A 141308-nucleotide genomic window follows, 5' to 3' on the forward strand; every position below is an offset into this window, starting at 1 on the left:
CGTTAAAATATTGATGACTTCGAGGAATATAGTATAATATAATATGTCATAGATGTTTGCGTGATACTGATAACATCTTTTAATCTACTGCTTTAAATACCTAGGTCCCCACCTAGGTATTAAAAGCTTTGAATAGATGGAATATCTAGGAAATAGAGTATGTTAATATAAGGTGAACTGACTAACCTAAATGTAGTTCGACAACTTAGTAAAGAACCGAGTATGGGTGGGCTGGTGGCTGAGGTAGGTGCATTAAATACAGAATTTAGCGTATGTACATTGTACATATTATTATAATCTTTTTCATTTTCTTTTATTTTATTCTATCGTAAGGTTAGTGTTCAACCTAGTGTTAAAGTTCTTCAAGCCGCCCGAAAGGCTTTAGACATATCTTGACTGTTATCTTAATTGATAACAACCGAGACCGACTTTTTACTAGCCCTTCAACCTGCATGAAGACACTCAGTTCAAATACCACCGTGCCAAGAGTTGCTTAACCTACGGATGGTTTACCGACCGGGGAAAACAACTGGCTATGAGCATTCTCAGAACATCAGTAATCAGCAGGCTTATTCAGTTGATGGTGGCCTATTTGATATTTTAATTTGGAAACACAGAAATATTATTTATACTCTAGAAAAATCTGAGTTGTTGGACTACATTAGTTATTTCTGCGTAGTTCCTTCTCGAGATCTTTATCCAGTTTTAGCCATTCCTGTAATATTTTGAGTGCCTTCCACACAATAATAGGGAAACCGTCTATTATCTTTAATCTAAATTGCCAAAATGTGGGAGTACTGCATATACGAATACCACTTCGAAGAAATAAGATGGTTTTACAACTAAAATGACTCATCCAGCTATTATTTCAATTCTTGGATACCTCATTATAAATCGTTTCACCTTATAAGGTTTCGGAGAAAAAATAATTTGCATGGGAGTTGGGACAGTTAAAAGTTCACGGTCATGGTGTTTTGAGTTCAATCGTAGTTGTTTCCGGCAACAACATTGTTGGACTACGACGTCATAATCATTACGTAATAACAGTGACGTCATCGACGACGGATACGTGACGATGAAATCCGGTATCGTATTTACATTTTGCTATAAAATTTATTGCTGATCGTGCACGTGAATAAGTGGTTGAAAATTCAACCTTAGCGTCTGCTACTTAAGGTGCAATACTGCATGACTTAAGTAATATCGAATGCCTTGATAAATTATTATTCTAAGATCGATTTTGCGGCTCCCTGCTTAGTTAGTAGTTTCCATTTAAACGGCGGTCGACAGAACAGAGAACAGTGGAGCGAACCGCGAATCTACCAATCATGCTCGAAATCTCCAGTTTGCATCAGTGGAAACTGTGTCAGTGGTCGATTCGCGATCTCCTACATTTTACTCTAGTCCACTTCAGTGGAAATGCATCCTTGCTATATCTTAAGTAACTGCCTACAATTTAGTACATTACCTATCGTGGCTATCCTTTTTGTATCGTATGGTGCTCATAGCCAGATCTGACCGGTCGGTAAATCACTTGTGGGTTAAGAAATACTTGGCGCGGGCCTCCCATAGATGCGTAGATGCGTAGATAGACTGCGTAGTGGTATTTGAGCTGAGCATCTCTGTGCTTCATGTTAAAAGTCGGTCCCAGTTGTTTTCAATTATAACAGTAGTCAAACACGTCAAAGGTCTTCGAGTAGCTTCAATAACTTTCGTACTAGGTTGCAAACATATATTCCATGATAATTAACATAGTTTTCTCGAGAAAGAGTAAAAATAAATCTATGTTTTCAAATCAGTTAGTAGTAGTCTACTAATGTACCTACTTAATTGAAAGTATATTTAAAAGCTGGTTGACTACTAGTAGTACTAAGTTCATTGATTCCTCTGAATCACTTAATAGTATCTCGATCACGAGACATTTGCGCAACAGATACTTTCACTCAATCTTAGATGTAAATGGCAAGGTCTGCACGCCAACATTTTATTAACTATTGAATACATTAAACTGTTGCGAAGAAATTGAAACATGAAGACAAATTTATCTCTCGCTGCAATATGATTCTTGACCACTAGGCAAATCAACGTCTCTTTAGAAAATATCGCAAACACATTTTAGTATGAAAATACGATCAAATGACGTCACAGCTTGTATTTTAGTTGCAATCGAATGAGACCTAATGTAATATTTCAGTCTGTAAATAATTCTAATTTCAAGATTGTTAACGAAAATCACATATCTTGGCATTTTCAATAACTTTTACCTACAAGTATAAGTTCAATAAATTTTCGTTAACCTAGTCGAGTCAGCTGGGAAGGAAAACTGCGTAGGTATAGTCACAAAATGTCCTTTTCGGAAATAAAATTGTCTGAAGGCTTAATATAGAAACATTCGTAACTCTTAAGGAGCTCTGAAGTATCAACAAGTGCCAGATATCTATATGATAATCTTATCAGGCGGAATTTTGTCAGTTGTTTGCATACATTTTCTATTGCATCATATAGGGTTACTTGAAACTTATCTATAAGACTAGTCCTTACTCCTTAATATTATAAATTAAAGTCTTCTTCCCACGGTTGTATACCTGTTCGCGATAAACTGAAAAATAGATTGATTCACTAGGGAGTTTATACTTAGTGCAATTTTTTAAAGATCAACTTTGTATAGGTAACCTGAGCATAGCTGGGGAAGGGATGTGATGTCTAACTTAATTATGTTTTTGAACATCACTTAAAGTTTAATGATGTTTCTGCATTGCAGTGTGCCTAGGTATGTTTTATTATATAAATATTAATTTCCTTGATTATAAAATGCAAAGAGGTACGATGCTTATCATAGCAAAATCAAGCTGGTTTTGTGTAGACCAGGTTTTAGGTGCCATTATTAAATCGAGTTAAAAATAAATTTAGACTTTCAGCGATAGACGGAACCAGTGTTTTTTTACTTACTTATGTAGGTACGATTTTATAAGTTATATTATATTTAATTTATTACCAGCGTGAAATCTTTAATTGCCAATAAAATGTAATTATAACGCCACTAAAACACTAAAAATGCTACACGCGAAACAAAAAACAATAAATTACGTAACAAATAAAAACCAAATAAATTATTTGACGTACAACTTTATCGGCTCACGAACTATTAAAAAACACGGCAAAGTTATATAAAAACAACAAAACTGCATCGTGGGAACCACAATGTTAACAATATAGCACAAAAACACCGAGATTTTTCACCCACGGCTTCGTAAACAATGCAAAAAGTTTTTTATCTTCACTGATAAAGCCAAAACTACCTGAGGTTTTAGGTTTAGTCACTGGCTTTCGCGCCACAACGACCTGCCGACTGTCATTCGTTCGCGCATGCGCGTAGTGCCCGCACGCCGCTCGCCCGCCATTTTAAAAATAAGTGTAAACAAACATAGTTTTTGAATTAAATACCGTGTTATAGTGATAAAGTGATAATGGTGCGTACATTTCAACTAGTGGGGTGCTTCAAAGTGCCCAAAAGAGGGGGTAAAGTGGTCCCAGCTTCTAGTGGAGAAGGGATTTTCACAATCGACATGTCGTCCACCTCTACGCTTGATGTTGTTGTAAGTTAATTGCAAAATTATCGCATTACCCGACTAAATTAAGATGTTATTTTCATCTATTCAATTGGTTTATAAGTTGAGACTTTCTAATTGAGCTGTGTAAGCTAACAGCTGTTTTGTTTTGACGTCACTGGGCATAATGAGAGTTGGTTTAGTCGTAATGAGATTATAATAATTAACTAAGTATGCTATGAGTATTTGAAACGTGGTATTTGTGAGGTTTAAATTCCAATGTCATGATGATTTTGTATTCAAGAGAGACTTGTATCTTAGTTGTGGATTATCGAATAAAATTGTTTACTATGAGGAGAACATGATGTTAATTTATATACTTGCGTATTACATATACCGGTTGGCATGTTCTTTAAGAAACTTTTACATAATTATGAAGCTGGATTAAAGGAAGCGATAATGAAACTATTAAAGTACATAACTTGGTACATTTATGTAGGACCGTGCACCATTACTGCACAACTTCTTTGGTACAGCTGATGTTCAAAATGTTGGTACTGCATGAAAGGTGCTATCAAGTTTAGAAGATAGTCAAATATCCGTTTCATTTTGTACTTCCAGTCACCACTCGTTTGTTGACTTACTACAAAAATTACTGCACTAAAATGTATGGTACGGTTTTAATATGACATGACATTATAAAGCCAATTACAGAGTTTCAAAACATGCTTTATATATACACATTTTAATACCGACACCGCCATTGAGTGATGTTTTAAACGCTAATAGAAGCTCTCAAGGTGATTAGCTCGGCGGATGCGGCTTGCAATTTGCGGCCATCACTTCTTGGCAGAATGTGTGATTGATTACATTTATAATCGATTGTAGATATAACTTACTAGTTATGATGTTACATAGATAACTGGTTAGGGAACTAAGGCTGCAATCAAATGGACTGCATCTCAGGAACCGCGCGCAGTCGAACGTTCAACTGCAAGCAGTTGTACGTTTGACTGCAAGCAGTTGTACGTTCGACTTCGTTAAGTCCTGATATCAACTTCACGCAGTATTCAAAAAGATTTGAGTCTTTTAGCTGGGAGAACGTCTAAGTGTTGGGCTCACAAAAAAAGGCATTTGATACTATTAATATACAATACTAACGCTACCGCAGTGTGTCTAAATGCTGGTAAAGTAGTCCAGTGACTAGGGTTCGGAGATTTCGGAGATTCAATGTTTAAGAGTCTAGGAGGAAGTTTATTGTTAAATCGAGACAATATGTATCTACTTTTATAGTAAATGTAAATGGCAGTAGAATATATCCTAAGTTACTATATGACTGAACTAGCTGACCCGCGCAACTTCGCTTGCGTCACATAAGTGAGAATGGGTCAAAAATTTTCCCGTTTTTTGTGACATTTTTCACTGATACTCTGCCCCTAATGATCGTAGCGTGATGATATATAGCCTATAGCCTTCCTCGATAAATGGACTATCTAACACTGATAGAATATTTCAAATCGGACCAGTAGTTCCTGAGATTAGCGCGTTCAAACAAACAAACAAACAAACAAACTCTTCAGCTTTATAATATTAGTATAGATAAATAAACAGAGATGATTGGTATAATCGTGAGGAGGATAAGGTAGTGCGTACTGAAAAGCCGTATGATAATAATAGCAATGAGGGAATCAAAGTTTGATCTGTCTTAAGAAGAGAGTTGTAGAAATATTGGGACATAAAATTAAAGAAACTCATTTTTATTGACATTCGTTATTTGAAACTACTAACTTACTAAAGATTCTTCAAAAACCTCGTCTATGGCAAGTCTTTTTGTACCAATAGTATTTAATATACTTTTCAAACCATTCCAAGCTTCTTTAACACAAATGCTCACAATCTGGGTAATATTTAACCTACAAATCTTCTAAATCTACACACAATGTCAGTGCATACAAATTAAAATGAAATCTTTCGCCGTTATAATGTTTGCTTACATGCAAATTTTAATTGTCTAATAGCCATTTACTTAGTGAAAGCCAGACGGCATGAATTAGGCCGGTTACAAATATAATAAAAAAGTATTTTAATTAACATAAAGTAGTAAAATGTAATATAATTTGTAAACAAAATTACTCACCTGAAACGTTGGTACGTATTTTTTTTACACGTAGTCAGATAAATTGTGCAGCGTCGTATACGTTCAACGTTTCATCCCCTATTTTCAGTATCTAGGGGTGGATTTAGAAAAAGAATAGCTTATATTTACTGCCGTTTCTTCAACTATCTTCGTACCAAATTTTATTAAAACCACTTTAGCAGTTCAGCTATTAAAGCGTTACAAACAAACACACGTACTGACAAACTTACAGACAGATTTTCTCATGAATAATATTCAATCATGTATATGGATTGCCATAACAACAAAATCCAAAAATGGACAAAGACTATTTTTTCTCTAACCAGGCATCATATAACAAGAAAACTAGGTGTGACACAAAAATGCTAATACTTAGAGCAAACACAATTCACGTTGTTATCACATGACTACTACAGTTTTGGTCGGGTAAACATATACAAATTATGAAGATTAGACATGGATAATGTGTTCTTGGTTCAATGAAGGTTCTTAAGAAAATAGGCTTCGGTACACAATCTGTGGGTTAAGCAACCCTTTGCTCGGTCATCTCATAGATGGGTGACCGCTTAATGGTATTATCATAGAAGTATTTGAACCAAGCGTCTCCGTGCTGCGGATGGCACGTAAAATGTCGGATCGGATGTGGTTTTAGTTTTTTTAGAGTTTAAGTTTTTCACTAATCGTTTGAGAAGTATCGATCAAATAGAACACGTAGACAGTAGAATTACCGCGATCTGATCAAGGTTACCTCCAAAAATCTCTTCAGAAGGGGCTAAACGGGGCGTTTGGAACCGATTATGAATATAATCAAGAACATGAAAACTTGCTCGAAGCACCTTGTGATGTCATTGAACTACACATTAATGTATTATTCGTGATGCACAGTTTATAGATGTGTATCGAATGCAATTTCCAAGACCCCTAAAGCCATGAGCATATCATAATTAGATCGACCGGCCAGTTATATTTTATATGCAAGTGCAACTTTGTTTTGATTACAACCTATGTATAGTCCAACAACTTAGTAGTGAGACGCATGCACGATTTATCCAGATAAATAAGAATACTGTGTTATGTCCAAATTTAAGTAGTTGTATCAAACAGGCCACTGTGTTTAGCCTGGGCGCTACACAAAAATTGTAGCGCCCAGGATACGGAGCATTTAACGATACTTAATTATATATCTTCTTGGTAAAGATTTTTTTGTGCTTTTTTTTCATTCGCAAGTCAGTAATGTTCCATCTTTAAGTCGTGCCGAGACTTAGCTATTTGACTATTTTCAAGTATTATCCAATACGTCAAATCGGACAAATTAGTAGGATAGGTAACCCCACAACCATATAGGACGAATCGCCGGGATGAGAAAAAAACTACCTACACAATATTAGGTCAGGGAAGAAGTCTTTTCGCAGTATAGTACCTATGTATGAATTGTAATAAAATCTTTTCTTTACACAAAAAAGCTTGATATTTGGGTACCTCACGAGCTCACTGAAAGAAACCTAATGAACCGTGTACTCATTTGTGATTCTTGTAGCCAAAGAGATTTTATTACAAGTTCATACATCTTGTAATGCGAAAAGACTTTTTCCCCGACCTAATATGTTGAAATCTTAGCTAAGTAGATTTTTTCACGATCTGCAATGAAACTGCCGAATAATGTCCAGCGAAGAAACATTTTCGAAATGTTTAACTGGACTGTCTATACAACTATCCCAACCACACTCATTGACTATTCAACAACATTGTTTACTACTATCTAAATTTAGCTGTTATCAAGCCACGTCTCTTTATAATTTATAATGTAACAATACAAATCCCATTTGTGTTGATTTACTGTGTTATTGATAGTGCACGTAGTCGAAGCTAATTGATTAAGCTCCTGACATTTATGGAGGTGTCTTTATAGCCTTTTTAGTGCTATAGTGCCACCTTGGAATGCGAAAGATTGTTAGGTATGGCATAGGTCAGCTAAAAATAATTGAGTACTTAACAATAAATAATTGCATAAGATCAGCAAAAAATCTAAATTCATATTACATATTTGAGATTGAGTTCATTTGTTTGTCACAGCAAAACGGCTGAACTGGTTTTGATGAAATTTGGCAGACTGACAGATTATGACTCAGAAAGGACATAGGTCTATTACAAATCTAAAGAATCAAATTTCGATGAAATTTCGCACGGAGATAGTTGAAAACCCGGTTTCGAACGTAGGTTAATATTTCTTTAAATCAACCCTTTATCTGCTGAAAGAGGGAATGAAACGCTGTACGTGAGCGGGGCAGCATAGTAACTAGTCTTTAACATTTCTCTAAATTGATTTAATCCATCCGAAAGCTAAGTTTCCTAGTAACTAAAGTTAGTCACCAACATCACGTTGTACTTCATAATCTTTAGTTATTGTTAAGCTTTCATAAAAACTAGTGTTGTCAGTTCTCGGAACTCATAACAATGGAAGGAGAAAGGAATCATGTTCGGAAATGGACTGTCATTGTTAATGTGCTGGTGTGATAGATACTACATCCATATACATACATTGATTGTATATATGAGTAGTTTCTGCCCGTGACTTCGTCCGCGTGAACCGGGTTAATCCAGGTTTTAAGTTAGCAGTGCACCAACTTAAATTAAAATCCGTGTTGATGATTTTGTCGGCTGTCGGTAGTCAATACTTGACTGAGGCAGTCAAGTATTGACTGGCGCAGTGGTTTAGGTCACCACGCCGCTACCATTGCGTCGTCGGGAGGTTTCAGGAGGTCGGGTTCGATTCCCACATGGGACAATTATTTGCGCGATCCACAAATAATTGTTTCGGGTCTGGTCGTACTTTGTGTCCGTTTGAATGTTTGTAAAAGTCCCCGCGACACAAGAGCAATAATTCTTAGTGCGTTAGTTGTCTTAAAAAAATACTAGTAGAGAATCGAAGTACAGGTTTACAATTTTAGCGTAATAGCGTAAAGTGCAGACAAATAAACTTTTGAATATATAATATTACAATATAGATTGAACAACAATACAGAGGAACTTTGTTGACTTTTCTAAAGTTAGCTTGTGTAAGAAATTGCATTGACGTTTACAATAGATTTATCCGTTTTAATAGGTCTCGTGCACTCTAGAGCTCAGACACTTAATTTATTGAGGAAACTAAAGTATTTAACATGTAAGCATATAGAGAAAGATAGTGTTTAAGTTGTAGTATAAGAAACAATATGTCTATAAACTCTTTGACAAGCCTTAACCTGCTTCTCTGGGAACTATGTCAGGGAGATCGCCATGACAGAAAAGTCAAGAATGTTACTAAAACAAAGTACAATAAACATTACTTCTTGAAAATTATGATCCGTAGTTTAATTCTCTACTACTATCGACTACCCACAACCGGCTAGCTATCGAGTTTTACACAAAAATCTGTTTAGCGCCTCTACCGGGCTGCGTTAGATTTATTTTGGCAGTACATTTTAAAATAATGTCAAACTTTCGATACTCGACAGTACAGACTTACCTTAACCTTCACATTCGGGTATTTTAGGAGTGACATTATGTATGTATGATGAGTCGATATATGAGAAATTATTGCAATGAACCGTCGGCTTGTATCGAACCTTCCTTCAGGCGCTAATCAACCCGCCGCTCAAACCATGTAGTTTTATATCAGGCTACTACCGCTAACAGAATTAACCTGCCCAGTCTAGATTTATGCCCCAACCTGTTCAGTAAAGATTAATTGATAACAATTATATCACTGATTCTCACCCGCGGCTTTGTACGCGTGGAATTCCATCCATTTCGGCCCTTCAGGGTGGATTTTCCCAAAATCCTTTCTTAGTGCTCCTCTACAAGTCTTAAAGATTCTTAATACCAAATTTCAACTTTCTACGCTCAGTAGTTTCGGCTGCGCGTTGTCATCAGTAGACCAGTAGGTCGATTCTCGATTACTATCGACTATTATCAACTGGTTAGCTATCGAGAAATTTTGCATTAAAATCTGGACAGCGCCTCTGACGGGCATCGTACAAACTAGTTAGGCAGTACATTTTAAATGTCAAACTTTCGATACTCGACGGTACCCACTGTTGAGAATCGCGCTACTGAAGGGGAGGCCTATACTCAACAGTGGGCAAAAGTGTAATCTATCTATTCAACATAGATAGATAGATAGATAAGAGACATCAACAGGATGAAGTTTTCTATATATATTCCGATATCTAGCATATTGATAACGCGATTTCCTTAACTCGGATTGGCCATCTCGTAACGAGAATTCAATATTTTAAAATTACTTAGAATTAATTACTTTAAAAACAAAACTCTAGGAGCGCTAATAAATTTCCAATACATACCTATATAAATTACTAGCTGACCCGCGCAACTTCGCTTGCGTCACGTAATAATTTTCCCCGTTTTTGTAACATTTTTCGTTACTACTCCGCTCCTAATGGTCGTAGCGTGATGATATATAACCTATAGCCTTCCTCGATAAATGGACTATCTAACAGTGAAAAAAATTTTCAAATCGGACCAGCAGTTCCTCAGATTAGCGCGTTCAAACAAACAAACAAACAAACAAACTCTTCAGCTTTATAATATTAGTATAGACTAAAGCCTTCCTCGATAAATAGTCTGTCTAACACTGAAAGAATTTTTCAAATCGGACCATTAGTTCCTGAGATTAGCGCGTTCAAACAAACAAACAAACAAACAAACAAACTCTTCAGCTTTATAATATTAGTATAGATTAGTATAGACTTACTTGACAGCGAGGAATTTCATGAAACCGATCAGCGCCCTCGTAGAGTACCTAGGAACTAATTCTAATAAATACGGTACGAATCCTCGACCACTTGCGTGAAAGGCGCCACTTAAACCACTCGCCCATCACTGCCTGGGAAGTAAATTAAGTCATTTTTTAATGTCATAGCGAGTGTGTAGGAACTTGCAACGAAATACGCATCAGGCTTTAGTGTACGTGAGATTAGAAATTTGGTTTAATTATGGTAAAACTAGAGACTTCTATAGTATTTTCTTTATCTTTTTAGAGATTGAGGTATATTATGAGACAATGGATTGTAATGTCTTAAAAGTTGGTTCATAAACAGTTTATCTAATCGTTGTTAGTATTGCACTTAACGGACAAACAGTGAGCCTTATTTATTTTTATGACAAAATACCTTTGATAGTACCCTTGAGGAGATAAAAATGTCCTTTATCTTTAGAAATAGGTAACTGTATACTTGTAAGAATGTTTGAGTTTAACGCAGAAGTATTGATAAATATTTGAGTAATGAGCACAAGTATGTATCTGTTCTGATTCTGGTTGTAATCGATATAATATGTAGGTTAAATAAGTATGTGTTTAGAAGTTTAAAGTACTTCTACATTTTTTTAAGTGCAAACGCTATTGAGGATGGACGTTTGCACGTTTGTTACTGTTTTCCGCATTAACTACTGAACTGATTTCATGACATGGTACTCGTACACAAATAGTTTAAATTTTTCACTTTTCATGCAGACGCAGTCTAGTTGCGGACAGAAGCTCACTGATTTAAAAAGAATCAATGTTGAATGAATTTTTGGTTTTCTCAGTACAAATCCTATTCCGTTTTCCTATTCAGTACAAATACGATGAATATGTTTCAAAAGTATATAGCTAGGTATATATTTTATTGCAGAATATTCTTTGTGGCGTAGAAATCTACAATTATGTATTTTCGATCGAGCAATGTGATAGACTTAAGCACTGACGAGAATCGTGATTGTGTCAAGGAATCATTTATACATTTTTTAACTACAATTACGTATTGCATGAGTGCATGTATGATACAAATCTTGATTCACATAGCTGCAGTTCTACAATATATTCTAATTGTACATACGATAACAATGTAAACTATTGTTATGTTATAGGAGTGGCCTTGTTGAAGTGCAGCATGGTGCAGTAAATATACCGATTTAATGTACTATTTAAGCGTGAATTTCAAAAGTGTTTTAATTAAGGAATTCTATGAATATGATATCTTGCAGATATTGTACGTACCTATATAATCGTCAGCCATAACGTAGCAATTTTCGATTTTTCTAATGTATGAGACTGATATTATATTTCTTGTGTCAAAATTTTTGGTTTGTGCAATAACATAACAATTAACATTCAGCAATAACATTTTCTTATCGCCTGATATATAACAATCAGCTGCAAGACTGTAACCTTCTAAATTTTAAAGCCTTCCATGTTCCACGGGCCCTTTCCTTTAAGTTTACAAAAGCAAAACATTTAAACTGCATCATTATACGTCCAGTCATTTTCTGTTTTAACCACCCTAACCTTCAATAATAAAATAACTCCAAGTTATAAGCATTTCGAACACCTACCAACCATTTAAAACAACCGTAGCGTGCTCTAAAAATAGCTGACCAAGTTAAAAATACAACAACCTGAATTCTTTTGTAGGTCAGGAATAACTTTTAAAATTAGTCGGATTGTAAACCTACCTGGGTTTTATACGGGCCAACATATTTTATAGAAAATTGAGTCTTATACTGTAGAGATAGAAATTCATTTTGATTGTAGGTTCTAAAGGCTTCGTAGGAAATACGTTGGATGATTTCTATAAGGAATTCCTTTGTGGATGTATCATAGTTCAAGACACACTCGATATCGCTATTTTAAATAAAATTGTCACGTACTAATCCACGTTTAAAACATCTTTAAGGATGTAATAGATTCTTGGTATTTCAAATTTACATTTATTTAGGAAAATTAATATCTCGTTTACTCCTTTTACTGATGGGGGGTTTTCTAAGTATTTAGTATTCTGTACAGGGTGTGATGATTCTTGGGGATACTGCTGGTCTTTCCGAGGTAGGTGAAGGTCGTCCACGTGCTAGAGTATTTTGGTTTGAGTCATCGAGTTTATGTTGTGATGCAAGGATAATAGTGTATAATAGAATACCGGAATTTACGCGAACACGCATTTTAATTGGAAATGCCTAACGTTTCGGCGCAGGTTGCTATTCTATTACATTATTATTATTACATACATTATACATGCAACGCGAGAGTTTAAAAGTTATGAAAGATAAAAGTGATCAAAACGCATGCAGCAGGCTTTTACATAAAATAAATGGATGTTTGTGCGATCGTACGTAGTCTTTTTGGGCCTTGTTTAAAATGATCAAGTTTTGTGCATATTGTCTGTAAAAGTCCGCAACACAAAATATTGGTTAAGGGTCAAACAAAAATAATTTAAAATAAACATTACTTTTCTACGTTTCCTTGTACTTATTCTTCATCTGCGCTGTAGCTGGTTGCTGTTTTCAAACACACAAAGGTACATGGCGCATACTTTATTATCGTGAGCTGACTGCGTGAGGAACAAGTAATAGTGCCATCTCTTTCTAACTATCGCTTAAGAATGGATAACTTAATCCGTGTAAATGTCGGATGTGGTCCCGTTTATGTCATGTGCAAACGCCTGTCATCATATTTAAGTGCATCACTTATGTTATTAGCTTAGCTGTATCGTCCAAATGTAACGGTTTTTTACTTTGTAAAGTATCAGACGATATTAAGCCATCATCTTTACTTATATAAGACTCACGAAAAATATAAAAAAGCCTGCCTATTTGTCACTCTATTCTAAATGTCTTGTGGAAGCTTGTTGGTCGGACTGTCTGTCTGTCATACTTTCACAAAGCCGATTTTGTCAATATTTTGTATAGAGATAGTGAAAGGCCCAGGTTCAAACATAGGATTTGTATTACAAATAAAATCTCGAAAACATTTAAGTAGCAATTATTTTCGTCACCTGCGCTCCTCTCAATCACTCTTTTTTTTGCATCAGCTTCGTCCCAGCGACTTGCTGCGATATTCACACATAAAATAATCGACGAGTACTAAAGCACTATTAAAATAACACAAAATTATACAATACAGACTCCACAAAGAACTTAACCACTGGGGCATGGCTTCCTGCTATTCATATATACAAACAAATGTGTCTGTTGTACTGTTTCATTCAAAAGGTCACATTCAAATGACTAACCACTAAAATAGTGATAATAATTGAATAGTTTGAAACTAGATCTTTATTTCTATTAAATTGTGTTTGGTGATTCATAGGTATCCTATTACGAGACCTAATTTTATTGCTTAGTCTAGTAAAGTTTATTAGCGACAGTTAAGAAATTCTTAGTATCCAGAAATGGTCAGTGCTGACTAAGCTATATGCCTATTAGGGACAGTCCACCTACTACCCTAGTGAGGTGAGTAGTTTAGAGCCTACTACCCTACTGAAGGATATCCTCTCTAAACACAAGCTTTCAAGCTATAAGGGTTAACTAAATAGCCAGTATAGTTTAACCCGTGATCTCATATTGCTTAAAAATAAGATAAAGTGATAAACACTGACTGCCTTTGTGCCTAGTCGTTAGTGTGTCCGACCTAGTATATTTTATCCTGGGTTCGATTTGCCGGTCAGGCCAAGTGCTAGCGGTCTTTTAGTATCTTTTATTAGATTACCCTATTATATAGAGTATATAGTAGTTTAGAGCTTGGTAACGAGTCCGGTATATAACTATAGACCCATGTAAAAAGAAGTCTAGTACATGAGACTAACATTGCGAGACGTGGGTGTATTTGATGCACCTTCGCGTATAACAGGCGAGATATTTATGTATGTAAAATGAAAAACATTTTTACCATAAAATTTACTGCACCTAAACGTTTACCAGTATGTGTTTTGTATTACAATATGTTCAAAATTAATCCAGTATCACACCAGATAAGTAGGTACTGTTTGTCACAATATTGTGCAATCACTGAAACAACCAAACAATTAAATGTAACATTGCAACAAAATTTCAAAAAGACATTACACGAATTGCATAAAAAAGACAATTTGAAAACACGTTATGTGCTATAACAAATCTATAATAGTCTAACTGGAATGCGAGACTATTCCCCTACATTGGAGGTCAAAGGAGCACACAGTCACTAGTCTAGACGAAATAAAACCACGACAAACTCTCAGGTTTAACAACGGTTCAAGATTCGCTTGAAGGTCAATGACTTTTCAGTTAGATGACGTCTGCAGTTCAATATACTTATTAGGTTAGAACTGGTTCAGTGCAGTTTTTGTAAATTGTTTTACAGAAGAAACAAGGGGAAGTAAGGCATGCTAAACACATATTTGGTTGGCCATAAATCGGCCTAGTCGGGCGGCAATACCAAATATGTGTAGATGAACCGGGTTCATCGGGTTTGCATGTTTAATTGACTTAAATGTACGAATGAAGCAAAAGAAGTTTGTAAGGATCGCACCAAGTGGCGATTTCTGGTGGCCTACCCTTGGGAAGCAAGCGTGATTTTATATGTGTATGTTTTTAAAAGTCCCTGACATGCCCAATAGAATTCATATCACAACCATTTCGGGAAGGTAACAAGGTGGCTATTCTATTTAGAAAATTCTTAATCACACTGCAGGTGTACAAATTCTTTGTTTCTAATGAATTCCAATGTTATTAACGTTATCGGCTTCAATCCTTTTATGTCTTGAGATGATGTCAAATCTAATCCAGCCGCCATTTGCGTCATGTTGACATTTAGGAACAGTAACAAAGTTAGTCATGATACAGTGTACTAAGTAACTTAATTCAATTCATTTTTTTGCTTCTGCGGCGCGAGTGCTAATGTATGGAACTAGCACGTAGAGGTCCCGGGATTGAATCCTGGGTCGGGCCCAAAGTTAACCGGGCCTAGCACCTAGCATCTTGCATGTAATGCCGTCGGGACTGCGCCTGACCTTTCGTTGGTCTTATCCTAACGGGCTATGAGAGTGATGGAATAGAGAGCACCCAAATATTAGCTAAGATCACATTCTTTTTTCTAAACAGGGGGCTGCGGTTACAATTTATGCTAAATTAGCCCTAGAGTTTCCCGTACTAAAAAGTATCCTATGTGTGAATCTAGGTTAATTTCAGCTCAATCAGACAAAAAATTAAGAAGATTTTTTACAAACTTTCACCCCCTATTTTATCCCTTTAAGGGTTGATTTATTAAAATCCTTACTTAGCGGATGTCTAAGTCATAACATCCACCTGCATGCCAAATATCAGCCCGATCCGTCCAGTGGTTTAGGTTGAGCGTTTATAGATCACTATGTCAGTCAGTCATCTTTGAGTTTTATATACCTCTATATAGAAGATAGGTAGATAGTGGATACTGTACATATGCATCCTGTGCAGAAGGTATCAATATCGTGTTTAAAGAATCGTGAGTGACGATTTCCGTGCTACACCATGTTATAAAAGAAACAACCGATGTATTATGACACGGGTCACGTTTCTGTACACTGTACACTACTTCAATACACGACCTTTTGAACTTATAACATTATGAGTATTCTTCTTTGCTTTGGTTTAAAACGATTCAGGTTACCCGAGACTTATTTACAACATTCGTTTAACGGCCTAAATGTATGAGAAAATTATATTACACTTTCTTTATTAACATTCCTTCTTATTAATATTTTAAATGCGTTAGTATTTCGGTCATTAACGCGTTCACAGCTATGATGTTAGATAGATTTTGGTGAAGACCAACATTGAGATAGTTAAGGGTAATACCATAGTTATCTTTTTTTCTGCGGCGGTCAGCAAAATATTGATTATTTTTTTTATAGGGAACAACTCTACAAATAAGCTTGAAATCTTGTGATAATAGTTAGCCGTGCCGCTTTTTTTTGCTCGACTTGCGGGGGCACTGCCGTGCCTCAGATACACTAAATAAAATTACAATAACAACTAAACCTGCTCAATTCATGATCTCAGTCACATACAGAGGTATTCACATCTTTCATTCATTGTTGCGCTGCGCCTTTCCAATGCTAACACAATGCTGAACCCATTGTCACACAATTGTGAGAGAACACCTAGCTGAATTGTACATTAGAGACAAGTGAAGCTCTGTATGATCATGCTTATAGCCCACCGTCTATGCTGCAAGGATGTAATAGCTTAGCTGTAATAACAGCATTATTTACGAAAAAAATTGCTCAGCGTGAGCATTTTGGATGAAACTTTTAGAGTAAAAGTTTAATAATTAAGCTGAAATTAACAGTTTATCTTTTAGTGGAAATGGTCACATAGTTCCACAACCTGTCAAACTATGTGACCGTTTCCACTGATACGATGGTAGTCGCCTAAAAACGTTAGTGCGGATTAAATAACTTTAACACTAGGTCGACCGCTAACCATAAAATGAAAGCCATCAAAAACATCCTGCAAAAAACCTCAAGTCTCGCAGCTTATTATAGTCTCTCTGTCGTACAAAGTTGTTAGATCTATGTATTACCAAGTCGATTTATCTGTTTAGTGTCTACTTAAAGGACCTTCTGTCTTAAGTTATTACATAAGTTATTATCATGCCAATATTAAAAATATTTTACGTTTTAAACAAATAAATCGACCTGGCCATCGGTGAAATAGTCTCTCATTATGGTCACTCTCATAAGTAGTGTCTAAAGTCAGATTAAAATAAAATAAAATAAATTTAACCCATTAATGTCCCACTGCTGGGCAAGGGTCTCCTCCCGTAATGAGGGAGGGGTTAGGCCTTGAGTCCACCACGCTGGCCAAGTGCGGGTTGGGGACTTTGCATGCCCTCAATAAATGTTTTAAACAAATTTTTAGGCATGCAAGGTTTCCTCACGATGTTTTCCTTCACCGTTGGAGCATGTGATAATTATTTCTAATACACACATAACTTCGAAAAGTCATTGGTGTGTTGCCTCGGGTTCGAACCTGCGACCACTGGCGTGGGAGGTGTCAACTTATACCACTCGGCTATCACTGCTCTTAGATTAAAATAATGCCCGAAAAAAAGTATCGTTCTTGCATTATTTTGGTATTTTTAAGTTGCGAATATATAGTTTTTTCATTGCTCAGTGGTGACCATGGACCCGTATATTTTTCCAAAATTAGGTAATGCTAAAACCTTGTACACTGTGACTCAACGACTAATTAGTTTTAACACACATTTGTATTCAAAACACCCACATTTTCATTGGCAAACAACCACTATTTTTAACCGAAAACACAATTCGGATTTCATTCAATATATAATTAGGATTAGGAAATTAACGCGAACAAGCTACATTAACAAACATTTTACTTTAGAACGCCTAATTTTTCGGGCCAGGCCTGCGACCTCGGCGAGTGTAACCTATATAAAACATGCAGCGTGAAAGTTTAAAAGTTACATTACTGAAAAGTAGCGCGATTTTCGACAGTTGGTACTAGCGGTATAAAATATGTATTAAGTTCCTACAGCGCCCGTTAGAGGGGCTTATAACGCTTTCATACAATATTCGATAGTTAGTCGGTTGTCAATAGTCGATTCTCTTTGAATATCGACGCAATTCAATATACAACTACATATTAAAAACGTGTCAATTATAACAAGGTTTTTTTTATAACGAGCTGTTGATATCAAGTGTAAACGAGTTTTTGAATTAATTAATAACTCGATTAGCCGTATATACCACATAGTATGTTACGACTGCCTCTGTGGCGCGGTCGGGCAGTTTTATTTATATTTTTCTACCTCTAATTTATGTCAGATTATTTCTCAATTTTACATACATACATGAAATTACGCCTTCTTCTCTTAAGGGAAGGCAGAAACTCGAGAATGCCACTTGGTTCCTTACAAACTTTCTTTGCTCCATTCACATCCATAGGTACATCTGGTCATCAATGTTATTATTTCTCAATATTGTTTTAAAAACGGTTGTTCTGGTTTTTTAAACATTATTACAATTAACACGTCAGAAATCAGCTCTTTCCAGTGCTTAGTTCCTGCGTAACACGCCTGGGGCGCTGATCTATTCCTCTAACTTAATATTTAGATAGTAACTTGATAGTTAATGGTAGTAGGAAATTGCTTGTAATCATTATTTAGGCAAAAAAATGACCCTTTTTATGCGTTCTTATTACATTTATTTAATACCAAATCGCTAGCAGTTCCTGTTTATTAATTGCTTCCTAGTACATAAAATAATAAATAAGTTTTATCACCAATTAGCACTTGTTCTGACTCGACGCGTAATCGTTATAAAACAGTTAGTAGAGAGTTTAGAAAGGCAGTATAAAATAAAATGAAAATTAACAAGTAATTACGTGAATTATACAATTATAAAGTTATTTCAACAATGTAGATAGCCGAGCAAGCAGTGATAGCCGAGTGGTTTAAGTTGGCACCTCCCACGCAAGTGGTCGCAGGTTCGAATCCGAGGCAACACACCAATGACTTTTCGAAGTTATGTGTGTATTAGAAATAATTATCACTTGCTTTAACGGTGAAGGAAAACATCGTGAGGAAACCTTGCATGCCTAAAATTTGTTTAATACATTTATTGAGGGCATGCAAAGTCCCCAACCCGCACTTGGCCAGCGTGGTGGACTCAAGGCCTAACCCCTCCGCCTCGTTTGGGAGGAGACCCTTGCCCTGCAGTGGGACAGATTTGGGTTATTAAAAAAAAAAAAAAAAAAAAAAAAAAGATAACTTTGTACCTAATTATGGAAAATGAAATCACATACAGAAGCGGTTTTTTTCTACTATCTATTACCGACATCTATTACAACCAGTTAGCTATCGACAAATGATGTATGAAAACTGATCAGCGCCTCTATCGGGCGCCGCAGGAACTATTTTTGCATTGCATTTTGAAATTAGCGCTACATATCTCTTTACCTTACACAAGTACTAGAAGCCGCCCGCGACTTCGTCCGCGTGAAAACTCTTCCCGTGTAAATCCCGATGCTTAGACAACTCCGGGATAAACGTAGCCTATGTGTTATTCTGGGTCTTCCGCTACCTACATACCAAATTTCACCGTAATCGATTCAGTAGTATTTGCATGAAAGAGTAACAAACATCCATACATACTCACAAACATTCGCATTTATAATATTAGTAGAATCGGTAGTTTCATCTTATTCCAGCTACTGCATATTATTATTCCATCGATCTTATCCTTGACTTTTAAAACCAGTGAATATTTATAACAATTCTAAGAAGTAATCGCCAGACTATTTGTTATTGTATTTGTTAGCCGCTAGATGATTGAGATAAACCAGAGCAACTGTTTCAAAGAACCTAGTGTTTGTTTAGGCAAGAATTCCTTTCTGAGTCTCGCAAAAATTCTGTGGATTTTTGTACAGTCGTTAGCATTTATATGTGTAAGAGCATAATCATCTTACAAAACGTATTTTCAGGTATTAAGATAATATGAAAATACGTAAATATTTAATACAAAGTTGTATTAGGTTGCGAGGACTTTCACAACAAAGTGCAACCAGACCCGAAACAATTATTTGTGGATCGCACAAATAATTGTCCCGTCTGGGAATCAAACCTACGACCTCCCGACGCAATGGTAGCGACGTGGCGACCTTAACCATTGCACCACGAAGGCAGTCATACTAGTTTCTTCTCGCTGTTTTGTCTATGGACTTTGAAATTACATAGATTATTTATTAGCCCGCCCTAGAGGCGTGGTGACCTCAAGGTCTAACTCATTCCTCATTTCGAGATGCCTTCTCATTTATTTATTCTAGTCATAAACAAATGTTTTAAAAATAAGTAGCTTTAAGCATTTGCTACTGTTTTTACATCATTCGAAAAATCCAAAGTTTTATAGTGTAAGTGTTAACATATTTTTGCTCACGACTGTACTTACTTAGTGTGTAATACTACTGAAAAGAACGGGAATTGTTTGTATCTAAGAATCTGAAACGGATTCTGGTTGGTGCAGGATCTTGTAGTTTTATGAGTCATGTTACGCAGATTACCAAGTACTTAGTTTTTACAAAATTCCCTTTTTTTCACGAGAATTACATTTGTTTGCGAGTTTCATTGGAATTTATTAAAAACTATATATTGCTGTTTCATCTAGAACAAGCTTTGAACTACAAAATAATCTGAAGTATAATAAAAAAAAACAGCTTCACTTTATCTTTGTTAATAAATAAAGGACACAAAGAAATTACAAGTTCTAACACCCGAACAACATTACGAATCAAAAAAAATATTTCGAGTATAAATCGAACCCACAACCCCCAGATTGTACCGTACAGTCTAACAACAATTATATTGCGTAACATACAAAAATTCTACACAGAAAAACAAAGTCACTACCGTAAACAATACACATAATGACAAAACTGCTCTACATTTTTTCAAGAATTTTCCAATAGGTATACCTGTTCTGTCAGAATTTAATTCAGGTTATTGGTAAAACCCAGTAAATACCGGTGGTTTTGTTTGTGAAAACTGCGGTCAGTATTACTTCGTCACGGTCTGGCCGTGTTAGAGGTGATGACAAAACGACTAGACGGTTACTTGAAACTAAACAATGAAGTAATTATGTAACTGATTTATTTCGCTTTTAGTGTTAAAATGAGCGAATCAGACAAAGATCTTTGAAAAAAAAAATGGTTTTCTTACATCATGAGTAAGAATTTATTTTTATGACACTCATAGTCAAATGGCTGTGTTTATCGGTATGCCACACTGGTTATCACTGATTCAAATCTAGCACATAGAACTCTACCCATAGTGTTGGTAGTTTGGAACTTTTAAAGTGAAATTGGTGGGAATTTTATCTTAAACAAATGAACTTCACAATTGTACAGTTCACGGATACGTTATCTGATAGTTAAAGTGACAGTTAGTAACTGAAAAGAACTGTACTTTTTTCTCTGATTTTCTTGGCTTCAAGCTAACAAAAATCTTTTTCATAATAGCAAAAGAAGCCTTAACTATATACATAACTTAAATAAAATATTTAGATACCATTCTGCCTAACTATCATGATACTTTACTATAAACTGCAGTTAGTATGCAAACGACAGTCACTTGTAATCTAACCTCGCTTTCATAACACTTATTAAATGGTAAATGACTATTCAAAAGCTCTGAATCGTTCAGTAAATAGAAATCTGTTTACAAAGCCTTTGTATTATAGCCTATTTTCTTCAGATGATTGCATTTCGAGTTCTTAATTGTCCGTTAAAATTTAGTCAAAGAGGTCTTATGAAGTCAAAACCATATTTGAGGTAATCCTTATTAATATTATATTTGACTAAATAAGCTTTATGGAACACTGCCAGTCGAAAGGATTTCCTTGGACAAGTGGTCGAGAATTTCACTATATTTAACTAAAGGCGACACTTGACTTTTCAAAGCCAAATAGTAATAATTATTTGTTATACTTGTTCTAACAGTGATTCACCGTGATAAAACCTTTCCTGTAGAAAAGCAGTCTCTGATCCGCACTCGGTTAGCGAATCAAGACCTAATCCTCCCTCATTCCAGGAGGAGGCTCTTGCCCAGCAGTGGGAAGGAAATAGTTGAATATAAGTTGATTTGTTGTAATTATATTGTGCAATCTATATTGGTAATCGCATCCCGATGCTAATTCTCAAAAGACTAAGCTACGGTCTAGTTCGTTACTAGAATCTTAATTAGTTATTACATTTACTATTGTGTAAAAATACATAACTAAATGCATCAACGCATCAACAGTACATTTTGCAATCCGCAAAATAAAAGGTTAAACTGTCGCCTGTTTTAAAGAAATGTATGAAACGCACCCACGTTTCGCCGATAACGATGTTAATCCGATGTAATAGGACGCGAGCTTATTGCACGGCACCTTATCCATAGTAATTTACCAAACATCGGGTTACTACTGAGAAATATTTTAATATAAATTATAAAATGCCAATAGTACTTTGCCAACCCGGAACTCGAATCCGACGAACCCCGCCACACATATTTTAATGTAATTTGTAATGATAGAGTAATTACATAGTTATTGTTTGACTTCATTCTGATGATATCAACAACATCTGTGGTTAATTGCAGGGATGACACAGTTGCGACTACTGACTATTTCGCTATTATTACTAAATATATAATTATAGATCATTAATTCAATTCAATTATGATACATCTAACATTAGACGCAATTAGCTTAATCATAGATCATCATCAATCATCATCATCATTTCGATTAACGTATTTATCAATAAAATAACAAAAATACCGAAATTAAAACCCAATTAATTTACATGATAAAGGGCATACAAAATCCCCAACCCGCACTTAGACAGCGTGGTGGACTCTCAGGGTGTAACCCATCGTACTAGAGAAGACCTTTAATCAACAGTGGGACAATAACAGGATAAAAAAGGAGTTTCTGAAGCAAATTTAGCGGTAGTTTATCTATTTAAACTGTCATTTTTATATGGGCTTAAACGCTATAGCATAGATAAACTACCTGTACCTCTGAAACAAACTCCACATTATGAAGACAAAGACTTTACTTTTCACAGAGTCATGTGACGTCATTATCTACGTCATACTCGTGACCTGTCATTGACATGACGCAGTTGAACTATGAACACAAAGACTTCTGATTAACTATTAGTTCATTATTAATTGTTAATCTTTGTCTAGTATCCACGTGTAGGAATTTTCCTTTAAGCCGTTTATAGGTAACGTTAAAACGTTTATATCGGTAAATAGTAATACCAGTAGTAAATAGTTATTTACTTAGTAATTATACGCGTGATGAATTGAAAATTAGTGTTTATCAAGCCTTCAGATATTATAGTATACAGTCGTTTTAAAAATAAATACACTAAGTAATATACACTAATAAAATGTAGGCTTTAAAGTACTACATTTCATAGCTGCTGACAATTTGATAGATCATATTATATTAACACAAACTTAATGTAGGTGTCTCAATATAGATAATATCCCACGAAAGAAATTAATTTGGATGAAAAATTCTTCCGTGTGGGAATCGAACCCAAGACATCAAGTACAATATGTACAATACCTATCATCTGCTAATACGATTTTATATTTTTTAACTACTGATTCTTACGAGAAATATTTCAGGATAAACTTTATTATAGACTTTCAGTACTGAGAACTCATCACTCTAAAGAAATACTCAAAGTTCTAAGTAAGTGTTTAAAGTATCGTTTATGTTAAGGAGTCTACACACTATACCAGCCGACCGGAGAACGGCCGACATAGCTCCGTCGTACTGATGGCGAATTTGTTTCAAAAGAATCACATTGGCGCCTTGTAAGCGGTTTTTAAATGTTTAAAGTATAATTTAAGTAAAGAATTCTTTACTTAAAGTCACCAATACGCTAACAAATCCAGGGCTAGACTGTTCAATTTGATGTGGGCAATTATATTTTCAAAAAATCCAATCAGCGACTTGTTGGCCAGACTGGAGCTACAGTCATCTTAGTGTTGTGTTTTCATTTGTTTTTTTGTGCCGTCAACAATGATTTTAAACTTAAACGTGAAGTCACCGACTAACCTACCGACTTTTAGCCGGCGACTTAACGCTCATCCAGAGTGACAGTGACGTAATTGCAAATTTGTAAATTTTACACAACACCGGTTTAAAGTTTTTAGATTCCGCCGTTGTGGCCCAGTATTCGCGCGCTAAAATGAAATATTTCTACAACGAGTTTTTGCACTCTGGCGAGAAATTTTTCAATTCCAACTGGGATTTAATAAAGGATAATTTTGGTATAATTAAGTCATTTTCTTGTGTTTTGCTGTTAAGTCAGTGTCGTTCTGGATGAGCGTTATGTCGGCGAGTTAAGTGTGTAGACTCCCTTAAATGCTAGCGTGTATTAACTGTATATAATACTGCGAACACCTCAGTCACGGTAATCATAGTATTTATACCTCGAGTAATCGATCTTTGCCTACAATTTGTGCTACAACAGCTTGTGATTACACACTTTAACTGCAGTTTTTAAATACATTTAATAATGTTAAACAATGTGAGGCTAAATTATTTTTTATGGTTATATGATTGTTCCCATCTTATGTTTTATTTTCATGTAAAATAACATAAAAAAAATCAAAGCTTCATTATTTACACATAAATAATATAATATTGTCCTCGATTAGGTTCGCGAGATTTCGATAAACGACGCCGATGAAATCGGTTTAAATTAATTTTCATCATGATTTTTGTCCCAGTTGGGCACCATATCATAAAATAGTTAGAAGAAGTAAGTCTTCAACATAGACGTTGAATTGATTAATTCAACATTTCAATCATACGTAATACATTATTCGACTAAGAAAAAAATATGTTAAGAATGCGTATGTCGAAACTCTTCGAACTACTCCACACCAGTATTAAAATGAAACCGTCTTAATCTAAATATTAATTCTAATAAGCATCACAAAGATACATATACTCAAGGTCAGTGGATCAAAAAACTTCAATTCAATCAAATGAGATGAACGCAAATGAACCGCGGTCTAGCTGTCTTGCCTGTCATCGTTATGTAAGATGATATGAATAGAATCAGGAGTGTTCATGCGTTTTCTAGTTATTTCTTTATAGATAAGCCTAGTTTTGTACGAAATTTGGATGATTTTTCTTTGTTAAAAGTAAATTCTGAAGTGTCATAAGATACTGACTAGTTCAGTATAAATAAATAATTAATAATCAAATATTTTTTTACGATTAATTGGAAAGTCAAAAATTACTATATTACAGCATTTTTATTTCAACTCGAATGAAAATGAACACTATATGCAATTAAATAATACGTTAGATTGTGGTCGATTACACAAAGTAGGTAATAAATCCACTACTTTTTCGCGCCTCCGCTAAACTCGCAGTTCAGGTTTGCTAACGCCATCTCTTGTCGAGTAGATACACTGAAGTTAACGTTACAAACCGTTTATGGAGCAGCGCCATTTCTATGAGTGCTGCCATCTGGTGTAAAGTAGATGCTTTGTACTTGATTGATAAGGGCAGCAATATAAAAAATATTGTAAACCGATAATTTTTTAATTATACGTTTATAAAAACTAGGTATTAGACGTAAATAAAAACTTAAATGCATAATATTTTTTTGCACTAATGTGCCTAGTAAAACATTTTTTATTACTCATCATAACTTCAGTCAGTGTTTGTTTACAAGTTCCAAACAAACGCAACTAAAGTTTACAACAACATTAACGGGTTTTGTCAACGTAATACTAAAACAATAAACAGAGAACATCCGTTGGGTGTAGGTGTACTGGGTCTCAGGTCTCTCACCAATTTTTTAATCTTCGTCGGGCGTCGATCGCGGGCACCAAGCTCAAAGCCGTACAAACTCGTCAGTCAGCGAGTGCACTGCGCTCTAAACAAACGCGCGCTCATTCCCGCGTCTTTACAAATTTCGAACGCGATCGAACATAGACACGATAATATTGTGTTCTTTTTAAAATCGACTAACAATAAATCCGATTTATTCCTAATCGATTATTTTACTCGTGAAAGTGCTAGTGAAGTGGTTTTTTGTTTTTTTCGAAGATTTTTGTTTGATTTAAAAATGTTTGCGGATGCGTTATGCTGCATTTTTGGCTAGTTGGCCGGACGTAATTACTTATTGGTAAGTGAAAACATTTGTAGCACATTAGAATATTTTTTATAAGGATCGATAATCAATTTTGCTTTCTTATTTTTGGTTTGTTTGCAAAGTTTGCACAAAATATAGCTTAGTTTTAGTTATAATTTACTTAGTTTTGCTAAACTAATGGCAAAATTTGGTACTGTCTATAGATACAAACCTAGTTTTATTATTATAGTAACTTAGGTTACAGTTCAAATAGTTAATGACTTCCTAGACATTAAACTATGAAGTAATATGACATAATGAACGTAATATATTTTATCTTAAGGCAGTGAAGGAACACGTTTTTATAGCAATATTATTGCAATTTAAAATTTTTTTCAACACGGCCCAAAGTGCAAATGCAAATTTGTAGATAGTGCTTACATTATTTTCGGACTACTGTATACAATTTATTACGAGTTAAAATACGTGAGTCGTTTTTGTGTTCATATTTGAATTATGAGCATTTAGCACATTTACATTTACATTTAAAACTAAATTTAAAGTAGTCTAAAATATTAGGAATAGGCGTATTTTTATCCAAATAAATAATTTTATTACAATATAAAATTAAAATCATAACGTTATCGCGACATTATTACTAACGTTCTATCAGCTGTTTTACCAACCAACGCAATTTAAAATAACAATCAGCAAATTGCTCCTTATAATTTACATAACTTGATAAAAATAGCGTTCAAATCCAAAATAGAATCCATTACTGTATCCTATCTTTTCATAAAACGAATATTTTATCGGAAATTAATTCAGTTTAGTTCTACAATATACGTACAGTGAACTTGAAATTGTGCATACGAATCGACTAAATGAAAATCGATTTTTATTTAGTCGATTGTGCCGGCAGGTTGTCTTGGAAAACAAATTGAACAAACAAGGATTTTCTTAATAAAAAAGACCTATTTTACTTTCGTCATGCTTATTAACGATCTGTTTCGTAGTTTATATTTTTCCCATTTCTAGCCTACTAAAAAGTATTCACCCAATACTTCCCCGTATTATATAACATCAATTCGTCGCACTCACAATAAAATCATTTCAATTAAAAAATTCGCAAAATCCTTAAAACGGTTATTGGCAAAGATAATTCCGCTAAATATAACATAGAGGTCACGAATTTTAACACGGAACATGACAATCGTAAGTAATACTTATCTTTAAGAATAAAAAACAACATTACGAAAAATCGTAAAACACGTGACTAACAAATTCCTTTGCAAAAATCCGGTGCAGTATCCTTTTACTTCAAGATTGCGTAAGAACAGTCTCAAATGAATCAGCAATGTATTGAAACTAAATTAAATTTCCCCAATATTTTCCATACTTGTCTTGTTCCCTTTCTAAAATTTTAGTAGTTAAAATTTAGTAATTTACCTATAGGGAAAATTCATCGAATTTTTATTGGTCAAAATATCTTAGAACTTAATCATACGAATAAAAATACAATTGCTTTTTAGCAGCATGACTCACGCTTGCATTTCTGTTCAATACTTCTTATTATATCTAAAATTGAAAATTGTATAAAATTCCCAAATATAAAGGAACTTGATAAAAACAAACAAGTTTAGTGCATATAAGCTGCACGAACACCAATAGCAATTCTGTCGACACCACTTATATATAATATCAAAAGAAATACATTGAAAAAAATAACACTATATCTATCAGACAATTCACGATCATTCTACAGCAATTTCGAAAGACTTCCCCTCCGATTTATAAACACACTATAAACCGATTTTAGTTAATTAATGTTTTTTTTTTTCGTTTCGCTAAGGAGTGAAAGAAACAAAACACTTTAGCCTTTCATAACTTCATATATTTTTATGAATAAGAGGGTTCGTCTTTTTCAATACGATACAAACTCTTTTAAACTAACTATATCATATATTATGAACTTGTAGAAAGAAAGCGTTTCTTATCTTGTACAACTAACTAAAACACTACAAAAATTCTCTTGTAGAAGAGAATTTCTTAACTTGATAGTGCAGTGTTATCAACGCCTTGACCCCTCACACGTCGACTGGACTCTCGACATTTTGACTGATAAGTGATAACACATCGACCGTTGCGTGACGTTACGTTTTTTATGCAAAATTGTGTATTTAGTCTGATTTTTGTGAGAAAAATATTATTCTTATCATACATGCATTACGTACATAATATCAAATCTGTTATACCCGAAGTTGTATACTGAGGTGTACGAAATACACTCCCATTTTGCCGTTAATAATGTTTGTCCCATGTTATAGGGGGCGAGCCTATAGCCATAAACTTGAAACAGAAGATTGGTAACGTAGCCCACGTTACCAAACTTAAAGGACTGTTACGAATCTCATATGTATAAATTAGATAAATACCAAAAGCACTTTGTCCACCTGAGAACCAAACCCGGGATCTTAGCAGTTACACACCACGGATGCAGTCTTTTACAAGTAAAAAATGTCGCACAAAAGATACTACCTCTCGAAATTTCTTTGATTATTCTCGAAGATCAGCTCTAGTCAGTTCCAGTCTTTGAACTCAGCGTTTAAACCAATTATGAAACGTATTCTAGATTAGTGTAGTGAAGTCTATACTATCCTTCTCTTATTTTGTTTGTATTAACAAATAATATCATCAGGTTATTACCTACTGCAAATGTTAATTACAGTGATCATTAAGTTTAATTGAAAACATAACACATTAGTTTTGTTTCCTATGTATGCGTTAAAGTAAACACTACACCCCTCAGTTAAAAAAAGTAAAAGAAATTGTTTTTTTTTTTTTAATCTACAATTTTAATCCTTAATGTAATTCTTTCAGGTACTTAAAATTATTGAGTAAAATAATATTGATGCGTATAGGGAGACAAATATTGCACAACAATCTTGTTTCATTCACACATATAAAAATGACAATAAAAATGGCGTAACAACATTGCAACATGTTATCAAATAAAACTGAAAACCTCTATGACACGTTGAATGCGTAATTATTGCGTAAAATTAAACACATTCCTTTTATTAGTATAGAAAATAGCTTAAAACCTTTGAACTATAATGCGTATAACCTATTTCCGATCGATATTAAGAACAGCATTAAAATATTTAGTTTATTGCATCAATACTGCAGCTTAACCTGAAAACGTAACAGGCATGAAGATGTTCCACATTATAATTAGTGTAACTTCGATAAATCGACTAAAATAAGTCGATTTCAGAAATCGACTAACTTATCTAAATTTTAGTAGAGTGGTTACTATTTTCAAAATGAGTTTAATAAATATTGCCAAAAAAAAAAGAATTTTGCAAATTAGTCCAGTCGTTTAGAAATGATCGCTGAACATACATAAAAAAAAATATATCGCGATGAATTGAGGACCTCCTCCATTTTTTAAGTCGGTTAATTAAAATTTTATCAAAAATTATATTAAAAGTTTTTTTGTTAAATTCGGAAGTTAATATCCATTTTATAGTCGCCAATGACTTACACGTGACTAAATAAAATGTAAATAATTCTCGGACGGAAATTGAAACCGAATTCAACTATGAATGGCGTGAAATCGTAATTTTATGGACAACTTTATGACATTCTCTTATTTAATTTAGCCTTTTAAAATTAATTTCTTATTTATTTCATGCATGTTTAAGATTTTAGCAAAGATACACTACATTTTTTTTAAACCAACCGCCACACTAAGAATTGCCCTCGTGTCGCGGGGACTTTTACAAACATACAAACAACGGACACAAAGTACAACCAGACCCGAAACAATTATTTAAGGATCGCACAAATAATTGTCCCGCGTGGGATCGAACCCTCGGCCTCCCGACGCAGTGGTAGCGGTGTGGTGACCTGATCCTGCGCCACTGAGGTAGTCATAGGGAGGCACATCTTTATCAAATAAATATCGTTTAAGATAAAGTTTTGACTGGCTGACAAAAGTCAGCCTGCGACCACGGCGAGTGCAACCTACGCCGAAACGTTAGGCATTTTAAGGTAAAATGCGTGTTCGCGTTAATTCCCGTATTCTATTATACATTAAATAGAAAAATGTATAAAACTTTGTACAACGGAAGCAAAGCATCACGTGTTTGTTTTATAGTTTTACTCCATATAAAGTAAATCGATGTATACGATAAAAACATTTCACTAAGGAAACGGTTGTTACGAAATATTTTGTTTATTTATCGCACGTGACTTTTGAACTGTAGTATTGTTATGCGGTTTTTGTTCTATGATATTATTGTTTATAAATGTATGACGATGCTGTGGTGCACCGCTGTCGGAGTGGGTTCGATTCTATTGTGCCTTATTAGGTTGATGTATCATGTTGATGAAAAATATAAAGAGTAAAAGTCGACCACTGTTGAATTCGAGACGTGATGACAAAATAACTCTTGGGTAACTCAAAAAAACAAGTAGATAATAATGAATATATCAAAGAAATTTAATTAAAGAGGTTTTAAACGCCTTAAATAATTTGATTACTGTGTGAAAATTGCGAAACAAAAAGAAGACTATAAGTATCCTATGACTTAATCAACATTATAAACTATTCGTACCAAATCTATATGGATCAATTATATTGTAATCCCTAACAAACATCTATCAAATAAGACTTTTTGCACAATATATTCGTAAGAAAGTCTAATAAAAGTACTTGCTTATACATTTTCGTCTTCTATGTAGTCCCGAAACCCGTTAAATTACCTACTGTCTCAAACAATGACTTGTACACAATACGAAGACAAGCTTATCACCAGTTATATCGAGCTCAACTCCCATACCCAAGGGTCAGAGTTCAAATCATTCACCATTCTCTTTTAAATGAAGTAAGTTATAGCTCAATCGATATTGTATTGAATGATTTAAAGTTATACATTTGAATGATTGTTAGTTATTGTTTTAGTAACAGGATCTTTATATTTTTAGTATGTATTAGTACATTTTAATATCATATTTGTGTTATCCTAAAATGTAGAAAGGTGAATGAAATAGAGCCACCTTTCACCATTTTACTGTGGGTCCCATATAATAGGGAATGAGCCTGTAATATATGAAACATATTGTGAGCAAATTCGGGATTAATAATAAACTGATATAGACAAGAAAGGATCAGTACTTGGTCCGACTGGAAATCGAACCCTAGGGTTCAAATACAAAATACGATCAATAAAATATTGTCCAGACTGTGAGTTGAATCCAAAACACCCAAGTTGAACACAGACTCTATCATTACAGCAGAGATCATTGCAAAATTAAATTAAAACGATTAATCGACTAAAATTCAACTCCCATCACTACATAATTACTTTCTCTACGTCAATTGACTTCCTTCATAAATTGAGTGAGGGAGAAAAAAAATGCCTACACTGCTGAGTAGTGTGAAATAAAACTAGCGGCATAAGTGTAATCCGAGCGGCGACTGGTGACCCAATTAGTGTTAATTTCCATTGCTTGATGTCAAGTAGTGCACTGGGAAGTACCATAGTTCGTTGGTACGTGGATTTTAATTGGGTTATGCAATAATAAGAGGACGAATTGAATATATTAATAAAAATGTTACGTTATAACCATAGAAATAATTGTTGTTTCCTTAAGAATTTTCTCTACGTACTCTACTGAGCAAGGGTCCTCCCGGAATAAGAGAGGGACCAGGAGGAGCCTTACACTCGCTAGTAAAAAACAAACAGTATATTCAACAAAAAAATCTCTTCTGGGTTCTAAATCTCAATTTTTTGGGTATATTGTACCCAAAAAGTTGAGATTTAGAATCATAGTCTGTGTACTATTCTGTATGTTTTTGTAGAATATATTATGTATGTATATATTTGAACAAAATATTAAGTGTAATAACAAACATTTAACAATATTTCATACACCTCTTATCTTGTAGGAAATGACTAATTATATTTGTCACAACCTAGCTACTCATAGAAAAGTATCATAGCACTTTATCTATTTTAATGTAAATCCCGCAAATAATTATAATATACCTACGTGCTGAACAAAACGCCAACTGATTTATTACTCTTCCTGTTGATAAAAACAGTTTTCATTTAGAATAAATTTAACTTTTAATTTTGAAACTTTAATATGAGTCAAAATGAATTCCAGTTTATAAATAAAATTAGTTTTAAGCTTTGATTTTAAAAAGTGGGAATTAACCCACACGATAAAAGAAATAATAAACATTTCTGTGTAAGACGGGGAAACCAAGTTATTTATAAAAGAACAAAAAATAACCTACAAATTTTATAAATAGTCCATCATTCAGAAAATATTTTAATCATATTCCAATTCTTTCCTCTTAATCATACAACAGTAAACGAAACAAACATCTTTCTAATCTAGAATGTAACAAAAAACTAGATAAATGATTCATCTAGTCGAGTCGTGAATCGATCAATCACTCGTTAAAATCGATATGCAATCGACTAGAAAGTAATGTCTTGCACATCATTATTGTGTATAAAAACAAATACTGTTATTCTATTTGTTTTTAAATAATGAACAGGTCATCTGTAAACCGAGATTTTTTTGCCCGAAACCCGATCAGCGCCCCTAGTGGTTGCCGTTGGAACTAACGATCAGCCCCCGGGTGGATGCCTGGGGAACTAATTGTACATTTAGAATGTCAAGCACGCAATACTATAGCACATCAATTTAGTAGAGAGATTTGTGTGCGAGGTTTGCAGCCAGCGGAGGTTTACAAAATTTCTACTAAGTGGTAAGCTACAGACAACTCTGACCAGCGCCCTTAGCGGATGATATGGGAACTAATTTTTCAATACATTTTGAATGTCAAAGTTTCAAAACTCGATATAGAAATTTGCGCTACTGACCGGGATTTTTGTCTAGGTCATTGTTAATTATAATTAATGGAAGTAATTTTGTATTGCTTTGTGTATGCTTTTTACATTATAAGTATCGCTTTCTTTTTAATACTTGTCAATATATTTTACTGTGAATTTCTAATTAAGTGTTACATGTGCTTATTGTAGGATTGTAAAAAAACAAAATACAGTCGAATTGAAAACCTCCTACTTGTTTTGAAGTCGGTTAAAAACCGTCTTTGACACTACTTTGAACAATAATAAAAGAATTGTTACTATTATATATTTAGCAAACCACTTATTAGAACGGAACCAGGGCCGTATTTAGACAAACACAACAATAAAATAATAAAATTTAATTATTCACACATTCTTAGCAATAAAACAAAGTGCAATTAAAAATAACAACCACAGATTTCTCAATAGAAGAATAAAATCTAAAATATAAACTTTCCCATACAATTGCGGTTGTTACGTAATGTAATGTCTGTTTGTCTTTGCAGTTTGATCTCGTAAACTCGCCCACATTTCACGGAAGCTCTGTTTTATCGCGTACATCTTTATGGGTCACGTTTGTGAAATAATACCTTCTTTTTTCTATTTTTAGGGAAGGTAGGATAAGATGATTCTTGCTTTTTAATATAATTCTAGAAGTAAGTATTACGGGATACGGTATCATTTCAGATGCATAAGGGTTGATCAAAAACCCACTGCCTAAGTCATTGATTCCGTACAAAGTTTCATAAATGTCGGTTCAGTGGTTAAGCCAGAAAGCGTAACAGACATACAGACAGACGAACAAACTTTTCCATTTAGATTAATACTTGTAGTGGTTTTGGCTTATTACATTTAGATGAAACCTATCTAAGTTCTTATATACTACAAAAGATTAACGCATTATGTCCTTCTGTAACTTTACTCTACTTCCTTATTCCTAGTCATTTGACTATTAGAGTCATTTCCAAAATGGCCGCAATAAACATTTATCCTTTATAACAATGACTGTAGGGTAAATTCCCAAGTACATGGACAGCGGTTTTTAAACCACAGTGGAAATGAAAAAACCCTTTGGAAATGCGTCGTATCTTTAAGACTTGTGCGTATTGAATTTTAAAATTAATGTGAAAGGCTTTTACCACAAGGATATTGGCAGAGAATTTTATTTTCCTTGGAGACTTTATATTGTTATTATTTTTACTTACCAAAAGATATATTTTTTCTACGTGCTCTAACTTAAGAAATCCAGCACAGTTTACAACTAGGCCCATAATATCTATATACCTATCATATATATTTTTTAGAAAAAAAAAAAAAAAAAAAAAAAAAAAAAAATATACATATTTTTTTCTCAAGGGGAGTCGTTCCCATGTTCTTTTGGCATAGTAATAGCAGCGTTGTAATCAGTGAGTCGTAGATGCCATAAATTAGCCTATAGTCCGACAACTCAGTAAATAGCTTTGACATCTGCGATAGATCTATATTATAATTAGGAATTCAGTTTTTGAATTCCATCTTCTATACAAGACAGTCCTCCGTCCACCTTATTAAAGTAAGTTGCACTCAAATTATTGCTATAAATTGTAAATTTTCTCTTAACTGACATACACGGCTCTATGCTCAATCTTTATATATATAATTCTTCTGTAAGTGCGTTTGTCACTGAACTTCTCTCAAACGACTGAACCGATTTTGATGAAAATTTTTGTGTGTGTTCAAGGGGATTTGAGAATGGTTTAGATTATTAAAAAAAGTTTAAAATTTTTAAATTAAAGACGTGTAGACAGGACAACGTGTGTCGGGTCCGCTAGTGCAATATAAATACGAGGCTACGCAATTTACTTCACAATAGAGTAATACATGAACCACGAGTTAATTATATATCATTAACATACATAGTACTACTACACAAAGTAGTATACGTAAAACACCTGTCCACAGACAATTAATATGTTAAACCACGTATCACTCATTAGTTGTCATTATCATTAATTAATTATATACTATTTGTTTTATCTTATGGTTAGTACTATGGAATTGTAATTACAAATGCATGCTTAATTACTTCCAATTAAATTTATATCATATTTTTAGAAATGCTTTTGCTACAACTTTTATAAAAAATGTTTAATCTCATAAATAGTTTTAATTCTGAATGAATATTTTTCATACGATTTTAATAAAACACAAGTTCTAGAAATTTCTGGTCAAATTTAGTAACTTCGCTTAATATACTGTAATTGAGCTGAACATTTCCGTGCTTCGAAAGATGCTTTTAAAGTCGGTCTCGTTTGAAGTCAATTAAGATAACATTAGTTTAATCGTGTCAAAGGTCTTCTAACGGTTTGAATAACTTTGACACTAGAGAACTAATCATACAACAAATAAATAAAAACAATAATATAAATAGATCTTATATCTCTCCCTCGTTTGCGAACAGATTCTTGCCCAGCATTACGACAGTCACTGATTAAAAAGAAAAAATAAGTTTACGATACTACCTTTGTGACTAACTATACTGATACACAAAATTTGTATTGATAATACAATTTCAATTTCACTACCTACATTGAAACACTTAAACTCGAATGCAAGTACAGTGTACACTCGGATCACAAAAGCTGGCACGATTGGTCAGATAAATAATAATACTGTTTAACATCCATCAACTCGGCCTATAATTCGGTGCTCTACCCTACTGTGAGTGCACTGCAGCACAGGGACGGATTTAGGGCTGAGAAAAATTAATAAAACTGAAACGAAAAGATCAAAAAACTAAATTTCACTGCGCTTAGACGGGACAAGTTGAAAATATGTAATTAGAAAACATGTCATGACAATATTCCAAGTCCTCGCAATTTTTTTCATAGATGGCAGCACAAAACACATCGCTCCTTGAATACAAAAGGGCCACAACTCAAAAAAAAATGAAAATCGTTTTATTGCAAAAATGACACCTGAACCGCCTATATTTTATAGTAAAAAAAAAACCCCCATGATTTTTGCTTATATTATGGCTGAACTGACTTACTGCCCTTTTTGCATTAGCTCACTTTGACAGGTAATGTCAGTGCAAAACAGCCGCTTTATGAGTTACGCCCGAAAATTTTACGCATACGCACGTCAGTTGCGTGAAAAAGTGCCTCAATCCAAAATATGTCTGTGTTGGATGCAAAATATCAGGTAAGTGTGATTATATTTTACAATACAAAACTGCCATATTTTGGAAAACGTCCTTTTTGCATTCAAACATTAGTATTTGATATTTTTTATTTTGTAATACAAAATTGCCATATTTGAAATACGTCCTTTTTGCAATCCAATATTAGTTAAGTATAGTTATATTTTATAATATATCAGTAGCATATTTTGAAATACGTCCCTTTTGCATTAAATTATTGTGGAATATATAATCATTTTTAGCGTGCTAGAATGGGAAGGCCAGAAATATGACCGTTTGGCATGATTATAATTTTAGTTTTCGTTGCAATTTTAAAAATAAAATAATACATTTTGATGCAGGCAAAGGCAAGAGGCACCCTTTCCTTTCAAATTCCTCTTTCAGGGGCAAGATCCGACCAGTCCTTTTCAAATGCGTCTAGGTCATCCCGCCATCTCCATTTAGGTCTCCCGCGTCTGCTATTACCATCTTCTGGCATCCAGTTGGTAGATATGCGGGCCCACCTTTCCGAATGCATGTGGATAATGTGGCCGGCTTAGTTCCATTTCAGCCAGGCGGTTTTCTCCCCTACATCGGCTATGCGAGTTTGGGAGCGCAGTATAGAATTTCGGACGTGATTTGTTCTTTTGACGCATAATATACTACGCTCCATCGCCTTCTGGCTCTTTCTCGTTTTCCGTAAGGGACCATGTTTGGGCAGCGTAGGTAAGGACGGGTAGTAGGTATAAACATGTCGACGAACTTTCACTTCAGTGACAGTGGAAGGTTACCCTTCATTAGCTCTTTCCTGGACCAGGATCTCTTTCAGGCACTTGTGACACGTTTGTCCAACTCTTTGTCCCGTCGGTTGTTAAAAGAGGTTATCTGGCCCTAGCAAGCATACTCGTCGACATAGTCTATGACGTGCCCGTCTACCTCGACCCTACGTTTTGTGTTGTTGGTCATAACCTGGGTTTTTGTACGGTTCTTACTTAGTCCAATCTGAAGGCTTGCCGTGCTCAGATCTTTGGCATTGATTCGAGTTCCGATGCCGAAAAAGAGAAGAGGACTAAGTCGTCTACAAAACAAAGGTTTGTTAACTGTTTACCACTAACAACTATGCTTTTGATTGCCATAACACCGCCAGGCTCGTGTACGCAGTGCTGGTAAATAATTTGAGAGATAGAGGGTCTCCCTATTTCACGCTTCTTTGGATTTGGAATGATATTGTTGTCTATTGCTTTGATGAGTTTGATGAATGAAGGTTCGATTCTACATAGTATCTTTAAGTAGGACTTGGATACAGTGATGATTCTATGGCGGAATGAGTAATGCTGTCAAAAGCTTTGGAATAATCCACGAATGCTAAATATAAAGGCTTATAAAACTCAAAAACCTTTTCTATTATCTTATTTCTTTAATACTCCTGCTGCACTCAGTCTACTCGTCACGTTACCCATTGATTGATAATGATGATTGATGTTTAATTTTACTAAATAATAAAAGTTACGCACAAAGTTGATCTCAATAATTTTACTTACTTAATAAAAAGTTAAGATTTTTTAATTTAGATTGTTTAATACAATGTTTTCCTGGTCCATTCAGTTATGGTTTTACTTAGTAATTATTATTAAACTTTTTGATACGGTTTTTTTACCAAAAAAGTACAATTAACCATTTTTATTTGTAAAACTGTGTTTAAATTTTGACATATTTTTCATAATACTGGTTCAAATTTTGAATGCAAAAGGGACTTATATGCTTTTTTCTCTTAATAGGTAACATATATTACAAAGTTTATTTTGTAGATAGATAGAGCTAAAAAATACGCATCTAATGATATATTAACATCTTACATTTAATAAATAAATATATAAAATATTATAAAAAAACAGTTTCAAAAATTTGTTTTGGCTCTCCTGTAAAATTTATAGATTTCGATTTGTGGCCCTTTTGTATTGAAGAAGCGACATCTTAATTTTTTGCATCATATTTTGTATTATTACAATATCACACGAAACTAGAAAAACTGAAGCAATTATTTTCAATAAATAACCATAAAACTACGTATATTACGAGTATAATTGTTCGTGTAACTAATGTTTATGCAGTTAAAAACTAGGTTAATGCATTGTTGTTAAAATGCAGTTTAAAATTTTCCCGAGTCGTTAGTTTTTGTACTTCATATGGTAAATGGATAATATGTATTTATCAGTGGATGTTTACAAACGTTAAGAGTATTGGTTTAAATAAATCGAGTTGACACGTGTCATAAACAAAAATATATCTTCAATTTTACACCCGTATTGATAAAATTACGATCCGTATCTATATGGAATACAGCCTTGCTCCGCTGATTAAGCAGACAGCCAAAGAATACGTTTCGACATACGAAAAAAGGTTCTTAAAATCATAGCTCCCAGTCTATAAATAAAAGTACTAAAAATAATCTAGACTTAATTATGGATCGATGTTATATATTTTTTCTGAGACTCTCTGTGCTTTAGAAGGTTCGCTATTTCGCTCCTAGAGTGTCAATATTCCGTAATAAGATTGTGCAATTATATTCCACAATAAGAACCCTAAACGGTCAGTAATATTCCGTAGTAGATACAATGTTTAATGTGTGAAATAAATTTGCTTGTAGGTACTAAAGTGAATAATTCGAAATTTCTGGATTATAATATTTAATCTTTAACACAAACATTACAAACAATTTGATACAGGTTCAAAGCTTGTCAAGTGTCAATGACCCCGATAATGACTTTCCACGTAATAAAACAAGCGATAATTATGTTTAGTTGCATAAGTAATCCTTGTTCAAACTCATTAATGCACCTCATTGTTGACAGATAAGGGTCCTGTTTCGTTGTAAATACATAGCATTTGTGTTTCTTTCTTTGAAATATAGTTACTGCATTTAATGTGTCCATAGTTTTATAATACACAGTACAAAAAAACAAACATATTTCAATTTTTATATGCGAAAATCTGTTTGCCTGTATCGTTTTCACAGCTATACAGATAGCTATGGAATTTTATACGGGAATAGGCTATACCAAACATTAGCTATATTTTTTCAAAATTAAATCTCTAAATGACCGGAATAGGGGATGAAACTCTCTCGAGAAAGGTTATATTAGATAAAGATTTTGAGCCGAAAAAGTTGAAGGACCGGTTTCACGGGTGAGGGATAAGTGTTGGAAAATTTATCTGATGGATAAAAATCGACAAAACACCACTTGTTAAGCTAAACAATACTAATTGTAAAACTGTGAAACAGGCCATTAAAAGGTTCTTTTACAATTTCGTCACCATAATGTCTACAACTAAGAAACGAGTTCATATTATTATATCGTGGTTGCATTTCAATGAAGGGTCAAATTCATTGATTGATTAACAAGCCAATGGTGTCACTGACATTTATCAATAAACTCTCAAGGGGTAACAGTAACGCCATCTATTGAGGACAAATGTAAACTTTAGCTTGAAAAGAAAAATGTAGTGATATTATGGATAATTAAAAGTTGATTATTTTGTAACCATTAATATTATCCGAGAAGAAGTTTTAATTATAATGCACTACAGATATAAGCATAATGTAAAATGTAGAATAATGTAAAAATTATTTCTATAATAAATGTTTTAGACAGATAAGACCAGAGTATAGCAGCCGGTATTGAGGATTAATCATCTATGTGCAATTGCCTTTCTCTCAGCAATTTAATAGATACATAGGTAACAAATAAACAGAACCTTTATGTTTATAATAATAATATCAAGATAATACGGATTAGTATCAAAAATACCGATCATGGTATTATTTTTGAACGTCATATAAATTTTTTGTCCAAATGATTAGCACATGCCAAATGTTTTTCCCACTGCACTAATGAGTGTGTAAATAATTAGTACAATTGATATTAATTAAAACATAGCTAAATGTCTATTAGACTGTGTCAGTAGATGTATAGTTAGATAACCGCCATTGACCTTTGTCGTCTGTCTGTCTAGCGAGGAGTTTTATGATCTATTTTATTAGTGTTTGGAGTTCTTTGGCTTTTTGTATTAGTTCCTACTCTTCTAAGGGGGATTTATAATACCTATTTATACTTAGTACTCATACAATTAAATCTAAAATTACCTAGACGGGGTCAGTGTAACGATGTTGGCTTTTTTATGCTTAGTGAATTGGTTTAAATGAGCTTTGGCACAAAGATATACAGAATAAAGTAGCTTTCTCAAACGTAGCCCTCGGCTGCATAAGCTTGTGGGTCACTAATATTCGAAATTCTTAATTTTGAATTACTACGTCAGCAGCAAGCCTTACATACAAGCCTCTGAACTAAGTTTCTGGACTATGGTGTAGCCTTATTAATACTTATGACACTTTCATTTCGCTTTTTACAAGAATGAAACCGTACCCACAAGCCAGCTTAAAAAAAATGACTTTTGTGTTGGTTGAGATTTATTTGAACAATAATTTTACTAACAAAGCAATTTCCTGAACCACGATTTGAATTGAAGAATTCGTTAAGCAGTTGCATGTCACACACAACGAATTACAGTGACAGTAAAGTCTATTTTCATCAACAACTTACAAACAACCAAAGATGTATATTTCTTTTAATTCAGATAGCAGTTATCAAAAAACTATCCAATTTGAAATTAACGTCGTCCCAAATTCTTTGAACTTAAACAAATCTTGTTAAATAATGTTATCGGGAACACGGAATTGTTTTTATGTGGCCGCAATATGGCGGTATATGGCTATAACTTAGATAATACTATCTAATCAGTATAAATAAAGGTTTAAAGACGTGTTTTGAAGCATTAATGAGCTTTTTAAGTCACTATTAGTGTTTTAAGATGTATTGTTTACTTATTATCAAAAACATTGAGACTTTCTTTTTTGGAATCTTATCAAATTCGAGGCCAATTTGTGTATTTTGTTGAAGCAAAATTCTAAAGGTGAGTCTACGCTTAAGAAACCAAGCACGAGCGGAGCACGGGCCGAACACAAATTACTTCTGGAAGTGCGCTTATTCGAAGGTTGTAAGTTAGTCATCACTACATGAATTTGTACTCGGCTTACACTCGGCTTGTGTTTCGCTCGTGCTAGTCTCCTTTATCGTAGACCCCCCATAATTATAAATTTATTCCAATTCTAAATCGTTTACAATAATGGGTTATGATAAAAATAAGTATTAACTAATACTATAAAAATAATAGTAGTTTAGCATAGACATACGTTTCGGCAATTTTTATTTAATAATATGGATACCATTGAAATGATTTGAGTATTCTTCGGGAAAACAAAGGTAATACAAAAATATGAACAGATCGTACTCTTGTTGCATAATAAATATAAATAATTATTGTTACTACTGTTTATTAACACTAATTGCTCTTGTAAAGGAAAACCGCAACTTATGTAATATCGTTTCAAATTACTCAAATTATTAGGTATTATTTTACTACTATATTTAAGAGAACGGGTCATATTAATGTCGTTTTTAGTTTGCGTATAAAGATCTTTCATTTTTTTTTTCTTTTTCTGGGCACAGTTTTGTTGCTATATTTACACATACATAGTTAAATAAGGTATAGATAATTAACACTGAACGTATGTTGCTGGTTGGCCAAAATGTCAACCGAATATTGCATGATATATTCAATAATAAGCGAAGATAACAAAATTAATAATTATCACAATTTAGAAACTTCATTCAAATACTTATATAATAGGAACACTTACTTCTGTTCATAGCTGATATAATTCCAGAACAAAATAAGGCGAAATATAAATTGATTCATCCAATTACAATCAAGTATATTAAATTAGGTATAAAAAAATATTACTCAATATTAATTAATTATTTATAGACACTATAATTTTACTTTTTTTCATATTATGCTTTATTTATTTTCTGTACAAATGTTTCTTTAAAAAGTTTAAGGCTTTTTGTTAATAAATATTTTTAATGCTACACTGTTCCCAAGTCCACCCCTGTTCCATCTTACATCTCTATACTCATAATGGTTCGCTCAGCTGTTGGTACCATGACGCCATCAAATAATGGCTCTACATTATTGATTATACTTATAATCCATCATTACAATTTATTTGTATGTAGGATTTGTTGTAAGAGTACAAGGGTTGCTGGTTTGAGTATTGAGCAGTGAAAATATTTTGAAACGGTTATTTATGATAGTACTTTAATTGCAAAACTATTCATTATTTAGGTTATTTACAAGTAAATGTCTCGATTTACTATGTTATTTAGAAATGATTTACTATACTTTACTAACACACTGCCTTCCTACATTTCTGATTCATGTGTATTTATCTATGTGAGGTAACAACACAAGTTTAGTAAAGATTTTCATTCAAATTAATTGATTATGGTTTTAGCGTTGAAGTATTAATTAATGACTAAAAATTACAATTTCATGTATAACTAGCTACCCACCCCGGCTTCCCCGGTTTCAACACTAATCTAACAAAAAGCCTTTACAACTTTTACACATAAAGGTTCCTTTTGAATCATCCTATCTATAAAAAAAAACACATCAAAATCTAAGCATACATACAAACAGACAGAGACAGACGCAGGAGCGGTTTTGCTTTATACTACGTAGTGAAGTTAGTATCTATAAAACCTCTAACATTCGAGCCCTACAAATAGTCTCTATAGAATCAAAGTGTGACATTACATGTTTAAAGTGGGCAATAGGCTCATTCATATATTGTTATGTATGTACATCAAAACTGACAGATATTTCAAGTCAGGTAATTCACAGTTGAATGCAAGATCTTGCAAGTAGCTCTAGCGAACATAACTTTTAAACTCTCGCGTTACATGTTTGATGTTTAATAGAATACGGGAATTAACGCGATACACGCATTTTAACTTAAAATGCCAAACGTTTTGGCGCAGGTTGCACTCGTCGTGGTCGCAGGCTGACTAGCGAAGTTGCACCGTTGTGCAAAGCAACCTGTGTTATAATGTTAGTCATTTAACTGAATAAGCTTTGTAACGCCCGCGGGTGTCATTTGTCTTGTAATGTGAGATTGTATCTAGTTATTGCCTTTATGGCTAACGGTTTGGCAAATATCTAATGACTAGATTTGTCATAGTTCATTCAGTGCAAAAGCAAAAACTGACGTAAGCAGTTATAAATTAGGTGAGAACTGCCAAAAATTAGTACTATGCTAGGCTTCGCTCGCGAGCAGATTTCATTGCCAATAAACTCCTGCTAATGGTAGCCTTTTTTGATCCTGGACCTTCAAGTATCTTCAAGCTATTTTTTTTTCAAAATTGGTTCTACCATTGAGCTTTGAAAGCTTAACAGACAGAGAGTCTTTAGCATTTATATACTTCAACGTTTCGTCTAAATTCGCCCCCTGATACTGAACAGTGCACGTATTTATCCCCTTTTTCGCAAATCCTACTCAGTCTTTCCATTAAACATCCACACAAGCCTTATAATTTGGAATATTCGTAGGCATCCTCTTCAATCATAATAAAGTTAACTAAAACATTTAGTCATCATCGTGATAGACGTGACTGGCCCTTCAGAAGTGAGCGGAGTGCAGCCAAGCTTCAATGAAGACCAAGGTTACGACACTTACGATGCACTTTTCGAAAGTTTTTGAAAGGTCATGCACCTTCAAGTTTGAACTTTTGACAGTAGCTTAGCTATAGCCGGCAGCTTTGCACGTGTATAGCCTTTTCAGAAATAATTATAGCCTGGAGAAAATTATGAAATGCAGACACTAAAATATTAGGCTTGCAAAATTTTGCAACGGTGTTTTAGCAATCACAATCTAATATGCAAGAGGACCTTATTGACATGATCAATACCTTCGCCCTCATGCGTAGGAGACTAGGGGTCTGATACGGTTTTAGATAAATGTCGCATAACCTATACGACAGATAATAAAGGGACAGCAAAATTAAATGTGTAGGAAACAACCGTCTAATTCTTATTAGTTAGTTTATTAAGGAGTAGACACCGGGTGGGACAAGCCCAAAAGAAAGTATGATATATCTATCATTGCTTAAACATCACTCAAGTATTTAAATTGAGTGAATGTACTGTGATTAAAGACATGTCATCCCATGAATCACCTAAAGGATATGGGAAGCAACCAAATCAGACCAGCGAGACGACTAATTGATAGCGAATGATAGTGATTAGTAACGATAGAGCAGAAAACTACTATTATTTTGGAATCGGATGAAACTGGTCGTCATGCTGTCAGTGGGTTAAACAACATTAGCGCGGACATTTTACAGATGGGTGGCCGCTTTGCTGGTATTTTGACTGAGAGTCCCAGTACTTCGGAAGACATGTAAAAATTCAATTTCGGTCGTTATTAATAAAAATAACCGTCGTTAAGCCATGATCAAAGGTTTGCAAGCGGCTTGAACAACTTTGACACTAGGTTGACCACTAACCATACTATGAGTGAATAAGCATACAGTTCTTCAAATAACATCTACAAGACATGCAAATGCATACAGTAATAGTCGCACCATTCACATCTACGTCATTCCATTCATCCTCAAACAAAAGAATTTTATTGATCAGTAATGAGAATAGGTAATACCACTCCATTGATCAATGAAGCTCTCCAAATAGGTGATCAAGACATGATCTAATGATTCATTATTCCTTCCACTAGTGATAGGAAATGACGACAGCTGTCATCCGTATATTATTTAGTGACGTCTGTATACCACCATGTGTGGATAGTTCGTAAGTGTGGGAATGTGACCATGGGTCACCTTGAATATTGCAATCGATAATTTCCTGCAATTTATTATAATGGTACTTTCTATAAAGTGTTGGCACGTGTCTGAAAAGCTTTTGTTTCCTCGCAAATACGGCTACGATATTTTTTTAATAGTGACCTTTTCTAGGTCTTTTTACAGTAACATAGAGCTGAGGCTCTACTGTAACAAATGAAAACTAAAATTCGTTGAAATTTCGTTTGTTTCTTATCACAATTCGAAATCTTATTCAAGAATATAAGGTAGTCGCCCGATACTGTCTTTACAAACACCTTTAATATTTGACGAAATTCGTTTTCAAGAACCATAATACGCCTTTTGTTAAGATTTGAACTGACTAGTTTTAAAGGAGACAGGACCACTTTTGAAAGTATACAATAGAAACATAATTATTTATCTTTTTTGATGAACAATACAACTAATGATCTATTCTGACCAACTGTCAGAATGTCATCTTTTTGTGTTGTCTTGATATTATTTTATCCTGTGATAATATTAAGTTGAATAGTCTGACTTATGAGAGTCTTTTCAAAGATCTTCGGACCAGAAGTTTATTGGATTTTTATATGCGTATTATTTGTTTTGCAAGCTTTTTAACGACTTGATCAAAATGGTTTATAACTTTGACAGACAGTACATAATTGAAACCGACTTTTTAACAAGCGATTCTACACTATGATAAACCTAAACTAGGACCACGGAAAGTAACTTGCGCTGGAACGACAAGCATTTCAGGATAAAATAATTATCTTACTTTCTACTAATAATATAAGCGAAGGATTTTGAAGAACGGTATATTTACACTACTCTTTCAATCACTAACAAATAAGATAATTTTTGCCCGGAAAATCTCCTCCCGGACGAAGTTACGGGTAAAAGCTAGTGCCATCTATAATCTATAGTCTATAGCAGCAACTGTTGTCCAGTCAATCATTTTGTATGCAGTCGTTTACGACTTAAACACAGTGGTTACTATTCTACTTACTCACAAATAACTGACTAATAGTTATATAATTTTCTCTAAGTGTAGAGAGATGCAGACATTGTAATTAGCGGCCCATAAAATTGTAATAAGTGCTCGCTTCATAGCTCTGCTATAAATTTTCTCTTAGGCTATAATAAACAGGGGTACTCGTGTATAAACTTTATACGGTATTTTTTTCTTTATTTCTCTTTCTCGCCTTAAAATTATTTAAAACAGTTCTAGTTGAGGATCATATTTGGACAATGACTCAAAGTGGAACTTCTTCCTCATTTCAGGAGTTGAAATCTACCCTGAAGTAAGGCAGTAAAGGATTAAAACTAAAAGATTTTCTATTAAATCGTGCATTGTTGTGTGTTATCTCATTTAGTCTGAATATTTCCAAAATTAGGAGTTCCTTTTTAACGCACGAGGCAGCTAGATTCCTAAGCCGCTTATCCGCCGCAGCCTCTACCGTCTTAGTTAAGTAAATAGTAAGCACTTGGGCAATGTCACCTCATTCTAATTGACGTACCGTTGAAAGCGCATCGACAGCCTTAAAGCTCACTATCAGTTCCCGTGACGGGAAATGATACGACCATAGACAAAACGTTTACTTTCTCACGGTCCTTTTTGGTATAGTCAATAAGGCTAAGGGTATGATAACAATACTTTTTAAAAGCAACCTAACCAAAATGTTTGTATGAAAAACTGCCTTTAAATGACAGGGCAACTTATTTGTATGGTCATAATTAAATTGAAAATGACGTATATTTACCCTCTTATTCATAAAAATATATGAAGTTATAAAAGGCTTATTAAGTGTTTTGTTTCTTTCACTCCTTAGCGAAATGAAAAAGAGAAAACATTATTATAGTAGCTTTTTAACTAAAAAAGGTTTATAGTGTGTTTATGAATAAGAGGGTTATTGCTTTTGTAATTGATTCGCATTTGTTTTGTAAGATGCTTGTTCTTAGAAAAACCTAATCCTTGCACTTTGAAACTTTATAAGAAAATATGATAATTGAATACTGTTCACACCTTGATAGCTAAAATGGTGTTAATTATTTACATAAAGTCTCTTTAGACTAGTCTAATTATAGACTACTTATAAGCATTATTACGCAACTTATTTTAAAAATATGACTTCCACATAAAAACGTTGACAGTACTTGGTATAAGTTAGAAAAGATAATTTCGTAAAGCTGAATACGACTATTTCTATTTCAAAATCAGCAGAAAATTTATGTCCAATAATCACAGGTTATTATAGAAAAGATTAATTTCAAACCAGTTGATTGGTTTAATAGTCTTTTCAAATGTGTGCTTATAAATCAATGTAATGAACTTCCAAGTTATTCATAGTTCCGTGCATAGAGCAACAAACTTGGCGCCTTGCATTTTGACAAACATTACAAATATATTAACAACAACCTTAATTCAAGGGCTATAAGACTTATAATTGCTTGTCGTGACGCCCTTTATAAGTTGGTCGAAACAATTATCTTACAAACTTGTACTTGCGTTTTATGCGGACTCTATTTTAATGAGAATAAGGTTGAAATTGCTTTGTTTTGTCATAAAAGGGTGGTTTAAAAGTTAATTGCAGTCGTAATAATGAGTTGGTAATAAAGCTTGTGCATTGTATTCGTTGCTATGGCAACCGGAACTGTTATTTTCTTGATGAAAGTTGCAGGTCAATTGTGAGTGCGCATTATTTAAAACTTACTATTATTGTATTGATAAATAAACTAGGAACTTGTTTTACATAACTTTTTAACAAAAAACAAAAAACTATTGTTTGGTAGATATTAATTATTAAGTCTCCAATGCAGAAACAAAAAATCAAAGTTGTCGATTTGATTAATGTAATTTTTTTAAAGAATTTTTCATCAGTATACTTATAATAGTCTAATGACATTTTAAATCACACATACTGTAGCTTAAAGTTAGTAAAAACACTTGAAAATCAGTTCACCAGTTTCCGAGATAAACCTTACAAACATAACAAAACAAACTTGACCTCGCATTACATGATTCACAAACACCAAAAATACAAATTCGACCACACAAATTACTCAATAGACTACTAAAACGACCACACGACATCTAAAAATAGACTAGTCTTAAAATAAACTGGTACAAATAGACGTAAAAATGATTCATACACTGGCCATACATTCATTCATACATTTTATTGGCGCAATAAATCAGAGGGAACATTACGTATATTTATTTACGCCCACTGATCGGCGAACGCATCTCTACATCTTAATTACTGAGCTGTAGGGCTGTCAAAGATATATAAACGTTTTTTTTATTTGTTCGATTTGTTGGTTTTGTTTGATTGTCCGAATGACAGAAGTTACAGTTAGTAGTTGAAATTTACGAATAGCACCACGAAAAAAAAACAGTTCTAGTGCTATGGAAGTAGCATTTCTTATGGACTTTGGCAACCCTTTTGGCTGTGTTAGTTGTATGTAAATAATATTATTATATCTAGTGATACTGTGGGTATTAGATAACTAAAATACAAATATAGTAGCCTAAATCCTTCGTTTTTACGAAACTGCTGTGGTTGAACATCAAAATTTTACACAACAAAATTTACTAAAGTGTTCCACATTTCGTTTGTTTTTTTTAGATTTGACAACCCTAATTATCACCCACCCACATGTTTACACATTATATTCGTAACTTGGGTGACATCTACATGCAACCTTACATACATACATACATTACATACATTTCCATACAAAAATCATGAATTAAACATGATAACTCATCAAATTTGTCTACCAAAAAAGCTCCTATTTTCGACCGGTTTGGGTGTCAGAATTTATGAATTATAATTCATTAGGAGACCACCTGGTAAGTTAAAGTGATACAAAAACCGACGCGTAAGCCGTCTTAGTAAAAAATGGGGACAGACTAGTCTATTACACGACTAACCCCCGGTTTCTTAGGTACATTTAGCGGTAGTTTATCTATACAAACTATTTTTTTATATGAGTTGAATCGCTATTGAATAGATAATATTTATGATGTAGGATGATTTCGATTATTATAACTTTTAAACATTCGCATTACAACCGATCTTGTAATCACAGTCAGAGCAACTTGCGCCGAAACGTCAAGCAATACATGACAAGCCTCTTCCGTATTACATCCGATAATTTATTTGGTAGGTTTGTTATCGAATGTTATTATTACATTGTGATAATTAGATTAAATAATTACATTATTTTATAACTTTAATCAATCCAACTCCAGACCGATGCACTTTATTGCATGTTTAATAACTCTCATTTCAAAACTTTCGCGTTGCATGTTTATTACCTTATATTAAACTAGAATTAACGCACAGCAATTAAAGGTAAAATGCGGGTTCATTAATTCCCTTTCAATATAAGATAAGCTTTCTTCTGTTCTTTGATCACTTTCTGAAGATTCTAAATCTTCCCATTAAAACACTATTTCATTATTAAACAAAGTGGATTCTTAATCGCACCACTTGCACTGTCTGTCTTCCCAACATTTTCATTCTCAGATACTTATTGTTCGATGATCTACAACAACCTCCGTCCAGCTGTTGATGCCTTTAAGGTGGCTACGTCTCCCCTACTGCGCTTAAAGATCGTGATATCCACAAACATACAACATAGTTTTTTCCGGTCTGGTTGCGCCTTGTGTCCGTTGTTTGTATGTTTGTAAAACACCCAGCAACATAAAATCAATACTAAGTAAGCCAGTCGTAGTCGTATCTTCTATCTATCGCTTTTATTTTTACTCTATAAAACCCTAAACATATTTCACTCCACTGATAAATCTCTAAAAATAAACAAACACATACAGGAACCGAACAACAACATAGGAACTCAATAAATTATCCTATCAGATGAAACAAATCAGATTGAAACACCTGCAAGATACTTATCAAAATAATCTCAAAGATACTATCTTGCTTTACTAATAAACGTCGCGTAAACTGGTATAAGTTGTAACGTTTTGTCTTTGTTACTCATAGGTAGTTTCTAACTTGATAGAAAGTGAGAAAATATTAACTAAGGTAAGCTAAGTTTTCTTAGTAAAGGCAATTCGATCGCAAGTATATTATCGACAATGCTTGTCTTGATTGTGTTTCCGACTGCTGATTATAAAGTCTTAGGTTCGTATCCCAGGTCGGGCAAAGTACCATTGGTCTTTTTATAATTTATATTAGAATGTTTTCAATAGGAGCTTGGAGTTTGATAACGTGACCATACTAACACGTAATGTTCCTATAAAGCAATAAGTTCAGCCCCTATTACGAGTACATGGGATTTACATTGTTAATGGCAACTAACATTTTGAACGGGGAAACGCGACTGTATTTCATACACCTCTGCCTTTACCTTCACTTATAACAGGCGTAATGTTATGTATATTTTCTTCTTAAGACTAAGTACGTAATATTATTTTCCAATAAATAACTACAATATGCATATTCATGTGCCATTACAGAGAGGTGTGAGTAAAATTTACGTGTACAAGAAAACAGGCTATCATTAATTTTTCAACGCGTTAGAACAGGTACCACTTGTCACACTATACGCTTATCATGTCGAGTGAAAGGCGTATCCTCGCCAAAGGGCAGCGGACAGGGTTAGCGCGTGAAATCACTCTGATAGGGTACGGACTTTCGTTTTCTAAGTTAATTGGGAAATTGTTCGGCTTGTTTTGTTATGTAAGATTGGAGATAGGAAGTTTGAAGTAAAATAAAACTTTTGTAACTGCAACTAAACGTTTACGTGATGAAAATTTAAAACTAGGTATGTCTTATTTAGCACGAATGTAATAGGTCGAAGATTTTTTTAGCCTTCCATTCCGATTCAATTCATTTATGTATGCGGAAGCTAGGCTATCTGAACATCACTCACACCGTCCATCCAAAAAACATCTATAAAAATACATAGGCCTACATTTTATGGGTAAGACTAACAAACAAATAAAAAACTGCTATATTGACAAATAAACTACTATATTTCAAATATTACAAACATAAACAATAAAAAATCAATGTTATTACTCATAAAACTATATTTTTATCACAAAAGTTTCATCAGTTTTTATCTAGCACTTACTTTTTGGCAAACACAAGTCCATTCTTACGATTCTTATAAAACTTTATTGCAAGGGTGCACGTGATAAATAAAGTCCCCTCTAATCATAAAATAAGGAAACTTATAGATATGTTTTTTGATGGGAACACCCCAAAATCTTTAAGTTATGATGATAAAAGTTAATAAAACGGGCAGTATAATATCTAAGTACTGATTGTGAATACTATTTCTTGTTTTAGAAACAATAAGGACTAATATAGGAAGCGATATAGAAGGAACAATAAAGCTTATTCGTTTTTTGTCTAGATCTGTTTAAAGATCATATTATAGATACACAAATTATGTGCAATTTACGTATGTGTTACGTACTTGTACAGTACGTATGTACGCTAAGTTTTCGCCGAATGGGTGAAACCGATTTTGATAAGTTTAGTTAAGATGGTATGGTAAATAAAAACTACTTTTTTCAATAGAAAAACCAGTACAGATGGAACCGAACACACGAAATTTTATTTCATTATGCTTTGATTTATTGTTCTTTTCACCAATTATTTATTTCATACTTATAATAATAATAACTATTCATATTAGAAATAAATCGTACAAAGATTTATTATAAGCACAACAGTGATTATATATTATTATAAAGTTTAACTGTTGATAATGATCGCGTTGTACAATTTATTATACCACTGAACTCTTAACACCTTACAACCATATATTTATGTTTATTATTTATTACTAGCATATTATATCTGTGACAGTTTAGTCTACTTACATGTATACATAAAATCATGCCTTTTTCCTATAGGGGTAGGCAGAGACCAAAGATATTACTAAGTCTGATTTCCATAGTACTCTGCTTAGTTCGGGACCAGATGACCGTGTGTAAGATGTCCAATAATATGTATTTTATTTATTAATTTTGGTTAATTGTGGATACTTATGATAGTTATTACAATGACTGGATCTACTACTAGCTTGGAAAGAGGGTAGAGTCTTATGAGAGGAGCTGGCAAGAAACGAACTATTTTTAACTTTAAAGCGAAACTAACAGCAAGAATGCCTTATTATGGTAATATTTTTTATGGGTACAACATGAGTATCATTCTTATAATATATCTTGCATTATTAAGTTATAGTTTGTTATAAAATTCCTCATTAAAGCGACCCACTCTACAATTTCTATAGCGTTCAATCAAAATATAATAATAATATAATATTTTATATTACGACTAGTAAATGGCTACCAATACGACTATTACTTGCCAAGTGATTGATGGATCGACTACTTTAGCGTCAAATAGTTTTTATGACCGTAAATTGTCAGGTACACACGTTTTTAATTTAAACCTAACGGTCTCGGGTTCGACTCCCACTGGGATTGTGAAGGCGTTTTTAAATGTCACTCTTGAGTTAGATTTAATCGTAAATCATAATATCGTTTTGAAGCTTTTGAATTTGATAGATATGGTCTTCAGTTGTGATTCAATGGGGTCTTTATTAAAACATATTATGATATTTTTGTTGAATAATCGAATGGAAACATGAATTAATGATTAATGTCCAGCATTCATATGAATACTAAGACAAGCTACAAATAGTAAGACTATCTATTTCATCATAATAGCTGATCTTAATTAGATGTGAAAAAGTAAAAGTGAAGATTTTAAACATTAGATTACGGAAACTTTCCTTTCAGTCGTCAATTTTGTTTTCACCCCTTTTATAGTTATAAATATGTATGTAGTCTGTATATCTTCGGCATATTATTTTTACAATGTAATTGAAATGTTTTAACATCAGTTCTCAAGATAACATAAATCTACAGCCCGACATTTTCGACATCATCTTAACTTTTTTTCCACAAAAAGTTCTTCGTAAACTTGTCAGTGTATTTTTCAATAAGTTTTTTGCTATCGGTCACAATCAGTGCTCGTAACAATAGCATCGTGACAGTTACTCATGGGTTATTCATGGGACGCTATAAAAACATTATACAGGTAAACTTCAGAAGTTTCAGTTGGTAATGTCTTTCAAAAAGTTGACATAATTTCAAAGGTATTTTGTTTAGGTAATCGAAAATATGGTTAATATGAACACATTTTCCATGTACCTGTTTTAATGCTCTCAAAGGTGACTGCTGATCACGAGGACTCGGATTCGATTCCCGAGTATAATTCATCTTCTTTTTCTTCTTAATAGAAATGCGAGTGGTTCTTTCGGCTCCTGCACGAAAGTTTTTAGTAGCCCTGTATATAACTTGTATAATTATGGGATTATGGGTGCATTTAATAACTTTTTGTCTACGCCTTTGGTTCTAATAAGTATGATGTTATGAAAAGTTTCTTAATTTGATATATTTTTTTAACATTATTATAAGCTTAGTACACGCTAAATATCACTAGTTCTAACGAGGATAGGCAGTAATTAAAGAACGCTAATTATTCTTGGTATTTTAAGTGTTATCTCATTAATATTAACATACTAGGTAAACCAGCATGCTTGGACTAATGAATATATATTAAATATTAAATTTGCATCAAGTTATGAACAATTTTGGTCACGAATTATGTTATTTAGTCAGTGGTACTAGTTATTATGTAAGAACAGGTTTGTAACTAGCAAAATATGCAAAATGTTAACTTTGCCACGCTGATTTGACGTTTGATAAGAAATTAACTACAAACCTTTTATTAGCAGCCGTAATTACATGTAACTGGAAACGAGTTTTAAACTATACAAAATTGATTTAATCTTAGTAATTAATTTGAACCTACCTATTGTGATTAAGTTTATAACAGATCAATTTTTTATTCGGGATAGTGACCAAGCTACTAATAAACTATGAGAATATTTTAGTAGATTTTTGATAATATGATATATCTTACGGCTGAATGCTGTAATGTTTCTATTCTATACATACTTTTAAGCATCATTTTTGAATGCTTCTGCATTCAATGATAGTAACATTCAACTTACCAAAATAAAAGCATACGCGAAGATAGAGCAATAAAAATAAATACCCGTTTCTGTAGTTTCATGAAAAAATGGTCTGATTACCAAATAATTTGCGTGTATTATCATAAATTATAAACTAATTAAGTCATACTAACTACTTATTAACTTAATAGTATTTTTTATGTCTAGTCTATGTAGTCAGTAATTAGTAAGAAAATAGAGCATTAAGTATCAATTACACGATAAGTTACGGCACAGAATTAAGTACTTTAATTACTGTGGTAATATTAATTATAGGTAATTACTTATTTACTGGATTTTTAAATTAAATGAAAATAGGAAGCGTAAATCAATTATTTTAGTTTTTGGAGCGAAACTTATAAAAGTGCAAGTGGTTTTTTTATGATTGTTCAGTCACTTGAAAATCTTACTTTATACCTTAATGTATGATTTATCTAGCTCTCCGACCCCGGTTTTATTTACTTCAAATTCCGTGTAATTTATCTAGAGACTTAAATTAAATGGCTTTATAAGTCGTTACAATCGTCTTCGTATTATTATTAGAGCAAAAAAAACAAATTCCATTGAAACATATAGTTATCATTTATTTATTAATACAAATTATATAATCGATAACTTTACACCGCTGTAAAAACCTCAAAAAAATCTTAACAATATTTCTTCTAATCAAATCATGTCTTGAACTACTGCACCTTACCTGTCGTATATAAACTTTAATATTATTTAAACACACTTTAAAACCTCAATACAACTGAAGATTGATTTGACGTCTATAGCAACAAACAAACATGTTTGAAGAAGTTTACCTCGTTACAGACCATCCCAAAACATTTTGCCGACAGTTCTTGAACTAACGGTATAGAGTAGCAAGAGAGTTCACCGGCAAATGTATTTGAAACGAGTTATTGTGTCGAATTGGCAGGAATCAAGTTTAGAATCAATTCACACGGTTATTTCTTGAACAAAGAAATACTAAATTGATTATCGTGTAAAAGTCAAACGTGAGAAATTGACTTGTTAATTTGAAAACGATTGTTTTAAAAAGTTTTATGTTTGGTAACATTTATTTTTGAAACAAACCTGTTTTATTTATCTGTGTGAATTGGAGTTGATGCACCTTCTTTGGTAAGTTTTAATTGTTGTAAAGAATTACTTAACAATGTTACTTTTAAAATATGAAAAGTGGAACTAGTTTAGCTCCTTGAGCGAGACCGTTGAATCGTGATCGGCTATAAGGTGCAAATAGTATAAATAGAAAAATCTTAATAAAAAAAATTAAAAGTAACCGCAGGTTTTTTAGATGGATCAATGGATGTTTTAACTTTTTATACAAAAACTGCTACAAAGATCTTAACTAAATGTGGTACACAAATTATATACGTAAACTTAGACTAACACATACAACTTTTTACCCCGGGAAATTTCATGCAGACAAAATCAACAGACAGGAACTAGTCTACGAGAAACAATTCAAGTTCAACTGCATCAAACGCTCACGTGCGGTCAATTAAAAGATCATAAACCTGTGCTCTGAATTTAATATTAATATGACTATTGCTTTACATTTGAACAATGTCTTATTGAGAATGCATGTCGCGTGCGACAGTTAAGTAAAATGTCGTGAAGTAACTCGCATGTTTATAAGAGTTTCTTTAAAGTTCTTGACATATAGAATTGTGAATTTTTATCGTGAGTGGCTTTGACTGCTATTATTGAACTCGGTATTACGGTTCTTATATAGGTTATACATATTATTATTATATTGTCTGTACCCACATTGGATTCATAATTTAAATGATTTGTGAACAAGAACAATTTTCTTGATTTTTGTATTCATTTTTTGATGATGTAAATATTGTATTTGTATGTAAAAATAATTGAAAGTCCTAAGAGTCCTAACCGAGTATTCGGCCATTAAAAATGTTAAACAAAATACTTTAAAAACTATACACTTCGTTTCTAAACAGGAAACTGAACAAGAAGGAAATAATATGCGTAATGTCTGTAATGTGCATAAAAACTCGTATTTAATGACAAACTAATGAACAAAGGCCTCATTAAGTGAATCCTTGGGAATACTGCCATCATTTACTTGGCAGACGTATCGATATGACGACAATACTATTTATTAACATACTTAGCTTTTGTAAATCACCAATTACTCAAAAATGAAAAAAGTATGTTTTCTTTCAGTGTTGATTCTCAATTAGGTACTTACATATCGAAAATAATTGACACCAGAGGCACTTAAGTTCTTAATAGCAGTTCTTAAAAATACTATAGGACATAGGACTAACTATATTGTATAAGTTATAATAATAATGTCCTCCTAGCCGATATACGGCTACGGCGGTCAGTTTCATTGAAACTGGCCATCTGTGCAGGACTGTGTTTATAGTGTCCAAGTGGGTGCACAATACACAGGTACACTCTCTATTCCATCACTCTCATAGTTTGGTGGGACGGATAACCGACACGACCAGTGAGAGGTCAGGCGCAGGACCGCCGGCTTTACGTGCTCTCCGAAGCACGGAGGTCTTCGACCTCAACTTCCTAACTCCGGGCAATCTCTAAGAAATTCTTGACAGAAAATCTTAGAAAAGACTTTTTGGCCTGATCCAGGATTCGAACCCGAGACCTCTCGCACCGCAGTCGCATATACTACCGACCGCGCCACAGAGGCAGTTATGTAGAAGTTATATATTACTAAAGGCGGCGGTTCGCGCCGTGACGGTTACATTACAGACATTAGTTCATACGTTAACAAAACAGCTGTTACGTAATTTAGTCGTAGGACCTAACCACTCCTACATGCATTAAAACACCATAACACCTGACTTTGATGTTTATTACATATAAAAGTTATGCAAACTTGTATAAAAGCTTTACTAATGTTTACGATCGAAGACAAAATAGTTTACGAGTGAGGAAAATGAAGGAGATGTTTAGTATAAGGTATTTTCGGATCAGGAACCTTTGGTAACCTAGTTACCAATTGCGTTGGTGTAATTATATTGCTCCTTGTCATTCTATCGGTTAAATTACTGGTTTGATTAGAATGCAAGTACGATTCATGATGATTAATGTAACTGTAGAACCAAGGAAAGATAAAGTACTTTTTTGAACAAAAATGTGTAATTTTTAAAGGATTTCCAGAATCAGAGATCGTAACGATTACGGCACATTATTTTTCTCCCCGAGTTTGAAAGAGTTAGAACTTGCCTAAATCAATTGAAAACAATTGTTCAAAAAACTAATTAAAGCATAGATTGTTAACAAAAAAAATACATTTGAGTACTAAAAGTTTCTCAAAATCAAAAGTTCTAATGTTCTGTGTTTTTTACAAGACACGAATCAGCATAAAAAGCTTAAGAAAATCATGTTCACTGATTTAACTAAACTCCCACTAAATGACTGCTGTCCATTACTTTCCTTTCATCGTCCTTGAACTAACCACACATCTGTTCTTGCAGCTTGCAGTCGGCGCCAAGTCCGCACTAAATTGTAGCTTAATTTGGCATTTCCGTGCTGCTATTAACAGCTGTTCTATTTTAAGATGCAGCAAGAATGTTACTCTGTCATTTTACTTACTGATTGCCGAGTATGACGCGTCGGGTTTGATTTTTGAGTCGCGAAAAGTGTTATTAGGTTTTGTCCAGTTTTCGGTGATGTTCTGAGTATTGATTTTACAGTACAAATATGTAGTACATACATAATATCACGCCTGTTGTACCCAAGGATGTAGGCAGAGTTGTAGTTGGGAGTAAAAAAGACAAAAAGTCATTTATTTCTAAGCGTTTCGGCCGAAAATATTGCAATGGGTCTGCCTACGCTCACGGGTTCCAAGGATAATATGACACTTATTATAATCAGGATGGGTCAATAAAATTGCTCAAAAAACCAGTGACATTTTTCACAATTGATACCTAAGTACATTACTCATTATGACTGAGGGAATGTCCGAACATTTTAGAAAGAGAGTCATGATCATTCAGTCATAAATTAATCTTCCTTGGGGCAGTGCTATTACTGTAGTGTTAATAATCGTAGTGCGATTTTCTACAGTCAGTACAACAGACTAGCGAGTATTTAACATTACTCGAAGAAAATAGTCCTTAGGAAATATGCTACTCGGCTGTCGGCTGGTGTTTGTTAATCTTTTTCAAATGGTGAGTTCAATATTATCTTGAATTGTAGAGTTATTTGGCACATAACGCTTTTTTGTTTTTGTTATTAATGGTGTTGAGCAAATATTCAAACTTCTAAACTTTGTAATAGTAGAAAAGTTAAATCTCAATTTTTTCTTCAACAACTTTATAATACGAAAATGTGAACAATTTTCGTATTATAAATGAAGAAAAACAGATACACACATAAGTTATTTTTTAAATTAAATTTCATAAACAAAATCTTTATTTTTTCCCTCAAGCAACACTATTTTCTACAACAGTACGACACAGACACACTAACAGCATCAAGAGTGATTTATGTCCCTCTAAGATCCATTGTAATCCTCATAATACAGGAAGTATTTACTATTTACTGTTAACATGTTAAAAGCTTAACAGTAAGTGCTTGTTCACGTTGGAACTCGCGGGCGCGGTGGCGGTCGCGAGCGCGGGGACGTGGCGATTTGTGTTCACGTTGGCCGCCAGGCGGGCGTTCGGCTCAAACTGGCTCAAACTGGTTGATCTTACTTGACATCGCGAGTGGATCGCGCCCGCCACCGCTAGTTCGACGTGAACACACACGAACATCTTCACTTGTTTGATATTGGCGCGAGCGCGCCAGGCGGGCCGCGCGCGACGCCGCTAGCTCGCCCGCGACTGTGACCGCGCGAACGGTTTGTACGTGAACACTTCGGTACATCGCCATATGTTTGATATTTCGCGACCGCGCCCGCCACCGCGCCCGCGAGTCAACGTGAATGAGCACTAAAGCGTTTAAACCTTTCATTCAGTTTTATCAAGCTATTTAGTTCTTTGTCGGGTATTTTTTAAAATAGCATTCGTAAATGGCATAATTCTTATCGATCGGAGTATTTTCAAAAATAATTTATTAATCAAAGAAATATACTTGTACAACCATTAGTTATTAAGTAAAATAAATAAAAATAAATTTAACCCATTACTGTCTCACCGCTGGGCAAGGGCTCCCGTAATGAGGGAGGGGTTAGGCCTTGAGTCCACCACGCTGGCCAAGTGCGGGTTGGGGACTTTGCATGCCCTCAATTAATGTATTAAACAACTTTTTAGGCATCCAAGGTTTCCTCACGATGTTTTCCTTCAACGTTGGAACAAGTGACAATTATTTCTAATACACACATAACTTTGAAAAGTCATTGGGAGTCATCCGGGTTCGAACCTGCGACCACTTGCGTGGGAGGTGTGAACTTATACCACTCGGCTAGTTATTAAGTGGGGATCGAATTTAGGCCGATTTGAAATCACGATTGGCATAAACACTTATGATGATAGCTTAACACGTGCTGTTCAGAATATAACAAGCACCTATTATTAAAACAGTATACTTATTCCTATATACTACTAGCAACAATACAAATAGCCGGATATTGTCTGTCAGTAAAATATGAATGAGCGATGAAATATTTAAATCATTGCAATATGAACCACGTCACTAGGGATGCATGGAGTTAGCATAAAAATTAGCTTGTATGCAATTCTATGACGTAAACTTCCTTTAACCATTGATGGACACCGGAGGGAATACGTTAGTACCTTTTGTTGTAACGGTTTTGTAATATTGCACTCCTCACATAATATATTACTTAATAACCTTTAATTAACCAACTTCAAAAAGGAGGGTTTGTTTTGAATTACTTACTAAGACTGCTAATATACAAAAATTGTGAGTGCAATTTTATAAAGTTACTATCAATAACCAGCTATCAACAAATTTTGCGTGATAAACTGATCAGCCCCTACTGTCTATCGCGAGAACTATTTTTCTAAAAAGTTTTACATGTCGAACGCTTAAAAATTTTGCGCTGCTGAATTTCTACTTAACAACTTAATTCAAAAAGTATATGCTAGGTTAAGGAAAGAACATTGATCTAGTGTCTAGCAAATAAACTATCTATAACTATAGTGTACTTGAGAAAACGAACTGAAGTTAGGTTACCCATCCGAATCCACACCTCGACAAAATTTCTTAGCCTCATCCCACAGCACGTTTCATTCACTCTCTCAATATTGGAATGCAGACAATGTTTACATAAATAAATCTTGTAACTTTATCAATGTGTGACAGTTGTGACCTTTGACATTATGTACTGAACCACGTGGCTCGTGCTATTGCACTGTTATTTACTTATTTTGAAAAGTATTTCATGAGATTTTGCTAACCGCCGAGAATGTATCTAGTAATCGGTAAAAATAATCACTTCTTTTAACTAAGACGTTAGTCTTAACAAAAGAAAATACAAGAAATTAACGTTTTTCAGGTTGAAATAAATTTAACACTGTGTCAATCCAGAGAATTACAATCAATGAGTTCAACTACAGGCAACTTCAAATTACTAATAATTTAGTAGAATTTCTTGAAAGAGTTACAAATATCCATACATCTATTCTCACAAACTTTCGCATTTATTATTATATGAGTAGGATGCCTAAGTACCCGAATAAACAAGTTAAAAATAAACTAAACTCCAATAAAATCTTAACTAAGTGGTCACTGGTCACTCGGACATTATTAAGACAACTGTATCCAAGACCTCCCAGACAACACAATAACAATTTAAAAGTAATAAATTATTCTACCCACTAATGTCCAACGGACAGACAGACAGACGTTTTTATTAATAGACATTATTCTTGTAAACTTTGACCCTTATTCGAGGCGTATTTTAGACTTGCTCTATTAAAATCTCCTGAATACTTTTGAAAGTACAGAAATTTGGGGATATTTGTCTATTAAAATAATTATATTATAAAGGTTTTTTTGTAGTTTTTTCCACCATTATATGTTATCAAAAAAGTTAGTTTTGAATTAAGTTAGATTCGTAATTAAGATACAAATTGTAATTAAGCTTACTAATACTTAGTATTTAAAAATTCCACAAACTTTATTGATTTATTTCATAACCGGAGTAAAATTCAAGTATGTAAAACGTATTCACGCAACTAAATCGTTGCTAGCGACCGAGATAATTCAATTACTAGTCCCAGAAGCCTTATGTTCTTACTACTTGAGTTAGTAAATAACTTGAACAATGCGGAAATGAAAACGTAAAGAATATCCTACCTTTAAACTGACTTAAACATATAAGTATCACGATTTTGATATAATTAAACTTTAAAAACAACTAACTGCAACCATTAATTCTTAAACAATCAATTCATTTAACAAATTGCATAAGGCTAGTATCAGGCCTATTTTGCTGTCACAAAATGCTAGTTTTAACACACATAATTCTAACACATCTACTATCAGTCATCTACTTATTTGATCTCTATTCAACAACTTTGCCAAGAATAGCAGCTTTATTCTCTACTACTATCGACTACTGACAAACGGCTAGCTATCGAAAAATTTTGTATGATAATCGGTTCAGCGCCTCTACTGGGCTTCGTAAGAACTATTTTGGCAGTACATTTTAAATATCAAACTCTCGATACTCAACAGTACAAATTGTACAGAATTGCGCTACAGAAAATCATAAAGTCCACCGATACCCGAATCAACTCATAAACTAAAAACAATCTTAATAAAACATAATATTGCATAATTGTCTAATAAGTCGTAACAGCGGTCATTAGGGACGAGCACATCAAAGCGTCTTATCATATCGCACATAAATAACTGAGGTTACGGGGTGAACAGACTTCGAACTCGTACAAGTTCAGTGCGGTGAAGGATCGTTAGTTGAATTTACTTTCAACTTTTGTATGAATAGAAGAAGGGATTATGTGTATGTGTTTTAATGGCATATAAGTCATTTTAATTTCATAAGCCCTTTTTATATTTTACAAATGTTTTGAAATCGTGGCCCCCTGTGTTCTTAAAACCTAATACGTCAAAGAGAAGGACACAAGCGCACCTGTGAGACAGAATGGGTAAGATTTAAATATATCTGGACATGACTAGAACGTCTTATCTCTTTGTCACACTCAGGAACAAATAAAAAAAAAGTTTATCAGCATTAAGAGTAAACAGCCCAATACGTCATTGTGTGACTCGAAACTTTACCCTTACCGTAGCGTGAATCTCTATAGTTGACACTAACAGATATTTGACAAGTTAAATGTACGAAGCAATTAGTCCCTACGGCAACCGCCAGGGGTCATCATGATTTTCCTACAAAAATTCTCGATAGCTATGTTCGATAATCGATAGTGTCAAGCCGCGTCCACACTAAGCGAGAAGCCTCGCAAGGCAATATCTCAGTCTCACTCATTTCGATTTTAAAGAAAAGAGACTGAAATCAGAGGCTTTAGGGAATTGCGGTACTACATCTATGTATCAAAAGTCTTCCTAGCTACAAAGACTAACACAAATGAAACTAGCCTCATTAACCACTTTCATCACTGGCGCCAGCCACACGTCCCCAGTTTCTACAGGCCAGCAGAATACGAAGTCGATTGACACATGAATAGATAATACACGTCCACAGCTCGATTGTGAGTTATCACGATTGTAACGGGGCAGGAGGACGCAGTTGAATGTGCAATCAGTCACTGCGATAAGTAGTTGCTGCTTGGAATGTAGGAATTTAGCTGTCAAATTATGTTTCTTAAGGAACTAAAAGCACTACTGGAGCGCGATTATCTATAACTAGCTGACCCGCGCAACTTCGCTTGCGTCACATAAGAGAGAATGGGTCAATTTTTTCCCCGTTTTTGTTGCATTTTTTTTACTGGTACTCTGCTCGTACTTGTCGTAGCGTGATGATATATAGCCTATAACCTTCCTCAATAAATGGGCTATCTAGCACTGAAAGAATTTTTCAAATCGGACCAGTAGTTTCTGAGATTAGCGCGTTCAAACAAAAAAACAAACAATCAATTAAACAAACAAACTCTTCAGCTTTATAATATTAAATAAATAAATAAATATGGATTCGATTGAGTATCGAAAGTTTGACACTTAATATGTACTGAAAAAATTGTTTCTCGTGCGTCCGCTAGAGGCGTTGATATGATTTTCAGACAAAATTTGTTAGTGGTAAGAAACCGTGATACACGTTTACTTAAACTTTGAAGGTTACAAAACTAATTTATTACCAAGCCGTATTTTATCGGCCTTGATTGCGAACGAACTATGAAATTGGTATTTAATATTTTTACAGTAGCCTGATGGAAATCTAGGTACTTTAAATATTAACGATATCTTAATTTAGAGTGGGTATTTCTATAGGCTTGGCTTATTTCAAAGGCTATGTGAATAGAATTAATGCATTTCTGTACTCTTTATTCTTTGCAATGTTCAGAGGATGTTGAAACTTTACCAACGTCAAGAGAATTTTCGATTATTTTATAGCTTCGGAGAAGACTCCCTTTAAAATAGCAACAGCTTAAGCCAAATCAAAGACCCTCTGACGGTTAGATCATCTTTGTCTCTAGATTAATTCAAACAAAGTTAATATATTATCTGATCTACAAGCACAATAAAATTCAATCACACATAAACACAGACTTTCTACCTCCGTATTGTTAAAGAGAAATTGCAGTAAATATAACGAGTTGCTTTCGATCGTTTTTCTACGGCACTAGGGCGGCTTACGGCTATTACCACGTGGATACAACAGATTTAAGCTTTCCAATCATAAATTGTATATTTGTACTAGGTAAATTGTTACAAATGTGAATGCATTTGTCGCTTTTAAACGGTAAAACGGCTGAACTGATTTATATGTATATCGTTAGGTTAGTTGATAGATTTGATCCTTAGGAACGATGTTGTTTTCGTTTATGATAAAACGACTAAACCGATCTTGGTAAAGTTGTAGTATAGTACTTAGTGGAAGTATATACCCCCGGTTTCTAAGTAGATTTAGCGGTAGATTATCTTTTCAATAGCTTTTTTACACGCTATTGACTACATAAACTACCGCTAAATGTTCCTCAGAAACCGGGGGTTAGTGCACTAGTTTTCAGAAAAACTACATTGCGGATAAAGACATAAAATAGTAACATTAAATTTGTTTGTCTTTCTTTCACGTCAAAGCAATATGCCAAATTGGTTTATTTGTAGAGATTGTTGGAGAACCGGAAAGTGCCTATGGATACCTGACTACCGCGTCTGTTATTAAACTATTGCATCTAAGACATATGACAATGGCCTTTAGAGGACATACTACATTATACAGTACTCCTTTAAAACCACTGCAAACGTTTACCGTTAAACAAATCTATGGCAAAAAAGGACCGTATTACCATTGAATAGAAACGGTACATTCACTAATACATCTCGATTGAAATACCACTCGTGAATTACTAAGTCATTGAAGTTTATGATGAATTGAAGAGTTTACTGTGGCTTGTTTCTGAGGTTTATTAGGCTGTTTTGAGGTTGCTAAACTGTTGAGTTCTTAAGTGTGAAATGGTACGGTTATTGATAAGAAAGGGACATATATATTATGTAATTTTTATCTGGAAAACAGGACGAAAGTCGCGTGTAAAAATAGGTGCTTATTGTTAGGGCTGCTCTTCCAATAGTCGCTAACCTGCTAAACCTGTTGAAACTATTGTTACAAAATAATACGGTTATTGATTAGAAAAGAAAAATGAGGGAAAGATATAAATGCTATATTTTATCTGAAAAACATGACGAAAGTCGCGTGTAAAAATAGCTTCTTCATCTTTGGGAGTGCTTACCTAAGACTAACTGCACTGGTCGCTAGTTAAATAAAGTGGTATAAATGTAGCAAACCCTTAACGGTAGCAAGAATGATTACAATAATAAAATCTATTTTCAGAAAATAATTTTAAGAAAAGCATGTCTTACAAAAATCTCTTTTTTGTACTAGATTATAGTGTTTTAAAATAAAATTCTATATATTTATTCCTTTCTACCAATTTATAATTCAAGGCACACCTTTTTGAAATTCACTTACGAATTCATATTCCAAGCCAAACATTTGCGTAGGACTCCCAGTAATCCTTGAAATCGCGAATTGGAAGTATGTAGGCCAAAAGTGCCATAGGTGCAGAACCTCAATTGCTATGTAACAAACAACTAATACCTGATATTAACATAGGAATGCAGAGACCAACATTTGATCAAACATTGGTCCCAATGTTGGAGCCAACATTTGAAACCATGCCAGATGTTCAAAGGAAATTCATGATGTTTATTTATATAGGAAAGGTTGCAAATTCTTGGTCTATGCTTTTTGGTTGTTAAGTAGTGTTTGATTTAATAGACTTGTCGGTTAACCAGCTGCTTTTAAGTGCCATACGCACTTGTTAAATAAAGTTATTTATACAAAATCAATGTGTACCTAGATTCTCTACCATTATTGACTACCGGCAACCGGCTATCGAAAAATGTTGTATAACATTCGGTTCAGCGCTTCTAGCGGGCGTAGTAGAAACAATTTTGGCAGTACATTTTAGACGTCAAACTCTTGATACTCGATGGTTCCAATTGAAGAGAATCGTGATACTGGACTAAACATGGAATATAAAAAAACCCATCAGGACAATGAGCAAATATGACTTGAATCTGTCTTCGTTTAGAATTATGCAGAGCAATCTATCTTTTACTTTTTCAATACAGTATAATGTCGATGTTATAAAAAATATTTGTAATCTCACCAACTACCTAATACTTTAGTATTTACGATTTCTTTAATATTTCATTCAGAATATATGTTTATTACGGAACTTTATTAAAATTTGATATTCACTATACAATATCATAAATTACAACTTTGCATAATTCGCATAACGTAAAATTCTATGCAAATCCCATCTAATGTGTTAGCTCCTTAACCCACAGCTCGATAAATCACACTTACACGCATTCCTTACAAATACCGACCCATCCCTAGCCAATGTTTGATCAAACATTTGACCCAAGACTTAAAGACTAGTATTAATATTAAATAGCCGTTGGCGCATTGGCTCGACATCTATGGCAATAAAACACTTTGGACTACTCCAAGAAAATTGCACAATTTTATGCGTGAATTTTTGTAATGGGTTGTACAGAAAGGGTTGCAGGATTTCTAAAGTAAAATTACTGAATGGACAAAATTTTTGTCAATATTTGATATAAATATACATACAATAAATAAATACATACAACATCCATCAAAATTGTTAGAAATTAATAAATGAAATAATTAATTAAGGTTTATCTTTGATTATTTTACCCGCCGAAATCATACGATAATTGAAAAAAAATAACATAAGCATATAATTTCTCCATTTCCGTATTCTAAACTATTATCAGATGCTTATAATTACCCTATATCTAATTTTCAATTGTTTCTTAATTGACAACTCAATACGTATGTAATACAAAATTAACCAGCTTAATTACTGTATATACCAAGCGAAACAGTTAGTAATCTTTATTATTCATCCTACATACGTAATTAAGGAACTGGCCAGTTGCACACTCAAGTCAACGACAGTTTGACAGCCCGCCAAATATGGCCTGACAGCAACTGTCAACCGATCCCGGCCACAGGGATGTCAGAAAAACTATTTAACTGACAAGATGACGTGAAAGAAAAATTATGTTTTTGGATGTAAATGAAAAGGATTTGGTTTTGTTTTAGTGTTATTATTGAAGATGTTTTGTGGGATTGTCAGGTATTTTAATTTTGGAGTTTATTTTAACCGAGTTCAAAAAAAGAGGATGAATTCGAATCGTCGTGAATATTTTCAGTAAGTATACTTTTTTTATTATTATATTATTATTGAAACTGGTTACTTGTCTATCTGTCATAATTGTGCCAACTGCTGTGAAAAACACCAATGGGAATAATATGGATAGACTTGCGACCAAACGTTGCCTATAGCAACAAAAAAATTTACTTTGATATTAAAGTACACTTGTACTTTATTATAATATTTATTATATTAAGTTTGTACTTCAGACTCTTAAGATTGTTTATTTGTTTACAAATACTAGGAATTTTGTCTCTAATTTATTAATCCTATCCGAAAGGAATTTCAGGAAGTCTTTACATCATAATTGGATGCGGTTTTCCTCTCTTGGTAATTAAGATACTTATGTAAACAAAAGTATAATTATTTTTGCAGAATTCATACTGATTTATAGACAATTTAATACCTTATTTTAACTTAGAGAGCAACTTATGTTTTAAAGGCAATAATCATAAATAAAGTCACTTAACGTCGCGGCGTCGTAGAATTTCTCCACATCGCTACCAGTCAAAAAGTGCCTAAAAGAATAGCCGCATTACCACGTTGTATGCAAGAAACGGGCCAGAACAAGACAATATCATTATTTACAGAGTTTTACCTGTATTTTCGTCATACGAGACAGCCCTACCTAGCGCTAACAGACAAGTGAATCGCAAATCACAGACGCACCTGCCAATTGTTATTCAACATGACCTCATAACTATGTCCACAGAATAAATATTTCTAATACATTATAATACCTATTAGAACAATAGCTCTCTTATAATATCTTATTCTGTGACATTAGTCCTGTTATAATCGGTTAAGAAGTTATTCTTGACACGTAGATTTAACGACCGTTAATTATGTATCACCTGCCTTCTTTGAAGACATTAATTGTCGTTAATAGATCAATGTACTGTAGAATAATTGTCCGTGATTTTGAAACTGTATTCTGGTATTTTTTTGGTAAAATCAGTAGATAATTGTTTATTTATTTATTTTATTAAACAGTACAAGCTTACCGTGTTTACTAAAGCGCTTATGTTATGTTATTCTAGGTAACACAAACAATAACAAAGGACCATGCAAAAAAATGTATGGGCAGTGTCCCATCCCATCAACAGACATGGGACAAGTTTCAATATCATTATTACGTCCCATGAAAAGTCAGTACCAATTTTTAGTTCGGAATTCGACGGGGTTTTTTTTAAAAAAGACTTTTGACAAAAATAAAGTATTTTTATTTTAAAATAAAAAATTTCATTTTAGACGATAATTACAAAAAGCAATTGTTCAACTAGACATTTTAAGTATTAATAACACAAAAACAATTGTGCAAGTAGATACTTAATAACAACAGAACTGTTATCCAGACAAAAATAACGTTATAATATTCATCTATTATAATAGTCGATAACATTGCCGCTGGTAGATTAAAGTCGATATGTCGACCTTTGCCCATATAGGTACCTATACCATATAATTGATATTATATTATGGGCACATCTTCCAACCGTACGCGCCCCTGTTAGGCATGTGCAATACCACTGTTCAATAGCACGTCTGCCAGTTTCACTTCGGTTTATTAATATGTAACAATAATAAACGCGCGATCTAACGTGTCGAGATTGTATTCGTCCTCTAATTAACCAGACATTATCTTTTCGAATATTATACCTTGGCAAATCAGTTAGCTGGTTTTCTCGAAATAATTCAATATAATAAATTCCATTCCGAATATGTTCCACACAGTAGGATTTTGCAAGTTTTATATGGTAGGTCCCAAAGGCGAATAAAATGATATCATCATCAGTCAGTTCTGGAAAGTCCTCAAGATGTGGCATAGTGGCCTCCATCGTCACAAAGTTAACTCTTTGTCTGTTAAGATTTTTGCCTAAGCAATCAAAAGGTCCAATAAACAAGCAGAGGTTAGTAATAGTCGCAAACAAGCCGATAACGCACAAATAAACAACGCGAACACAGCAGAACGTACTAGCCACGACCGAGGGAGGTGCGCGGGCGCAGGCGTCGAAAGGGTGCGGTCGGGGTAACGGAGCAAGGAGGGAGGGTAAAGTACGTCTTACGGCTATTCTCTCTCGAGTTTTTTTTATTTAAATAGTACATTTTTAATTCAGTTCTTAATACTTAATTTTTTTTTATTGCACGATAACCCCATATCCTACAGTGATGTCGCCATAGTAAAAAATAATCATAATGTCGAGATGTATTTAATGAGATATGTTTGGGATCTGTTGATGATATGGGACGATATTTTGCATAGTCCTTTAATAATTTAAAATTAGCAAATAAAAAATGGGTATAACAAGTACACTCTAATTAATTGAATTTTTTACCAAGGATAGGTGTGTGTCCCACCAACTTACTCCTACCATAGAACTTAATGCCCTCTATTTCTTAATCATAATACGTCATTTTATTGCTGCTTATCACAGCGTAGCGGTAAGTTATTTTAATTGAAATTGAATTTATCGAACAAATCGTTCACGTATGTTGTTTCATAGACAAAACAATCTTCATTTTAAATAGAGGTCCGTTTTCACACCAATAAATAACTGTTGGTTAGTTTATCAGGAGGAATGTTCATAATGTAATCTACATATTTAATAGGTTTCCGATACTTATCCATGAGCTGTAAAACTGATCTTTAAAAAGAAAACCGAAACTTTCAGATGCAGGGTCTAATATATAATTAAAAATACATTTACTATCTGAGGCCTATGAACTCAATTTCTTCATCAAATATTTTTGCACGGGACACTGACTCACCATCCAAAACTTAATCGTTCTTTCAGTCACGTAGAAACAAAGATGGTGGACCTATAAGGTAACATACCATAACCTTCAACAATGATCTGAACGACTGCCGACTTCCTATCCTCAAAGGATAGACTGAATTTATTTAAAAGCAATAAATCTATTTGTCAGATACAGTTAGTACTAAGAAGTGTGTTTTGCGAAAGGAATATGGAAGTGGGTTTTTGTTTTCTGTCAGTCCGCTCGTGAATACGGACGTTGCAACCTGTGTCGCAGAAAAAGTCAAAGTAAATATTATTTGGCGCATTACTATCACTGAAGGAGTAATGAGTATTACTATGTTAAAAAAAGGAAGGAAGAGATTATTTGTATCTTATTGTGTTACAGTAAAGCATCTGATAAATAACTGCGATTGATCATTTACACATTTTGATATTATATTACTATAAAATCAAGGTCTGATCCCTCCTTCAGGGAGGAGACCCTTGCTCAGCACAAACAGAAATTTGTTACAATGATCCACGATATTTTGTTCTCGGCTTTTTTCATCCTTAAAAGGGTTATTAAATAATAATAAGGCGCATAACGTTACATACATTGTCACACCACGACTACTTGTCTAGAACGGGAACCGAACGCCGCATAGAATATAAATACATTGTCACACAGTTGCAAATTCATCCATAACTACTTTACTATAGGTACAAAATGTACTAAACCATTCTATTTCAAGCGTACCCCATAAAGTAACAAACAAATTATTTCAAGACAGCTTTCCCAACGAGAGTTTAAAGTAGTTTAAACTCTAGTTATTCGTGTTAACGCCAGAGTTAACGTGTGCACCGTTAAACTGGGTTTACGATGGGCCGAGACTAATCTGTTGGTTATAGTGCAACCCACCCGATGGTGAGCTGTCACTGTACTATATTTAGAAATGTTAAACGTTTCTGTAGTTAGGTGAAATAATAGGGAAGTAGTATAACTATTACCATTAAATGTTTATAAAAAAGTTACGAATTAAACAAGGATAATCAAATCAATTTCATTCTTAAATAGACCTTACCTGTCGAACTTTAAATAAACGATTATTTTTCATTATAGTTTTAGTGCATAATTACGCATTACTCAAAATTAATTTAAAGTCTAGGTCGAACAAATATTGCAGCTATTTCACTGTCGGCAGATTAAAAATTAAACACAATTTTTGTCCACATGTTACATATTCATTTTTGTCCACATCCGATATAACAAAAATGTCATTATGTTTGCTAATAAAACTTTGTATGTTTGTTACAGACAGCCTCCGAGCAAAGCGCTCCCGCTCCTGAGATGCAGGCGCGACACAGTTACTGGTGGCACCTGCTCATCGATCTACCTATACTCCTGCTAGGTAAGTCTGCCATTAGATGTTATAATAAGTTAGCTACATAAGTTATTTAGTGGTGTAATTTTGGGTAAAATAAGCCTAAAGGTTCATTTTTCTTTACCAAACGTACTCTTTTGTTGAAAATAGTTTACATTACGGGATTTTTAGACAAGAATATAACTTTTTTTTTACGTCGGAAATTACTAATGCCCAGTTTCTGAGCACATTTAGCGGTAGTTTATCTTCTAAATGTACTAATTCTAAATGTATTTCAGAAACCGGGGCTAGGAAATGCAGTCATTAATCAAAGTTTTAATTTGACTTGTTAACCGGGTGCTTGTTAGTAAAAAAGTTTGTTCGCGAATGGTTGGGAAACCACTAAGAAAAAAAAACATATTATCGATACCCATAAAATTAATAGTCTTATTAAAACATATTTGGCCGTCAAAATTATAGTTTAGTATTTTTTGTACCAAAAGTTTGCTGTTATGGCCCTATCAAAGTTTTTCTAACAGTATATTCTAACGATTATAATCAGCTTTTCAATCAAACAACAGACAATTCGATTCGAAATCAATAAGTATTCGTCCAGTGATTAAACATCGCAATCAACTCGCTATAAAAGTTCATCAAAATAATCATCGAACCTACGGCCCATTGAGCGCAATTACAGTGCATCAGTCGCGGACTATTGGAGATTCTAATCTAACATGCATTTTTTTAGATTGAGTAATGTTTGTAGTAATCGTACAACTGCCATACTGTAGTACAATATATCTACTGCAATCAGTATTATTTATATTTTAAGTGTAACGTTTGTCTGTCTGTCTGTTTGTGTGCTTTCGTTTTATGGCTAAAACGCTGAGCCAATTTTAATTAAATATAGCATGATGATTCAGAATCAAAAGTAACTATTCATTTTACCGAAGATGGTTAAAAACCCGTAATACAAACAAGCATATGTTTAAAAAAAATTTTGTTCACCCAATTTGCTCGTAAGCGAAATCACGGTGTCAGCTAGTAATAAAATAAATATCATTAGACGATTTACACAATTCATCTGATTTCAAAATAAAAAGCTTGTACTATTACAGCCACAATACTGATAAACATATTTAAATACTTCTAAATAGACATCAGATTTAAATCTGATCGCTCTCTTCATTCACCGTTTAAATGATCTCAACAATTGCTATTAGCTTCCCACGTGAGACATTTGAGTTTGAACGAACTATTGACTTTTTGAAGTTATGTGGGTGTAAGAAATTGTCATTGAAGGAGGACTTTATGAAGTAACCTGCCACACTCGTAACATCTTGAGGCCTAAGGTTTGTGAAATTAGCTAAGGCCTCAAGAATGCTGTCTTGTGTTGCAGAGAACAATTTACCTAAAGTACGACCAGACCAATACGTTATTTCTGGTCATCCATTCAGCAACGGTACGACCCGTCTTAACACAATTTGAATGGTCATTTAAGAGCACATTCGAGTAGACCAACACAAATTATTTGACTAAATAAAATATTTTGGACAGCAAATTAGCAAACATATGTACTATTGTACATACAACCACAAAGTCTACCAACACAAAACCCGACGCATATAGTAATCAAACCCACGACACCTAAATCCCCATACCATGGTAGTTACTTCACCCATTAGTACTTGTTACTACTATGAAGCATTAAGTAACAAACACGTGTAATCTCAGCCGGGTGCATTGTTCACTTTGTTCATGATATCAGTCGTTCATGTACCGTTGTAACTTCGAAGAAACCTCTGCAATGAAACCTTAGCTGTAATCATGTATGTTGATATCGGAGTCGAGGGTTAAATGGTAGTAATCTTTTAATGAGAGAATGTTGAAGAAACTGATGATTTACTTTGACGTTAGTTACGGAGCTTACGTTGAAATACTAGGTACGTACTATCCATGGCAATGTATCCAATACAAACAAAACAGTAGAGACAATTCGTGCAAGATTAGTCCAAAGATCTTTATAAAGAGGTGACAACTTTCCTCTAAGCTTTTTAACTATGTATCCATCCCTATTAAAATTCACATCTATACATATAGGTATAATGTTTAAGATCGGAGCATTAAGAGCTAGAGCATATTATTATGTTAACAGCCAAGGTTTTTAATAGTCATCAAGATCAAAAAAATATTGTGATTAACAAATAGCGCTGTATTGGATATCAAAAATCTTATAATTCTGTATTAACTAAAATAAATTCCGATTCTGAACTATTTCACAGGCTCCAGAATTCAAGGGTGAGGCTACAGAATTTAATGATGAAAGGATGATAGAAAGGATCTAGTCCGAAATAGTAAGAAAAACACAACCACAGATAAAAACAAAAGACAGAGTGAGGCGTATCTCTGACGTCAACGCATATATCTAAATAGCTTAGCAAATGCAACCAATTCAACATTAACGCGTTTTAAAGTATTTTGATAAAACATTATCTATCACTTGTCTCAGACATACCATTAGCTAGATTTATAGTGAAGTGAAGAGATTTATGACTCTAAGGATACGGGGTTTAACAGTTATGCAACAGCGCTGTCTAGTGACGAGATTAGGAACTTTTAGTGTCCCGTGTTGTCAAATTCAGAAACTAGATAGACTTCATATTTTTACTTAGACATAGTTCTTAAAATGAAATGGTTTGTAAGTTTAAAACTACGAAACTTTTTTCTTTAACAGGTTGATACTGACTGGTTGATTTTTTTTTCATAGAAAACATATCAAAAATCTCATTTCTTAAAGTACTTAGTTATGAAATATTTAATTCTCACACCTGCATAATAATATGCAAACAGAAACATATTGAATGGTATTAACAGTCAATCGTCGGCTACCCATCACATTCTTAACCTCGTCATCTTCGCTTAACCTGCAACATCGATTCGTTTACAAAGCCCAGTTCACACGCACGGTCAAGCGGATTAACGCGTAACTAGTGGGAACCGCCGGCGCCTAGTTTTTTGTCTAGACTAGACTTATAAGTGGTTGAGAATTTAGTTTATTGCACTCCTTTGTAATTAGTGGTACTGTGTGTCATTTTGTGTGCTGTGTTTGGTTTCTTTATAGGGAATATTTTGCAGTAATTATTAAGGATTTTTGCAGTAGATAAAATAAATAATACTGAGTTTAACTAACATTTACCTGTGCTGTCTGATTCAGTCTAGCGTTGAAAAAAATCCAAATAGTTACTTTTGGATTGGAGGTCAACGTTGTGGCTAACGATTCAACGAATTAATAATTTCCTCCTTTTTTAAGTCGGCTGATACATATTCTTAGCTATTGGTATGAAATTTCTTAAAATTACATTATAAAAATTGAACTTATAATGAACGATTTTTCCTCGTTTGGAAGAAGACCCTTGCAGCAGTGGGACAGTCTTGGCTTAAAGAATAGTTTGAAAACTACACATTTTTACTTACAAAATATAACACTTCGTCTAGTTTAACAAAAAACAACCCAGTAACATAAAACTCCCTAAAATTTAACTCTTAAGGCTTCAGTTTGAACCCAATATTAAAAAAGCCTTTCCCACAAAGTAACTAACACCTTGCAGCGTTGCAACACTAATTAAATAACCCGAAACAGTTTCAATAAACAAAACCTGTGGGAATAGTAGCTTATGTTACAGATTCACGTGAATTAAATTGTGTATTAACTGGTTTGACTGCGTGTTAAATAATGACTGAAACTATATGAAAAGCCTTTCGGACGGCTTGGATAACTTTGACACTAGATTTACTACTAACTATACGATAAAAAATATTTGTCAACGTGCGAAGAAAATTTTGCTTCAAGGTAAAAAAAATATTTTAATGTCGCAGTCAATACAAGTTAGAGCTTAAGTTATAGGCTTAATTTTCACTTGAAAGAAATAATGACGTGGAAAAAATCTGTTGTTAAACTTGGTAAGTAAACTTTAAGTACGTTATAATTTATTATAGAAAAGTCGGATAGTCAAATTCTGCAACATATTATTCTCTCCCTAATAAATACGTTTCAGTAATGAAAAGTTGATACATTGATAAATTGATAAATTGAAATTATTATAAATTGAAATAAATACGGGATACACATAGAATACATAACTGAAAAAAATCGTTTAAATAAAAAAAAATCTAAAAGTATAGCTATATATATAAGTATATCTTTGAATCCTATGTCGATTACGCTAGACTCTACATCCCTATGTCGATAGCTGTATTGTCTAGGTGTGTGTATGTAATACGAGAGCATTGTTTGTAATGAAAGAATGTAAACAGCATTGTGATGACCGCGTGATCTAAATGTATTGTGATCAGCGTTCCCTAGAATATAATAAGTATTATGAGTAATCAGTTATCATATTACTAAGGTTGCACCTTGATGACCACCAACAGTTTATATCGGGCAGTGGTTAAGGTTGTCGTTTGTTCAATTTCCACACGAAATTATTAATATTAGACTAAACTTTTATTTAAGTTGGTTATATTAATTAGGCCAGATTATCATAAAGCTCATTTAAAAAAAAGTAACGCGTAGATATCACTCTAGTCACTTGAGCCCAACACGCAAATCAATAGCTAATTGGCCACCTTTTAAAAATATTTCAAAACGTCTAAACCTAGCAATATTTTTATTCGCATGTTAGGTGGTTCCAGTTTAAGGCAAAGCCCTCTCACATACTACAAGCTGGCCTCTATAATGTATTATTCATAGAACTACTATTCTAATTACGATTGTTTAAAAAAATCCCACACTTTTCATCAAAATTTATTTCGCCCAAAGGTTTGTACATTTTTCATTACAGATGTTTATCTTGAATGAAGAATTATAAGTTCACACCATAGTACAGGAAATCTTCCTTTTTGATACAACACATTTGTTTAAATGGTTATTTTTTGGTATTTCTCACAATCTAGTTAAGAATTCCATAGACATTTTGTTATATTCACACATTAAGATGCAAGTTTTTAATTCAAACTACTGAGTTCATTTCAGTTTTAGTTAAAAGTGAAATTAATGGGATTTCGTGTTTTTACCACAAACTAAATCATTCTCATATGCCGTTCAAAGCATAGTACAAGAATATAAAGCAGTCTTTCCCCTGACGAGTATGAAAGTGATAACATAGAAAAAAAGACAAAAAATCAAACCACCTTGACGGAACTTGTACAATAATGAACACATTTGCAATAATAATTGACAACGATTGTCATAAAATTTTTGCGTGTATCTTCCGTGTCTACTACATGTTCTACTTCACCAATCATCCATATCTATTTCATTTTTTACTGAACTAATTCTAACAAAATTCCCACTATTCCCAACGTCCCCACCTCCCAGACAAAACAAAATAATTCCCACACGCAACAATTTGACCAGCTCAGTTTATCTTGAAACAAGATCATAGTGCGGCAGTTTTTGTCTGCTTGTGTGGTCGATGTCACGCGATACCTGACACTGTTGACACTGCTGACATCGCCTTGACACTAGTCACGAGTGTCGTGACACTCGTGTACACAAGTTTTGGACATTTATACTTGTGATTTTGTAGTTGTATTTACATGGAAAATGTAATTTGAGAAGACGGTATTAAGTTACGGTATTTCGTTTGTTCAGTAGGTGTTGGTTTTGAGTCTCGAGTAGAAAATATACAAACGTATAAGTTGAGAATTTCCTCTTTTTTGAAGTTAGTTAAAATTTCTATTAAATATCAATATAAACTACGGAGTATCGTGATTGTATTTTAATAATATTTACCTGTATTTATGTAAAACGTGGTTTGTTGAATAAATATTATGTACGTTGACAAAAGAACTTAGACCTTTTAGACGGTTTATTAGTTCACTTAGTTTTGTTTGTTCAATAAATAGTTCCGTTTACTTATAGTGTTTCTGAAATTAAATAAATGGTAGGTATTTATATATTTTAAAGAGTTTTAGGTTAAATATTCCACAACTTATTTACATCAAATGAAATAATATCACAATTTTACCTGCTGTTTAAAAATGCGTATTATTAGATAAAGAAAAAAAAAACAAAACTTAAAATATAAAAACGAAATATTTATACATCTTCTCTAAATAAAATAAATATCTTTCAATCATTATTATTGTTATGATGACTCCATGATTTGCTTGAGATCAGTCGGTCAGGTAAACATTGATAAAATATTATATTTTAATAAACAATCAACCATCTTATGAACAATCTCGAACCGAATGAATGTGTAAAAATATTACATCACATTTTTTATCTTTACCCGACAGCTAAGTTAAAAGGAAGGTTATGATTTTGCTCTATATTTATGCATTTGATACACATCTCTCTGTTCCTTTGTGACGATCAAACTACATTTATAAACGCCATAAAATTAGTTCAACATTCCTTTTTTTACGCAAATCCTAAATTACAAAACTTCACCAATCAGTAATACTTATTATTAGAAATTACCTAACCTTTTGTAGGACGTTTATTTCAACATGGTTGCTTAGCAGTCAAAAGAATACGACTTTTTTAAAGCCTAACCCTTCCTCCTCGTTTGGGCGAAGACCCTTGCCCTGCAGTAGGACAGTAAGGGGTTAAAAAGAGATTAGTAAAAGCCAGGGAGCTGGAAAGTTAAAACTTAATTATATCTAGAATGAGCGAAACCAGTGATCTACGTGCGACGTCAGATACGGCTAGTAGATTAATAAATTATAGCAAAATTGTGCTCATTCTGTTCACCTTAAAACTACAATCTCTACAGCCATTAATCAAGCACATTCCAGCCCACAACAAAATGTCTAAAATACCGCACTAATTAAAAGCACTGCACTAAAATACTTAATATAATAAGACAGGCACATTCTTAAACTATGAAGTAACTAGGTTATACCCACGACTTTACTCTTTTTGTAAACTAATGTCCTTGTTAATAGTTACAAAAGAGTAAAGTAAAATATGTTTTTCAGTTTGCCTTTACTGCTAAACTGAATTTTAAACAAATTGATCTAAAAATTATTAGAATAATCTTATATACATATACATATATTCTTATTATTTTTTATTCTTTAAACTAGAGAAATAAATTGGAAAAGGACTTTTAGAGAAGAGCCGATTAGATAACCTTTATTACTAACTATAATATTATTTTCACGTCTTCGCGTGGCAGTGAGAAAGCAACAGATTCCCTTTAAAAGTATTCAATCTCTGAAAATGTTCAACTAAAATTATGCAAGTAGTTTTAACGACAGACAAACAAACGGTAACAATCGTATAATATGTGTATCAGTGCAACGAACGATATCGTCCTAATTTCGTTCAAGGACCAGCTATTTACTTTATTACGGTTATGCCCTTTTAAGGATGAAACACTCGGCCCTTGTATAGCATTTGTATCTTTGTTTACATACTATAAAACATAGTGTAACCTTGAGTGAGAGACTGTGGTATAGTGGTTGTGATTGCAACTCCTACGCAAAGGTTTGAGGTTTGAATCCTGGGCTAGTCTAAAAGTCAGTTTTGCTTTCAAAATATGTTCAGTGGTTGCCCAGATTATCTTTATATATATAATTATTCTGTAAGTGTGTATGTCACTGAACTTCTCTTAAACGACTGGACCGATTTTGATGAAATTTTTTGTGTGTTCAAGGGGATCTGAGAATGGTTTAGATTCACAATTTTGTCCGCTGGACAATGGTTTTTTATTTAATTTTTATGGCAAAACAACGTTTGCCGGGTCAGCTAGTTACTTTTTAAAATAATATGTCTAAGTTTACTGTTTTTGATACAGGATTAATTTCGTCATAAATGGAACAACGATTTAACCGTGAAAGAGTGAAAAACAGTCATGCTTTCTTGCATTTATGATATAAGTATGAAATACTTTGTTCGGTTTGTATGATTATACTTTAAGTATGTTTCGAATCGCGGGTTAATAATATAATGATTAACAAATATAATATTATAACATATTTCTTACATCAGATGTAAAAAACTTAATATGTTTGTTGTAGCTTTGGTGACTTTACCAATCCATTTTCTTTAAAATGTTAATTTTCTTAACTACGAACAAAAGTATTAGCCATATAAGTTCTTTGACCCACTTTTCAAGCAAGCAACATATAAATTACTATGATATGTTTCCACAGTTTTCCGTTATGTGGTGGGCAGAGCTAACTAACACAGACATGATATATTAATACTATCTATATCTATACTAATATAATAAAGCTGAAGAGTTTGTTTGTTTGTTTGAACGCGCTAATCTCAGGAACTACTAGTCTGATTTGAAAAATTCTTTCAGTGTTAGATAGTCCATTTATCGAGGAAGGCTATGGACTATATATCTTTACGCTACGACCAATAGGAGTCGAGTAGCAATAAAAATGTTACTAAAACGGGGAAAATTATGACCCATTCTCTCTTATGTGACGCAGGCGAAGTTGCGCGGGTCAGCTAGTGTTAAAATAAACGTATAATGTTTTTATATTTATACAAACTCATAACTGCATTTTTTTAGTTTATGTGAATCATTTGTTTCCGCCTACGTTTTTAGACGGTAGTTGATTGTAGCTTGCATATATTATGAGGAATACTATTTTTCATATGTAGATATTAATATGGTAAAATTTATTTGATAGTATTATGAACTAGTTAATATGTGTAGCTGCGCACGTCTTCAAAATTTGAAGTCCCATTTCAACCGTTTCGTGATTGATTTAAAAAAAGGTTATTTTTATTTCGGATTTTTAACTATTACTATGTACAATTTGATCAATTCGGTACATAAGCTGTAAAAACGAAACATATAGTCTCTCGAAACTTAAAATAAAATTCTTCAGCTATTATTCTAGATGACTGGTTTCAGCTTTACACAAATATCAGTAACTTTTAAATTTAATTATTATCTGCAAAATATTACACAAAAAATCTATAAAATTAAATTCATTAAAACTTAAAATACTTTATACATCTACAGCTGACTGTACACACTCGACAACTATAAGACCCTGTGTACACAGTACACAATGTTATCGGTCGAGTTTATCGGACACGTATCGGGCCGATAGCCGATCTGTACTTCACCTTATTGTAAACTCACAATGTCAATAGCGGGTTCAAAATGCTGAGATGGGTATCAGTTACATGACTTACATAGTTTTTCTTGTTAACGAACAACTTCAGAGTAAAATAACTATTTTTTTTTACCACCTTTAAGGTATTTTTGTTACTAACACTATGGACACCTTGTCTGAAATAAGAATTTGAATTATTGTCGTATTTAGAATTGAATTAAGCCTATTGACACAAAAATATACTCAGTTGTAAACCAAAACCTTACTTATTAATAATTCTGTCATTGAAGAAAACCGCATGCAATAGCAATAAGTAGTTTTAGTTTAAGTTTTCTATGGAAAGATTTTATTTGCCATCTCACCTACCAATCTGTAAATGGCTACAGATCAACCTACTGCCAAAGTTGTTCAAGCCGCCCAAAAGCCTTTGACATGGCTTAACGACTGTTATCTTTAATTTACAAAAACCGCGACCGACTTTTACCGTGCCCTCCGAAGCACGGAGTCGCTCAGTACAAATACCGCTTTGCGGTTACTCAGCTATAGTATGACTGCGCTAACGGTTGCTTATCCCACTGATTGTGTACCGACCGATATTCTTATTTAAATTTGCAGTCACGTGACATGCATTTCGACCACGAAGACAGTTTCAGGAAGATAAAATACTCGTTTCTTAGTCATTCTAAAAGGCAATAAAACTGATACACATAATTATATTGTTATTTGAAAACAAATCTGTAACGTTATACCCGTGTGTACATCTTGCATCTCTAACCTATTTGCTTCAAACTAGAGTAGGCTACATGTACGACTTTACGACAAAACAGTGCGTTTTATAGCGTGAGTCGTTGCGACAGTCACTTTGTGTGGCGCTTGCCTAATTTCATAGCTTTATGAACGTTTTATTAAAAGTTAGTGTGGTTTTTATCTTTTATGCAATGCAGTCACACAGAAAAAAGTACGCACCCTTTTAAAAGCGGGCATGAATATTTGAGTTTATCCTTTAATTTTGTTTAAATACAAAAAAAATGTGATGTCTTACGTTATAATTAGGTTAAGACTCTAAATGCTCATGATCATGCTAAGAGCTTTGCCCAGCAATGGGACAGTATAGTATATAGTATAGAAAAAAATAGGCACAGTTTTTTTTATTGGGTTTAAAAACAAACAATACAAAAGTTTCCCATTACTTACAAGACCAACAACATAGGTACGTAGAAAACTGTACATCAACATACGTACCACAAACAAAACGTCTTTCCATAAATATTCCCATCACAATAGCCGGCAGTGTCCCATATTTTTCAATATGGCGTCAGATCGCTCAGTTTTTACATCAAACATCCGCGTGTTATCAAAACAGTTACAGTTATTACAATAGGATTCCGTTACTGAGGTTACAATTGAAATACGCATCAGATTCACAGTATACACAGTGAACTGCCTTGTGACACTAGAGACTATACTCGGGCCATTTCAAACGTGCATGTCATTTTATCGAAGTCTCTCGTTCGCACATTGTCACATTCCTATGTTTCTTTTGATTATGACTTAGTGAGCACGTTTGTAACGGCCTGACTATAGCGCCGTCCCACCCTGTGTCGATTTGATGACTAGGGAATAGATATCTCACGAAACAAAAATGATCGTCTAACTATCAACAGCTATTAAAAAATAAGCATTTTTTCAGCAGTGATAGTCGACCGAACTAAGATTGCATTATTGATTAGATTAATATCCACTATTCTATAAGTAGGTACATTGTTTCCTTTCCAGAAAGATGGTTAGTAATATGTTACGTAAAAACTGTAATAGTTGTCAACTGAAAAACCTATAAAGTATGCTAGTAAATATGATGGATTCAATGGACTGAGACAAAGGCCAGGTACTGCACTTTCACAGTATCAAGTTTACTGTGCTGTGTCCACTATGTAAACACCATGATATATTTATATTTGTACATCATTTATGGAGCATGAAGAGATTTAATTTGCATCCATGTTTGTTAAAACGAGTTGATAAGTGTCAGGTTTCGTTGCATGTGTGTGGCTTGGACTTTTATTATCAACGATTTTAGGTTAATAGTCAACATTTGTAATCCGTGGACCGAGAAAAATTGAATATTTTGTGTGTTTATAACCTTTTATATCAATTTGAACAGTTCACAATAGTGGAATTTTGGAATGATTGTATTAATTCAGTATAGCTTTATTATAAACTAGCTGACCCGCGCAACTTCGCTTGCGTCACATAAGAGAGAATGAGTCAGAATTTTCCATGTTTTTGTAACACTATTTACTGTTAGGTACTCTGCTCCTATTGGTCGTAGCGTGATGATATAAAATATGCTTTTTTTCACGAAAAATATTCTCAAAATTATTTATTCCTCTTAATATAACGAAGTCGCGCTAAGGCATATCCGCCATTTAAACAGTTGCCATGGTAACGGAATTTTGTTAATTCAATGTCATTATAATATTGATTTTTCGCGACTTCGTTAAATTTTCTGAATTTTCCCGGGAAATGCGTCATTTTCCCGGGGTAAAAAGTAGCCTATGTCCTTTCTCGGGTATCAAAATATCTCCATACCAAATTTCATGCAAATTGGTTCAGTAGTTTAGACGTGATTGAGTAGCAGACAGACAGACAGACAGACAGACAGACAGACAGACAGACAGTTACTTTCGCATTTATAATATTAGTATGGATAATCCGGGTTATTCTATACTACCTTCGTTTTCTTTTACTTTTTTTCATCAATAGGTAGAATGAAAATTTTACAACGTCAACAAACGCAAAAGTCCAACTATCTGTTACGTTTTCACGGCTACACAGTTTAACCGATTTTGATAAAATATTGTAGGAAAATAGTAGAAGACACGAAGTTAAATATGAGCGACATTAGCTTAAATAATCAGCCTGTAAGCCACTGAAAAATTTGAAAGCAGCTGTAGCCGCGTGATTTTACTAGTACTTAACATTAATATACCACAATCAGATACCGAACCAGTTATTGCCTGAAGCGATGCTTGCCGCTGAACTCTTGGTAAACAGACTAATAATAGGTCTTATATTACGAAAGTCTAGGAAATAAAATATAGGTTGCCTGTCATGGAGATTTCTGTAGTGTTTGGATGATAGTGTTCGTTTAAAGTACCGTTTATAGAATAATACGAAACATAAACGTTTGATCGTGACTTACGTTTATAGTGGCGCCACCTAGTTTAAGAAATAGAAGTTAACCTGTCTTTAACCGACTTACAAGATAAAGTAGGTTCTCAATTCGTTGCAAGTTTACTCAATTCTTCGATAACACGATTACATAAAGACCGACTTAAATGTTTTTTAATTAAATATAAGTTTAGTACACACTGAAGTCGTTTGTATTAAGAGTTTTAGGTTTTCTGGAAACTATAAGTCGAATTTGTTTCCTATCTGTGAGATATCCACATTCATGAAGAAGGCAAGGCAGGATAAGCTTACTAAAGTCACTTCGATAATAAGCATAAGGCGAAAAGATTACGGCAAAAGGAGGTAAAACTGTAAGGCACGACTAGTGTAACAATATCCTTTTTCAAAAATAAAAAGAAATCTAAAACTGGCCCATACTGGCCATAAATACATCAACACCTTACATGATAAAATGTATACGGAGCTATGATAATATCTATTGTCTATCTCCAAAATAAAAGACACGAAATATATTCTTTCTTAATGTGATTCTAATGTTTCAATGATATTGAACCCTTTTGTTTTGTTATTCGTATTTTAACCAGTTGCATTGTTACGGAGTAGTATTATGGGTCTCAAACGCGATGTTTTTGTTCTAACAGTTATCTATGACCACAAAATGTCTAATGTATTTTGACCAGAGTGTCGGTTAACAAGTAAACTTTCAAAAAGCCTTGATGGTATTGTGGCTGTGGTCCGGTTAGTGGTAGATGTGAGTGACGGGTAGTCTCGTGTTCGTATCCTGGGTCGGGGCAAAAGTTGTTCATTAGCTTTTCTATTAAGAATTTCTCAGTGATTCCCAGAAATTAGGAAGTTAAGGGTAAACTGACGAGTTTTGTAGAGCACGGAAAGCCATTGGTTGTGAGCCTAAACTCTCAGTGGTCGTCCCACCAGGCTATGAGAAGAGCATAAAACTATAAGGAAAGTCTTACACCATGGCTAGTTTCATTAAAATTGGCCATAGCTGCTAATTTTAATGGAACCAGCCACGTTATAAGCCAGAATGGAATAAAACACTCATAAGTTTAAAGTTATTATAGCTACCATCGAAACATTTGTTTTATTCGAGTCGTTTAAATAAAAGTTTCGTATTGCAACAGGTTGTATTGTTACGTAGAACCTATTGTTGCGTGTTTATTACACTCTAATAGTAGTTATGGAGTTAGAGTCGTATTGGTTTTGTAACTTTGTTGGGTAAAAGAATTACTGTAGATTTAAGATTAAAATTCTGCCAGAATAGATTGAAATATTACTAACAAAACCATTAGTGATTAGAAAATGTTGCAAAGGTTAGAGATTTTTAAAACAAAAGGAGTCTACGAGTATTACCAAAGTAAAATTACTAAGACCCCACTAAATTATATATGCAATGCAAAATAATGATAAATCAGTTTAATATTTCACCTAAATCCATACTGTCATTATTGGTTTTTATCAATAGAGAAATAATACAAGCTTAGAATTAAGATTGACAAATCTCTTCAAAAAATGAACAGCGAACATTGTGAACAGAATGGGCTTAAAATATCTTCCAACCGCATTCGCGTCAAGACACGTTTTGTCAACATTTTAAAGACAAACACCACAAATATGTCCATTTGAAATAACGCTTCAGAATTTCATCCGAATTCGAACCATGACGTGATGAAGTAACATCCATTTCTTTTTATAGTAAAACTAGCGGGACAAATTATTCAGTCCAAACTCTGAGCCCGATCGCAGCGCTATAATTTTCTGGTCATGTTCAACAATTCCTATCATACTTCAGTATATCTAATGTAACACTTCTGGATAAGTTTCAGATGGAAAATGGATTTGGCAGTTATTTATATGCACTTTCTGTAACTTTATCTAGCAGAGGTTATGTGCCACAATCTTTAGCTGTAGTAGTTTCACGGCTGATGAAATTCCAATTTTCTATGCACAATTTTATTACATAAAGGTGTTATAGATAGGTTATAGTGTCAACATGAACCCTGGGGTCTTAAGTACAATGATATTTAATCCTAAAAATCTTCCTCCTCGGTCACTATCGACTAGTAAAGTTTGTATGGTAATTCGTTCAGTAGTTATTGCGAGTATTTAGACCTACACAATTATGTAGCAAGGAAGAGTTTTAATTAATTGAGTAGTTTTTGAAATTATCGCGAACATATAAAGATAGATTTGGGCAGGAAACTTTGCATTTTTAATATAGTGATGTTATGTGACACCAAAAGTATCTGAAATAGTGATGAAACGGCGGACAAGCCATGAAATCGACATCCTCTACTATAGGATGCGACAGTGTATAAATAAAATACAATAAGGAAGTCCAGTATAGATTTATGTGATCGCCGTTTATGATACCGTGTTTAGTGAATTCGGACGTTTGATGAAAGCTCCGGATTGTTCTTTGTCATTTGACTGCTACATTTGCTATCAGTTCTGGAAACACACTACCTGACTAGATACAAAAAACAATCATCTTTTTATATGGAAATAAATGTGAGACGGGTAGTTTCAGGTCAAAATATTTATTGAACAAAAATAATAATATGTATAATAATATGTGTGTCTAAGTAATTTTACTTGATCTAATGAATGCTATTTTTTTTTAAGAGATGATGCTACGAATCCGATAGTTCATAATTTTAAAAGCTTTTCCCCTTTCATTATAGTTATGGTATCCGTGCGTAATTTATGAGACTAATAACAATGATTTAGATACTTATAATGTTCCCGGAAAACACCCAAAAATTGTGTATTTAATAATCCTAATTCTTCAATATAACTTCAATATATCAAACATTTATAACGACCAGTTTCCTAAATGAGGTATAAAATTGGACTAATGTTACCACTTTTATGATTTATCACCAGTCAGACCGGCCACCCAAGTGTTTATAATTGACTGTATCTCAATCAACTTTCGCGAATTGAGTAATTATTATATAAGGATTGCAAGAAACTAGTGGTACAGAAGGTAGATAAATTGCTAGATAAATTAATAACTTAAAACGTGAAAATATTATTATCTCTCTGCTTTGCTTTCCGGGAAAATCATGAAAATGTTCTTCCTAGCTCTTTATCACATTTTATCTAAATCGGTATTGCAGGTTAGCTTTGAAAGCTAAGTTACAGTAATAGTTAATTTCGTATTTACAGCATGGTGACGACTTCTTCCTTATTTTTTCCTTAAATGTAAAATATAAAAGAAACGAAAATATATAACTAATTCTACTATTGTCATAAAAAGTTTGTATGTTGTTTTAGGTGTTGTCTGCTTTGCAACTATTGAACAGATTTTGATGAGATTTCTGGTTTAATACATAAGATTAACAATATACCTAGGTATTTTTTTTCACGCGCTCCAAAATGCGAGCAGGAGATAGTACTTACGAAACAGAATATTTGCGAATATATAACCAAGAATAAATTCTAAATCTTTATAAAGACACGACAGAGGAATGCATTAGACTAACTCAGATGGATGGATCAACGTGATCTGCTGCGCGCGCGCATGCGAACACCCGTGACTGCGACCACTAGAACAATTTGTAACACTGACGTTCTCTTACATGACCATGTACATACAGTTACTAAGAACATATATAATAGGTCTTTATTTTACTTATTTATTGAAAATAACATATCTAGTATATCCAGACTACGACGCTTACATTAGATATTAAATATAAAAGCATGCTTGGCAGAGAGCATAGATCATAACTCTGAAAAGAATTTGGGCTTATTTTAGTTATATGCATTGAAGAGTTTTTATTTTGGTTTGAACCTCATTCCTTAGGCCAATAATTATTATAATCAAAGTATCATTATTTTTTTTGTATTAACCAAATCTTTAATTAAGTCACCTCAAGTAATTATGCTAAGAAGTCTTTAAACAATATTTTTATAATGGTAACCGAACTAGAGACCCTTCAATTAAATAGTGAGTACCGGAAAACCGAAAAAAAAACGATAAATTTTGTGACATGAGATTCTTCAGCTCCTATAAATTCTTTAAACTAGCACATCATGACATAGAACGATCTAGAACGTACCAAAAGTCTTTAAATCTAATTCCAGTATAAGTCTGCTGTGTCTTTGTGCAATGACCCCAAACACCGCTAATTGCTCCATACAAGACTAAAACAACACATAACACGACAAAACCAAATCATTATCAACCTAATGTCTTTGTAATAAGGTTTATGATACATGCAAAAGTATATTGGTAAAAGAAAATAAGAGACATGTAAAAATGCAAGTGATTTTCGACTTTATGTCTTATGTAGTAAGGTGTAAGATATGTGAAAAGTATTGTGGTATAGAAGAATATTAGGTCAGCAGTTGCAGTATGCTAATTCAATAAAAACGATGTGTTACTCCAAATTGTGTGTGGTCTAATAAATTTTGTAATTAAATGCTTTTTGTACGGAAGTTTCTTTTTAGAGGGATAGGGGTCAAAGGTTTTGACCTTATATTAGGTGAATTAAAAACGTAAGCTATTCCATGATTTAAGATAAATCGCACTTTTCAGAAGTAAAGTTCAAAAATGAACTTTGACATTTTTGACAATTATTTTTATCTACAGCCCAAATCAGACAATATTTTTAGAAAATTTCAATGAGAAATTGAAAAGATAGACAGCGCATTTTCTGACCCAGGACTTGAATCCGAGACTTTGTTGATCAGCAGTTGAAAACACTGCCACTAAAAGTCATCTTTCTAAGCCACAGACCTCTGAAATATCAAAATTACAAGTTTTATGGTCCTTTAACTTTACGAAACTAACACGGGTTCAACGAACTCTCCATGACCGACCTATGACCTAACGCATGTAAATTACATCTATTACTCGCTTTTACGTACACCTAGATTAACATCTATGCAATAAACTAACCGTTGTAACAAATCGCATCATTAATAGCACAGTATTTCTACAGGAAGTTGTAATGGCGTGTAGTTTTTCATGTTGGCAACATTTGCATTCAAAAGTTATGGATATCATGTGAAGGTTTATTTTATATGGCAACTTTTGCAGTAAGGATTAGTTTTGTATACTTTTGCAAACATACAAACAGCGGAGACGAAGTAACTTCATTACTTATAGTATTTTTAAACCCATTACTACCACTCCCAGTCCCACTACTGGGCAATACTCTCCTTCCGAAAAGAAAAAGTAGTCTTAAGTCTACTACGGCCAAATGCATGAAGAAAGATGTTTTAAAATTCTTTTTTTTATGTATTTGTTTAGGTGGGAATCGAATCCATGACTCTCGCGAGTACAAGTAGTTGTAACTACTGTTACGCTGTGCCGCTGTTGTTAAGATTAGCATGCAAGTTCGTATCACGCGAGGGTTAAAAACTAGTTTGGAATTTAGAATAATATTTAATGAACTAGGCTAAGAAAAAAGTAGGTTTATAGTTGTAGCATACAGGTTAAATATAAAGAAATGTTATAATGTATGTAGTCTTAGAATAAATAGGCTCACAAATGTGTACATGAATTTCCCACACAAAATATTATCAAAACAAACAGAAACCGTCTAATACACTAACTGATCTGAATCTTCAAATATCTCTATACTTATTCTTGTGAAAATCACGAATTACTTACAACTTTGTTAGCTATCTACTTACTATAATTTATTTGTTTAATGTCCATGTTTTATGCATATTATTAAACTAAGCATTGAAACTATGTAATGTAATTTATATAATTAATATAAAAAAACGATAATAAAATACCATTTGATTCCTCCTGATATAGCGGTTCAACCTTAAAAGCTTAACAGAAAGACAAACTATTACATTTTCAATAATGAATATAACATTACCATCCTATACGTCGCGCATTCAGATAAAAATAAGCAAATTCTAGTGCTAAAAATATCGTTTCAAGCTACCTACTAGGTCTAAATCATTCCTAATTTGCCTCCCGCAAGGCCCAGCGTTTATCCACTGTCATTGATAGCCTATCATAGCCGATAGCCGCTGTACAGCCGCCTTAAGGTCATAGCATTATCTATCGCAGGAGTAACCATCAATTTCCTAATACGGAAACATATGGGAAAGTGTCGTGAACGGTCCCGTTGAGGTATGAGGAAATATAAATACTAGAAAAATATACGAAAAATAATTAACATTTAAGGAAAAGGTCCGAGCTTTATTTTACCAAAAATCAGTAGTCAAGTGAAAAGGAACCATTAGAACAACAACAGAAAACATTTCTTATACCTACGCGTAAAAATAGTTAACACAAATCTTCTACAGTAATTTGTATATTAATTTAAAAATCGATTAGACTAATCATCAATCACTGAGTTGAAAATATCATAATATTTAAGAAAATTTACAGACCCTAACAAAAAGACCATTTTCGGAAATATTCCTTTAAACTTTTCATTCGTGATTTAAATGTAACGGTAAACTAAATTTAAAACACCAACATAAAAATAGTACTCCTAAATAAAACTAAGGTACACTTTGACATCTTAACATTCAATTTAATAGTCTACAAGAAACTATAAAAGACTAACATCTATTAAAATGTAAACAAACTTGTAAAATATATCCCTGCACGAACTTTTTTGTTTACTCTTGACAGAGCGAGAGATCCGACATTTCCTCCTACATCAGAAAGAGATAGGCACATAACATTTTGGTTTTACTACTAATTGAAAGAGTGAGAGGTCCGATGTTTTCTCATAGGTTAGAAAGAGATGGATATATAGTAGATGTGATCTTAATCTCGTGACGTTATCTATTAGATCTCAAACGTCGGTCACAACACAGTTTAATTGATAAATCGGTCATCACGACCGATCTATCAATCCATCAGAACTGATCGTAATTACACCAGTCTTGTATACTGGGACAATATTGACAAAATTGACAGTTTCCATAGAAATATTCATAACATAATAAATGACCAAATTACCCACATTCACGTCCAAAAATCGATCTAAATTCTAAACAGCAAAGAATAAATTAAATTATAACCAATTTATTACAAGTAAAGAATAAAATATCTTGTATATTTAAACTTTCACCTACAAATGTATCAAATGTTTCTTAATTTGGTTATAAATTTGCATAAATCTATACTAATATTATAAAGCTGAAGAGTTTGTTTGATTGTTTGTTTGTTTGAACGCTAATCTCAGGAACTACTGGTCCGATTTGAGAAATATTTCACTGTTCGATAGCCCATTTATCGAGGAAGGCTATATATCATCACGCTACGACCAATACGAGCAGAGTATGAGTAAAAAGTGTTACAAAAACGGGGAAAATTGGGATCCATTCTCTCTTATGTGACGCAAGCGAAGTTGCGCGGGTCAGCTAGTTTGGTTATAAATTTGCATAAATGCTTAATAAACTCATAGATCGATTGAATTTTCTTACTAAAATTGGAAAAGGTAGTTTTTCGTACATTTTATGGTGCCGGATGACCATGTATTATGGGATGCATATTATTTACATGTTCCGCTTTTTATAGAGCAGCATTGGGAGTCTGCGGCTGGTTTTAAATAATGTGAATAGTTAAATAAAATGCCACCTGTCTATGGATTTAACCAGTTTTTGTAATACATTGATTTTGGGTTTAGAAGTAGAGTATTTGAATTTGTAGATTTTTACTTAAGAATCGGTATATTTCTAGAGTATACCTCTAGAAATATCTCATAGGCAGTCATTCAGTCAGCATACATGTTTTGTACGCATGACTGTATAAGTGTATAATGCACATGCCATTTATAAAACTATTATAATCGCTTCGATGTTTCGAAATTCGCATTTAAAATGGATAAATATTCGGAGGTTGTAGATTTAGCTGTCACAAACTTAAAAAGAAACCGAAACGCGTCTCGGTGCGACTTTAAATTTCCGATACCAAAATAAAAGTAACCTGGTGCTTACCCAATTTCTTATACAAAACATTTGAAAACACGCTAATTATGTCTGTTCCTATATCTATAGCAGAAATTGAAACAGGAAACTTAACTTTTCGAAATCACACCGATGTTCCTTTCAGCGTAATCGTCCCAATTCCACTTCCCGTATGTTTCTACACACAGCGTCAATTGCCTACAGCCGAATGCAATTGCAGTTGCAATTGCGGTGGCCTAGTTCTATAGTATTAACCCACTAGAAGTATATTAGAAAATACAATATTTTAGGTAAAAAACTTTATTGCGTGGACTTTTCTAATGAAATCGTGTTTTTTCTTAGGTAAAGTCTAATTTTAAAAAAATAGGGATAACAAGGAGTTTGAATGTTCAAAATTTCAAAAATATTTATGAATAATGTATGAATGTGATTGAAGCAAAAGAAGCTTATAAGGGTTGTGAGAAGTGGAGGTTTTTAGACTCTTATTATTTTTAGAGTATAAAGGTGTAATTTAAATGTATTTTTAAAATGCAGGCAGCTGTTTGCAGCAACTTGGCTGCAGGTATCGTGACGATAAATAATATAAATACAGTATTTTTTGTATAGGTACACTAAGTTCAGTAATTTATAAAAGTTTTTAATGTAATATTTCTTTAGTTGCAAAGTGCAGTTTTTCCACTTGCATGTTTCGTTGCAGTTAATTCGTGCAATGCAGAATGTTTTATGAGAATTTCATTTCCGTTTCTTTTATTTACAGCAAGGGTGCTTCTGTTATTCTCATAGGAAAATAAAGATTTCGTTTTATTTTGAAGCTCAGTACTACTGGTGTGCTACTTTAAAACTCAGTATTATTTTTTCTCTCATTTAAAACACCTTGTAATTATAATATTTCTGATGGATATTGTTACCTGTCAGCATTCCAATAAAAACAAAAAATATGAATTTCAGTATAAGACAGGCAGAAATGTCCTCGCGAAAAAAATCATGCCAAAAGTAGTCCTGCACAAAAATTCTCATGATAATCATTTGAGCTATACTTCTATTAAAGCTTAACAAAATAACAGCACTTTCACATTACAAGGGACAGTTGGCGCTGATCCATCATTTAGCTGGCTCAGCATAATTGGGAAGCAGGCGATCATAGAAATTGTTCAATAAGAAGGCCTATTCGTGATTCCTGTGCTACTTTCTAGCATGAGGTTTTGGGGTCATCGACACAGTGCTCTGTTTTACTGACCAGTTGTTTTTACCGGCTGATCTTGGAGCTATTTGGAGTCTGAAGTTCATGCGTTTGGGTCTTTGATGGGTGTCAAAAGTTAATTTTATTGTAAAAAAGTGATTCACCAAATTAGTCTTCTTTAATTTTAATGCACAAGTAAAAGGTCAATAACTTATTGTACCTACCGTAATCTTCAAAATATTTGATATTTCAAAGCCTCTGAAACAAAATTCTCATAAGTCATTGTTGCACTAAATTACTATGGCAAGGTGTAAACCTTTAATAAGTCTAACAAAACTACTATTCATTTTAAACCGTACCAAATATTATTCCTTATTTTAAACTCGAGATGCGAGGTTTCAGGCATATCTTAACTCATTCAAGCTCAAAGCTCAAACCTAATAATACGCTCTAACATACAATCTTTTCAACTAACTTCAAACCAAATCAAGTCCATACACATCGTGTCATAAAGCCCTTGACATCACGAGACAATGTACAGGTAAATTGATATTTATATCCACTGTTAAACGCGTGCTCTTATAAACATCGCCCACGTTTTACAAAGCACGCCTTAAGCCGCCGGCTGACGCGAAAATTAGATCTAAATGAGGGCAGTGCTTTACTAAGTTGCAAGTGCAACAACCAGACCTACAATAAAATTTGTAGTTGTACAGTTTTGATCGAAGAGGAGTGATAAAAGGGCCTAAAGGTTTATGAAGTATTTAATGTAATTTAATAACATAAGAAAAAATATTATTACTTTCATTGTGAGTTTAAAATTGTGAAGACAGAGGTGTAATACACCCACGTTTCGCCATTAGCAACGTAGGTCCAGTCTTAGGCCGGGACTCCACCAAAGCAGAGATGTGTGCGGTGTGCTGTGTGCTGTGCGAGAAGAGATGTTTTTCAGCTCGCGGGACTCCACCAAAGCGGAGATGTGTGCGGTGTGCTGTGTGCTGTGTGTGCTCGCGCGCACGGTACTAGCAAGATGGCCGGCCGGCGCGCGCGCGGGGTTCTGCGGGTTGCTAGCGGGCGAGAGGGGGGAGGGTGACATCGCTCACTGCACGCCGCTCACATCTCTCGTCTCCACTGCGCGTCGTCCGCGCACAGCTCACATCTCCGCTTCCATCGCGACATACAAATATTACACATCTCCGCACAGCGATCTCCACTGAAGCTGAGCGGAGAGGAGACGTGTCAATAACTCAATTCTATTGGTTGTTTAAAAAACATCTCCTCTCCGCTCGTCTCGTCTCCGCTTTGGTGGAGTCCCGGCCTTATGCGTGCAAGCCTATTGCCATTTATCAGGCACGTTACCACGCTGCGGACTGGCTGTTAAGAAAATATCAAACATGAATAAGAAAAGAAAAATATTGATTTTGATTTTGATTCAATCTGGGAATCGAGCCCGAGACCTCATGCCCAACAGTTAGATACAATTCTTTATTTTACACTTGTACCTACTGCGGCACAGAGCTTGTAATATAATCTTAAAATCCCATGAAATAAAAAAGCACGTTACCAGCAGCTTCCCAGCTACTGTAAACAGTTCACCGTGCACTAATAAGGCAGTAAAACCCCGAACACATTAGCGATAAGCAACATAACATTATCGCGAGATAAATGAAGCGACAACACTATCTTAATAGCAGTTTCACACCGGTTTAATACAACTATAGTATAGCGTAACCTTTCTCCGCATTCCATGGCAGACCTCAAAGGTCAATGCACATTAGAGACGTTGCAATGATTAGCAGGGCTATTTCCATAAAGAAAAATTGGTACGCTCGTGTTGCTGATTAACGTTTTTGTGAGGATTGATACGCCTAGTTTTTGGTCGCAAAACAATACAATAGTAGCATGAGACAGTGTCATAGTAAAGACACGGTAATGTAAATCAAAGTTTAAAGTGTTCGTAATAAAAAAAATACCTACAGCTAAATTGGGTGAAAAATCACAAATAAAATGCCAAATGTGCATGGCATATAATATCACTATTTAAAAATACCGAACAACAAGCTCTTAACTTAAATTAAAAGTAAACTGTACCTCGATTCTCTACCACTATCGACTACCGACAACCGGCTAGCTATCGAAATTTTGACATTTAGAATGTTCTGCCAAAGAAGTTCCTACGACGCCCGTCAGAGGCGCTGTTCAGATTTTCATGCAAAATTTCTCGATGACAGGTCGGTTGTGTCGGTAGTCGATAGTAGTAGAGAATTGAGCTACTTATTAATTGTCCTCACATAATAGTAGCAATTATACTAGTGACCTAAAAGTACCTACAGTTCCTAGTATTCTCCTGTTTTCATCAAACTTATATGTACACTAGCTGACCCGCGCAACTTCGCTTGCGTCACATAATGAATCATAATTTTCCCCGTTTTTGTAACATTTTTCACTGGTACTCTGCTCCTATTGATCGTAGCGTGATATATAGCCTATAGCCTTCCTCGATAAATGGGCTATCTAACACTGAAAGATTTTTTCGAATCGGACCAGTAGTTCCCGAGATTAGCGCGCTCAAACAAACAAACAAACTCTTCAGCTTTATAATAACTTATATGTGCATTACCAGCAAATCGTCTTATGTGTGTCTAACTTTACATGCACCCAAACTATAATTGTCTACTACTATGCAAAGTCTACATCAAATTGATATTCAGATAATCAAATGCGTATAAAAAGAACAAATTAACATAGTTTATACAGTGCGTGGGAAAGAGATAGCAATATTTACATATACTTCTCTCTCATTTTAATGTTCTATCTTTATTAGGTAGCGTTTTTCTGCTATTAATCAGCTTGACCATTCTAAATGTGTTTTTTAAGGTTAGCCATAAAGTGCATGGAAATAGCTCCATTTTACAACGGATAGATAAATTTAAATTAAATTATGATAAGAAGGAACTGAAATGGTGTTAGAAAATGGTTTTGTTTTTGAGCCTGAAACTGTGAAAAATATCATACAAAGGTTGTTAACAAAATCAAAAATTATCACATATATTACCTTTAGACCAGGGGTTCCCAACCTGTTCTTAGTCCGGGACCACTTTATACCATATTTTGACTTCAACGGACCACCAGTGGTCCGCGGACCACTGGTTGGGAACCACTGCTTTAGACTGACATGCAAATACCAAATGTTGAGTACAAATTGCTGTAAACTATAAATAAATAGTTTATATAATGTCTCGTAGTCATTCGTTCCTTGTTCCTCAACAAAAGGACATTAATTGCTGTAATATTTACGATGTGTTTGCTAATTAGCAGATAGCAAGGAGCTGAAGGTCAAAGGCATCGTAAAGTATTGCGTATCAATCTGTAGGTGGTCTTCGAGCGGGAGATAACATGTGCTTCTAACAACAAGAATGTTTAGACTAAACAATGATTTGTTTTTGAAAATGTTTTCCATAAACATTGATTTGTTTTTGGGAATATTTCTCAGAAACAAATCAAAATTGATAATGTTGAGTGGTTTGATGAAGTGATTATGTTGCATTTTTCATGCCCAATTTCAAGAAAAGGTCAAGAAATCTTTTGTCATAATATTAGTGGTTAGTTTTTGTTTCAATAATATAATCGAGCTGTAAGAAAGAAGGCTATTGTTTCTAAGCACATAAATTAAAATTTTTGAGAGAAGATTTAGTTTAAGAATTGTACTACTTAAAATACACACTTTATTTTTGTATAGTTCTTGCACTATTATTTTTCCTCCGAATACAAACGCCTTATTTGCTTGCGTCTTCAGAAGCAAATTTGATTATATTCATGCCAAATTAATAAGCGCATTCCACTAACCTTCCCTCAACAACCATTTGTGTAGATGTTTCTGTTGAATGTTTCAAATCAACACACCAAGTGTTATAAACAGTACACAAATTAACATGTGACGACAACAAAGGTTCGTAATGAGCGGCGCAACGGTGAATTAATATAAAACATTGGTCAGCCACTAATTCGGAAAGAGAAAGCATATGCGTGGGTACCGTGTGTAAGGTTTGTGGAGTAATGCGTGCTATATAGGAAAAGATAGTATAGCATTGATGGATTTCAGGAAGTCAAGGCTTCGTAATGTGTAAGGAACTAATACTTTTATAACTAGTAGGTAACTTACGCGGCTCCTAAAAATCCCAAATCTACGTTTCATTTATTTATTGTGATACTAGAAACATTAGGTATACATAAAGAAGCTTTTAGAGGAGGAATTTCTAAAAGAAGGCTGTGTTTAAATTCGGCTTTTTCAACTATCTCTATGCAAAGTCCATCAAAATCTATTTGGCAGTAAGTTTAGCCATCAAAATGTTAAGGCCTTAGCATGTATAATTTAAGGATACATTAAAATTCTAGACAAGCTTACATCTAAGTATTGAAATAAAATGCACATAAAGCTTACTTGTTCTTACATTAATATATAATTGTAAGTTAAATCCTACTCAAGGTGATCGTGTGGTTTTCATCTGACCTGTGTCGATGCGGTCGTGAGGCGTTCAACTGTTCTACAAATATCTTATAAGTCGTGGTTAACCGTCAGATAAATTGTTAACACATTATTTGGATTTAGGTATCAAATTATTAGTTTTTGTATCAACTAGTTATGCTTCCTTCATGTATTTAAGTTAGCTAATTTGTAGCTGTGTCCAAATTTGATATGTCATATATGGTTGATTCAAATAAATTATAATTATGTTTTTATTTAGGTTAAACAAATACTCTTTAAATTATTGACAATGTTACAGAAATATTTTATGCCTTTTATCCAAAGAAGAGTTAAAGACAAGAACTTAAATTAATCCACAGGCTTACATTCTCGCAGCCAAATTGAGCCTCTTGGCTTCGAGACAATATGTACAGTCCTCACCTAGTTCGAGACCTATTGTAATCCCATGTAACTTTGTAGTTTTTCTAGATTTTTTTTTTATCTTTTAATTATTTCGTAGCTTGTAGCTTCAATTTAATAAAAATGGGAATATTTCAAAGCAACACTAAACATATCTTCGCAGTGTAACACATTCCCAACGTCCCAATTGTAAACAATTCATTCGAAATATGGTGTCTATTAACATTTTTTATATTAAATATTGCGTGTAGGAGTAATCAATATGGGATGTTAACTTCTTTACTGCCGACTAGGTTATTGTTAGTGGGTCGAGCGTCAATGGCTCTATACATCAGAATACAGTGCCTCGATTCTCTACTACTATCGACTACCGACAACCGAACTGTCATCGAGAAATTTTGTATGAAAATCTGATCAGCGCCTCTGACGGGTGTCGTAGGAAACATTTTGGCAGTACATTCTAAATGTCAAAATTTCGATAGCTAGCCGGTTGTCGGTAGTCGATAGCAGTAGAGAATCGAGTGATGGACTGTCTAAATTCTATAGTTATCATCACCATTCACGAGTCTTTATGAGATCTTAGAGGTGTAACTTTGTTTCAAGGTTTATTGTAGTTTCTTTGATCGGTTTAAGGCTTTTTTAGAACAATTTTGTAATGTGTTGATGAGGAAGAACGTTTTTTGAGAGGGTTACTGCAATATATCAATGAAAAATGCAGAATTATCACTAGTAATTTTGTTTTATCTGTATTGCTGTATCTAAGCCAATAGTAGCAGAATAATAATAAATAAATTTAACCCATTACTGTCCCTTTGCTGGGCAAGAGTCTCCTCCCGTAATGAGGGAGGGATTAGGCCTTGAGTCCACCACGCTGGCCAAGTGCGGGTTGGGGACTTTGCATATCTTCAAGAACTATTCTATAGACTCTTATGCATGCAAGGTTGATTCACGATGTTTTCCTTTACCGTTGGAGCAAGTGATAATTATTTCTAATAGTTGCATATTATGCACAATGAAGATTAAGTTTGATAGCCCTTATTCTTTACATATCGACTTTGAAAAGGTCATGATTTTGAAATTATATTTTTGTCTGTTAATTACGATTGTTTTCTAAAATTTAAACTAGAAAAGTAAGTTATGTTACCTATATTAAATATAGCTTCTAATTAAAATGCATTAGTTATTACAAAATATATATTACCCTTTCTAGAAAATGGTTAACCTTTGTTTATATTTGAAATAGATATTTATAATATGACTAGAAAATTTCTACAGTATTTCATACAGCTGCGAAACGTTTACCCAGAAGCGATTGTGAGCAACTGATAAATAAATGTCACTTGTTTTATTGACGTAGCACATAAATCATAAGTCATTGTTTACTATACTAACTGAAATTAATTAATTATTTTATGAGAAAACTGTTTGTTTTATGTGGTGCTGAGTGTTTTGGTCGCAAGTGTATTTTTGTGATTGATAGCTGTAAATCTAAAAAGTGCAATTTTAATTTTTACTTTTGAATCTTCCTTAGGACAGAAAGGGTTGATTTTTTAACGGAATAGTTAACAATAATCTGAATAAATTTTAATGGTCGATTTGGGTCATACTTGTAACAAATAAATGTATTCATCCAATCATTTACAGTAAAAAAAACATCGAAAAACAAACTACTTTATTTCATTTTTACATTTCATATGTTATATTTTCATTGGGAATCTCAACGGATTTTATCACCGTTATTTGAAATTCTTGTACAATTATCATTAATTAAATAAACTAACCTTTGTCTTAACCCAAATTAACAATAACAATTACAAATACGACCAATACATTGAACAATACAAATCAATAACAAAAGTACATGAACACAAAACAATTACACAAAATAATTATCATAATTATCACTAATCTACGCACGTGGGTCTGCCTATATTAGTACTGTGGAATGTTAACGGCTAATGCAGCTATTTATAGTCCCAACTATCTACTAGTTATGTACTAGTTAATGAGTTGTTAGTGTGATAAGAGGTCGGATTTTTTAAATAAGAATAGCCATAGCTAACTGTAAGCAGTCGGTAAACGATCTGTGGGTTAAGCAACCGTTGGCGCGGTTATTCTATAGATGGGTGACCGCATAGTGATATTTAAACTGGGCGTCTCCGTGCTTTGTAAAAAAAGAGTGTAATGTAATTAATATACATTAATATTATAACCCGCAGTCAAAAGCCGGTTTTAGATTAAAGACTAAAGAGTCTTAAGTTCGATTCTCGATGGAATCAGATCTAGTAATATTATTCAGTAGCCTAATCATATCTTACCTATATTAAATCTATACCTTGCGCAGGTTGTAAACTTTGCAATATGCGTATGCAATAAGTGTGTAACAAATGAAAAAGAAAAACAATTTTTAAATTTTTGCAAGGGTTTTTCTTTATTGAATAAAGTAATAAGAAAAGTCTGCAAAAATTTAGCTTCTCTACATAACTCTATTTACTACTAAATGACCCCGCAAACTTCGTATTGCCTAACATCCGATTTTTAATCAAATAAACTCATAAATCTTTATTTTTCTTTTTTTAATTTTTTGTATGTTATTACAGTCACAATCTCACGATAGGCTCGAATAGGCATCAAACACACTACCTATTCGACCACCAACGAATAAATTCGATGCCTTTACACCAATATGTCATGATGTCCCAAATAATGACCAACACGGAAATCGAAAGTGGGCCCATTACTTATTACGTCACGCGTTTTCTATAACCCGATACTTTTAATTAAAGGGGAATTAATGGGCTTTTAAATGGTCGTGGCTTTTAATTGCCTCATTGGTTAGGTTCGTTGGTGTTAGTTGCAAAGAAATATTTTGTATTACAGGATATTTTCTCAGTAATTATTATTTTAACTGCGTAATAGCGAACTCGTATGTAAGTTAGGTAAAAAATCTTGTGGGGTTGAATTAGGGCAGCATATGAATGAATATGAGGCGGAATTAAAAAAATTGTCCAGTATTTACCGCAATTTGGATCCTAAGAACCTAGCATAAAACACATAAATAATAAGTTTTGTTAAAATTAAATCCCCATATTGTAGTCTTGTCCAATTAAACATAAATATGTACAAACACACCTACAATTAGTAAAGACGTCACACCAAACAACAAAAACAAAATAATAATACACCAATTTACACGAAAACGTGTATTTATGTATTGTTAATATAAATACTAACATGCCTAAATACAAAAGTTTGAAGGTTCAATCTATATTATTATTGAGACCGACCTTCGGCGACGGCCAAGGTTAACCTTGAATACTAAGGGGGTGAAATTAGGGTTGAAAGTTTATTTCGAAACTAGTCATTATAAAGTAAACAGCGTTAAAATGTATAGTTTACTTTTACTTTGTTGTTTGATACGAAGGTGTAATTATGTACTTGAATATTTTGGAGAAAAATAACCTTTATTGGAAACAAAGTTTATTTGAGAACCGGTCATATGGTAACGGTGATTTCTAGAATTAGTTTATAGAGTTTCGAAGTACCTATTTAAGTTTGCTCAAAAGCTTTTGATAAGAAAGTCCGAAAGTACACACGAAACTGACCGAAGCCATTTTCTTGTAACACACGACAAAATTACAGACCACATAATTTGAGTACCTGTCACCAGAAATTCATATAAGTTTCGGTATTATCGGGGAATACAGGAAACTCCTTAAAATTTTAAAAATATGTTACTTCGGAGGAGGTCGCGGTCGGAAGCTAGTATTTTATCTAGCCTTAATTCTTTATTGTTTCATGAGGTCAAGAACCTTTTCATGGCTTCCCCCGTAAAGTTAAACGAAACAGAAACGTTTGAGTAACTTTCAGGAAGTGTTCGACAATTTGGATAACGAGTTCCTTTTATTCTTTGAGATTACTCTCTTTAAGGAAACCGCTTTGACCGTTTCTGCTAAAATAACTTAGGATAAGTAGAGAATTTCTGTTCGTTAATACTTTGTTCTGCTTAGAGGTCGTTGAACTGTTTCCCTTTGAGGTTATCTCAATGCAATTGTTTCAGTCGTTGGTCTTAATTTTTAGGATATTTGCTATATTTTCTAAAGCCACGTTACACTAGAGCAGTGTCAAATGTGTCGCTAAAATTAACTCACTACTTTCGATATTATATAGTGGTGATTTGTAATCATTAACTATTGCACTGATAGCATTGCATATGCTTCCAGCCAGTTGCAATACCAGTACTATATATACACTTTTCATTACAAAAGGACATCAACGAATGCCTAAAACTTAAACTGACGGTTTCAAAATAATATAGAAATAAATACGAAACATATTCATATCTTAGTCTTTTACTCTGTAATATAAACGATTTTTTTATCGAACAAATAAATCAAACTAAAGTTACTTTACTATACGTTGTTACTTAACAAATGAAAAACACAAGTCATGTATTATCTAAAATCACTTAGTCACTTTTCACAAAAATTATCTAATATTTGCGTAATCCCACTCCCATAGGCCCGTGGGCATAGTTGCCCAATCACTTTCATAACACAGCTACTGTTACTAATTAATAAGACGCCATGACACTTTCGTTATCGAATGACGTTTCCCGTGTGTCAATTAACACGAAAATTTTCGATTACGAGTCGTAAAAGTATTATTTCTTTCATTCTTTCGAACTATGGTGCTAGAATACATAAGGTGTTATTAGCTCCTGCTTGCGACTCTATCCACGTAAAAAAATCCCGTGGTAAAAAGTATCCTATGTAATAATCTAGGTTATAAACTATCTGTGCACCAAATTTCATTAAAATCCATTCAGTAGTATTTTTTAATATTTCTATAAAAAATCAATTTAATATCGAAATAGCGTTGAGCATCGTGATTTTGACAATAAATGAATTAAACTCGGTTGAGTAGTTTCAGACATCATCATCATCATCATTGGCCTGTATCCATCTGAATGTCTCATTTCATTGTGTTTAATAGATAATATTTAAATAATTTAGGTGAAGATAAGGCTAAAACTAAAGAGTTATGAGTAATCAATCAACGGATATAGTCTATACTCATATTACAATAAATTCGCCTGACAAGAATAAATCTATATCCGGCCACATTAAAAAATCTATCGCCGGACGTCAATTGACGCTTCCCGCATATATTTAGTGCTTGAATAAAAAAGACAACATGCTGTATTTATTCAGGATATACATTTATACAGCGTGTTCTCAAAAGTATTAATTATTGTCGCTTTCTATTTCAATTATAATTGGTATTACACATTTCTGTAAATATTTCAGCTAAGTTTGCTTTGGGTAATATGTTTTTTAGTTTTTTATCTAACTGATTTGCGCGTCGCCGCTTCCGTGTAATTTGTATTGAATACAAAAATATAGTTAAAAGTTGGTTTGTATTGCTAATAAGAAAAGAGTTTATTTTCTAAAAAGCCTTTTTAATTTATACTCGATGCATGTCGTTAGAATACCATATTAACATATTTAACGTTGACATACACATTTCCTGTAAATAATCTCAATATATAAACATAAAGGAAAACAAGAAAATACTCGTCTAAAGAATGTTATAATCGACATGAAAATCTTAATTAAAACATTCTCTCGAATCAAGCTTTCTTTCCTTTGAATATTCTAATATAATCCGGCTTACTGGCTATTTATAATCGAGTTGTTAGTCGATTACAAGATAAATTGGTTCATCACTATTCGAAATCGACTAAACCGGTCAAATATAGGTGCAGGAGATTATCGCTAGCTTGTGAGAAATGTGATAATATTGGAGACACTTAGTAATATAATTGTATTGCTATAAATGATAACATAAAGTATTGCAATGCAATTTTCAACACTCTGCATAATCGTATTACCATTCTTTTATATTCGGATTTAGTGCCTTTTTAAATGTTTTTGGAACTCCTAGTAGGTACCTATGATAAATTTATCAGACAAATTATTTCAATATTTAAACGATAGTCTTAGAAAATGGTCCAAATTATCTAAACTAATATTATAAAGCTGAAGAGTTTGTTTGTTTGATTGTTTGTTTGTTTGTTTGAACGCGCTAATCTCAGGAACTTGATGGGTACATAAACTACATAACTTTCCTATCTATACTAATATTATAAAGCTGAAGAGTTTGTTTGTTTGAACGCGCTAATCTCATGAACTTCTGGTCCGATTTGAAAAATTATTTCAGTGTTAGATAGCCCATCTGTTGAGGAAGGCTATAGGCTATATATCATCACGTTACGACCAATAGGAGCAGAGTACCAGTAAAAAATGTTACAAAAACGGGGAAAATATCACCCATTCTCTCTTATGTGACGCAAGCGAAGTTGCGCGGGTCAGCTAGTTCCTTCACTTAAGACAGCCATTGATGTATTTTGTATGAAAACAATATCAGCGCCTCTAGCGGATGCTGTACGAACTTATTGTTTAGAGCATTTAAATGTCAAATTCTCAATGATCGTAAGTACTTACTGTAGAGAATAGCCTCAAGTAGAGGGAAAGTAATAAGTTAAATTTATTATTTCCTAACATAACTGGTTAAAGCAATTGCAGTAAAAACTTCTAACATCACACTAATAGAGTTATTTATAAGCTAATAGTATAGGATCCCGCTATACAACGACCTTATGGCTGGTTGATGGCTGAAAGATATTTTATATCAATTAAAATATCACAATAAATATATTGTAAAAAAGTGTTTTTTTAAACCCACTGGCTTGAACAAATTCCATTCTCGAAAATATGAAACCTATAGAGTGTACAAACATTAAGTTGACAAATTATTTTTGCCTCACAACTTTTGGGTAGACAGGATAAACAGGTAAACTGCTTTGGAATTTGTTCATTAACCAAGTCAGCATAAATAAACAAACATATTGGTAATTAATCATATGCTGCATTGTAATTTTTTAGACAACCCGTTCGAAATATATTAAACAAAAACATTACTTATCATCCATTAACCAGCTTGGTAAAGGTCGATATATCGGGGTCTTAGACTATTATAATACAAGTATGTATATACTAAGCTACCTTCGCGAGGACACTGCAACTGGCTAACCTGTGGTCAAGTAGCCGATCAGGTTTCCCAGACAGTTTGTTATCAAAGGCATAATAGACTGATAAGAATTGCAGTTGGATTCGCGATAGGAATGCGGATGGAGACTTTCTATGTATACAAGGGCTAATGAAGTTCTCTGCATAATCAAGTTATTTATATATTTAATCATGAATAACTGCTGTGATAGCTGGTGTGTATTCATCTCCTAACAAGAGGCCGAAAGTTCAAGAAGTTTGTGTAAATTGGCATACACATGAAATTGCGAGTAAATTTAGAGGCATGAGATTTTTGTACACAGTTTTTGAAGTTACAACTTTTACAAGATACCTACCCACTCCAGTACCCCACAGTTAATGTGATGGACTTAACCTCTAGGCCCTCTGTCATTCCGAGGGAAGGATGTTGCCCAATTTAACCCAACACTGTCCCAATGCCCTAAGGTCCTTAAAAAACCCAGAACGAGAGAAAAGTCTGATTATTATTTTATTTTAATATTTATAATATATTAACTTCTGAAGTCCCCAACCCGCACTTGGCTAGCGTGGTGGACTCAAGGCCTAACCCCTCCCCTTCGTTTGGGAGGAGACCGTTGCCCTGCAGTAAGACAGACATGGGTTATTTAAAAAAAACTTCTATAATTTACACTACAATGTTGTTCGCTAGCTGCTTACTACAGTTCCTTCGCGCTAAATTAACCTTACGTCTTTAAACAGTTGCAGGTGAATTTCAGGTCATTTCCCTCAATTCAAAATTCAACATTACATAACAACATTACCATGTCATTGTGTAACACCGTATATAATCGTTATTGAGTGTAACACTTGTAGGTATATGGAGCAGTCAGTGTTTTAAACGTGACAAGATTCGACACAGTGACAAAACAACGTGCACTAACATTCCTGACTGGTTTATTTTACATAATATTAGAATTATGGTTCAAAGAAATGGAAAATATTATTTGAATTTCTTTTTTAAATAATATTATCTGCGTTTTAGGTACAGACCGCCGGAGATCGTTTGCAGTGGAGTTCTATGGGGGAGACCTTTGCCCAGCAGTGGGACGATACAGGCTCATAATAATAATGATAAATAATATTATGTGTTTGTGACCGTAGTCCGTGCGTTATTGTATGAGACTGCTGTGGAGAGACTTTGGTGGCCGTTTCTTGATTTTTAAAGCTATCATTTGACAATATCTGTCGGAATTTTCTTAGTAGCAACCTGGACTTTGCCATGACTATGTTACGTACTTTGTAGGAACCGGAGGATGACCCCATTGCCAGAGACTCTCTATTTAAAAAGGGATTTTTTTCTTTATTGCTTGTACTGCTATACACCTTCGATTATAACAAAGCTAAGATATCTCCAATACTTAGTAAATTGTCTCTATCCCGAGTTTATTTCCTTAACCCTAAATTGTTTTTAAACGAATGGCTCACATTTATAGATACAATCAGGTGTTTGACTCGAGTTAGAAATACTGCATCAATCTTTATCTACCAATCTGGCCATATGAGGACTAAACAAGGTACAAATATGGTCATATATGCGTGAGGTCACACACTATCGAAATGGGTATTTGTACTTATTGAATTATTTAGTAGCTTTGGCAAATAACTGAAATAAATCTGACCTGCAAGATTAGTTCAAGTTATTGAAGTTAAAATAGACTTATAAGATAGTTTTGAAGTAAGATACGTCCTGAATTATAAAATTTTGTAAGAACGAGTGAACAAATATCAAGTTAACTTTTTTTTGCCGAGAACCAAAGTCATGCAAATTCGTCCTACTATAGTATAACGGTTACTTTATTGTTTAAACGCTATTTGAAACTGTATTCTTATTCATTATGCCTTATTAATATAGTGTTTTCGAAATTAAACGTATATTCATACGAGTTGTAATAATAATTAGTGAAAATTAATCCAAATGCACATACACATAACTTTAAGGTATTTGGTAAGTCAAGAAAGCATGGAAATCTACGATACAATAGTTTCAGAAAGCTAGCAAAAATGCATACAAATATTTCCTTTTCTCAGGACTAACGACCTGAAGAAAGTAATATGAATATTGAAAGACATTTAGTTATTCTTTCCTCGTAAAGCGAGAGTAACTGCCGGCGCTAAGGCTGCCTGCATATCGAGCGATTACAGCCCACATAGTAGTCGCAGCCTCAACGCAAACACAATTACAGCTCTTTGTGGTAGTAGTGGCTACCAGTCGTCACCAGTAAACCGCTAGCAGTAAGGTTATTCTACGTTGATCGGATCGCAGGTACAAAAAAAGAACCGACTTCTGTTATAACCGAGAGGGCACGTGATGCGAGCTTCAAAGCTTGGTCGACCCCCGCAGTTGGCGTTTCGACTCAAGATTCGTACCCGCGAATTCTATGTTAGCAATTTAGCATACACTACCACAAATATTTTAAAAAGTATTTGAAAATCTTATCCGCATCACAAAGTCGTGTCTAGTGGCTCAATATGCAAGCAGCCTACGACTGCATGCTAAAGTCGATTACAATGAGTGGCGCCGCTAGATGGCGCCACCTGTTGTGTGCGCTTTCACGCTTGTTTGAAACTGTGAAAATTAATGTTATGGCCTGTGTTCAGCTCTGTGTAGTTTCAGGAAGGAATGTGTTCATTGTTTAGTTATGACATTTTAATATTGTTTGCTACGTTTCTTCGTAATTTATGTGTATAATAATAATTGTTTATATATTTAAGTATTTATTTATTTATACATTTATACATTTATTACCGCCTTACATTAACAGTATTTACTACACATGTAAGTTATAGGTACATTGTACATAACATTTTATTGTTAAACTGGTCTGTCGCGGCTTTGCTTGAGTTACACTATATTAATCTTAGCAAATTTTACAATAATTAAACTTTCCTCGAGAATCTATCTCGTAAAGACGTCATAACGATAGTAGGTAATGCGACATTTTTATAAAACAGATATTTTATCAATTATTAAGGTATCGTTTTTATACATATCATCATCGCAACCAAGATCTATCCCTAATAAATCCCGCACCTTATCAGTCACCTTTTTATCACTCTTTAATTAACACATCTAATTAACTACCTAACACCTGTCAGTTCTAAATCTAGCGCATCAAACTTCAAAGGAGCATACATCTAAAATTGGCATCCATCCCACTATGCCGGTATGTGACATCATATTAAACCGTAAATGTCGTCTGCTAAATATGGTGCGATAGACATAACAAAAATATGAAGAGGTTATTGACCGCTTATGATTTATACGTACGGCACGATATTTTGTATCGATTTGAAAAATTACGTAAGGGATTTTTGTTGCAGTTTTTTTTGTTTGTTTTATTATTTTATTTCAAATCTTTAATATAGATTTAATAAATTGTAGTTGAGTTGGTAAATTAAATCTTCCCTTTACTGTATTTCTTGTAAGTATTTGCTATTTTCATGGAAATATCTGAGTTATAGATAACAGCCGAATTGTCACGCTATTCTCAGCTTATTCAGCCCCGATTATACGGTTTTTTTTAAAGACTTAACCATTAACCATAAATCAAGAGCTGTTTTCAAGGGACTTAAAAAAAATTGGAGATTTTACATTTGGTTGTTAATAATTATAAAAAAATAACTACAAATACGAATCAGACGGTGAGCATCCCTACCTCAAAAACCTCTTTGCATACGTCATCCAATTATCGTAACGTTATGAAATAACGTATGACGATAAATAAGAACGGTCGTTGACTTAATCATTTAAAGCTGTCAACAGAAATGGCTGCTACTTCATGATTAAGATACCATATGGGATGAAGATTAGCATAGACTGTGCTTGTTGCTTTGTTTTACTAAAGAGCTGTACCTTTTATGATAGTGTTAGGGGTCAAGGCTGTTTTTCTGAGGTGATAGTTCATTATGTATGATATTATGTTGGACAGTATGTAATATGTCAGGTGCCTCCAAATGAGTCTTAATTAGAAGCATACTACGGTCTTAGGTCATCATAAGCCGTAAGTACTAAGTGCTGCAATGCGGTCAGTTCATAGATTATACCAAGTGTCTGATAGCCTATCTCATACAAAAGTGACAGCTTATAAGCTATCCGATAGATATTTAGAAGAGTTGAAATGAGGGATTACTTTAATTGTACTTCCCATTGTGTTGTTATATTAACGATTTTTTATAATAACTGCAGGTTTAGACTAGGTTTATGTGCGATATAGTCATAACAATCGGTTTAGCCAAACGCGAGATAATCGCGCTTAAACATACATGCACATATCCCAACTCGCAACTGGCCAGCGTGGTGGTCTCAAAGCCTAACTCCTCCCCCTCGTTTGGGAGGAGACGCTTGCCCTGCAGTGGGACAATAATGGATTAAAAAATCATACAAATGTAAATTCTAAAGTAAAATCTACTATACTAAAGGTCTTAAGTAGTACCTTATTCGACCTAATTAATACAAGTAATTAAATCCAATAAATGTAATATTGCGTTACACGTGGTTCCACCTGTGTCTAGTACAACCGCAAATAGATCGTACTGTAATAAATATCTAGATTATTGCAACAGGTTAGTAATTAAAGATTGCAGAGTTAATTAGAACAGGCTGTAAAGTTGGCCGTGTTTTAATACTTTTACATAAGTACGCTTGTTTACACGTCAATCAAGAAAATAAGTATTTAGGTACCTATATTTACGCCTATGATTATGAAAGTTGTTGGCTTGCGTGTATTGAAATATTCTTACTTTTCTAATAAAATACGAGTTTTTTTAAGAATTCCAGCCAACTATTAAGATTTTTTTTTTCACATTACTTTCCACTGTTTGAAATATCTTTTTCTTGTTATCGTATGGTTAGTGGTCAACCTAGTGTCAAAGTTGTTCAAACCGCCCGAAGGCCTTTGACGTGGCTTTGGTGGTGCTTTGTGGTATGAAATATTTGAACATACATTGAAAAATCTCAAAAGCAGTTACATCTCCGGGGTTGAACCCAAAACGAAACTACATTTGCAATCACATACACTACAAATTAGGATCCCGCGAAGTCCTTTCACCTGACCCGGTTCTTTGCAGCCTGAAATATCATAGCCACTAAACTTTAAGCCCTCTTTACTTAAAGGCCTCTAACTTCTTTTACCCGAACTTTTTACTATTTCTAGAAAATTGCCTTAAGATTGCCGTAAACCCTTCACTATTATCAAAGTCTTGCACCGAGACTAATTGCAGATATTTATTGTGTAACTAGCAATAAGAACACGCAGACTCCCTTGTTTTATAACTACAAAGATGAAGCAATCAGCGTAATAAGCCCTAGCCGCTCTCTCCGATTAACTTGTAACAATTTACTCTTACAAGTGCTCAGAGCTAGTTGCGCTCTATGGTCGGTAAACAATAAGTTACAGCGACTTTTGGTATGGATATTTTAGAGATGGGTGGTCGTTTAGTAGCATTTAATCCTAGAGTCTTTGTACTGGACTATAGCGGTCAAAATATATGAATGGAAAAGTCTTAATTTTTGCTTGAATGGTGAAGGAAAACTTCGAGAGAAAACCTTGCATGCTAAAGATTTTTCAAACTACTCTTCAAGGAATTGATGAGTGAAGCTCTTCAATATCCCAATTCAGCGTGATGGACTCGACAGCTGATTCATCTCTCAATTTGGGAGGAGATTAAAACAATATTATAAGATTTTTTGTTAACAGTCATGGAAAATATTCTAAACAGAGTCCTTTAAACAGATCCTCAGAACATGTTACCACAAGGCGATTGTTGCTGTAATCTGTACTTAGTTAGTGCGGCCAACTCAAGGCCTAGCCCAACACTTTTGATTTCTCATTCAAGTGCCAGTCATGAACTGCAATAACCCAGTAGTCATATATCATTAGACCGCCTCAGAAGCCGTCGTATTAACGATTAGTACCGCCACACTTTATAGATGATAAGTTGCCTGCCTACTTCTTTGTGATTCATGACTGGAATGAACTATAGGTTCGCTACACACATTTGTACGTACGTTCACGATATGATTCAATACCGTTTCGGATCATTAATTATATAGAATATTAGTTTAATTATTGTTTTTTTAAAAGTGCGCACGGTATATAAGGTCGTCTATATATAGATTGTATAGGTATAGGGCCGTTACAAATACAGTAAAATCCTTTGTACAATACAATACTGTGCCGGTGTAATCACTAACATCTAGGTATATGAGTTGTTTTCCGACTTAATGTGATTCATAAAATGTATGAAATACATACATTCGTTATTATTTTTGTATTATGAATTAAATCAAGGGCGACCACATCACAGATGGCACGAAGATCTTACCGCCTTTTTAGAACCTCCGTGCGTGGGTATAAATTACTCAAAATAGGGATTTTTAAAAAGGGGAAGCCTTTGCTTAGCTGTGAGACACAAAAGAAAGCTAAAAAAATAGTTATGAAACGAGGTTATAAATACTTTTAAGCAGCGTTCAAGTAATCCAACTATTGACATCATCAACTCCTTATACTCGAATAAAATACTCGCTACAAATTCTATACAACACAACGCCTTTGAGCATTACTCGATATAGCCCTTAGAAATCGTATTATTTATATCTTACACATAAACAACATTACAAACCTGAATTTAGGAAATAACGTCCAGTCTAGTTCATATTTACTATTTTATTGACTTCAATCGCCTTTGTAGTTGCAAAACAAGCCAGTTTTGGTTATTTGAGATAAGACTTCAATCAGTAAGATATGTAGAGTTAAATTAAATGCAAATAAGGGTTCAATGTACTCTGCGATAGCTGTGAAGAAATTGTGTTAATACAATCATTGTTTGGTCAGTTATGTTCTGTTTTTTTTTTCAATAAAATATAGAGTAGTAATTTGATATTTTTGGACCTACTTTATAAAAATTAAGCCTAGATTCAGAGCAACCGTTGCCTCGAATACCAGATAATAAGACCTATAAAGCTGTAATAATAAATTATTTTGTCTTATATAACAACTTTTATATTTGAAAGTGTGAGGGAGATGAACTATTTTACTTATTTTAAAAGTTTGAAGCAAACCTATTTTATTTAATATTTCATTACCACTGTGTCATATCCAGATGTAGTCGTTTATTTCTTCCTAACAGTATTTTGTACCTATACCTTATTCTTTACTTTGTAAAGCTCTTAGTTAAAATCAATCGTCAATGAATCTTATTGCAGATAATATCTTTAAACAAAGCTTTTCTCAAGCGGCCATAAAATGCTGATTTTTAACAATCTTCAAGTCTTTATTGATCATTAAATATAGTCCACATACTTCAAGAATACCGTCATACCATGAATTTACTACAAAAGAGACGTCGAACCATTGTTGTCCATTGACAAGTTTATTCCCCATAAAATCATGTTATATGACCATAACCGTCATTGGACTGATATTTATTTTTATGGCCGGAAATTAAAAATTATGTCAAGTATGTTTTTATGGGGTTTGGTGAAATATTAATGGGAATACTTTGAAGTTTTAAAAAAGATAAATATATGAAGATTCATACTTCTGAAGTTTATTTTTTTGCATGAAAACATCATTATTTATAGTGTGATAATATTTTTATAGGAAATAAAAATAATTACTTACATTTTTTTAATGAGGAACATTACGGCTTTTTAGTTATTAAGTATCTAAAAGAAATGTAGTTTTTAAAAATAATTTGCCAACCTGCCAAATATATTATTACTCCTTATCGTGTCGAAGAAAGACAAAGAAATAGATTCACATTAAAAATAACTTGAACTACAAGTCACACAACTTAAAAATCATACTAATTCTTAAGCATTCAGTTTGTTACATTTAACTCTCAAGAAAGTTTAAAAATAGTAAACATTTAACTTAACTATAAAAGGTACAAGTAAAAGTACTTTTCTTCACGTCCATTCACTCAATCGGCCCACATTTTATTGTGCAAGTACGGATATGTAGAAACAGGTGCGACTAACTCGTGGGCTACTTGATTGATTGTATAATGAATACCTAGGGGATAAAATGTAGTAATTCTTAAACCAAGTAAGAAATTTTAATTAGTTTATACTGAACTGTTAGAAAATTAAAGTATTATGAAAATTGACATTCTCTTGCAAAAGACATAGCAAAAAGCAATAAGAGAAGGTTTTAAAAGCTTTACGTGTTATTATTTTCGCAAAACGATAAAAAATAAATATAACAAAATTCTTTTCAGTAACCTTAGTTTTTAACTATAATAAGGCTATATAAAGTTATTTTGATCTATCGAAATCGTAATAATAATTTAATAAATAAAGAGCTGATAAATATAAAAACAGTAGGTATAACAGAACAAACACATTTTTTTAAACAAATTCAAACGATGCATTAAAACAAACAAAAGGAATCTCAAACACTCTCTCATTATATAACCATTAAAAAACTATTAGAACAAAAATAATAAAAACGCCAACTTAATGGCCACATCGCTACAAAACTATTGCATTAAGTCATTGTAAAGCATTCAAGCCGTTTTGTTGACAGAACCACTTGTCAGAATAAATGTGGGGCCACTAAATCCGCGAGTAACGAATTACATCCGTACTCGATACATTTTATATTAGATTGTGAAATGATTTTTGCATATTTAATTTATCAGTTTCCTGCTTCTATAGACCGACAATGTTAAGAAATGGGGTAAACGTGATTTATTCAATTAAATTATCGGTACTGCAATATTCATTATTGCAATTTAAACGATTCATTTAATAGCGCGCCACCCCTTTTTGTGAAAATATCTACTTATAATTTATATTGCTATCCAGGAACAAAATATAAATAGAATACGGAAATTAACGCAAAAACGCATTTTACAAAAGTTACATTGGCCGTACAATCAGGCTAAGGAATTCAAAAACACACAATGCGAAAGTGCAAAAGTCATTACTCCAATCAGTTTAGTACTAGAAAATGCCATCATTTACCTTTAGGTCAATTAACGCAAATCTAAACGAATCAATTACGAAAACCATGAAAAATCTTTAATCTCACTTATAAATCTGTACACTCAAATAAACTTGCAATACTTCCAAACCCTTTCTAAGCTAACCTACTAAATACCCTACAATTATTTTAACTATCACTTCAATCTACGTTTTCAAATAACTGCAAATTATCTTAAGACTTATCTCGAGACTTGTATGACTTTATTTGCACTTGCGAACAAGTTTAGTAAGTTATTACTGACAGGGTATATTTATCTATCCTTTGTTGTATGCAAAGCCTTGTTTTGAATTATCAGAACCTTTTACTATAGGGAAATAAACAACTTCGAAAAGGATATTAGTCTTTATTCTATAACACTGCATGAGATCACGCCTGTTGCTTCTAAAGATGTAGGCAGAGGTGACACAAATACATCCGCAATTCACTATCGACATTGCTGGTTCCATGTTAAAGAAAATGAGCCTATTGCCGTATACACCATATTATTATAACCAATATCTGAGCTATAATTAAGAATGATCCAACAAAAAAGTGAAGTGAAATTTGCTGTTTAAAATTGTATAATAAGTTAAAAAATATTATTTTTATCTGATTTTTGTGGGTTCTACATATTTTACCCATTTTCCATACAAATGCATAATATCTCATATTAACGTAATATTTCGATAGCTTCCCTCGTGGTGCACTTTATAAACAACCGTAATGAGCTTCCGGCAAGTTATCAGTAACGCATTGAACTCAAAACCTTTCTGGACCTTTCTAACTGTTCGTTATCTTTGAAGAACGTTTTTTCTACGATACTGTTCTATATTTTATTGCAACTGCAATATAATGAAATCGGTTGAAAATGGATCCAAGAAATAGAATTGTATTAGAAAATCATAAAATATCATTTATTACATACGGTGTTAACTAAAAAAAAAATAGTTTATTTGTAGGAAAGAAGAAGCCTGAGAAACTAAAGAAAAACTCTTCTTAACTAAAATTAAACAAAATACTAAGCCGGAGTATAACCCTACTAAAATGGTTAACTTAGAGTCAGCAATTTTCCCTTAAAACCAAGTAGCATTCCAAAACTCAGCCAACGACTGCGAAGCAAGTTATAAACAACAACAAAACCATACTTACTTTCAACAGCTTATATCTTTTTCATATATTAACCTGTTCCTCTCTTTGTCCACAGTTGGAGCAGTATGCATAGTCCTCGAGGTGGGCGCGCTGCCGAGCCGCCGCGCGGGCTTCACGTGCAACGACCCCGCACTCTCCTACCCTCACACCGGAGACACCTTCACCATCTCCCTGGTGGCAGCCATCACTGTGGTTGTGCCTTACCTACTTGTAAGTATTAACACTATTAAGGCTTTAGCATAGACTTGTTAGTTATTTTTTCTTCTTCTTATCGTATGGTTAGTTGTCAACCTAGTGTCAAAGTTGTTCAAGCCGCCCGAAGGCCTTTGACGTTGGTTATTTAACGTGTGAAATTTATAAGGTATTAGAGAACTAGAGAGTAATATAAAAGAAACAGAAGATTTAAGATTGATGCCAGTAATTGGGATGTAACAACGACAACGTCAATTCGACCGAGTTGAAAACGATCTAATGCCGTTTGACAGCTACTACGCCGTACATTGCCATTTTTTTCAGAATAAAAGGGCATGCGTTTCGTCAAAGCAGCAATGTACTGTATCAATTTGACACCATCTAGTCGTCAACTGAGATACCCAACTCTCGAAACTCCTTATCACCGACTGACCGAAAATCGCGGTATAGTAGCTCATTTCTCTACAGTTGGTACTGTCGAGTATCGATAGTTAGACATTTAAAATGTACTGCCAAAATAGTTCCAACGGAGCCCGCTCCAGGCGCTGATCAGATTTTCGTGTAAAATTACTCGATAGCTAGCCGGTTGACGGTAGTTGATAGTGGTAGAGAATCGAGCTACAGTCTAAATACGTCTTTAATCGCCGTTGTAGTGGCCACAATTAATAATGCACAGTTGCACACAGGTGCGTTTTGTTTAAATGTTTTATTTATGAGTGGTTAATGATTGATGTCGGATGTAAGAAAGTATGTCTTCACTATGATTAATGAGAATAAAATGCTTTGGTGGTCTTGTACTGGCTTGTGCAGTTATGTGCTACTATTGATCATTGAATTAAGATTCTTATGTAGGATTTGTATTATTGATAACATTTCTACAAAAATATGTCAATAAGATCATAGTCTAAAGTGATCTGAAAATACTTAGAGCATATTCTAGATTTCTATAGAAGTAGTTTGCTAAAATAGGTACGTATCTGCTCGAAAAAAGATGTGTAGCTTTTGTACGCCAGTACTCAAAGATTTCCCTAGTAAAAAATATACTTGTATATTTTTTATAATTCTGTGTCACAAATCGACACTATGAACGACCTTCATAGGTCGAACATAAGGTTTCCTATTAGCCCAAATTTCAATGAAACATAAACTTATAATTCTATTAATTGCAAGAACTAGGACCATACCATTTTATTGGCTCAAAACTCTTAATAAAAATAAACTAGAACTTGAAAAAGTTGCAAAAACTAACTCATATTTTTATCTCCAGCTATGGGCAGTAGAAACAACACTTCAACAAGAAGACGAATACAACCTAAAGAAGAGCAAGTACATCACCAGCGCGAAGTCTGCAGCTCTCATATACCGGGACTATATCTACGGGTCCATCGTCAACCTCACCATATTGGAGGTCGTGAAGTGCGTGGTCGGATCTCCCAGGCCTACGTTCTTTGATCTGTGCAAGCCGGATACGGCTAGCACTTGTAATGAGTAAGTATCTGAAGTTTGGGCTAAATTATTCGTTTACGGCGTTGCCATAAACATACATATATAATAATATGCTTATTTTCTTAGGGTAGCCTTTTTTATTCGTTAGCTGTAGCCTCAAATATGTATATTATTTTTGCCATTTGTAAATATACTGCATATTTGAAATTTGTCGATTAGAATACAAAATCCAAGTCAATAGTCTGTAGTTCTGGTAAAACAAGAAGCTTGATAAAATATACCTTTAGATATGCTGGTTTCGGATAGTCATAAACGTAGCTCGTGAAACACAAAAGTGAGGGATGTTGGGTCTTCCGTTGTTACAACGACATTTGGTGTCTTGTTATCATGTTGCTGACCAAAAGCTTAAATCAACCTAGAGTATCTTACGTACTTGAATCAATCTACAAAACCACCGTATTATGTAGCCTTTTTCCTATGTGTGGTCCTTGATCCTACCTCCGTTTCTTTCTTTTTCTTGCCTAATCATATTAACTTAGTACCAGTGCTAATAATGTGTTCTTTCACAGTTCGGAGTACGTGAGCAGCTACACGTGTACCTCAACGAAGTACTCCAGGTACTTGCAGATCGACTCGAGTCGCAGCTTCCCATCTGCGCACGCGTCACTATCCGTCTACTGCGGATTGTTCTTAGCTGTAAGTATACAATTAATATTTTAGAATGAAATTTAATAAATATTTCTTGAAGAAGTGTGAAGGATAAAACTCGCATTTGGTATGCGTAAATAGTCTCAAGACCTAACCGCGCCCTCATTCCCGGAGAAGGCTGCTGCCAACAGTAGGACATTTATCTATATGACTGCTGCAAGGGTCTCGAGTTCAAGTGTCAGGTTGGGTCCAGATATTTGTGCGGGTTTTAAAGCCCCAAGATCTTTTGTTCTGTCTGTTCCTCTTTAAAATGTAACAAGGTAAAGTTAGTGGCCAGTCTTTGAAGCCAGGAAACAGCACATCATAACATTATAATGATCAGTTTACTAGTATCATATCAAGGCTAACCACTTTATTCTTCCACAGTGGTACCTCCAAAGGCGAGCCTTCAGCTGGCACAACCGCTCAGTGCTGGTGGTCCCGTTACTACAAGTACTATGTATCGTGTACGCATGCGTCTGCAGTCTCAGCCGAGTGACAGACCACAGGCATCACTGGTGGGACGTCCTTGTTGGAGCCTCGATGGGGGTTCTCACTGTTCTTTACACGGTAAGAGATTTTTTTTTAAATTGATTGTCTTTTATCAATACGTTGATAGTTTTCTGGTCACAGTGTACTTAGGAATAGAGTCAGTAAGCCTCGCTACACACAGCCAAATATGTAATCGTATGTGTTATAATAAAATATATTCCTCTAATTAAGAAACTTAAGTTAAATATACATTTATATGTAACTTGTTAGCTTTCTGAGAGATTCAATCACTGTGATAATAAACGGTTAGACAAAAAAATCTAAAACACAAATTACACGTAATTTCTTTACAAATTGCCTTCTGCTTAGTCTCCTAGAAATGTTGATCTACGCAAAATTATAATTCGTTTGTTTAATGTCCAAATTAAATTCCTATATTGTATTCACAAAGTAATGATTAAACAATAAAATTCTTACAGCGCCAAGCTTGCAAAGACTAAATTCTAATTCCTCTTCCAGATACTAGTCCTATGCAAGAACTTCTCCCAGCCGACCGTGGTGAGCACCAGCGACATTTCCAGCAGCGACGGCAACAACCACCAGTCAGTGAGACGACTGCTCTCAGACCGAGAGACCAGGGTTGTAGTGTCCTAGCCACAAGCGGTGTAAGCACTTGCTTACAACATGGACAATCAAGTGAAATGTTAGTGGCGTACAAAACATTCTTCAAGGTAGCTAGTAGTCAAGGCGTGATATAACTGTTAGAATCTTGGAATTGTGTTAGTTTTTCAGTCTTTGGAGTTTTAGATGTAGATACTTCATGTGATTTTCTACAAGTATCGACGACAGAGTAGCTATAGAAAAGTTTATGAAAAACCTTGCACAATTTAAATGTGAAAATCTCGATACTCGATGGTACCTATTGTAGAAATTCGGACCACAGTAGTACGGTTCTCTACCACTATCTACTATCGACAATCGGCTAGAAGCTACAATCAAGAAGCTATGTTTGAAAATCATATAAGCGCTTCTAGTGAGCGTCGTAGGAGCTATTTTTGTTGTACATTTTAAATGTTCAAACTCTCGATACTCGATAGTACCGACTGTAGAAAATCGCACAGCAATTCTTTAAGAAATATTTCAAAGTAATTTTCTGCGAAATGCTTTGAGATTTTATGTACAATTTAGGTTTTACCTCACCTAGATTTTGAGTAATTAGGTCGTTTGTTTAAAGCTACAAGAGTAGAACATATTGAGGAATTTGAGGTACTAAATTCTGAGATAGTTGAACTAGGAATACACTTCCTAAATACTGAATTTTGAGTTGGATAGTAAGATGCACATTTTCGCAATGGCTGCTTAATTTGCAAGCAAAAATGTAAGTAAGTAGTCTACTAATTTTGACTAGTGAAATATACCCTAGTTTTCTTATTCTAGTGCATTGATATTTTCTGTGCGTAATGTAGAAAATGACACAAATGTAAATGAAAATCGAATGGAAAATAGTTTCAATGAAGATAGTCATACATTTTATCGTTTATGGTATGGAGAGAACTGATTTGAATAAAAATGTATTGCACGGCCATCTTTTGATGTAGAATTCTTGATAGAATTTAGATGAGCATTGTGCAATCATGGAATGAGAGACCGTTTTCGAATATAGCCATTGAACACCATGTTAGGTGAACAAAGATATAGTTTCTTAATATTTTAAGTTGATTTCTATGAACTATATAATTTATTTTCAGACAGCTATGTTCATATGACAGTAGATTCGATTTGATCAATCGGCGTGAACTACTTTGTGATCGACATGATTAGAATAATCTGTCAGTAATAAAGATTGTTATTATTGACAGATACAGATTACAACTTAGAATATTACAAATCAATATTAACCATCAACCATAAAAGGAACTGAAATTGTCTTGTGTGTTCGATGTCTATGTTCGCAATGATGTTGTGTCCATTTGGCTTTTGCCTAACGAATTTGACACGAAGAATCTTGTAGTTTGGCACGAAATGTTTGAAATTTTGGTATTCTTAGCCCCGGTTTCATTACTTCTGAATAAGTACCGGCTAGCTTATCAGATGAATTTTGACAGTTGTTTTTATACATTTTCTGTCACTTTATCTGTCATACAGGTTATCCGGCTTATTCCCAAGCCGTGAAACTCGGCTTAAATTATTTGATTTGGAGAAATGAATCGTAAACTGTAAATAAGAACGTTAGTCGTAGCTATTGTTATTGGAAATTCGTAATATGAGCTTTTCACTAGAAATTATAAGTAGTATTAAATTTTTGCATTTTTTTGGAATAAGATCTGCAATTGCTTTAAGACTCACTTTCTACAATTATCATAAAATCGATCGAAAAAGCATTAATGACGAAAAGAAACGAATTAGACAAATTGGATTTTAATAAACTCCCCTATATTTCATACCCTTCTAAATAAATGCTGTTTTGTTAGTATCATCAAGTTGTAAAGGTCTCCCTTTGTAAGTTATTGTTTGCTTTGACAAATGGAGTCCATCAATTGCTGCAACCCTCTGTTATGCAAGAGGGGTGATGAAACTTTGACAAAATAATGACATGTTCTTTTAATGCTTTGACTAAAATATTGACTTACGTTTTTTTTACCAAATGACAGTAATTGCTTTTGTTCAGAGAGCCAATTCTCTCTTTTTAAATGTTTTTGAATTACGAGCGAGATTTACACTTAGTAAATTAATACATGATTGAAAAAGTATTTGCTAAAGTAAACAGTTGCTGTTTTGAAGCATATCAAACCGAATAATACGTAACACCTGGTTTAAGAATTTAATTTAAACAGAATAATTTATTTTCTCTTACTTACCAATAAGAAAATACAAATTATTTTGTTTTTTAGCAACTTGAATAAAATACTCTCTATTAATATCGAGTTAAACGTAGTTTTTTGAGTCAATCACTAGCTGTAAATTTCATTTTAATTAAATATAAGTTAATTATAAATGAGACCAGTGATCACTTAAAATAAAACAAAAAATATTATCACCATTTTTTTTTGGAATATTTTTTACTCAAAAAAATGTTTATAATATTTTTTTTAATTCAACAACAAAAAAGTAATTTGTAAGTTACTGAACGCTTAGTCAAAATGTCAAATTCAAATTGACGTTTACATTTTTTAATTATGTCCACAAAATAGTTTCACGGCATAACACTACTTACTTATTAAATAATTAAATATTAATTATATGATAACATTTTGACAGTATTCACTGCATAGTACCTGTCTAGTCGTAAGTATATTAAAATATTTATTTTTCTTTATAACAAATAATAAGCGACACCCACCTTTATTTATAAAAATAACGTAACAATAGATAAATACATTATTTACTTTATTGGACCATAATAAAATTGGAATATAGAGTTTTTCCAAAAAGATTTACTGATTGCTGATTACATAGACAAAATAAATTCTCTTTATGATTGACATTTTATACCAATGATTGACACATACTATTTGATTCATAGAACTTATATTGGAATTAAAGAAAATCGAATTAACTTATTAAAACATAAGACAAAACGATACACGAATCAAATTTTAAGTTTGTCAAACTGAGGTAAAAAATATTTTTTTGAATACTTTTGCTATGAAGATGATTCTTTCAAAGTACAAACTCCAATACATTTTGCTATGCTCAAAATCAGAATTCGTTAATGTGAAAAAAATAACATCTAAATTCTCTGCTTTTTTTTTGGGTTTTGAAGCTTATAACAATCATAGCAAATGTATCGCAGTTTAGTTTGACAGATGACAAGTGACGTTTAACTGTCAAATCAGTAGATCTTTTTGGAAAACACTATCAAAATGGGTTCACATATCAAAATTAGTATTGTCTGTAATTTTATTAAGAATTTGACATTCCTGTGCATTTAGTATACTATTAGTTTAAGTGTTTTATAATTTGAATTGTAAATAGTATATGTAAGGCGTAGATGTGTGGCTGGTTGTCTGTCTGTATGTACCTTGTATAATAAATTAATTAAACAATTTTTATATTGTGATTTTATTTTGTAAACCTTCACTACATATTTTTATTATCAGCTCAATAATGACATAACTGAAGTTAGGCTTAAAATGTTTTTTTTTCAAATAGTCATAACTTGCTCGTTTCATCTTATGTGAGCCTATTGACTAGCCTTCTCATTTAAACTAGATTTATATCTTACTCCAGGCTACTTAAGGGTATATTCAAATAGATACAGGAATCCTATCACACTTTGGCTGATCTAAATACAAACTCAAGACCCTACGACCAGCAGTCGTCTACACATGCTTGAATTAGCCATCTTAGTGAAATAAACAAAACACAACACACAAAGATAACACAAACAAAATAAAAACCGCAATTTATGATCACGTCATTTCAATCGTAAAAATTGCCCAACATTTCTAAACAAAGAAATAACGGAGACGCATTCACAAAGACATTTGAATCTCCAATTAGAAAAACATTTCAACAATGTCATCAAAACTATTACCAGCTGATTTATTCTCATATTTTATAATATACTACGTTTGTTATTGTCCCGGAATATCTATAAATTTACCATATACTACATTCTTCAACGATGACAAGAATAAATTGTATTTTTTATGATATTTTTGAGATGAACTGCGTGCATTCTTTGTGGGCTATAAATGAATGACCTATTTTTTGTTTGTTGGGGTTTATCTTTAAAACTACTGAATAGATAAATATTGTCACAAAAAATATTTCATAACAAATACACAGTTATAACTTTAGATATTAGGTTACTAACATACACATACAAAATCTCACGCCTGTTGAGCCCGATGGTGAAGGCAGAGATGTATGAAATACACTCATGTCTCGCCATTAACAATGTTAGTCCCATGCAAAAGCGAGCCTAATGCTTAGTTATTCCTCGATGCCTTGCCTTCCTTTCCTTTGATGCCTCATAATTTCGGACTACTATTGAGTATAATCTAATGACAGTTAGAAAAAGACCATTAGTACTTTACCCAACCTAGAAATGGAACCCGGTCCTCGTGGTCAGCAGTCGGATACACAACAGACAGACAGTATTTTAGGTATATTTAATTAATACAGGACTCAAAGGACATGTCTGAAACATAATTTTTTTGATGAAAATAAGTAAAAAGCATTGTTATAAGCTTTTAGGTTGTTTGTTTTTTTACGGAAATTAAAGATATTTTCGAGCTTCGGGGATTACCTCAGGCCTTTCAGGTGGTTATAAACTGTTGAATTTGATAAATTTAAATAAACGTGATAAATAAATTTATCTATAATAAATTTAATTAAATTTAGATAAATTGTCCGTACCAAGACTCTCTACTAAGTTGTCGCACTATAATAGCTAAGTACACCAAGCGTAAAATACAAAAAAAAGCATTGTAATATTTCAATTATTATAATGACTACAAGATACCATTACGATAAGTTAGCCCAAACAACATGGATTCATTAATAATTTAGAATTAACAAGTAAAGCCATAGACACGAGAAAGTACAATAAACAAGCCATTGAGTGACCATAAATAATAGACAATTATAATTCGAAGGACAATCAACTACCCGCATTGCAGCTTGATTTAACGGTTTTTAGGGTTCCCGTATATTTATTAAGAAAACGCTTTGTAGCTGTAACTAGATTAAAATTTGGTTTAACTTTGCGTTAAATTTTTTATATAATATTTCGTGAAACATTAACGTATGGAATTATATTTAGTAAAATAGAAATTTAATATTTTTTGTTAGCTGCACAATGATATGTACATACTACAACCATCGTGATGAATAAGGGTAAGTATGTAATACTTTTATCGTTAAATAAACTGTTTTTTTTATTATTTTATATTATCTTCAATTACCTATATAATAATTGCATGCATTAAGCTCAAAAATAAGTACCAATCTTCAAATATTCAGTAAGAATAAAGAAGTAATAACATACACCTAAAATTAAACGAAATCACAAAAATATTTATAACCTAATAAGACTCGAACCACCGACCTTCAACTTTCCAATCCCGCACTTGTTTTTAATTAACTAACTATCCCCAAGGGGCAAAGATATACTCATGTTATGCCTATGAAAAATGACATTTCTTTAATGAGTCGTCCCTTTCATTAGAAAATTATTAACAGTAACTTTTAGGAAACATTTATCATGTTTTTGAACGAAACATTTATGTATTGACTATTAAATTTTACGAACGTTGAAATAAATTCTTTAATTAAATTTAGAAATTATTGGTAAGGGTCATTCTTTAATTACGTGAGGCGTTTAGGATTACTTGAACTGTGTCTTATTTGTAATATAATTTTTATTTAACAAAGTATAGTTGCATGAAAATCGGTTAAAGTTGCGTAAAAAATGTTCCTTAATTTTTGCTAGTTTCCATAAGCAGCCCAACTAACAAATGAAGAATTGGAACGCAGAAAGATTGGAACTTCGTCTAATAATATTTAGAAAAAACCTTATTTTTCGAATAAACACAATATGTTTCACCGCAAACTCACACTTCGAATCAAAATAAAACATGAAATATCAAGAGGTATGAGCTGAATCTTGACATCTTCGGAAAATGGCAAAAAGGCCTCACGTGATTACTGGACATCTTCTACTTGTAAGGTTAAAGTATGATGCCCTAAGCGTCGTGTTAAAAAGAAATCACGAAATGAAATGCTAATAGCCTTATATCAAATATCAATTTAAAATATTATCTTCAATGAATGGTACTTAATTTTATATTTCGAATCAATGACACCATAGACACCCATAGAGTCATAGAGGCAATAAAATTACACCTGGCTGTGAAGATTTTGTAATCATTCTAAATTCAAATACTCGGGTGTTATGATAGGTACGTGGAACGGAATGTAATTTAACTTTTTATAGTATAACTAGCTATTGACTGCGACTTTGCTTGCGTGGAATCATAACATCTTTTAAAAAAATACTTGTTATCCTAATTGGAATGTTAGAGTGCCAAAATCACTTAAAATGGGTCCAGTAAAAGAAAATAACGAGAGCACCCATAACAAACAGAATAATTTAATATGCTTGCAATTCATAGATTCTGAAGTAACGTAGAGCAATTGATCCGTCAGATCTCTAACATATTTTAGTTTGTGATTAAAATAAGAAAAAAAACAAAGGTTCCAAGTGCAGTCAAAGGACATTCGAAGTCAAAGTCTCTAATAATTTGCTAACTACAATTTAAATAAATTTATTGTAAGAAAGTAAAAGTTATTCGCCAAGAGATACAAGATATGTACAAGACGGTGCGAGGAGCATGGAGCAGGTATGTTCACGAGTGAAGTGTGTACCACCGACGACGATAAATTAGTTAATGTTTAACGACATATGCCAGGGTTGCCACTGAACATAGGCTATTCAGGTACACTAACTCTTTACGAAAGTAGACAGTTAGTTAGTAGTACGAACTAACATATTTTTTAATATTATTTTTATACATAAAATAATGAAATTGAACCCATTAATGTCCCATTGCTGGGCAAGGCACTCCTCCTGTAAAGAGGGAGGGGCCTTGAGTCCACCACGCTGGCTAATTGAGGGTTGGGGACTTTGCATACCTTCAATAACTGTTCTAAAGAACTGTCAGGCATGCAAGGTTGTCAAATTTTAAAGGAAACCCTTAAGCATAGAGTCAGATACACTGATTTATCTTTTTGTTTCTGAGCCATATTGAGTGCTGAGCACTGCTGAGCAAAGCAAAACCCTTTCCACCCAAATCACTTTAGTTCTATAATAATCTTCTTCAAGCACAGCCCTACAAGTACATATTCCTAGGCGGTGCAACATAAACTGGTAAATAAAAATAAATATAAAAGTACATAATCACGAGTGTAGTGCGACATAACTCTAGTCGTGACTGAGGACGCCTACGATACACCGCCGCGGGGACTGTGCATCCCAAATGTGTGGAAATATCCTCACATTAAACAAAAATACACATCAAGTCGAACTATCTTTGTTTATGCATTACTTATAATAATAGAAGACGAATTCCAAATCCAATATATTATTTAGGTGGCCGCCACGCCACTGCCATTGCGTCTTAGGTTCGATTCCCACAAGGAACAACCTACTTTGTGTCTGTTGATTGTATATTTTCAAAAGTCTCCGCGACACAAGAGCGGAGTTGTGCGGAAGTTGTCTTTTAAAAAGAAGAAGGAAGAGGAAAATTAAATTATTGTATAAGTTGAAATGTTGACGATATAAGAAAAATAGCCGCCTCGCAATTCCATTTCAAATGATATCTCATTCAGGCTATTATTTAAAAGACAACAACTATTATTTTGCTTTTACCACTGGATTCACCAACAAAAAAAATGTTTTTTTAAATATTGTAAAATGTTGAGAGCCTGTGAGTCAGCTAGTAAGATGTGTGTGTCAGATACGGTCATTGATAACAAGCCACGTCCTGAGGTAGCCTGTCTTCATATACGTGGGCACTAGGCAGGGCACTGAGTAGAGTAGGACGGTTTATATGACATTTGTTCAATGATAAAAGTTATCTCAGATTTGTGTGCCATTTAAAGTATTACTAGCTTATTGTTGGATGTTATCATGATATATTTATTATGGGTACGAATGTACACCTGGAATACGAGACTTTCGCACTTTCGTGGGAATCAGATGCGTGCCTAAGATAATATTTTAGTCTGAAGTCAACTCGAATTTTAACTTTATTAAAAAAAAATACATGGCATGATAATATTAGATGAACTTTTTAAGAGTACCTACAAGCTTAATATTATTTTATTACCTCAAGTTTTGAACCCTGAACCACATACTTGGGAAGCGGCGTTCACTGCTTATACTTACGTAATAATAAGTATAATTATGTCGATTAAAAATATTAATGGCGGTGCTAATGCTCAAAATTGCGTCCAGAAAGGAATAGGAAATCCAGTGCATTCCATTCAAAATATACTAGCTAGCTAATGCTCAAAATTGCGCCCAGGAAAGAGTAAGAAATCGAGCGCATTCCATTTATCACAGTGCAATATTTTTAGCATGTACATCAGAATCTGATGCACATTCACGGAAGGGCCAATATTTCCGTTAGCATACAATCAATAATTGAATCAATCCACACTACGGAATCAGTATTAATTGCATTTCCCTATTGCACTGTTTAATTACAGTAGCTTTCTTAATTTCCTAGCAATTAACGCTTTGTTATTTTAGTAGGGAAGTACATATGTCGTTTGATTGCATCTGTGGCACGGTAGTGAATGCAATGCTCAGCAGCGGTCTCAGGTTCGAAGGTCGGGCCGAAGACTTGTCCATGAATTTTAATGCATCTTTTGTTCTAAAGCTTGGGGCAGTAGAATGCCTTTTAGCTTTTCTGTTAATAGTAATGGTAACACTATGAAAAAATATCCTATTCCTATCCTCTTCACAGCCTACTGTGACTCCCATTCCACCAATTTTATGAGAGTGACCGAATTGAGTACAGCAGTACCTATGCACAACACTAAATACTAGACTTCATTTCATATAAAACAACCCGAATTTCTTGACAGAAGTACTCCAAATCATATTTTAGCTCGAACCTCAAACCTCTTAAAAACTTAGCTGTCATTACCAAAACATCCAAAAAGCAGTATTTTCTAAATAAAGAAACTATTCGTAGCCACTCAAGTTCAACCACCGCCACTACAAGTACAGCCCCTGAGTTGTAAAAACAAATTGTACAACCACCCTCTCGTAAATGAAGGGTAGATAAAGAACAACATACCACAATGTCCTATCCTCACGCTATCTTTATTGCTTGAGGGTGAACAGTAAGGTACACGCTAATACCTACTGGTATTGGGGACTTCGTGACCAGATCTTGAATTTGATTAGGAAAAAATCAATTTGAAATATTGTTCATTTTTTTACTATGGTTTTCTTGACGTTTCGGCATCGATTACTTTTAATTCAATTTCGGCATTTTTTTGAAAACAAACTTAAACACAAATATCGGATTATGTAATTTCTCCCGCAGTAAATATCTGTATGTATATTAGTTTACGGCTAAATTACTGAACAGATTATAGAGGTAATATTAACTACTTAAATCAGAACCTAATATTTTTTATTTTACTCAATTTACACGCAAACAGAATCACGTGGGTGACCTAGCTAGATTATCAATAGTACCTACAATAATCATGCAAAGCGAAAATTATGATAGAAACATAGAAACATCCACACTCATAATATTAGTTACTTTAATCAACATAAACTTAAATCTAGGTACTATAAGTAATCTTTGCGATGAGTACAGTAACTTCAAGCTTATCTTGACCCCATCACAGCGAGGATCTCAATGGTGTTAATTAAATACCACATACAATTTACTATACAGGTTATCTACATCTAAAGATTATGTATTGTTTGTGTGAATGCTTATAAGGATGGCTTTTGATTCTAACTTTTCGTTTACAGAAGCTTAAAAGTTTTAAGTCTTAAGTCTTCTTGAAGGTACCGCGTCCTGGCCACTTTATGCTGACTGTTGAAGGAACACCGTCAGGTTTATAGTCGATATGCCCAAATTTTAGTCGGAACGCCTAGCCGGCGGGAGAGCCCGACAGACCCCGCTTCCTCCCTGGAGCGGGACATGCAGTAAGGGTATCGTGCCATAACCCAGGTAACCGAGTTGTGGAGGTTCGATAGGCAGTCGTTCCGTGTGAAATACTGGTATCTAGCTGCATTCGGTAAGACTGGAAGCCGACTCCAATATATTTGGAAGAAAGGCTAGGCTGATATATTTGCGGTTACTCAAAAAAGGTCTTCTTTAAACTTTCGCGTTGCATGTCAACTCAACTTACTTGCGAGCGTTGACCTCCCTTCTTTTAAAAGCAAGTTACCTGTGAGATAGTATTACGTATTTTATATATATTCTGTTTTATAAAAACAACTCCTTACTATTATTTTCCTTGTTGCTGCAAGTGACTAAAATTTGCATGAATTTGCAAACATGCGACGCAACGAAGGTCAAAGATCTTTGAAAATGACAGCCGGGACCCACAATTTAACGTACCGTCCGAAACACGGAGGTACTCGATATGTATAATATGGTCACCCATCCACAGACCGACCTCGGTAAACGTAGCTTGATCTGAGAGTTCGATTCTTGCGGCATTTACTTAGCCACGAGCTTCTCCTTCAAAACTAAAATAACATTCAATTAATCCTATACAAAGCTAATTTACTCTCAGCTATTCCAATCTATTCACAGAAAGTACAGTCAGCTTCAAAAGTCGCTGAACATATTCAATCTTTCAACACCCTATATTTGTAGTATTGCATATAATTCCATCGAAAAAACATCGGACGTTGATTGAAATGAATTATACCAAGCAATTATACCTGATTTTGTTCATGTATTCATTAAAATTTGGTATTAAAGAGGGTTTGAACGCATGCATTTGTAAAGCGACTTATGGAGCTGACTGTACATAGCTCTTGAAATAGCTTAGGACTATAGGTCTTCTATTCCAGAAAGTATGTTCAGTGAGCCATGAGTCACGAGTGCTGTGATAAAATGTGGGTCGACACACGCTATTCCTATTCATTTTGTCTGCTTGTAATTAAACGTGTACCGGTGAGGCAAGGTGTAAGCTTACAGCGTTAAGGGATTTTTTATTGCCCTTCTCCTGCAATGGGAGGCGTTGCCGTTGGTACTACGTGTTTTCATGTCAAAAATATGTTGTAAACGGAATTTGACTGATGATTTCACAACCGTTAACGTGGTTTAATTATGGTCGTACTACGACCTAGCAGTTATGGCCTCCCTGAAAACCAATTGCGCTATGATTTTTTCGATATTTTGATCAGTAAATTTACGATTTTTTTTCATAAATAGGTAATTAACTTTTTCAATAATTCTTTGGACAGTTTTCTACTGTCAACTTTGTCAAATTATGTACGTAAGAACTAGCTTAAAATACAGCATGTTTGTTTTTCTATCCAATCACAGCACACGTAAAAAAAGCAAATTTACCAAACCTAAATTTGTTGTTCTGTGGATGTAAAAACCTTTTTTTCTTCGTCCAACGATTGCGTTTACCGTAATTTGTGTCAAAATGTTTTTGCCATTCCTTCTCCATTCATAAATAACATGTAAAAATTATATTTTTTACACAAATTAGCCAACAGTTTGTTACTCGCACCACAGACGTACAATAAAACATATTGAATAGTACCACAAAGTATGCACGTTGACTGCAGTTACCATGATTTAACTTCCAGTTAGGAAGATATAACGAACTAGCTGACTCGCGCAACTTCGCTTGCGTCACATAAGAGAGAATGGGTCAAAATTTTCCCCGTTTTTGTAACATTTTTTATTGTTACTCTGCTCCTTTTGGTCGTAGCGTGATGATATAGGTACAGCCTATAGCCTTCCTCAATAAATGAGCTATCTAACAGTAAAATAATTTTTCAAATCGGTCCAGTAGTTCCTGAGCGCGTTCAAACAAACGAACAAACAAACAAACTCTTCAGCTTTATAATATTAGCATAGAGTATAGATTTACATTCTTTTGCTATGTACCTGATTATTTATGTGACCTCTAATGCAATATCTACAAAGTTATTTAAATGTATGACATAATTATTACATGTTGCGTGTATGAATTCTTAACAAATGTATGGATATATTTTGTAGTATTTTATAGGGAACCTTAACATGTATGGGCATGTTATCAATTGAATTTGCATATAAATATAAAATATATTTGTGGAAGTACACGTATCTCAATATTGTCAATACGAAATATCCCTATTTGTAATTTTAGACAAAATTATGGACAACTATTTAAATAATTTCAATGTTAAAATCAAAAATATGACTTGCTACGTCTAGGTTATGCTTTTTCGAAATGAGGCGCTTTTAGCCAGTTGCGCTCACTGGTCGCTAGACAATTTGTGGGTTAAACAACCATTGGGGCGGTCATTCTATAGATGGGTGACCACATAGTGGTATGAGCTGAGCTTCTCCGTGCTTTGGAGGACACGTAAAAAGTAAATTAAAAGTAATATTTTTACAAGCATAAAGATATTCTTGCCGTACTAAAGAATTAAAGCATATAATTACAGCAACATAATTTTTACTAAAGTATCAAAACGTTTTTGTTTCACTTAAGTATCAAAGCACTTTTGTCTGTACTACAATTTGAAACAAGTCTAACAGTTAACGTATAAAGCGAGAACAATTTGCAATATTATACAGCACATTAGTCGCTGGAAGCCTTTACTTATCTCGCCGCATCTTACTTAGCCCTACTTGCCACAACATTGTATGAAGGTATGACCATCGGCAATGTGTTGCCGAGTTGCAGAGTTTCTATACATTTTGTTTTACAAATCTATATAATATTGTTGGACAACTCACACACCGTCATTTGATTCCAAACTAAGCAGAGCTTGTACTATGGTAACCAAATAACTGATAAGCATACTTATATACTTTTAAATGTATACTTATATAGATAACTTGACAACCAGACTCAGAACAAATACTCGTGCTCATCACACAAAGATATGTCCCGGGTGGGATTCGAACCCATCACACTCGGGGCTACGGTTGTTGCAGTGAGGTGACCGCTTAAACCACTGCTCCAAACGTGCAGTTCTCTTTAAACTCTTATGTTCCTGATTGACTAACTGATGGACCACGCACAGCCGAAACTACTGAGCGTAGGAAGTTGAAATTCCGGAATGAAGATTCCTTAGGAACTGTACAGGAGTACTAAGAGAGGATTTCTGGAAATTCCGCCCCGAAGGAATGGAATTCAATGCCGGCAAAGCCACGGGCGGGGTAGTTACCAATCAATCGATAGATGCAATAGTTACTTGGCGCAGAGGTTTAGGTCACCACCATCAATTATATTTTGTGCGATCCACAAATAATTGTTTCAGATGTGATAGTACTCAGTGTCCGTTGTTTATATGTTTGTAAAGTACCCACGATGCAAGAGCAATTTTTAATGCGGGATTTGTCTTTAAAAAAAACTTGTGCCGGTACACACGCATGGGATCAAGTATAGCAAATTAGGCTTTCAAAAATGGGTAACATAAGTGTGATTTCTTTCGAGTGAGGCTATTCTTAATGAATTTATAGGACTGAATCAAATAATAGTACACTCTCTTTCATGTTAAAATCCATAATTTGTTTTATAAAACCTCAAAAAGTCCACATTTAAGAAATGATCTTTCACTTCTGGCGCTTATTTCTTATTAATTAATAGGTATTTAGTGATTGCAAAGTCACTATTTGCAGGTGAATATGTTAGATATCTATCTAAATTCCACTAATTCTAATACGAGAAATTAGCAGTAACTGAATTATAATTTGGCTATAGGCCAAATAGTCGCGCGTGATTGGAACTGTCTTCATTATAGTTAAAAGAGAACTATAGACTATAGCAAGATAGAACATAACTATAGTAATAGTGAATAAGGGTTGTAATGGAATAATAATAATAATCTAAAGCGGAATTTTGACGTTTGCCATATTATGAGATTGTGCTTCAATAATTCATTGAATAAGACTAATATGGACACAATATGGCAATGAAGGTGGACCTCAACTTCCTAACTCCAGCCAATCTCTGTAATATTCTTAGCAGAAAATATCAGGAAAGACTTTGGACCGACCCAGGATTCGAACCCGACCTCTTGCACGGCAGTCGCATACACTACCGACCGCGCCATAGAGGCATACCGCATCGAATGAAATAAATATTGTGGAACCGTCACTTTTTGAGGAAGTTCCACGTCTTGAGATGTGTAAACAAGAGTTCTTTTACATCCCTAGTTAAGAGACCTGCGGGCTTATCACGTATCTCATTTGACAACTAGTGTACGTCAAATTGATGGTCACTATTCAGTACATTGCTGCTTTGAAGTAACGTGTTAATCCCTATACACTAAGGGAGGAAACAATGTACAGCATACTGGCTTTCAAATATTAGTCAACCGAAATACGTGATAGCTACCCTGTCATCATAATCCTAGCTTCTTTGAAATAATTACAGTTTGCACAAGCAACACTTTGTATGAAACATTAAGTACGCAATACATTATTACCTTCATCTAACTATTACACTGGTATGAAAATGACAGCGTTTAACCGACTGAACTGAATAGAGAGGTAATGTGTTTAAATGTCAATGAGGATTTCGTGATAAGTCAGTAGTATAAAACTGTATTTACTTGAAGATCTGTTATTTGGATATGGGGCAATGTAAAAAGATGAATACCTTTCCATACAAATATAATATATGTACATAATTCTGTACATAACATCACGCCTGTTGTACCTCTGGTCTAAGCAGAGGTGTATGAAATAAATCCGCTATTCGCTTTCTACAAAGTTAGTCCCATGTAATAGGGGGCGAGCCTATTGCCATTTACTGGGAACGTTACCAAACTCCGGGCTGATATTGAGAAATATTCTAATTTAAATTTAAAAAGAGCTACCACTTTACCCGACCCGGGAATCGAACCCGAGACCTCAATATCAACAGTCGTATACGCTACCTACCGTCTAAACCACAAAGGCAGTTCTGGTACATCAACCGCTAAAAATTAATTATTATCTCCGAATATTCAGGAAAATTTCAGAAATGATTTCAATAATTTAATGTTTGAAAAACGGCATCACTCACTCTTATACATTTAAACAAATGCATTTTTAAAACACCGATTGGTTGTCGTTTAAGCCATATGTACAATAGCCCAGCTAAACCAACAAAGTATCATGTGCACTTGGGTTAAGTGTACGGTGTTGCAACGTTAATATTATGTTAATAAGCCGAAGAAGTGTTGGGAAATTTGTCATAAGAACTGGTGAGTTCGATAGTGTTAGATGGAAAAACAATGTGAATGAATCGATAGGTTTTTATTATAGAAACAAAAAAGTTTAAAAAAAAACTATAGTAGTTCGTGAACAATGAACATAGATCTAATTTTAGGTTTCCGTAAAGGTAAACACAGGACTATATTACTGAGACTTCGACAAACGTTTGTCTGTCTGTCTGACAACTGGTTGTTTGTTATGAACCGTAATAGTCTGACAGTTGGAATTAAAAAAAAATGTATTTTTAAAAAAATACATTTTTTTTTAATTCCAACTGTATTTTGTTCAGATTTTCGATGGCACACATAGAATTATTTCTCACCTTTTCTCACTTGTTTAGATAATTGTGATTCAACTTTGTGGTTCACTTTGAATATGAATACATATTTTGGTCCTTTTGAACAATCAGAAAATAATCTGTACAAAATTAAACAAACCTAATTTTTATTCAAAATTACTTGGGTGCTTCGAAGGGCACGTTAAAAGTCGGTCCCGGTTGTTGTCTACTAAGATAATAGTCGTTAAGCCACGTCAAAGGCCTCTCGGGCGGCTTGAACAACTTTGACACTAGGTTGACCACTAACCATACGACAAACAACAACAACATTCAAAATTACTTTAAAACAACACCTCAAACCACTTGTCTGCTCGACAGTACACATCTCAATCGCCGCTGTAATGGACGGAAGATATCACAATGTAGTAAGTAATAGAATACTGATGCACTATTGATATACCACTTACATACATTATACCACATTGGGATATACATATAACGTACAGTGACATGTTATATATGTGTTTTTATATCTCTCCTCTATCTTTTGAAGGCTCGGTTTAATTTTAATACAGTAAAAAGCCTTTTTGTCTTATAACTAAAAGACATTTAGTGGTAGGTGATACATGTAGCTGTGATTTTCTAATACTGTTAACCTAGAAATCTAGCAGTTATGGACAAAATATTAACTGACCTGCACGGTACCGCTCGCGAAAAAAGTTTTGTCCACTTTTTAGCTTCTTATTTTTAGAAAAGTTTGTTTGTTTTAAGTTCATTTCTTTTGTTGAAAAGAAAAGAAAGAGCAGCACCGAAAATAATGACATGGAAAAGAAGAGGCTATTTCAATTATAAATGGCTGAAATAGGGGCAGGGACGTTGAACACGGGCGAAGACGGGTAATTCCGCTAGCAAAACATAGATATCTATAACTATTGCCCAATATCCAAACATAAATCTATACTTATATTAGTCTAACGTTACTTTTCTACATGTTCACGCCCACGCTGCGAAAGGTTATCAATACACTCAAGTGCTTCAAACACTCCAAACACGAGTACTTATATAGTAATCAACATTTATTAACTTATGACATTTCAACAAAATAGTACTGTTGATAAAAACACCTACGGTTTGTAGGTTATTTCGAATTTGACGGAGCGTATGGCGCAATGAGACGGAGAAATGAAATAGAAATGGTGTGGATTAGATTTGGGTTGACTGTGGCCACAAAGACGGATGCAAGGAAGATCTCTGATATGATTTTGTACACCGATAATGTCGTCAATCCACCAGTTATCTCATTGAAAAATTAGTTCCTATAGAGCTTGCTAATTTAAATAAAGCGATTTGGATGCGATAATCATAATATTTAGATACTAAAAGGCTAAAGAGACTCTACGGAAAAAATAGAGAGACGTTCAAAAATTAGCAGCGCTATCAACTATAACGAGTCACAGATTTTAGATTCCAAATTCATTAAAGAATTTAGTTCGTCTACTATATACTCACTTATATTTAGTCTAACGGAATAAATACTAAGATGAATGGATGTGAGGAAGGCAAGGAAAGTTTATAATTATCACTAACCACCTTTCGTTCGTACCAAGTGGCGTTCTTTCGTGTCGTCTACCCTGTGGGAAAAAAACGTGTTATTATGAGTATATTTTAAGACTTTATTATCTCAAAAGCGACAAAGGATTTTTCTACCTAAAGTAAGTCATACAAACGGAACGATCAAGCAAAAGCTAATGTATTTAACAAACAGTTCAAAAAGTTCAATTACTCGACCTCGTCTCGGCGCCGTGTGGTACACGTGTTGTCCGAACGCAGCTCTTACGTCCACTGTGTATGTACATTGTACAAGACAAACAAACCCGAGTGAAACCGCTAATCTAACCTCTGTTTGGATTGTTCCGTTTTTTCTTTCCTTACGCATGTTACGGTTAAAGTGCGATTTCGGGTGTTTGGGAATACGTCTAGAAAATATTGTTAAAGAGTGGGGCAAAAGAGGGTAGTGAGTAGTGGCATAACCATAATCCCAGGGCCCGATTGCTAATAATTTTAGAACAATAGAAAACAGTATTCAGAAGCTTCCTAAATCTTCCAGGTTAGGGGTCTCCTGTGGCCGGAACATTTGATTGATTTTCCACCCAGTAATAGGGCCTTTAGGTTCAGAAGTATTGCTAATTCTCAGTGTTTTGTCACAAACAATGACTTCTGTTCTGATTAATCAATTATCAAGAATAATGCCTTGTATGGTCCTGAATCTTAGAAAAAAATAAAAAAGGCTGATTAATGGTCAAAACACGGTTCTGATCGGTCCGAAATGATTTTAATTTACCAACTAGGTATTTTTAAGACGTTCTTCATGGAAAAGCAACGACCTGCTGGCTTAAAATTGCTGCAAGGCACTACATTTTTGTCCCATCTATAGATAATTTCATAAGTCATTTCGACGTTGTCAAACCAAGAGTTTCGTAGTTTTAAACAGTCTAATAAATGCTACAATGTTCACATCACGAGTCATGTGATAATAAATCACACGTCGCCGCCATGTTTTGCGTCACGTTGCTTATTAGACGCTAATGGAAGCGCTGCAATAGACCATACTGTTTATATGTTGCGTTGTACAACTCTGAAGATGGGAGACATTCACTTTACCATGTGACGTTTTTATAAGTTGTATCATCACGTCTGTATTACTCAAAGTTATAGGCTGAGGTGTATAAAAAAAGTAAATAAAAGTTTTGCTGCAATTTTGTTGCTGCCATGTAATAAGTTTTAATTTCTAGTTATCTATACTAATCTATACTAATGTTATAAAGCTGAAGAGTTTGTTTGTTTGTTTGTTTGTTTGTTTGAACGCGCTAATCTCAGAAACGACTGGTCCGATTTGATAAATTCTTTCAGTGTTAGATAGCCCATTTATTGAGGAAGGCTATCTATACTAATATTATAAAGCTGCAGAGTTTGTTTGTTTGAACGCGCTTATCTCAGGAACTACTGGTCCGATTTGAAAAATTCTTTGAGTGTTAGATAACCCATTTATCGAGGAAAGCTATAGGATATATATCATCACGCTACGACCAATAGAAGCAGAGAAGCAATAAAAAATGTTACAAATACGGGGATTTTTGTAACATTTTTGACCCATTCTCTCTTATGTGACGCAAGCAAAGTTGCGCGGGTCAGCTATTAAGTAAATAAACGTTTTGCTGCAATTTTGTTGCTGCCATGTAATAAGTTCTAATTCCTAATTATTGAAAATAATCTAACAGAAAATAGGAATGGGGTATTTCCCAATAGTTTCTGCTTGCCTGCGTGATCTTGGAATCGAATACGAAGCTTAAACAATAGTTGCAACCTATTTGTCAGTTCGAACCACATAGGCGTTATACATAATCATCTACGAAAATTTTCTATATAAAACTTACATGAAAAGTAACAAGAACGGGGAGTATGGCCATCATGTATCTTTTAAAATGTTGACCCAGAAGTCAAAGTACTAGAAATTACCCAACTGTTCGATTTAAAACTATCTCTACAACACAAACGCATATAATTAGACATACAAACAAGCCGTACGGAAGTACAAACAATGCGCGTTTATTCGTGTTTTAACTACGAAACTGGTTAATCCTTGTACAATAACACACTGGAATAACTGCAGTTACAGCCACAGTGGGAACAGTGAAAGAGTTTAGAACAAATAGTCACATTGCTAGTTTGACTTTTGCCACTACCTTTAGCTATAATTGTATTAGTATTTTAGTCAAAATAGGTCTAAAATAGTGATGTTGGTATTAATTTACCACCAGTCATTCGCCATTTAGCGTCAATATTAAATTTGATCTGTCTAAATGAATACTTAATGTTAAGATTTCAAGCACAAACTTTACCTTTTAAATGACCTTCTATAGCGCTACTGTTCTCAAACAATGGAGTAACCAAAAATTATAATTCTAGTCATTAGGCATTTACACGTATTGCGACTAATTTCGAGTTCAACCAAGGGTAAACCACAGCACTCTTGTTTCTATCAGAATATAATCTCAAAACACGCTATATAGGTAATATATGGTAAGAGTTTTAGTTTAGATTGACAACTTAAGAGAGTTCTACGCATATCATTCAAAGTTGCTTCACTGTATTATAAGTACACTGTGTTCGCAAGCCAATGTTTTGACTGCCGACGGTCAATGTGAGTCGAGATTGGTGTGTTTGTCAATATTTGAACATTGCTCGGCCTGACGACTAAATAATACCAATAGTTTATTACTGATTTACTAATAATTCAATTGTTTCTAGTTCCTGCTATTTTCGTTCTACCTCCGTGCTTGCAAAGGAATTCGTATACACGTACCTAATTGAGTTATAAGTCAACTGCTATGTAGTTAACTAACTTACTTTTAATACAAATTCATCTTCTTTTTCATCTAAAGTCACAATGCGTATAATCTTACAATGGATCAATACAGGTTTTAGCCGGTTCCCCTGATATAAGGCTATTGTACAATGACATGGACCCCACGCTCAACATTGTCGTTTCCTGCAGGTGTATCCTTAGCTTTTGAATGGCTCTTCCTGCCTTTATTTCTTAGTAATTTATTTCTGGGTCATATATTCCATTTACAATTTAAGTTTTGTTAACAAATAGTAAAAAGCTTAGCAGAACTAATAAGTTATGACTTCTATATCTCTTCCCTTTCATTAAAAATAATAAAAAATATTTAACATATTTCTTGACGGCATGCAAAGTCCCTAACTCTTACTTGGCCACTGCGGTGGACTGAAGGCATAATCGCTTAAACATTCCGGGAAGAGACCCTTGCCTAACAGTACAGCAGTAACGGGTTAAAAATATTATTAGTTTATTTATTTATTACTGTAATATATTATAGCGGCACTGCAATTATTATGCCGCGGATAAATACATTGGTCAATTTTTATTTAAAAAAACACATATAAACTACAAAGTAATACATTATATTATTAAGTATTCCTATTTAACTAAGTATTGAACTAACTACTAGGATTCTTTCATTCGATAACGAGCTAATCTTTCTGATTATATAGGAAAGAATTACAATTTCCTGAGGATACAAGCGATTTGTGTAATTATATTTCTTCTAATCAATACCGTTATCGTGATACAACGTTCATAGTAAATAATTAGGTACAGGCAAAAGCATTATTATGTGGCTATAGGCTCGCCCCTTGTTACATGGGACTAACACTGTCTAAGACGAAAAGAGGCTGTATTTCATACGTTCTCTGCCTTATAGGCCGAACCAAAAATTAAAATTTGTATGCTGACAGAATTTCAGCAGCATTTTTATCAACGGAAATTATAAAATGACTACTGCATATTAACTACAAAGTAAGTTTACAATAATTGTTAACTAAATCAACATTTAATTGTTCTTTTCGTAGAATAAAGTACCTACTATTCAGAATGGGACCGTAGTACTACCTATTTTTGCTTGGGACTGTACATATTTTGCTCGACAACTTGCGGACACGCTACCGTTAGCTTATCTCATTTCCTAAGCTGATTAAATAATAATTTCTTTAAATTATTTTTCCTAAAGCATAAACGTTTCTTGTCAAGTCTAAGCATTATCGTTACATATTATATTCATTTTATTATGCGTTTAAAAAGTAATTAGGTGCTAAGCTTCAGCGACAAAAGGCTTCATGAAAAATCTCCCAAATACAGCCAGTGGTTTTTCGTGAAAGATTAACAAACGTAGACGTCACAAACATAAGTCGGACTTTTAAATTCAGTAACTAACTCCGGTATACAATATTGAACTCAATAGTAATAATAGTTACTTCGGGTAAACGTAAAATTACATAATGTACCTACTTAAAACTTGCTTATTTCTTTCACTTTTAATTATCCAAGTAATTTTCCACATCACACATTTACTAGTAATAAATATTTTTATCTCACGCAAAGGAAGTCAGCTGCTTAGAAAGGCGTCAAGCACAACCAGTAGCCATTGAACAAGGTGTCGTTATAAAGATAATCATTAGTACGACTTGTCCGCCCACAGATGGAATAAATTAACCAACATCGTTAGTGATAAACCACTTAATTCTTAACAAAAAACTACATAAAAATAGTAATTATTATTACGTAATTGAGTGGTATAATATCATGAATTTACGCAATAGTTGAGATTGTGTTTAATGAGTGATGATCGCGTAAGTTGAGTTCGTGTAAGTTGGAACCTAAAACACGGCATAAAAATGCGATACTTGATTTGTTGTGTAACAGGTCTTTTAACTGCTCTTTGGTAAACTAGCTAAACCGTTAAACCCTATTTAAAAAATCTTAGTAGCATATAGTTGAAGACGCGAGGCAAACCAGGTGATATTTTTCTAAAAATCAACATTTCCACATAATCACGGCATGGTCGAAAATAACTTAAGTTTAGTCAAAATTTAATTAAAAAAAAGACGGGTCTAAATGAAGTGGATGTAACGAAATTTTTAAGTCATGATACTCCGAATAGGCGTAAGTTGGGACAGCGTAAGTAGAGATATTACTGTACCAAACTATCACATTGCGAAACACCCATAAAAAAGACGTCTTATCATTAAAAACTCTCAGTTAACCGGTTTTCATTAACACTAATCCAAAGTAACCCATATTATCTATGTTGGTAATAAATTAAGTGTCTGAGGTTAGCCAACATCCCGGCTTGGACTTTAAAAAGTTTGCCGTGGCCACACACGGCGTTAGAAAAAAAAGTTTATTGACGCATCGTGTGTTGTCTATGATCGTTGAACTCCTTTTGTCCTGGAGATAAAAAATGTAAAAAATATAATAATGTATTCATTTCAAAGATGGGAGACGATGTAAATTTAGATAACATTTAAGGATCAAATTGGTTATTAAGATAAGGGTAAGTGAGCATAGCGTGGACAAATGGGTGTCGTCATGACTCGCTTGTCAATTGTCAAGCTTTGCTTTGATTGTTTGACAGGAAACGGCTGTTTGCTTTTGTTTTCTACTGCTTTTATCGGCTTTATTGAATGCTTAGCTTTACTGATAGTTGATTGTTTGTTTAACCTACCTACTAAAAATACCGTGTTTTAGTTACTTGATATATCATTTCTCGGTCTATAATCTGTACAATCTTTCGTATCAGTCATGGAGGATATCTTGTGGAGGTCAGACAGGTAGTCGTTACATGTAAAATACTGGTATTCAGCTGTATTGGATGAGACTGGAAGCCGACTCCAACATAGATTGGAAGAAAGGCTAGACTGATTGATTGTCTTATCACTCATAATTAACTGAAATAAGCAGGCAACAGGGCACACAATACATAAAATACGCGTTCTTAAATGCTCTTTCATAATAAGGCACATATTTTTTGCGTAGAAATTTAAAAGGTTGTTTGTAAAATAAGTTTTTTATCGAGAGAAGCCGCGGCAGATCGTATTTAGTTACTAGCTGACCCGCGCAACTTTGCTTGCGTCACATAATTTTCCCCGCTTTTGTAACATTTTTCGTTGCTACTCCGCTCCTAATGGCCGTAGCGTGATGTTATATAGCCTATAACCTTCCTCGATAAATGGGCTATCTAACACTGAAAGAATTTTTCAAATCGGACCTGTAGATCCCGAGATTAGCGCGTTCAAACAAACAAACAAACTCTTCAGCTTTATAATATTAGTATATAGTATATTAGTATATATTATATAATATTAGTATATATAGATAAATTAGGTGTATGGCGAGGTACTTAAAAGGTTACTCGTTACAAGTCGTATACAGCTGGCAAA

At 33.8% G+C, this 141308-nt stretch overlaps 1 protein-coding gene across 2 annotated transcripts; it reads left to right on the top strand.

Annotated features, from left to right (window-relative positions):
* The first annotated feature begins 3351 nt into the window (after positions 1 to 3351).
* On the top strand, positions 3352 to 121354 carry LOC142979986 (phospholipid phosphatase 2-like). 2 transcript variants are annotated; one of them, XM_076125238.1, is made up of 7 exons: positions 3352 to 3596; positions 70949 to 71042; positions 114541 to 114695; positions 115945 to 116165; positions 116693 to 116819; positions 117198 to 117380; positions 117822 to 121354. In XM_076125238.1, the coding sequence occupies exons 1-7, from the start codon at positions 3468 to 3470 to the stop codon at positions 117954 to 117956; spliced, it is 1044 nt and encodes a 347-aa protein (XP_075981353.1). In that variant the 5' UTR covers positions 3352 to 3467; the 3' UTR covers positions 117957 to 121354. The 2 variants fall into 2 exon arrangements, with proteins under 2 accessions (XP_075981353.1, XP_075981355.1); XM_076125240.1 differs by lacking the exon at positions 3352 to 3596 and adding an exon at positions 25861 to 26187.
* Positions 121355 to 141308: the final 19954 nt, after the last annotated feature.

This window comes from Anticarsia gemmatalis, chromosome 17 (genome assembly GCF_050436995.1).
Source record: "Anticarsia gemmatalis isolate Benzon Research Colony breed Stoneville strain chromosome 17, ilAntGemm2 primary, whole genome shotgun sequence".
Classification (NCBI taxonomy): Eukaryota; Metazoa; Arthropoda; class Insecta; order Lepidoptera; family Erebidae; genus Anticarsia; species Anticarsia gemmatalis.

Coding starts and splice junctions, on each gene's coding strand:
- LOC142979986 (XM_076125238.1), top strand. CDS start 3,468: ATGGTGCGTACATTTCAACTAGTGGGGTGCTTCAAAGTGCCCAAAAGA. Junction 116,166..116,692: donor ACGGCTAGCACTTGTAATGA/GTAAGTATCTGA, acceptor GTTCTTTCACAG/TTCGGAGTACGTGAGCAGCT. Junction 117,381..117,821: donor TTCTCACTGTTCTTTACACG/GTAAGAGATTTT, acceptor TTCCTCTTCCAG/ATACTAGTCCTATGCAAGAA.